The sequence below is a fragment of the Psittacula echo genome (assembly GCF_963264785.1).
Source record: "Psittacula echo genome assembly, chromosome: 11".
Classification (NCBI taxonomy): domain Eukaryota; kingdom Metazoa; phylum Chordata; class Aves; order Psittaciformes; family Psittacidae; genus Psittacula; species Psittacula echo.
The window spans coordinates 7143405-7287583 of record NC_137746.1 but is presented as its reverse complement, the minus strand read 5'-3'; the positions used below and the strand labels follow the sequence as shown (position 1 = coordinate 7287583).

At 45.7% G+C, this 144179-nt stretch overlaps 3 protein-coding genes across 4 annotated transcripts; 1 reads left to right on the top strand and 2 right to left on the bottom strand.

The window, feature by feature from the left end:
- Window positions 1–15776: 15776 nt before the first annotated feature.
- HAND1 (heart and neural crest derivatives expressed 1) lies at window positions 15777–17206 on the top strand (the record flags this gene model as incomplete). The annotated part of the gene is made up of 2 exons (XM_080627084.1): window positions 15777–16681; window positions 17105–17206. Exons 1-2 carry the CDS (start codon window positions 16181–16183, stop codon window positions 17204–17206), a joined length of 603 nt encoding a protein of 200 aa, XP_080483210.1. The 5' UTR covers window positions 15777–16180.
- An 8677-nt stretch (window positions 17207–25883) lies between these two features.
- On the bottom strand, window positions 25884–36796 carry SAP30L (SAP30 like). Of its 2 annotated transcripts, XR_013957792.1 has the most exons (5): window positions 36344–36796; window positions 34478–34600; window positions 32762–32860; window positions 29164–30840; window positions 25884–27370 (listed from the first exon to the last, which is right to left on the bottom strand). XR_013957792.1 is itself a non-coding variant. In XM_080627051.1 (4 exons), exons 1-4 carry the CDS (start codon window positions 36527–36529, stop codon window positions 30712–30714), a joined length of 537 nt encoding a protein of 178 aa, XP_080483177.1. In that variant the 5' UTR covers window positions 36530–36796; the 3' UTR covers window positions 25884–30711. The 2 variants fall into 2 exon arrangements, 1 of the variants encoding a protein (XP_080483177.1); XM_080627051.1 differs by having other exon boundaries at window positions 25884–30840.
- Window positions 36797–45597: 8801 nt separating this feature from the next.
- GALNT10 (polypeptide N-acetylgalactosaminyltransferase 10) lies at window positions 45598–123455 on the bottom strand (the record flags this gene model as incomplete). Its single annotated transcript, XM_080627371.1, has 12 exons — window positions 45598–45765; window positions 46490–46639; window positions 48673–48789; window positions 49500–49721; window positions 51544–51651; window positions 60074–60191; window positions 61079–61262; window positions 63020–63205; window positions 79731–79897; window positions 83508–83646; window positions 84491–84581; window positions 123279–123455. The coding sequence occupies 12 exons, from the start codon at window positions 123453–123455 to the stop codon at window positions 45598–45600; spliced, it is 1827 nt and encodes a 608-aa protein (XP_080483497.1).
- Between the last annotated feature and the right edge of the window lie 20724 nt (window positions 123456–144179).

Genomic DNA, 144179 nt, shown 5'->3' with positions numbered 1-144179 from the left:
GTGTGTTCGGGGTATGGGCTGAGAAAGGCCAAGTGCCATTTAAAACCATGACTTGGTTTTCCATGCCTGGGAGATGTTTCCTCTCAGCCCTAACTTCACTTACCTTGGACTTCAAGGGGTTAGGCAAAATATGGTTAAAAGCTGGAAAGTGTCTCCTCCAAATCCAAACCAAAGCAGAACCATTGTGATCACCTAAAGCATATCGCAACCTTTAGATGAAGCTTTTCGGTAGCTTTACTGCACCAGAATCTCCATGGTTCCCTGTTTTATATATATATATGTATTTTGGGGACAGCCACGAAACCCAAACCAGTCGGTGCTCGGCACTTCCAAAAATCCAATTTTTCCATTTCGTTCTTCTCTCTCTTGGAACATCAACTAATCACAGCAGTTTCCCATGGAGGTTATCATCCAAACAACCAATAACCCCTGGAAAACCCCAAAAGCTCCCTACCATGCGAGCCACAGCCAGTGCTGGTGCAGCATTCCGGGTTCAACCCTCCTTTCCCTCTGCAGGCTTCATGGATAGGTGGAAAACCGTTCAACATTCAGCCTCCAGCAAGTATTCTGTGTCTCTTAGCGCTGGGCTCCTGTGCCCTTGGCAGGACAACGGGAGGTGTGATTACTAAATCCCTTGCCCACTTAAGGCAGGCTCGGAGCTCCAGCCCACAGCAAGGCATATTTGAAATGCTTTGGGCCAGATTCCTGTGCTGTGCAAGCTTTCCAAAGGTGACCCAGGAACCCCCCCTCCCTAAAATAGCCCTTGGCCATGACTCTGAACCCATGCCATTGCGGGAGTCCTTGGGGTGGGCACTGTTATGCCTTTGGGAGCACTGGGATGGGGAGGACACGGGGGACAGGGTCTGCTTTGTCTCATAGCGGCAACCCCGAGCAGAAGAACCAGGGTGAAACATCCAGGGATGGCTGATATGGGGTTTTGGGAGCTGTACACCATGGTCCAGGCATGGAGGGGCCTGGGGGAGCCAATATGATCCCTGTGGGGTGCATTGCTCCCATCCGACCAATGCCGCTGGAAAGGGAGCAAGTGAACACTTAAAAGAGGGCTTAAGTGTACAAACCTGATAAGGGATTAGGAGGGTTATTTCTCACTCCCTCCCTAGTTACCAGATAGGATGGGACTGGGGCTGCTGGCAAAGGGGCTGAGCTGTGGGGTGGGCAGGGGGCAGAGCCCCCAGTGCTTTCTTCAGGGGGAAAATCACAATAAATGCCCGAGGTTTCACCACATGGGGAAATTATTAAGGCAGCTTTTTGGCAGGGGTCAGAGCACCACTTTAATAGCCCTGGCTTTAATGAGTGAGTGTGTGTGTGTGTGTGTTGTTGATGGCTGTGAAGTTCCCTTAACCCAGGGAAATCGCTCCAGTTATCTGCTTCACTTCCATGGACTGGCACAATCAGCATCTGGAAAGGACTGAGCCCATCTCTTCATCTGTCCCAATAACCAAAACTCCTCTCAGTCACTAGCTGCTTGACCAGCGTTAAGGATCAAACCTCATCTTGCAGGGAAATAAGACAAATCAGCTTCGAACTCTCCTTACAGCCAGCTATGGGGCAGGTTTTACACCGAACCTGCCAGAGTTCTCCAACTGTGTGAAAAACCAGCTTTTGTTCAAAAAATATATATTTTAAAAGCTTTAAATGCAATCACTTAAAAAGGGGTGTGTGTGTGTGTGTAAATAATTCTAAATCAGTCCCAGGAGCTTTCCTTGCCTGACTCATGATTAGGGGGTTTATATATATATATATCACATCAGAAAATACTGTAAAACCCACTTTCAAAGCCTCAGAGGACCTCAGCCTCCTCCGAGTATTCAAAAGCATCAATTACATGAACATTACAGGCAGGATAGTTTGTACGAACCCTGTTAAAAAGTCAACCTGAGACTTGTGCCTCTCAATCCCCTCGCTGCCCCCAGGGCTGGAACTGATTTCTGCCCGGGCTTTGGCACTAGGAAATGTTTCACTTGAAAAAACGTTGAAAAGCATTAAAAGCAGCCCGTATGCACTTATTATTGAGCAAATCCCACACAGATGGGCTGCATTGAACCCCCAGCAATTATTTTCTGCCTTTCTCATGAGCTAATGAGATGATAAGAAGTCCCCGGCGGCCTTCTTTTGCCTGCAGACCTGTGCATCAACCTCCTCCTCTGCAGTGTGGGGCTGGCATGAGCCCCTTTGCCAGCCCTGGTGCTCCACTGAGAAAGCAGCAAAGGGAAACTCTTGGTTTGTAGGCTTTTTCAGTCCTGAACGTATTTTGCTGTGCCTGCACATCAAAAACCCAGAGGCTGTCCTATGGCAAACCCATGATAAACAGGGGCAGCCAAAAGCAGAAAACAATCCTTTTACTCTGTATTAAATCAGGTTTGATGTTACGATGCCAATAAGGAGCTCTTTGCCTCTATTGCTGAACATGGGATGCGGGTGCTAAGCTGTGTAGGGGCACAGCATTGTCCCCCATCGCTCCCCCCCAGCATCTTCCCCCAGCATCTCCCCAGAGCTCTAGCAGCAATGGGGAGCCCTGTTCAGGCCAGACTACCCGTTGTTTACATCCCCTGGTGCCTCTGTGCCGCTGGGAGCCATGCATGCAGCCGGGTGGGATGCACACTCACCCCTCTGGCATGAGCAGAGCAGAAGGTGGCTGAGCTCTGCACCCTTATCAGCACCAGAGCCGTCATTACTGTCCAGTCTAATACTCCAGGCTTGGCCTGTACCTTACGGGCCTGATTCCCTTAGACAGAAGCTGTTATTGTCCAGATGAGGGGTTTGAAGTCTTGCAAACACAAACCTATCCTCAAAGGGAATTTCTTTCGCTGACACTTCCCAAGACAAAGAAACAATTCCTGCCTGTGCTTTCTGCAGATGGATCTGGCCTTTTTTCCTCCCCTCCTCTGGATATTTGCAGGGCTGCCTGCTTCTGCTTTCAGTAAGGAAGGGATCGGGGTGACCACCTCAGTGTGGTGCAGGAGGGTAGACCCCGGTGCATCCCATTTTACCACTGTGCTGGGATCTGTTTTACCAGCACTACTCACACAGGTCTGGGCTGGATGTGGGTCTGGGCAGCCGCTTGCCAGCCCTTTCCCAGAATCTATAACTGGGAAACGGCTGGATCATTCCTTAGTGCCAATCGCTCTCCTCCAGTGGGATATGAGGCTCCTGCTCCGCCTGGTCCTGGCTGAGCAAAGCAGCAATGGGAAATCCCATGGCCTTTCTGCACTGTGAGTTCATCTTCTTGTACCTTGTTAATGGTGCACGAGGCAAGAGCCAGCTCCTCACTCACCGAGCCTAGAGCAGGGCTCCTGCTGCCCACACTAGGATAAGAGCAGGCTCTTGTACACCAGTGGAAACAGCATCTTAAAGAAGTAATCTGATCAGATGTAGCTAGTTATTATAGAGGACTCGGTGACTTTAATGAGCTCCTGCACTGACTGGATTACTGCGGTCACTCATCCATAGTTCATTAGGGCTTCAGAAAGGAGATCCACGAGCACTCATGAAATACGACCTCCTAATCTCACCTAAAGCACGAGAAGCCCGGCTATAAAGAAAACACCTTTTAAAGAGCCCACAGAGTGAATAAATCTCCCCCATGCTAAAAGGCAACGAAAGCAGACCTGTGAGAGGAGGGGATCTGCTTGTGGGATGCGTTTTCCGTGTGCGCAGTTGAAAGAGTCCTTGCTTGGCTGGAGGAGCAGAGGTCCTTCTGGTTCTCATTGATCCAAAATATCTGTCTAATGGTTTTCTTGGGGTTCCTGGGGAAAAGGAATGAGTGCTGGTTGGGTGGAGGAATGAGGTGGGCAGTTCTGCTGTCCCCATGGGCTGCAGTGGGCTGAGCCGGAGGAGAAAGGTCTGCCCATCCTGGAGGGATGCCCAGTTTGTGTGTCCCAAATGAAGAAACATCACTTATGGACAAGTTGGTACCCATGCCCCTGAGCCTATCCCCAGCCGATCCCTTTCCCAGGAAGGGCAGGTTTGGCATCACCCCAGGTATTTGCTCACACGAATAGGTCACCAGGGTAAGGATGCTCCTCTGAGCATGGCACATCACCTGGTACCACTGTGGTAACATCCCTATGAATGGAGGAGAAAACGGAGCTCCAGAGAACATGGGGACAGGGATCCCATTTGCACAATGGGAAAACCCTTAACTGGGAAACCCACATCACTCCATGGGCAAAGGCAGCAGCGATGCCGGTACTGAGGGATGCAGAACTTCCCAAGCAGGATACTTACAAAGAAACCCCAAGAAGATTCCCTGTCCCCTATAAACCACTCCAGCCCTTATCAGGGAGAGCATTCAGCAAGCGATTAACTGAAGACTTCATTAATACTGCTGCAGCTGGGACTGCTCAGGGGCTTAACCTGAAGCATGTGCTCCTCTGGCTGAGGGTCTTAATGCACTTAGTGAACATCTGGATACAGCCCGCCCCTTCCAGACCTTTCTTCTCTCCACGGGCAATCAGGTTATCTGGAGGGGAAGGAAGCCTGAAAGCTGACTCTGTCCTTCAGGGCCGCTCTCATTCCTCGGCAGCCCTGGGGGACGATTTGGAAGCAAGGAGCATCGCAAGGAATGTCCCGTGATGGACAGCACTTAACGGGACACCTCTGCAGGCACCCCTTGCAGAGTGACCATGGATTCAGACCCTGACCCATCCCCAGCAGCCTCTTGGCATGCAGCAGTGATGCTGAGGCTGAAGGATGCTGCTTCCCCTCCAGACACCTCCGCACGGGTACCTCTGGACACGCAGGCTCTGCAGACTCCAAGCACCGAGAAATGTTTGACAGAGCAGCGTACATATTCCAAACACTGTTTGATTCATGTTTTAAAGTCCCACTTGCAAGCATACTTCCCCAGCTCAGGCATCAATCACTGCAAATATGTTCTTATAAACAAAGTAATACAGACTGACTGTCTCTTCCACCCCTTACCATGTGTAGGTCACTGGGCAGCACCCTGAGGAGAGGCACTTCCCAGTACATCTGAGCCTCCCTGGAAGGTATTAGCACAGGTAGCTGAGAATAAGCAACAGGAAACCTCTCACTGGTGGCACAATACCACCTAAGAGCATGTGTCCCAAAGACAGATGAATCCGTCATCACTGTGCTGAGGATGACTTGCTCCTGCTGCACAGCTAGAAGAAGGACGAAGAAGAAGAGTGTCCATCCTTGAGGTGACCAGCCATCCCATTGGATCCTCATCTCCATCACGCCATGTCCCCCCAAACACACATCCCTTCCATAACAGTCAGGGATGACAGATGCCATGATCGTCTGCCATCAGGACAGAGCATTTCCCAGCACCCAGAGCTGCTGCATGCAGCTGCACACGCAGAAGGGCAACAAGAGCAGATGCTTGATATCATTCTGTGTTTTAACCCTGAATGTCTCATTATCACACCTAATACTTACAAAAGAACCCCCTCCTCAGCACTGGGGACCTGCTGCATGTGATGTGGGCATGGGCAGGTCATCGTTGACTCCTCCCCATCATCACCACATTGTCACCACCAATGATACCCTGCCTGTGCTGCCTGCAGGAACATAGGGTTGTGCTAGGACAAGGCTGTACGTGCTTCCACCACCATGGACATCCCAGACCCTACAAGCCCCAGCCCTTGCCACCACATAGGGCACACACAGCTATGGGGCCATCCCTGCTGCCAGCCAGGCACCCCAGGAGTCCTTACAGGAGCAGTGAGACACGATGGGGATGGTGGTAGAAACGTCTGCTCCAGACTCATGGGTTACAGAGACTTTATAAAGCAAACTTCCTTTCCTTATGACGCTCCAGCACAGCGCAGGATCCTGCTGATGGGCAGCTCTCGTGCTCCTCATCCCTCTGTTTAGGAAAATTAAATAGGAAAGAATCCAGCAGCGGCGCTTTCCTTGCACTGCACAAGATGGATCAGCGCTTGCCACCGCAGGAAAACTGTCCCACTGTGATCCAACCCAGTGCTTTGTCCTGAAATGCTCCACTACAGTGAAATAAATGACTCCTCTGGAGCAGGGTGACACATTCCAGCCCCAGACAGTGACACTGACAGATGCAATCAGCCTGCGAGGTTTAATGAGAACATGGCGCTGGCAATAGGATATTTATGAGGGATTCGGTAGAGGAAAAGGAAAACCAAAAGCGTTTACTGGTGTGGGAGGGAGAAAGGTCCCAATGGGGCAGTATTGTGGATGATTTGGTAGCAGAGGCCTGGCTGCAGGGAGGGGACAGCACCACAGTGGGACTAAAAAGGAGCCCTGGCTCTTTGTCACCCATGAGGCAGTGGTCAAGAGGAGACATCATGGCCATCTGCATGGGAACTGATTATCCCTGTGGTCCCAGTATGACTCCCATCCTGCTGCTGAACATACACAGCTGCTTTTCCAGAGCAGCAGCATTGTGTCCCTGGGTTTGAGCAGGCTCAAGTGCTTCCAGGTAAATGCCATACACCCATGGCACAAAACACATCCAGCAAGTGGTGGATGGGGCTTGGAGCAATCTGCTCTAGCGGAAGGTGTCTATGCCTGTGGCAGGGGGTTGGAACTGGATGAGCTTTAAGGTCCCTTCCAACCCAAACCATTCCATGATTTTAAGTGGCTCAGGTTCATACAGCCAGGGCTGAGCACCAGCCTCCTCACCGCACAAGCTCCCCGTTCCAGCTGAAGCACTAAGGCAATGGACTGTTTGGACGCATACTCCGGGTTTTCCTCCCCAGGTCTTGCCCTGCATCCCTGTCAGCAGGACGGAGGGGCTCTATCAGTCTACATCTTGCCTGAGCCAGCCCGGCACCAGCCCTGATGGCCGGAGATATCAGCAAGTGGCTCAGCCACAAAGCTCCAGGGGGACAATTAGACAGGAGACAGCTCCTGCTGCACCCAGCTGCCTTCCCAGGGCTGGGGGCCTGCCGGGATGCTCGGGGGGCTGCACTGCTTTGGGGTATTTCCCCATAGAGGGGCAAGGAAGGCAGCCCTGCCACAGGTCCTGTGTCTTACAAGGCACCTCTGCAAGGGCAGGAGAGGGGGAAAAAAATGCCTCAGTGCTGCAGGGAGATTTACAGGGCTTGTTATCAGCACAGGAAGAGCCAGAGCTTAGGGGCAAACGGGAGATGCTTTGCCTATTGCGGTATTTTTTCCTACTGTGCTCTGGCCCCGTGTGAAGGCAGGCAGCACGCTCGGCTCCACTGCTCGCTTGCCAGCAAGCTTCATGTGAGCCCTTTTGCCTCATGCCTCTGCTCACTGAGCCCAGAGCAACCCTGTGCATTAGAAGAAGCAGTTTGTGTTTAAGCGCTGGTGCCCGTAAGTGCAGCAGAGCCACTGGTGTAGCCACACGTTAAAGCCCAGCTTGCTCAGATCCCCACATCCAACGCATTTGGGTCTCAGCAGCTGCTTTTAACTGGGAATGTGGTTTGTAACCGCAGCCAGATCAAGAGATGGGTGGTTACAGACATTCTGTGGGTCTTCCCACTGCCCACCTGCATCTCACACCAGCATCACCACATTACCTATGGCTCAGATCCTGGGGTTTATATCCATGAGATCTCCAGGCTGTGGGCAGCTTGGGAATGAAAGCTTTATTCCTGGTGAGAAGGGATGCTCCCTGAGGGTCATGCTTGTGCTTATTTGAGCCGCCTGCAAATACATGGGGGAGCACAAGGTGATAGGGAACCAGTGGAATACAGGGGGTACATTCACTCGCTATGGATGTGTCTGAGAGAGGGGGAAAAACGACTTCCTCATCCCATATATTAAATAATAACATCCATGTGAAGGAAAGCAAGGTCTGAGTGAGTGAAATGCGTCCGCAGATGCCTTTATCAGGCAGAATCAGAGAAAGATCAGCTGCAGCGCGGGAAGCGAGCGCGCTGCTCACAAGAGACCCAGCCCATCTAGGGTTTCGGCTCTGGTTAATGACACTGCAAATTAAGCCTGTCATCTTCAGACATGATGTTTCTTGCCGGTTTGGCTCAAGAAAACCACCACCACCCTCTCAAATGGTGGTTTCACAGCAGCGTGGCCCCTTCCCTCCCTGTCTCCTCCTGAGGAAAACCATGGCAAAAAGCAGTGCTCATCCAGAAGGATCCCAGTTCCCCTTATAAAGGCAGGTTCATGCAAATCCATAAGTAATAACAATTTTTACCTGATTTCACAGATGTTGGGCTGAGCAGCCTGGGAGGGTCTCACTGGGCTGAGTTTCTGCAGCTTCATGTCAAAAATCCATTGCAGAAGACCCTGAGATAGAAATAATTGTCCTTAAATCACAGTCTGATGATGCCACCAGCAGAAAAAGCAGCACCATATATACATACACACAATGTATATGTACACAACATATATATGCACAATATATATATGCATAACATATATATGCACAATATATATATGCACAACATATATGTTGTGCATATAGATACACAAATATACAATATATACCATATATAATATAGACACAAATAAATAAAAATATATATATAAATATGTGAGGATTGCTAGTGTGTATATCACTGGCTGAGGAATTACTGGGATTTTTCCTTCTGTGTTTTAGGGTAACATGGAGCCAAGGAAAAATAAAAGGGCTTTATGAAGCCCTTGACACTGATTTGGGGAAGAGTTTTTGCTTGTCCTAGGATGAGTGTCCTCATCTCCAAAGGGATGGGCCCATAGGAGCACAGGGGACACTCAGAGCAGGGATGAGCACTGCTCTAAACTCTCTCCCTGCCAGAACACACCCTTGCAAACCTTCATCCAGATGGAAAATACACCGTGCTGAAGTTGGAGATGCTTCACTGTCTTAGACAACCAGGATTTGTCCTGCAAAACATCCTTGGAGCTGCTCCATCACCAGCACTGCGGGCGGGTTTTGACACATTTCTAAGGGAGCTCTTGGATTTATGGTGTAAACCAACCCCTTTTTGTCCAAACGAGATGCTTCCTGCAGAAATGGCTGGTTTGGGTTGGGTGCTTTTTACTTTAATGGCTTCTCAAAGGGCAGAACTGGTTCGCACGAAGCTGCTCCAAATGTTTCCAAGCAAAGTCTTAGAGAAAACTGGAATTTCGCTTAAGCGTGTTTTAACGGGGAAGGCTTGTTTTTCCTTCATGTTCACTGCTCTGCTTGGGAAACAAGGAGCCAAGAGCAGAAAAGTCTTCAGCTCAAAGCAAACTATTTTGTTTCAGTTTCGAGGACTGGGGTGGGATCGGCATTTTTATGGGAGAATGTTTTTTTCCTTCCAAAAAGCTCCATTTTAAAACTTTTTTACACCAGAGGATGTTAGGAGGAGTCGTATATTGATGTATGATAAATAAAGTCATTATTCTCTGCGGGTCTGGATTCACTTTTCATAGCACATCCATATCCCATGACTGCCTGAAAGCTGGCACCATGGCCCACACTGACAATTTGACACCCCATGCATCTGAGCCTTTTCGCCCTCAAACATCCCCACCACTCTTCTATGCCCATGGGTCCCCCGGGGGCAGTGGTACCAGTGCACTGGGTGCTGGATCCCAGTTTGGGATGGGGGAAATCCAGTCCTTGAGAGGCAAATTTCCACCCTAAACCCAAACTGTCAAGATGATGGGAGCAAGATTGGGCAGCTTTTACAAATAATAATAATAATTAATCATAATAATTCCATTAAAAAGTTGTTCTCTTGCCCCAAACCACCCACACTTGGATACAAGGCCAGGGGATGGAAGGCACAGAGGGTGTCCCCAGCAGAACATGTGGCTGACAGCCCTGCAGTGCATTTGGGATGGTGTATTTTGGGAGCACATTCCAGCGCCGGGATGGCGGCTCCAGCGAAGAGCCCAACCACCCTCCCAGGCTACACTGTGTTCCCCACGTAACACTCCCATACAACACTAGCTTCCATAGGCTGTGCTTATAAAAGCTGGTGTGGCTGGATGCAGCCCATGGCCCGCAGCAGCTTTGTGTGAGAAGATGTTTTTAATGAAAGAAACAGATTTCTAGGATTCCCCCTTCATCTCCCTGTTTGGTTTGTTGGGTTGTTTTTTTTTTTTGGTGGGGGCATAAAGCGAAACCCAAGGAAATAACAGAAATTACTGACCCAAAACTTGCATTCTAAAAATGAGACTATTGGCAGCCCCAGTCTGATCTCAGAATGCACTCTTGCTTCTGCTACCTTCCGCTTATAAAACAGGGGAGGAAAAGGATGGAAAAAAGCACTAAAATGGTTTAAAACCTCCAGCCCCAAAATAATTTTCAGTTGCAGACCCAAGAAAAGTCTTAACAGATGGCTGTTAATTTTGAAAACCACCTCAATCTGCAGAGACAAACCCAACCTTGACAAAGCCATCTTGCAACTCTCTATTGGAGAGAGTTGATCTGGTGGCTGCATGATCTGGTGGCTGCACGAACCTCTTGGGATGCAGTGAGTGGAACCAAAGGAATACCAGCCCTTGGGAGTGGAGTAGTAACTCCTGCACCCAGGGAGAGAGAAGTCCCGGGATTTTGGAGAGCTGGGGATAACAATATAGTGAAACACCATTAATTGTCCTCTTTCTCCTACCCTGGAAGCGCTGGGAAGGCAGAGCTGGACACAGCACAAGGCACTGTGCAATGAGAAGTGAAGCTGCCCCCAAAAACTTACAGACAAAGTGAATAAAACCCCCCAGTAGATCTGCTTGGAGAGGAGGGTGGGAAGTATGGATCCTGGGACACGGTCCCACCATAGTGGAGGATGCTGCTCCCCGGCTCTGGCTGCTCCCCAGTGCCAAAACTCTGCATTGAGCCTGCAGCACAGTGGAGCCTTATTAGAGCATCCCCAAAGAGTTTGGTGGCCTCGACCACTGTCACCAGCTTTCTCCCATGGCAAAGCCAATTACCTGCAGTGCGCACATCACTGTGGAAGACACAAGGAGCTCAGCCAATGAGCCAGGTCAGTCCCTGTGCCAAGAGGAGGACAAAGACACATCTCACCTCACAACCCACCTCTCTTTTCCCCACTGGCACATCAAGATGACCTGAACCTGCACTCACGAAGGGGAAGTTGGAAGCATCGGTTCCAGCCCTACCCCATCCACAGCCAGCAGTTTGTCTCCAGCTATGCCCCAAACCAGATGCTTTAGACAACGCCAGGATCTGCCTTAATAAGTGCTTATGCAATCCTTCTCACGCGGAGGAAATGTCTTTCCCAATCCCCAGCCATTAGCAGTTGGCTGATGCCCTAGAGCGGGACATTTTAGAGCCCTTGTAAATTTGCTTCAGGAGTGGAAAGTGGACGGAGGAGGGGAAGGTGCCGGTTTTCGTCAGGAAGCTCTTCTCTGCTTCTCCCCATCCATGGAGAGGTGCCACCATGGGTCAGCACTTAAACCACAAGTCAAAGCATCAGGGGATGATGGTGGCATCTCCTGCTCCCCAGCCACAGGGCTTTGGGGAGTCAGTGTTGGTCTCAGCAGGGAATCTGAGTGAGGAAAGGAGAGGTTTCAGGGCAGAAGCATCACTCCTGCCTCAGTGCAATAAAGAGGTCAAATGGGGCTTTCTGTACATGTGCGTCACCTAAGCTGCCAGTCAGAGCTCATGGACTCATTTCTTCCATCATCTTCAGTTATGTGTCCGTGATGGGTACCACAGATACTTCCTTTATGGCAGGTACAGCCTCCTTCTGCTCAGCCTCCTTCTGCTCATTTCTATGGCAATCAGATGAGGGAACAGCACTGTTTCAAGCAGAGCACCCACACCAGCTTGAAGCAATGATTCTAGGGCTGGTTCCAGCGGCAAGGCTGCCGTTCCCTTCCCTTTGCCTATTGTTTGCATCCAAACCTAATTGCACATTGACATGGGCCGTCTTTGGGGAGCCCCGCTCTGCTCCGTCAGCACAATGAGCCCTTGTTGATCCAGCCCCAGCAGTTTTGCAGGTTAATTTATGGCCACCACACCCCATTAGCGGCAATAAACGTGGAGCCCGGTTTTGCCCCGGTTGTGAGTTACGGTTCTTCAAATAAATACATTTTTTCCTATAAACCAGCGCTCTGTTTAGTTTGAGTGTTCCTCACAGGCACATCCATCTACATAAAATACACAGGAGAGGAAGCTGAGCTGTGACTTTGCTCTGATGACATAAAAACTCTGGTAAACACAGTGTCATTTACAGCACCAGCAAAGAGAGAGCACCAAAAATAACGAGCGAGAGCCTGGCGCATCCCTGCATGAAAAAATTAATGCTTTCTTTCCGTAAAGCTTTGTTTCCCTTTTGATTTATCCAGGCAGGGCAATGGCTGTTTGGCCATAAATAGGTTGTATTTCTTGAAAGGCAATGGTTGCAATCATCCCTTGTGTCGTCAGAGGGACGGCACGGGAGGTGTGTGTACAGTGATGCTGTGGACTGATGCGGAGAACAGGAGCATCCGGGCTCAGCACACCATGGGTACCCATCCACTTTAATTCATTCTGTTTCTTTGGAAGGGCTTTGGCAGCCTGGACCCCACTGGGCATTGCTTGTGTGATGTTGTTGTAGGATCAAGGACCAGTGATGTATTCTGGGGGGACTCAGGTGTGATTTCCCCTGCATCCCAATAGTCCTCCTGCCCTGACAAGACCTATACTGGCACAAGACACATGTGGCAAACCCTCCCAGGAGGAGAGATGTCCTGAGTGGGCTTTTACAGCTCTGGTGCTCATAGCCCAGCCTTGGCCATGACCCTAGGGCTGGGTTCATTGCAGATCCAACTGACTCGGTTTCCCTTCTGCAGGTTCTCTCCCTCCTCACATCACCACAACAAAAATAATCCCCTCTGAGCAGTCCCACGCGTGATGCTGACCCCACAGACCTCCCCTTGAAGCAGACTCTGCTCGTGCCTCAGTTTCCCAAGGCTTTTTGCAACCATTCCCCCCCGGCCTCTGGCAGCAGAACTGTGAGGAAGGTGCTGAGTGATTATTATTGCATTATTTCGGGCAAGTGCTATAAATACCCAGGGGCACCTTTAGACACAACCCAGCTGCCCGGGGGAGCTGGCTCAGCCCTGTTCTGCTGTTGGAGGGGGGGATCGCAGAGTATCGAGGTACCTCTGAGCATAACCTGGTGGGGTACCCAACGGGGTACCATAGGGTGTTGGGGCTGGGACCTTCCCGGCTGTACCCTGTGATGGAGCCTGAGGAGGGGGGACACGGGCGCAGGAAGGTGCCGGGATGCTGCAGGGAAGACAAGGAGAATATTTTACGGGGCTGCAATGTAAACAGAGCTGGAGTAGAGCCCCTTTTTATGGAGTCCCTGTCCTGCCAGGGCATCTGCCAAGGCACTGATTTACGCTCCTATTTAGATAAGGGAGACAGGGCCGGGGCGGGAGGGAGCAGAGCTGGCGTCAAAGTCACAGGACACCCCGGGGCTGCCGGGCGCTGATAAGGATGTGGCCGAGGGGCCGGGGCCAAAACCATGGCCCCATCCCAGGGCAGGGGATGGATGTAGATTCATCCTACTGGCATCAGGGTGCAGGGGGGTGCAGAGACCCTGGATAACCTCACCCTCCAACATGTGGCACTGACACCCCCGTCACCATCATCAAGGGTCAGGAAATCTTTCCCTGGGACGGATTTGAAGGAAAACAGGTGGAGAGAAACGTGGTTCCTCCCGCCTCAACAGCCATAAATCCCCTAATCCGAACCGCTTGGCGTTCCTTCCCCTGCACAAGTAGGGAGAAGTGAAATTAAAGGAACTCACCAAAAGTTGGAGAAGTGCTAAATTTGGACGCCATGGCCAAGGCAGCCTGGTTTGATTTAAAAGGTGCCGGCATGAAAAGGGCTCTGGTTTTATTATTTTATTAAAACACGAAAGATTAGAATGATTTTCCAAAGGAAAATCAACCCACGAGTCCCACTATTTGCTCAGCTGAGCACTTCCAAGCTGTGCAAGGTCGGAGGACCTTGAACGATGGTGAATAAAGCAAGATAATGCCCAGGCTTGGGCTGTGCTTACCTGGCTCAGAGGCTGGAGGTGGCTCTGGTGCACGGCTTGAGGCGATGGCTCCAAGCTGGACGTGGCTGTGCAATGCAGGGCTATGGGGATGGAAGGGCTGGTTTTGGGGTGGCGGGGTTGTTTTGCAGGGATGGGGTTGGGTGGCACAGACACCAGCCTGGTGATTTGCTGGATCAGGGCTTATACAAGGATGAGGAGAGGTTCAGTGAGGAGCTTGGATAGTTTATGAGAGGGAGCAAGGCACTGCAGGTGATGCTCTGCTGGTACGGGGTGGGAGGTGAGGGATGAAGGGGCCCCTGAACCTCTCTTAGATGGGCAGTGGCCCCCACCAGCTCTAAGCTGGGCTCAGGGATCCCACCCAACCATGGGTGTTTTGGAGGCAATCAGGGACACAACACCCTGCCCAAGGCCTGACTGTAAGGAAGAGTAATCACTAGCAAATGTTTGCAGGGCGCTTGTTTAAAGGGGGTGGGAAGGGGGGGGTGGGCTTTGCAGCAGCTAAGAACAAAGCAGGGGGGAGCAAGGTTGGGCAGATCCATTACGGCCGCTTCCCCCCCCCAAGCCCCCTGGCTGCCGGAGACCCCCTTGCACACTGCCCTGGCCCCCCCGGCCTCCTGCCTTTGCAGCTCGCCTTGTAACAGCTAACGATGGAAAATCCGAGGCATTTAAGTGGCTCCCGAATCCGCCCGGGAACCGTGATTGAGAGAAGTCAAATAAAATTTGTCATCTTTAAAATGCAGGAGGACGTTAATGGTGTGTTAGCCCGGATGATTAATACAAGCGCCTGCAAACAACCCTCCAACGTTTCCACCCTCCGCTGCAAGATGAATCGCTGCAAAGCGCCGTTAATCGCTAACATACCTCGGGCCCGAAGCCCCTTCCTGCCCCGCCGCGCTGTGATCGCCACCGCTGTGCCCAGTATCCGCACTGGGAGTAGTGGGAGTGAGAGCAGGGGTCGTTCCCAATGTCAACCGACAGAGCGGGGTCTGGGAGGCATCACCCCAGGGATCTACGTCCCATGGGTGCAGGGGCGAGTGGGATGTGCTGCCCACTGCAGGGCCCCATGCTGGGCTTGGGTTTGGGGGCTGCATGAAGTACAAGATCCTAGCCCCGATGGGACCCCCATCCCTTTGGTGGCCAGGCTGGGACAGGGAATTGCAGGGCAGGGCCCCACTGCTCTGTTGTAAATGTATTTGTGTGTGTGGACAGTATAATCTCTATGTATTTATGTATGTATGTGCAGTGTCTGTGCATGGCTGTGCAGTATATGTGTGTGTTTATATGCCATACATCCAACATGTATGATGACATTGTGTGTGTACCATATGTGTGCTGCTGGTGGGGGTATGTAATATATATGGGGACAGTTAAGTGCATGTGTGTAACTTATTGGTGGTCTGTGTGTGTTTTTCACAGAGAGGAGTATGGTGTGTGACCATCTCTGTGTTTGTGACATGTGCAGGCAACACATCCAGTGTGTCTGAGTAACGTGTGCGCCCTACCTGCATACATGTGCTGTACACTCGTGCAGCGTGCCTGAAGGCGTGTAGTGTGCATCTGTGTGCAGCACAGCATCCGCATACACACAGGGCATGCATAGGCAATGTGCTCCATGTGGAAGGAGCACCCCCTGCCCTCACCCTGCCATGCCCAGCCCATGGTCTCCCCAGTGCCTTCTCCTGCCCCTCTCCCCCATCACCCATGAGGCTGCTCATGCCCGGCTCGTGGTGTTCTGAGCCTCCCGCACTGCCCGGGCACCGTGCCCTGGGAACGGCGAAGCAGAGGGGATGGAAACGAGACGGGGTGGGAGCTGGGGTTCCCCCTCGGGTCCCTCCTCACCCCTTTCTCCTTGCAAGCAGGGAGCAAGCGGGGGGCGAGAGCGAACAGCGGAGGTGTGAGCCCAAATAAACTGACTCGACAGAGCGGCGCACGCCCCCTCCGCCGCCCGCTCCCCCCGGGGCCCCCGAGCATCCTCCCCTGCCCATTGGCTCGCGGCGGGGGGGGGGCCCGGCCCAATATAACGTCTGGGAGGCCTCAGAAGGGGTTAATAGAAAAAAAAAGAAGGAAAAAACCCACCCCAACAAACCCAAAACCCCAAACCCCGTCCGCTTCAGCCCAAACCCCAAAGCCACCACCACCACCGCAGCACCACGCCGGAGCTGCCTCCCCGCTGCCCGCCCGGCGGGGAGCCCATCCCGGCTATGGTGCGCTGCTGAGCGCGGCCCCCGGGGCCAGCGGGGCGAACCATGAACCTGGTAGGGGGCTACCAGCACCACCACCACCACCACCACCCCATGCTGCACGACCCCTTCCTCCTCGGGCCGGCGGCGCGGTGCCACCAGGAGCGAGCCTATTTCCCCGGCTGGGTGCTCAGCCCGGCCGAGGTGACTCCCGAGCTCCCCGGCCAGAGCCCGAGTTACGGCGCCGCCGAGTACGGCCCGGCCGGCCCGGGGCGGCTGGAGGCTCTCAGCGGTCGCCTGGGCCGGAGGAAAGGGGTCGGGGGACCCAAGAAAGAGCGGCGGAGGACGGAGAGCATCAACAGCGCCTTCGCCGAGCTCCGAGAGTGCATCCCCAACGTGCCCGCCGACACCAAACTATCCAAGATCAAGACCTTGCGCCTGGCCACCAGCTACATCGCCTACCTGATGGAGGTGCTGGCCAAGGACAGCCAGCCCGGGGACACCGAAGGCTTCAAAGCCGAGCTCAAGAAGGCCGACGGCAGGGAGAACAAGAGGAAAAGGGAGACGGTAAGAAGCGGGTCGGGACCCCGTTGCCCAGGGCCGTGAGCGGGCAGGGAAAGCCGCGGGGCTGCGCAAAAAACGCTCTTCCCGAACCCTCTGGAGCTCTTCTTTTCCCCAGTTTAAAACCAAACACCCGCAGGAGGGAAAGCCCATCCCAGCTTTCCCCGAGAGATGAACCCCGGTCCCTCTGTCCCCTCTCCCTGCCGCTTTCCCGGGAAGATCGGGCGCATTTTAGGGCAAGGGCGGCCGCTTTCCCCCCGCCGCAGCGGGCGGGGTGCAGGGGTGGGAACCCCAAAAACCTCCTTTTTATCCTCGGGTTGGTAGGAACCGCGGGCTCGGCTGCAGCCCCGAGGCTGGCACAAGGTGCCCGGGCCCCAGGTCCCTCTGATCGCTCCTTTCTCCCCCTTCTCCCCTTCTCCTCTCCCGCAGCAGCCCGAGGTCTACTCGCAGCCTTTGGGCCACGGCGGGAAGAAGCTGAAGGGCCGGACGGGCTGGCCCCAGCAGGTCTGGGCCCTGGAACTGAACCCCTGAGGGCTTTCCCACGACGGCGCTCCCCGCTCGCCCCTCCATGTGCAATGCCGGAGAGAGCCCGGCCCGGCTCCCGGAGCCAGCCCGGGCCCTGTTGCCCCCGCCGAGGCCGATGCTCCGCGGGAGACAAGAGACGGGCGCCTTGCGGGGCCGGATCCTGCCTGTCCCGTCGGCACCGGGGGCCGGCGGGGCCATTCCCTCCCTCGCCCCTTCCCCTGTTTGCAGTAATCGTTGCTCCTTCCCGCTGCCAGCAGCGATCGGCGGCTCCTGCCCCCCCTGGCCGGGCTGAAGCGGTTTAGTTCGTTTGCTGTTGTAAATACGAGCCCCAAACCCTGTTCCCGTCCGCTGCCCGACCGACGTGTGGCTGCGGTGAAACTACCTAGAGGTGCATTTGGGAACACTCCTGTGCCGGGTTTTCTACCTCAGATCTGCATGACCACTTCCCGAGGGACCGCGCGCACCGCACCACGTATTTAAAACGGAATAATTAACAGAAACATGAAATAAAATACAAACTCTATGCAAACAGCCTCGGCTCCGACCCCTGCGCCCTCCCCGTCTGCTCAGATCCCGCTCTTTGCCGGGATAACAGACCCTGCGGGATTAAGGACTCCCCTGAAATCAGTACCTTGCTATAGGGCCGATCCATGTGACGGAATTCCCTCCCATGGGATCCTTTGGGACTTGCTCGTGCTGTGCTTGCTCACCCCAGGAGCTAGTGGGCTCTGTGACGGGTACCCGCTGTCCATCCCAGAGCACAAACTGCCCCCGCCTTACAACCCCTTTCCCTCCTCACCCTGGAGACCTGCTAGAGGGACCGGACTTGTATTCAGCATGGGGAAGGATGGCAGGATCAGGCCTTTACAGCGTCTGGATGGCGCGAGCACCAGGGGGCTGTGGAGCCCCTGTTTTAATGCTGCTGGGTGTAGAGAACCAGGGCTCGGCTTCCTTCCCTGCCCCAGCAGCTCCCGACTCCATTCTCACAGGGATCCCCTCTTAGCCGCTGCCTCGGCTGCATTTTGAAGGAGCAGCATTCCCCCCTCACCATCAAACACATGGATACCACCAGCCTCAGACACACCAACGCTCATACAGCCCAAAGTCCTCTCTGTCACCTCTTAGGCTTAAATCCTTAATAATCCTTAATAGCTAAAGCTGAATCCTCGATCCTTTATACTGTACACACTCAGCTCTGTTACTGAGCAGTGGCTTCTCAAATGTGCTGAGGGCCTGATCCTGCCTGGCCATGCTGCCGGTCCCAGGAGCACCAAGATAGACCTTGACACTCGTCTGGCTGCTCAGGGCAAAGAGAACCAGCACGGGGTTGGAAGGTTAATCCGAGGGCTCAGCTGGGAGCATTTACATTTTCTATTTAAATCCCAGCTTTTGCTTGTGTTTAAAGGTATAGAAATAGTGATGCAAGATCAGCAAATCACTGATAGATCCATCAATCTGTGTGTGTGGAGCCACACACACCAAAAACACAGCAGCTCACCAGTGGGGAAGCAGCTCGGGGTTTGTAACCACTTCGTGTGTGTGTACAAACACAGACCGATGGACACACAAATGCTTTGGGATGCAATTAAAGTTCCTTGAACAATCAGGCTGCGGGAATCAGCCTCCTCATGTTTGGGAGCTGCTGCACCGCTGCTTTCCCGATGTGTTTTTTGATCCCTTTGAATGAGGTGAAGATAAGGACGGACTGACTGCCTGAGAGCAGCAGTGCCGCACTGATGAGGTTTCAGTTTTGTTTGGGCTATAAGAAATTCAGCACGGCACCAAAGCCATGAGTGAATTTAGAAGAGGGCATTCCTAAACCTAAATACATTTAAAGGTAAAAAAAAAGAGAAGGAAAAAATAAAATGCAGAAAATAAGCCCCAAATATCCTATTTTGTGGCTGGGTTTCACAAAAAGTGTAAAAGTGTTGGGGTTTTATGGGAAGGCTCCCAAGCTATCGCTAACACTAATCCAGCACACTGTAAATGTGTCCAGCACCAATCCTGGTCACATGTGCCTGTATCCCTGCGTTCGTACGGCATTGGTTGGGGCTGTTCTCATCAGACAAGAGAAAGGGTTAACAGGGGGACCTAGGATTTGCTCTGCTGCATGAGGCTGGGGGTTCTGCACAGGAGTCGGTGTCCTCAGTCTTGGCACACCACAAACATGGTTTGCAGTCTGCGGACCCTCCTCTGTCTCACTGAGAACCTCTGGTGTTTTTTCCCTGTGAGTTTCCAGCTTTCCTTCTGGAAAAGGGGCACCCTGCAGAGCCAGGCAATGCTCTGCCTGCATCCGTTGGCTGCTGCTTTTCTCATCACCAGATTCTGGTGGTGGTACCTGCTGATAAACCTCTGGGAAAGTCCATGCCAGCCTCCCTCACTTCGTTGTGATTTTGGAAGGGAAAACACTCTCTGTTTCCATCTGCAGAGAGTTTTCCTGCCCAGCAAGGGCATTTTCCTGCAAGATACCAGCTCAGCGTTTTGGGGTAGGATGGGTGAAAAAGAGCACTGAACAATTCCTGTTCCCTGGGCTTTGCCGCTCCCAAAACCCCATGCTTTAGAAGCAGCATATCTGCAAGCAGCAAGCTCCATCCCTGCCTCATCTCCGGGGCTGGGAAGGGTGTTGATGCTGAGCTCAGCAGCTTAGGATGGGGTCACCCCTTCACCCCAAAGGGAAAGTAGCTGCAGGGGGGTGGGAGCTGTGCACAGGGACAGCTTCTCTTCCTCAGGCAGCAAACCCGTGTAGCTGGGAGCTGCATCCCAGCAGCATCCCAGCAGGCAGAAGCAGGGCTCCCGGGACCGGCTGCATCAACCCTGAGTGGAAGAAGAGCAGTTTGAGCACCAGCTTTGAGGTTTCGGCCATCTGAAAGCCTCACTCATCGCCAGGGGAGGTGGCTCAGCGCACAGCTACAGCTCGACCCTGCCGTGAACTTGATGCCGTTGGGAAGCCGCGCGCTCCCGGCACGCAGGATTCAATCTGCAGTTGCCTGGATAGAAGCACACGCGCACAGGGATCGCTTGGCCCCGGGGCAGCATCATACGTGCCGTGTCCCCTGCCGCTGGAATCCAGCTGTGAGGGTCCATAGAGGGGATCCTGCTGCCCTGCTTGGCCATCGGGCTCTTCCCACCCCTGGGGTTTACGTGCAAAGAAACGGCTTTTCCCCCTCTTTTTTAATCCCCTCCCTTCCTGCCAAGCCCAGTCCCAGCTTCTTGTTGTTGTAGGTATTTATGAGCCTGTTTATCTGATCTCGGGGGAGCCTATTCTTATCTCGGGAGCAGCAAGGGAAGGGTTACACTGGACAGCTCGGTAGACAGAATGGAGCCAAATAAAATACCAATCTGCCAAAAAAGAAAAAAGAGAAAAAAAAGAGAAAAAAAGGGAAAGAAACACCCAGCCCACCTCCTGGTGACCCGCTTGGAGGGCACCTGGAGCAGACCTGCAGGGCCAGAAGGGTGTCCCATATCGCTGCACAGCTCCACTTCCCTGCTCCATGGGATGGATCCTGGAAGAGACCTGGCTCTGCACACACTTTCCATGAGCAGAGGGGCTGGAGCAGCAGACTCCAAATGAGCACAGACTGGGGCCCAGCTCAGTGCATGTTGGCTCCCACAACAGCTGCCGCCAGGGCAGAACCCAGGCAAGAAACCCCCGCACGCAGCTTTAATGTCACTGGAATAAGGGAAGAAAAAGACATGTTTAATGTTTCATGTCGGTTGTTGCAGCAGTACGGCCGTGATCCTGTCGCTTGCTGCTTCCTTGGGCTGAGCAGGGAAATGTCCCTGCTCCGGATGAGAGGTCCCCAGATGTGAAGGTCACGGCCAGGGCCAGGGCTCCTGCCTCCCATCATCGGCCTCTTTGGTCAATGACATGGGGCTGCGGGAGGCATTGGGGTGGGGGGAACCCCTGGACACTGCCTGGACTCTGCTGTGGCCCCTCTGGAGCCCAGGGGTGCAGCATGGCTGGGTCAGAGTGAGTAGGTTGGATGGGGTGGGATGGGATGGGGACAGAGGGGATGCCCCCTCCAGCTATGGCAAGCAGGGGGGCACAAGGGCAGCCCCATGCCAAGGGTACCCCCCCTTCTAATTACCCCCGCTTAAGGAAGCGCCTGATGGTTCTGGCCATTTAAGGTAGCCCCAGCCCCGCTCAGCAAGGGTAATTGGGCCATAATTTGTTTTCGGTGTCAAGATGGCGTCAAAGATAAGACAAAAATCTCCACGTTTGGGGTTTAAGGAGACAGGAGAAATCCTGACCCGGGGCCGACCTCGGAGGAACGGCCACAAGCCCCAGTGAGTACCACGGCAGGGGAAAGATTTACTGCCAGGGGAGCTTTTTGATCCTCTCCCAACACCCGGAGCCTCTCAGCCCAGGCACTGGCTCCCAAGCCAGGCTGTCTCCTGGGAGCACCGCTCTGGTGGGGAGGATTTTCTGGTTCATGACATGCAATAGCTCTTCCTCGAATCTCCGTGCTTCTGGAGTCATGAATCCGGAGACCCATCAAAAGAGAAAATGAATTTCCAATCTGTAGCTGTAGAAATGATGTCCAAGCATGGGAAGACCGGAAACACCAGGGAGATGATGCCTCCCTCTTGTTTTGTCCCTTTCTTTTATATTACTTTTTAAACCATATCCAAACTGTCTGGGTTTTCGCACTGTGGCTGTCCCTGCCTGGGGCTGCTAGCACTGGAAGGCCTTTTCCCCAGTGCAGGGTGTTGGAGAAGTGAGTATTTACTCCTCTCACAAGTGCTTGGTATGGGGTTAGCAGAGGTGCTCACCACGGCTTTCTGCAGAATGACCCATCCGTGTCCTGCTCTGTGGTGGAGCAATACCATTAGCAAGCATCTTCTCTGGCTGCAATGACACTTTGCTACCATTTGCCTGTTGAGCTTCTCCCTGACATCTCAGCAGAGCCCTTATGTGAAGCTGGATGGTGTGGGATGGCACAGCAGCCCACTGGTGTCCTATGCAGCAGATAGATTTCAGGCCCAGGATGGAGTTGGGGCTATCAGGTGAAGGATCAATGCTCTGCAGTTCAGGGCAGTGGGTAAAACCAGCCGGGCCCTTTGCTCAGCAGGACTCTGCCATCTCCATGCTGTGTGATGCTGGACGAGCTCTGCCTCTCCTGGTTACCACAAATCTGAAATGCAATAGCAAACCTGAGAGCCTGCAGGTCAGAGGGGCCAAGGAGCCAGGCAGGGCTGGGAGGAGGATATTTACCGGTGGGAGGAGAGCGAGTTACTCAAGAGGCCTGAGCTGAGGGACTGCAAAGCAAGAGCTCACACTGTGAGCCCACTGATTCCTCACAATGAATCCCTGCAGCAGGGAAAGTCTTCGCTTGCAAAGTTTCCCTTTTCCCTGCTTGTTCTTTTGGGTGAGAAATTCAGGTCCTGACCACCCTGAAAGGCTTTACAGTAACCAGAGAAGCAGGGAATTTATGGCGTCACCAGCAGCTGAAAGTGAGGAATTGAGAGGAAAAGGTTTTTTTCCCCCTTAGACTGCAGATACCTTGACAAAATTCTCATGTCCTGTAAGTGACCCAGGAGCAGCCGGGGGGGATGCGGGATCAGAGCAGGCTGGTTTAACTGCTCGGCCAGCAGCTCCTCCTGAACTGAGGAGCTGGAAGGAAGTACGAGTCTGAGCTAGTGCATAGAGCTGGCATCAGCCTTGAAACTGCACCCTCTGCTCACCTTGAGACCAGAAAGAGATGCAGGCAATGCTCGCACACCTCTTGGACTCAGAACCTCCTCTTTGCTTTGTGACCACAACCTGGGTGAGTGAGCTTGCTAATGTGGTGCCCGTCATTGTGCTCTCTGGTCCCTGGCAGTCCATATGGAGGTCGGAGAAGCAGCAGAGCCATCTCACCTACTCAACACTTCCCTTTTCCCTTGTCTCACAGCCTCTTGTCTTCCCCATGGCATCATGGTGCTCCTTGATGAGGATGCTGAGGGGATCATGGAGGACTTCCTGCAATGCAGAAAGTGAACAGGTCTTGGAGAACGTTCCAAAAACAACTAGGTAAAAGCGCTTTAAGGGGCTTTGAGGTACTTAAGGAACAAGCATACAAGGATAAGAGATGTGAAATGGGCTCCAGCTCCTGGCAAAATGAGACTGAATGCTGGCAGAGCCATGCAGTCATCCCTTATTGGATACAAGGGAAATCAAATAAGAAAGTAAAATGTCCTAGGGCTCTCCCCTGCGCACTCAGCCTGCTCAGCCCCATCTCTACACCATAAAACCATTAAATCCACATTCACATTATTCCCAAGTCCTCTGCGCTGCCCTTTCTGCTGGGGAGCGCGGAGCCGAAGTCTGGTTTCCATCAGTGCTGCAGGGAGGCCGCTGGACTGCGCACGCAGAGAATCGGACGTGTTCAATTTCAATGTCCAACCAGGGGAAACAAAACCCCACAACCAGCCCCAAACCAACCGGTTTTATGATCTCCACATCCCACTGCAGCACCATCCCGCCGCTGGCATCCGACAGGTACAGCCCGCTCCTAGCGAGGAGGCAGCTTCGGGATGGGACCGCGCTCCCTGGTCCCCCCGCTGCTGCGCTGGGCTCCGAGGTGCTGCTGCAGAGCACCCAGCGCTGGGTTCCTGAGCAAACACTGCCCTCGCACGGCAGCACGGAGCGCAGAGATGTGCATTGCAGGCCCGTCAGATCGATCTGGTTGCTTGGTTTCTCGGTGTGAACTTGTTAAAGACTGAGCAGGTTCCTCCTTGCTTTTGAGCTTGAAATCTTCTGAGGGTTTCTTGGCAAGGAGCAAACATGAGGTTAAGCAGCATTATTTATTAGTCTACAGAAAGAACAGATTAGCTGGCAGGGTGTATTTGTGTCACCAGAGTTCCCACTATGCTCTCTCATGTTAAAGAGGTGCCTGCGTAATAGGTTGCTGCTTAGAGCTCTCCTCCTGCAGCCCTTCTGCCCTTTCTCCCTAGGGAGGACACCTCCTCGCTGTGCTGGCAGAAGAGCCCACACTCACCAGTTTGGGAATGCAAATGACAGGGCTTTTCCCCTTCCACTGGGTTATGCTGCCCTTACCTGAAGGCTTTTCCCTGATACCTCCTCAAAAAGCCTGACCAACACACAGGGGATGCCCTGTGAAGTGATCCACACTTGCTCCGTGTTTCTGTATCCCCTCTGGTCTGACCTTCTTCAGCTGAGAGCTCCCTGAGACAGGCACAACACTGGTAGCAGGGCAGCAGCACGTTGCCTCATACAGAAAGATCCTTGTTCATTGCAAAGGCCTCCAAAGTTCATAAACACAGGCACTGAGGACACTGGGATTGCTTCTGATGTGTCACCTCAGTCTCCCCCAGGTCTCCAATACATCAAGGTCAGCCTTAATCTAAGAGAGCATCAGACTCAAATGTAACTGCTGATCACTGGCTGTTTCTCACAGCAGAGTAAAGCACCAACACAATTCAGTTCAGCTCTCTAAGCTCTCTTTCCTGCAGTCCCCACTCCCTTGCTACCAAATGCCCTGGGATGGAGGACAGGGGACCAAGTGCCTCCTGCCTGCAGGATCAACAGGCATGTTCTGCATTGGCTGGAAGTCACCACACAGCCACAGTGCAAGCTGGCAGCCTCCTCCCAGAGGCCAATTTATCCCTTGCTGTGAACTGAATAGTGATGAGAAGACAGGTCAGTTCCTTGTAAGACAGCACCAAGGAATAAGATACAGGAGATGTTGCAGAATTATCAGTGCAAATCTTTACTGCACATCAACAGTGTAATGTGACAGCAATAAATTCAGGTCACGTATTTTGAGCGTAAAGCTCTCCACATCCTCCTTTGTGACACCCAAGAGTCTGAAAAGCTACACCACAACCCCTTTCCTGGCTAAAAAACAAGGCTACAGGATGCCTCAGGCAGTGCCAGCAGACCCTTAGGAAATGCCATGACAGGGTTTAGGAGAACAAGTATTCAAGCCCCAGTTTCCGGCATCACTCACTTCCTCACTGCATCTTTGCCTGTAAGGCTGAGAGTCAGGAGGAGAACAATATGGGGAAAAGAAATGAAACAGCACTACATAGACCAGGATCTTGCAAATAATGAGTTGAACATTGGGATGCCACAGGACAGCATCGCTCTGGAGTAGCACCCATCTCATCAGCTGGGATGCAGCTTCAACTCTGGACAACAGGAGCGAGCAGTCAGGCAGGAGACATAGCCAAGGGTTGAGACATAGCTTACTTCAAGTAAGCAGAAGCACAGGGTTGAACAAAAGAGTATTCATTCGGAAACATCAATCAACTAAGATGCTGCGCTTGACTGTTCATAATACAGAGGGGAAAATCCCCAGCACAGAAAAGCCCAACACCCAAAATGCAAGCTCATGTGGCTCTCCAACCACCTCCTTTTTTCTTGTGAGCTGTCTCACTGTGGCATTCAACATCCCCATGATGTACACCTGCACAACCCACACAGGTTTGTCACAGAATACCCCATCACATGAGTTCCCAGCTTCAGGCCCAACACTCCTTGTCCCCCTCTGTGCTTGCAATACTCCAGCCTTGGGGAGGTGGGAAATGACAGTGAATCAGAAAAGCCTGGCGCAAAAGGGTCATGCATAGCAGAACTCCATCAGCTCTGGAGCTGAAAGTGGTAAGGGCAGAAAGGCAAACAGAAGGGAATGTAGGCCTCGTTGCTAGATAGATCATTTATTAAAGTGAAATTCAGCATTGTATCTTTGTCAGACAGTACAGAGTTAAAGTCTCATACACAGTGGAAGCAGGACATCTCCTACACCTCAGAGAAATGAGTTCTACAGTTTTTGCTGTAAGTTACTAAGTTGCTTTAACAATACACAGCTATATTACACAGTTAAAAATACAAGGTGTCCAAAACATTTGGCATAAGATCAGCACATCACATGGAGGCCAGAAACAGAAGAGGGAACACAGTTTTTCTCTCCTGGTAAGCCTGCTGAAAGACTTCAAGCCACGCTGCAAGTTACCTGCTATTCACCTCCCTTGCGCTCTAGCTGTGGAGTAAACCCAGCCCTGTTTGGGCTCAGCTAAGGGGCTTCTTGAGCCTCCTATTGCACAGGGGGGCTGCAGAGTCGCTTGCAAGGAAGTTCAGGTTTAAGGCAGGAGCCTCCTCCTTTCCCCACACTTCAATTCATTCCAAACAGATGTGTTCACCAGGAAGTCCAAGCCACGAGACCAGGGATAGCTGTGAAAAGTGCAAGGAGTATCTTACATCCTAACAGTTCATTTGCACTTTGAAAGTGGAACATGAGAACTCCCTGACTTGATAAGCTAGAGATGGTTAAAGGGCAGCAGTGACAAGAGGAGTGAGGCATCAATAACATTCCTTCACCTTTAGGGCTCTTCAGTCAATACCTGGGGCAGTACAAGGACTCCTTTCGTACAGGAGGTTGCCTTGTATTGCCCCCTCGTTTAAACTGTAGAGGCAAAGTGACTCTAGTGCTCTAGGGAAGTGTATGATCTGCACATTTAAATAAACAGTCCCTCAGCAGACCATTTCTCTCCCCTCCAACTGCAGTTACTGCTGAAGCTCTCCCATTGGTATTTACATTTGGCTCAACCAAAAGATGTAAAGTGCGCAGCTCCCCCCTTCTTCCCCTCTCATAAAACATCCATTACAAGAGCTAACACTGAACAAATCCTCCTCCACGTTGCTAACTGTTGTTCAGTCCTTCTGTGGGCCATGTCCTGTTTCATCTCTGTGCCAACATGACCCCCTTGAAAATACACACTCACTGTGGGTTATTGTGGCTCTTGTTTTCAAAGCCTCTCTGAATCCAGCTTGCACTTCAAACTAACTTGAAATGCCAGGCTTGCTATGTTGTGGTCAAGTCTTGCACACCAGGGCATCTAGTGGTTTACAGCCACATTACTAAGGAAAACCAGGACACCAGAGTACAGGGGACAAGAGGTATAAATCTGCCCACTCTGCTTTTCTCAGGCTTGAGCATCTAAAGTGCCTGGCAAAAGAAACATTAACTTTTAATGCCATTGCTTAATTCACATTATACAGTATTCTCCGAGATGCAGAAACTCAGACCCTGCATTCTAACACAGCCTCCTCGGATAGGTTTGCGCTTTTCAGCCATCCGATTGCCACCATCTTGAGTCTTCACATGCTTCCAACTCCCTCGAGTTGAGCTCAAGCCGATAACTACCAGCAATGATTTCTTCTTCTTCCTTTAAAGTGAGCAAAGGGTCAGCATACAGGATGGAATTAACCTCAGAAGAGATGTTTCTGCATTATTTGGATCTCATACTAATGGCTTTGGATCTATTCAGAAGTCTAATGAAGTTAATGCAACTCTTCAATGAGAATTGAATTAGGCAATGTAATTGAATTAGGCTCTGTAACAGCTGGAGAGCTTCAAAGACGATTCCTCTGCCCCAGGGTGAATGTCACCTATGCAGGCTTGTAAGAAATAAGCTTCCACTATTAGAAATGGAAGATGACATCTGGTCATCCTCCATGCCCCCCAAGGCTTGTGCTCCATGGTTCAAAGCTAGACAGAATTTAAGGCCCATCTGTGAAAAGCAAAAACGTAAAAGGAAAAGCAAACTCATCATACCAGCCAAAGCAATTTGGGTCTTCCACCTTTCCAACAAGTCATGTCTAAAAGTGCTGAGCAAATGTCCCACCTCATGGCTTCACAAGTGTGAGGTTCAAACACATTTACTTTGAAGTTTAAACCAAAAAGAAGTTGGAAAGTCTTTTGTTGTTTAATTGGCATGCAGCATAAGGAATCAAATACACAGCATGGATTCATACAGAACGACAATTGCATTGTTACGTTTTCTGGTTATTAGACACTAAATGCTTTTCAAGAATCACAGGCACCCTGAACATGGATATTGCTACTGAATTGATGCGTGATTTCAGTTTATAGCATGGGAGCCATAAAGTGGCTAACCCTTCCAACAAGACATCGGCTTCTTTTTGCTCAAGGCGTTCAGCTCAGTTGAGAACAAGGTAATAAGGCATTTGCAAGGGTTTATAAGGCTGTGGGGTCCGACAGCCAAAGATTTTTCTGTTTCTTTGGTGTCTTGCCTCCAAGCTTTCCACCTTATAAACAACTGCTAATGGCTGGTAAACATCTCTTCATCATCACACTTCACTAAGAATTTCATTTTTCTTCCCAAAAAAGGTATAATTGCTTTAAAAGTGACCCAACAGGATCACATTTCACATCAATTGACTATTTTAAGGAAAACAAAAATAAGTTTCCTGGGTACCACCTCTGCACAAAAGCATCCCAGTGAATACACCTGAACAGATGGAACCTGCCACCGTATTTCCTTGAAATGAATCATTTCGCTGCTGGCTGCTAAAACACCCCAACAGATTTATTTACTCTTAGGAATAAAACAAAACAAAATACAACAAAAAAAAAAGGTAAATCCCAAACAAACTACATTTTTTTACAGTTTTGGTCTAGAAGTTACAACGAGGCATAACCCTCTCACCTCAGAAACTCATTTTCCCTTAGTAATATCCTCTGATTACACGAGCACTTTGAGGATTACCCATGCAGTCAGAGAACCCTCTTAGCTATCTGTCCTGAATAAGAGAAGCCAGATCATGGTGACTGATGTGGGAATTACTCCACCCTTTCAATAAGAAAAGGACCAGTAATTAGGAACTTCTTAAACATTCATGAAATACCGACACAAGACATTCTCTCCTCATTCCTTGAACCTCTCTCGTCTGATGATTTTAAAATCCATACTGGATTGAACAAGGAAATGCTGAAAACAATCACACTCCCCAAAACTTCACAAATGGGACGTGTACCATAACAGAGTATTTCTGCCTATGACACAGGACGGAGACATGTCAAAGTTTGTTGAACACGTTTTTGGAGTATTAGCAAACGCTTCAGAGCTTGTGAAAAGCTTGCTTTAAATTATGACTTGAATTTTAAGAGACCCTGGGAAAGCTTCAACAAGAGCTTCACCATGTGAACCCTTCATACCTTCTGAAGCAGCACTGAGCTGGGATCATGACGTGTATTTAGCTCTTCAACAAAGCTTCATCCAGTTTCGGAATAGTAAAACCTGCCATTGAGAAAATGTTAGCCAAAGTTCTCTATTGTTCAGTTCATTGCTTAAGGCTTGTTGAGAATATACTCTCTATGTGTAGTCTTGGCATCTTGTTACAGAATGGAGACATCAAAACATCAAAAAAAGAGTGGTGCTTTAAATTACGACATCCCCTTGAAGAGACTTGAGGTCACTGGAGAACAGTCAGTCACAACCAACACTTTCATAAGCTCCTTTTGCCAAAATAACCACTGCATTATTTGTAAGGACACCTTGGCTTTAAATAACAAAATCAGAGCGATCTCCTGCTACAGTGCCCAGTTACAGAGCACCAGCGTACTCCACTCACACAGCTCTTACGAAAGCACATGTGATGCTCATAAAAGGCAAATCCTTTGATACTTCTTGCCCATTGCAAAGATAGATGAAATGCATCATGCTCCACTCAGGTCACTCTCCCAGTCACAGTACTACACCCATCAGCATAAGTCTGCTTTTACCAAAAGAGACTGCTGAGCCCACTGATTGACAGCAGTTCTGAGACACCTGCTGAAGAGCATCTTCAGTATAAAATTCATTTGTGACTGATACCTGATCTGACACAGAGATTAAGAGACAGATGTCCCTGTTTCACCTACCACCACTGAGCCTTGAATACAAAGGAAATACACATAAGTGAATTAAATGAGCATTTCTACCAACAGGACCAGACCCAGCAGATAAGCTGTATTTGTCTTAATACCACATTCTGAGGAAATGCAGAAGTTTTTGAATGCTTACAGACAATTAATTAGTGAGCTCTGAAATAAAAGAAATTAGAAAAAGAGATTGCAGAGAGTTGTTTGGCATCCATGTCAGAAGGGGGTGGGAGGAAGGATGGTTAAAGAAAAATAAATCAATTTCAGACTAGTGAAGTAGAGTTCACGGGAGCAGATTTGGTGAGCTGGAGCAGCTGTAGAAAATTGGGACTTGAAGCACTGACTCAAGGCAGGACAGAGCATGTGCAGGTGGGGAGCAAGCTTCAGGCAAACTTCTGGCCCATGCACCTCAATAATGGATTTAATCTCTGTCACTGTTCCAGTCCTCGGCCAAGACAAACTGCACTGGTGGCTTGTGATGCAGTCTGAATTCAGTGGGAAAATTCCATCAGTGATCTGAATTGCACTGAGATGCAGATTTCCAGAAATGGTTTAGAACACTGAGTTGCCAAACTCCACAGTCCTATGGGTTTACTTGGTTTCTGCATTATCCTCATTTCTCTGTTCCAGTGTGACTTTGAAATGAGGGGAAGAAGTCTTCAGAAACATGCTGGGCACATGTTTCCCAATACTCCTGATAACAATGTCTATAGCTTTTTCTGTCATCCAGACTTACTGCATTTAGAAAAAAATTTACAATATCTTCAGCAGTTTTTATATACCTAAAATGCACAATACCATCTGTTCCTTCAAGGTCTCTCTTATCCCAAGTCTTGTTCATCTTCATTCTAGTTGCTTGCTACCTTCTGTTTTCTGGTCCAGCCGGCTCTTGTTGTTCTTCACCATATAGATGAAATATGCAAGCGTCTCTTTCTCATTCACAGGAATATTCCTGAAGTGACGACTGACAGTCTGGAAGGACAACATGGAAAGAGACAGAAAGTCTGACATTAAAAAGCAGAAATAATCAGAACAGGGTTTCTCTTCACTTTCCAAAAATGATTTTATGGCCACTGAGCGTAATATACTTTTAGTCAAACATGCACCAATTCAAACTGTCAGTCCTCATTTACCTCTCTCTCTTTACAGCTGGAATGTGCCTATGAACACAGCAGAGTTTTGCTATGTCAGCAGTATTTGTAGCCAACCTACAAGTGAAATTTGGAAGCCAGAACGTCCTCCTGCCAAAGCAGCGTGGCCTCTCCTAAGTGACATTTCGTGCTGAGATTATCTGGACAGCAAGTTCTCCCTGCAGCTCAGTATTCTAAAGGAGAGTGTCAGAAATACTCAAACACTTTGATGTGTGAACAAGATGTAGCAAAGTTTTAGAATTCAAAGGAAAATGCACTGGATAAGTTTTCACTGAGAGGAACACCAGGGGATTTGCAAGGGGAGGGTTAGGATTTGGTTAGGGCTACCCCTCTCTGGCACTGGCATAAACCCTGACCCATTAGCTGCTTTTTCCTCAGAAAATGAACGTAGAAAACATGGAGCTGGATGAGATCTGCTTCTCATATGGAAGAAGCTCTTTTTTGATACCCAACACAGCTCCAGAACTGGATTTTGATGCAGGCTGAGCAATAAGTCACTCCAAGAAGATTTATGGAAGTTTGAGTTTTCCTTACGGTGGGGTAGCAGCAGGAGTCTAAGAGCCTCAGGCAGCAGTGATTCAAGCATGGGAGCTGGACGAGGATCCAGCGTAGGGTCAAAGCTGCTCAGACTTCACAGGAAATCTGGGAAGTGTGTGACAACTTGAAGTTAGGCTCCCTTTATTTTCTGCTTGCACAGTAGTTTTATTTAACTCCTGGGCACATTCATGGTAAATTGCCTAAGTAAGTAGTCCTTCATGGCAGGAGGTAGCTGAGAGACAATGAACTGGTTAGGTAGAACATGACAAATTGGAGCTACTACTGAGGACATACACCCACCCTGCTTCACTTAACTTACTCCTACATGCACTACACATCTGCTATATTCTGTATATTCACGCCCTGACTTTGAAAGAGTGCAAGACAGCATCTTGCTGTCTTTTTTGGTCTGCTGGCTTTTGTCTTTAAAGCAAAACAGTTTTGGGCAGTTGTGACAGCCTCAGCTTACAAAATCAGCCTCCAGTACCCGCTACAGATTTTTCACTTTTACAGTTTAGAGAAGATTTTTCCCGCTGAATGCCTTCAGATCAAGTCAGGAAAGAGAGCAGAGCAGATGCACACCAGCACACCTAGCTCAAATAACAGAGAGATACAGACAGTTCTTTCTTAAGTAGTACCCCATATGGTGAGAAAGCAGCAGTAGAGGCCCTTAAGGAAAGAGCCTTTTATTGACTTAATACAGAATCATAAAACATTAGGACAAGGGAGGAAATAAGGAATCCGAAGTCATGGTCAGAGATTCTGCCTTTAATAATAAGCAATTCCAACCAGTTCAAGTGCCTGTGATGAAAGAGAAATTAACAGGGGGTGACTAGTACTGTGTAAGTCTCAGTTTCAGTAGAACAGCCATTTTCAGCTAACACCCTGGCCACTGCAAACTAGGTTGTTTCTGTACCCTAAAGGTAACGAACTGTGCCTACGAACAAGGAGGGAAAGGAAGCAGATAACAGCAAGTTACTAAAACATGCTTTCAAGAGCCCGCTTCCATGTCTTCCATGACTGTCTCAGGTGAAAGCAAGCAAACAGCTTTCTGTTGGTGTCATCTCCTGAAACCTTTTGCAGAGCACACGGTAGGTACTAGCGAGAGTCACTACAGGCATTAGTGTCCACAAAACAAGCACGTGAGCAGAGGAGATAAAAAGTGTTTTAATAATAAAGATAACACTATCTCTGTCATCACTTACTTCTGCCAGCTGAGCCTTGTTGAGTCCAGGCCTAGTCTGCAACTTATAATGCCTCTTGTAACGTCTCAGGGTGTTCACCTGGAGCTGGAACAAGTCAACCTGGAAGTGATGCAGAGAAGAGGGAATGAGCACCACCATTTGCTTATTATCAGGTAGAAATGTTGAGCTATCTAAAAATAATGCTTTCTTCCTCAACAGGACTTCTCCCTGCATGCATTCAGCACCACATCAGCTTGCCTTACTGACAAATCTGAGTATATTTTGTATCTGTTAATACTGAAGGACCAAAACAGCCTCAGGGAAATAGAAAATTTTGTTCTGGTTCACATGCTGTCAACAGAATTGCTGGCCAATTTCTGCTCTCAATTACACCTCTGCAACCTCCAAGCAGAGAGGAACTTTTTGTTCCCACAAGGTTGAAAAAGCTCACACATGAAATATCAATTTAGCAGGCACTGAACAAATGGCTTCTGACATAAAACAGAGTGCAGAGACAGGGAAGAAATGAAATTCAAATACTTAAATGGGAAGTGCACAGTTTAAAAGCAAAGCTGGGGGAGGTTGCAGGAAGGAAGATGAAAATCATGTGGAAAATGCCATGTTTCAAAGACAAAAGGAATCTGCTGAAAACCAAGAAGAAAATGACATTAAAGCTGACACAGTGCAGAGCTCCCTGATCAGTTACGTGACGTGCATCCCTCAGTTTTTAACCACCAAATACCCTGCATGCTCTAAAGCACTAACATTTTTAGGTCTTCACCAATCATCCTGGCAACTAACATAAAGCCTGTATAGGAAAGGTTTGATGGAGAACCTTTTAGAATGGAAACACAAACAGCTACAACAAAGATCAGGTATCCTTAAAAAAATAAACAGACCAAAAACTTGCTATTCCTTCAAGGCTTCCACACCGGAGGTGTGTGGACAGAGCTTTGCAGTCAAGGCACAGCGATTCTTGGTGGCTTCCCCCCAAAATTAAACTGTTTTTTGTCGGCAGAGGCGGCATTTCCAGCAGAGGGCTCTGCTGAGGTGGCCAGAACCCTGAACATCACCTCTGGGCAACTTTCTGCGATGTCAGCAGTACCAGAAACATCACCAAAGCAAATATAGCACACAATGGCACAGAGAAGAGGTTATTCTAGCGTTCTGCAACACAGACAACCTCCCCCAGGCCTATTTCCTCCAAATAAAGAGGTTACAGATTATCTGAGGGTTGTTTTGAATAACGCCAAAAATCCCATCTATGCAAAGCTCTGGAAAAGCTAAATATTCCTGGATAACAAATATCCAAATATGGAGAGAGTGACCTACTGAATCCTCTAGTGTACCTGCAAAACGATGCATAGGAAGGTAACAAAGAAAAATATCGGGGCCTCAGTCACCACTGAAAATAATTTACTTTTAAGTAAGAATTAGTAGCCAATACTGTTTTAACAGCCCTGTTTGGAAGCAGCACATAAATGAGGCTGTGCAGTTACCTTATTACACCTCTTTTTATACAGAACTTTACATGAGCAAAGAACTCACACAGGAATGAAGAAAACTGGGACATTTTCACACATCAGAACAAAAGTATCCCTGAAAAGTGAGAGCAACTCCACAGCAGTTTCAGTGGAGCTGCAATTTAAAATGTCAGTGTTTTCTGATACATGAAAACATCCAAGAGAAACTTCAACATGCTCAAAAGCAGCCTACACCCACTTGACACCTACTAACCTCTGGGACATCCGTTTCATGCTCAGGAGAGTCACCCCCATCATCACTTGTCTTCCTCTTTCTTTTGTTTCGGACACTTTGGATGAAGTTCTTGTGAAAATCACAAATATACAGATGCCTCACCTAAGAACCAGAAGTGGTGAAAAACCAATCAAACCGGGTACTGCAGAACAGCATTCAACAGCAGTCACTTCCACAGCAGCATTACAGGTGACTGGCATGACTGCCTGCCTCATGTCGGTAAGGAATTTCTAATCTTAAAGCCCAGGCCTGATATCGTCCTCTTGAGGTAGAGATAATTTACATTACAAACATGAAAAGAAAGGAAAATGAAGGACTGGAGAGCTCCAGCTCAATCTCTGCAGATAATATATTTCTTTTTTATGGCTGCAATTGTATGTCAGGAAAAAAAACCCCAGGTAATTGTGTAGAGGAAGAGCATTTGCTTCAGGACTTACTACAAGAAAAACATTATTCTGGTCTACTCTTCTGAACAGTCCGGTTTGAATAGTACAGAACATTATTAATGCAAGTGTTTCAAAATCTAGACCAAATAGAAGTTAGGTAATTACCTCAATTCAAACAAGCAAACCAAAAGAAAATGTCTCCTACAGCTTATCCTGCCACGGAACCCCCTGTTTAACAAACATTATCTCACTAAACTTAGCATATAGAAAACCAAGAACCACAAATGATCAAAATCACTTGCTACCTGTCAGGCAAAAGCCACAGACACTCGACATTTGAAATCGCTTTATGCAGCCAGCTTCACACGTTCCCTTCATTTTGAGTTACTAGTCTGATTTCCTCTTTATTTCTAAAGCCTACATCTGTCAACAACGACATTACTAAAGTGAAAGAAATTACTATTCCACTAGACAAATCTGCTAAGGACTACAACCAGGACAAATAATCTGGGTTTTAGTAAGACTGTAGTTCAAATTGAGTCACTCTCTTCCCGTGATGTGATGTATTCAGGCTGTCAGAAACAGACCCAGCCAAGCAGGGAAGCTGCCAAACAGTCCAACACAAAACTTTACCTTTTTGTTTCTTATTTTAATGGTTTTAATCTTCAAAAATCAGGTAAGAAAAGCAGAACTCCATTAACTGAGCTGCTTCTGAGAAATTCCTTCTGTACTCTTTGACGGGCTGCTCTGCTCTACCTATTTCTCTACTTGGCAAGCGATCTGTTTCTATCTTGAGCTGACAGCTGTCACTTAATGTCACTAAGCGGTCAGCAGCAAATCGAGCTGCTCAGTGCCGACCAGCCAACAAGCATGCAGGTGCCCTGGTGAAGAGGCAGCATACCTCACCTTTCCATTAGATGCAGTAATAACTTGCCTTAGGGGAATAGGAATTCTTAGCAACTGACAGAATACCGCCAGTGAGCCCTAACTCCAACAGGAATCCCGCTGATTCCACCTAGCTGCAGCAGCGGCTTTCAATACGAAACCGAAATTAAACCCGAGCTATTACCTCCGAAGCAAAGGTCCCTTTGCTCCCCGATCATTATGTGCTCCCCGCCGCCTGAAAGCTTCTCCCCAAACACCGTTTTCAGCGCTGCTTCATTAACCCTCAGGAAACAAGCAAGGAGAACAGCCGTGACTTTACTCCGGCACGTTCTTCCCGAGCCCCAGCGTGGTAACGCTGCCGATGGGAAAACGCGGTATAGACGAACCGCTTTCACCCCACAGAGCATCGCACCCGTGTCCCCACCGCTCCTGGGGTACAGTGACCCCCCTCGGGGCCACGGGAGGGCTCAGTTCGCCCGGCGGGGCAGCAACTTCCCGCCGGCGGCCTCCCCGCAATGCGGGGCCGGGCCGTAGAAGGGGTGTCCTTGGGGTCTCATCGGTGCCCACAACTCACACTTTTGTCGATGTCCAGCTTCAGCTTCTTCTGCGAGATGCTCTTCTGGATCCTCTTGCTGAAGGACGCGTTGCCGGCGGGGCGCACGCAGCGGTCCCCGTCGTCGATGAGGCAGCAGCTCTGGCCATAAAAGGGGGCGGCGGGAGGCCCATCCCGGCTGTCCTCCTCGGTGCTGAAACCATTCATCGCCCACCTGCCCGCCCCTCACCCCGCCCGGGGAGCCGACAACCGGGGAAACACTCGCTGCCACCGTCACCCCGCACCCTCCGGGGGGGGGGGACCCCGGCACCCTCGCAGGGGGCCCCCCACTCTTGCCGGGGCCCCCTCAAGGGGGACCCCCCCTGAGCGCCGGCAGGGGAGGGCAGGCCGCGCCGGGCCCCCCAAGCGCCGCGGCCCACGGGGACCCCGCACGCACCGCTCGCACTCACTCACACACACAAAACCGCCTCCCCGGCAGCGGAAGTCCCGCCCCCCGCGCCTGCAGGCGGGGCGCTGGTTGGGCAGTGCTGCTCGAGGGGCGGGGCTTACACCGCCGCTCCGCGCTTCTATTGGTGGAAGGCAGCGCCTGTCTCGCCGCCACAGCGCGGCGCCGGCCCGCCTCCCCTGTAGCACGGCAGCCGGAAGGTCGGCGGGAGAGCGGGGGGCTGGCGGCGTTGCCAGGCACCGCGGTGACACCCCCCGGCCCCGGTTCACCTCGGTGCGGGCCAGGAAGCGGCACCGGCTCCTTGGGCTCCGCGAGGACCCCAAGGACACCGCCGGCCTCCTCCCGCCGCACAGCTGGACCGCCCTGCCCGAGCAGCGGCCCGGCCCCGCTGCCTCGTACCGCCGTGCTCCATAAGCGCCGGCTTTCCGCTGCAGTCACCACAGAAACCTCCCCGGTGGCACGTAGGTAGGAAAGACCCTGGCTGACAGACCAAATCTGTGTTTCCTATGTATAAGGTAGGGAAAGGGAAAAGTTAGTGCTGGAAAAGCGGTTCCAGAGGTGAAGTTCTTTTCTGTCGCCTTCAGGGAAAAAAACAACCCAAAACAAACAAAACCAACCCTATAAAAGAGGCAAGAAGTGAGGGGGGAAGAAATTCTTACTGATCTGTGGGGTTCTGGAAGCACCGTGACCTCTGTAATGTAGACAGCAGATGCTGCTGCAGATGCTGCTGTCAGAGCTGCAGAAGCAGCTGTAAATGGAAAAAGATTTCATCTTCCTGAATAGAGGAATTTATGTACAAACAGGAAAAAAAAGGTTCTACAGACTAAAATCATTTCAAAGCGTGGAAGCCTGGATGCAGAACAGTGTGTTCTGCGTGGAATGAACCGTGCTAAATCACACACACAAAATAGCTTTGGAAGAGACCCCTCCAGCCCTCGACCATTGAATGATCCTGCTCCACATAGCAGACATCTCACAACGTGCCCTGCAGGCTTCCCACGAGGAGACTGAAACACCAAAATCCCTGTGGTCCAGGTAGTCCTTGCAGTACCAAACACAGAACAAACCTGGAGTGCCAGGGACAGTTCTGCTTCTTGTCTCAGTTGCTGCTGGTGCCCTCAGGCAATTACTTTCTTTTTTTACCCTGGGTCATGCAAAGAACCACAGTGCACTCTCCCGGGGACACCAGTGCCAGGAGCCCGCCGCTCCAGTGGGAAGGAGGTGGAAACAAGTTACCCACAGACCAAGAAGCAGTTAGCAACCAGCAAAGAGACTGAAAAAAGCAAGATGCCAATGCTTGTACCAACTCCCTGGCCATGTTACCTGGGATATGCCTGCCTCAACACCCTCCTGGGCAATACTCACACAGATAGTCCCTTGGTTTTGGAAAAGGGAAAACACCAGAAGGCTGACGGTGATCTCAGAGCTCCCACTCACAAGCTTTCTAGGCTTAGCTTTGTATTGGGTAGAAACAACGTGTGATAAACTGACCACAACCCACATTCCCCATCTCCCTGCACCACTGGGGGAAGGTGGTGGAGAAAATCAGGAGCAAAGTTAAACGTAGGAAGAAGGGAGGGGTAGAGGGAAGGTGTTTTAAAATTTGGGTTTATTTATTGTTTTCCCACTGATTTGATTTGTAATAAATTAAGCTGATTTCCTCAAGTCAAATCTGTGATTGATGCTGGTGAGTGAACTCCCTGTTTTCATCTCAACCCATGAGCCTTTTGTTGTATTTTCTCTCCCCTGTCCAGATGAGGAGATAGAGCAGATTTGGTGGGCACCTGGTGTCCAGCCAGGGTTAACCCACCACAATCTTACCTCAAATAAGAATCAACCAGGAGGCTGAGGACAACTTACAGCAGGAATCTCCTGCCATTCAGGAAGCTGAAGGCACAGACTGAAGAGACAAATGATAACAGCAGCCAGTAGATAAAAGGAACATGCTCAAAACATGCAGGACTTGCTCCTGTCCCTGTGAGGAGATTCTGCAGGTGCTCCCTGGATGATTCATCGGGAAGCTGGCTGTAAACACTGGCACTATCACTGTTTCATCTTGGGCTGCAACCTCTGAGCCTATGCAAACAAGAGGGCTTTAAGGTGCTTTGCAGTGCCCACTCAAAGGCAAGTCCCTGGTTTTGTCAGTGTTTGCTAATTCAGTGCTGAGAACCCCCAGCTCCGGCAAACACAATGACACCTTGTTCAGTCTTTCAAAAAGAAAAAGAAAGGTACATGGAGGTGTTTGTGTAATTGCAGTTTATTTCAGCACATTTATCCTCATGGGAACCTCAAGATTTCACAGCCTGCTAGTCCAGAACTAGCTTGCTGTGAAATAAACAGCCTCATAGAGGCAATCTTTATTAGGTATCTATCACTAACCCAATCCAATAATTCCTGGTGGGAGCTGCAATGAAGTGAGAAACAGTGTTTCATAAACCCATCATCGCCCAGGCAGCTTTAGTGCCCTGGAAGCAGTAATGTCCTGCTCAGCCGAGGCAGCCCCCTAAGCAAATGAGGGGAACCTGCACAGACCTTTAAATCTGAGCTGGAGCAGCACTACCCTCTAAAGACAGGCCTGCAGTGTAGCTGTCACCTGGAACTTTCTGGTTTAATGGAGCTATTTGGGTTCCTGGGACAGAAATGCCACCTCCCAGAAGGTCTTTGCTGCCAAAGATGTCCTGGGAAGAAGACTTTTGTATTGTTTTTATACCTCCAGTCTGGAATCAAACCATTTGCAGTGTCTGTCCCTTGAGGACCAATGCAAACATTACCCCAGCACCAACCCCCAGCCTCACACACTCTGCAGTGTCTTTCTAGGGTGGCACATACTGAACTTGCTAAAACACACTGTTCCAGCTTTTGGCACATCTTCCCCTTGGGAAATGGTGCCGTGGCCAAGAATCACAGCAGTATCTTCCCTTGGGATCACACTTCTATCATAGAATCAACCAGGTTGGAAAAGACCTTTAAGATCATGAAGTCCAACCTTGCAGCTGACTGCTGCTCCCCCCAGAAAGCTTTTCCTTCCCTTCCTTTCCCTTCCCACCTGCTGACTTTCCCACATGCACATTTTTCTGTGTGCTATTGTTTCTCTTATTCCACAGCTTTTCACCCCATGGAGTTAAGTGAGGAGCACCAGGAAGGCCACAGCAGAAACAGTGACAGCAGAAAGTGCTGAGGGTCCCAATGGAGCACAGGGGCATGAGCTGCCTGTAAACTTACCTGAACAACGGCTCTCCCTGCATGGAAGATCAGAACACAAAGAGGGCAGCGAGTGGTTAAAACCCCTTGCTTGCAAACCGAGGGGTAGGATGGATCTTCAGCAGTTGCTCTGAGGCAGATACCATGAGAAAGAAGAATGACAGGTTTACTCCTAGACCACAGGAACGGGTAGTTCAGACAAGACACATGTATAAGCTGAGGTCATTTTAACATCTTACGCTGCTGGCCATGTATCTCAGCAGTAAACACACAAACTGCCTTTGAGAAAAGCTTCCTTTGCTGCTTTGCATACATGGCTGATGGCAGGCTCAGGGAGTGAATGTCCCCGGTGAGGTGAGGCACTGGGAAGGACATCAGGGCCATTGCTCTGGGGACAGCAAAGGGTCACCAGCCAGGCATGACGGTGCTCATTTGGAGGAACAAGGCTGCCTGAGTCCCTTGCCTGGAGTACTCACCCACCAGGAGCAGCCGCCAGCTACCCTCAAAGCTGCTCCCTATGGAAAACCAGCTGTAGCTTTGACCACGAGGCACTCACTGTAGCAAATGATGCTCTAGCACTGTGTCATCTGTGACTGCTTCAACCTAGGGGATTTTTACTTACTTAGTTGCTAATTAACACAAACTGATTATCAATAGTTTAATTAGTGAGAAAAAAGAACGTATACTGAAGTAAACACCTTTCTTCCTTCTTTTGGCTAAGTTTCCTCTGCTCCTCTGTGCCCTACCAACAAGGACTGTTCATGGCCACCGTCTCTCAGGGGTGTCGTACCTCAGCACAAGTCACCCACCATGGCCATAGTCCCTTTGGGACTGTGCCCTTGGGCATGGAGCACTTCCTTGCACAAACCTATCTCTCTCCGAATTTCTTCCAGCCTTATCCACATCTTACATTTCTCCTCACATGTCTCTTCCCCTCGTGGCTGTGGCTCTTTAAACTTGTCTGAGTTGAAGTTCTGCAGGGTCCCGCGATGGGCTGGAGCTTTGGCACGATGGGTTGATCCCAGTGGCCCTGGAAGCACCTGTGAGGGACAGACACAGAGGTGCCCAAAGGCATCTCTGCAGCCCCAGCTGCCTGTGTCTGCCTTGGGCATGACCACAGTAAACCCTGCCATTATACCTGATGCAAAGGGCAGCCGGGAAGGACGCTTCCCAGGGGGATAAATGAGAGCAGTCCCTTATGTGGTAGGAAGCCTGTGCTGGGGAAACACCAGACCAGGGTAACTGAGCTTACTGTCCTAAGAAGCAGAGAGAAGGGAAATCAATCACTGGAGCAAACCAGGCAGTGAGAGTCATCTTGGCATACACAGCTTTCAGAAAACACATTAAAAATTTATTTTAAATATATTATAAAAGGAAGTCCATTCAGCTTTAAAAACACTAGGCATTCTATCCATGATTCCCAGTTTATGAAAGCTACTACATTAAAGTGCTACAAGTCCTTTACCACCCCCAGATATTAGGCTGTTTGTCCTAATATGCAGAAAATAAATATACACTGATTCAAGAGGCACCATCCAGTTTTACAGATAAAACGCATGCAGTACAAGGAACAGACAAACCTATCACCCAGATCCTGGAGAATGCATTTGAAACCAATTCCTTTCTCCACCCTAGAGGCTACAGCTATTTGTTACTGTTATCACAATGGTTTAGTCTATTAGTTCTATCAGTTTTATCTTGTTTTGTGGTTGAAGTTCACATTTGCTTGCTCACTAATCGGGATTAGGACTTTAGAGTTGGACTAGTAGATTTAAGACCACATAGATCCAGTGGCTTTATAATGGCCTTTGGGACTGTGTGATTTCTGGTTTGGATACTCAGAAAGTAAAATACAGGATCTTGCATGCTGGTGAAATGCATGAGCCTTCACCATGAGGTGGAACATCCAGCAGCTAACCAGGACACTCCCTGGTCTAGCTTTGGTTGTTACAGCGTACCAAGAAGCAGCTGCCATCCTTTCTGAGTCTTCCTACTAGGAGTGACATCCCCCGTCCCCGAGTCATTACTGGTATTGATTTAACAAAGGAAACCCCACAGCTTCAGAATTACTGTCGTTCACAGATTTTGCACTTACAAGTTGGACGTATTAGAAAACACATACAAACACAAACACGGCACAAGTCAAGCTTTCTCTGACATCCTTACCTCCCAACCCCTTTCCCTCTCCTCTCTTGTCCAGCAAGGCACTAGAAAATGGTTCAAGTTTAAGCATTTGCTGTACATTTACATTTTAAAAGGCACATCTTTATTTTAATGATGCTGAATTCCCCTTTCAGTAAGGCTCACATGTTCTTCTGTTATGATGTGGAAAAGAAAGTTAATTTCCCAGGCATGAAAAAAGCCACCTTGCACACATCAGAGCCCCAAACCTATTACTCTGTCTGTAGGCCTGAGAGATTAGCACCAGTATAAATCAACAACAGCTTCAAGAACAAATCAAAGTATTATCATGCAACATAACACACGTCCAAGGATCCCTCTGTTGTCTGGGATCCTGATACTTAAAAGCAGCAGAATTTATGCAGCCATGGAGAGAGGGGTGTTTGAATGCTTTTTGGGGAAAGATATGAAAACATTTATTTTGCATATTCAATCTCGACTCTTGACTTGCATGCAGATGTGAAGATTCACTTATGTGTTCATGCTTTAGCAATCTGGCTTACAAATAACCAAAAGTAATTGGAATAATTAACCAGTAAAGGCTCAATTAAAGATGTAGATGATGAAATACAGCCTCTATTTCTCAATCAGTGGATGGCTGGTTATATTAAGTCTTCTTATTAGTCAGCAAAGCCTCTAGGGTACTGAAAAGTATAATTAATGTAAATAAATTAATAGCTCAAAGCCCAGTGAGCCAGTCAGAATTGGAGAGGCACTGATCACACTCAGATCCCAAACCATCAGAGAACAGATCAGATGAACCGTACTGAGAAGGGCCCAGGAGGACCACTCTCACTGAAGCTCCCGTTTCCATGTACTGGTGGTTGGTTTTGACAACAGGAATTGCCTCAACAATTACCTAATCTTTCAGTGCAAACTGCTAAGAGCTTTCCTTTCCCTCCAAATTAAGATCACTAAGTGGTAAAAGACCTGTTCCTTACCGCAGCTCCCTCTGAAGCAAGCGCTCAGCAAGCCAAGCAGCAAGGACTCTCTTCATCAGGAGCCCAAGTACAAAGCAAGCCATGCATTTCCCAAACAGAAGCTAATCCTCTCATTAGGAAACTAAGACACACACAGCTGCAAGCTGCAAGCAGAATGACCAACAGTCCATTCCTATAATCTGCTGATTGTGTCCCACTTTTAAACTAGCACTGTTCATGGAAAGCTTCTTGTTCCACAGGTATAAAAACATTCATAAAGACATACAGTCAGACCATCTAGTGACCCATATTCAGCACTACTAGACTAATGAGAACATTAATAACTTAAGGAAAGCAACAAACACAAAGCACTGGTGGTTCTGTCTCCCACAGAAATGAAAAGGGATCCTAATGACAGACATATGGTAGTTACTGAGAACATAAGATGTCAACTCTGATGCTGGCCTCACTTCCATGGCAATACTGCTGTACAACTGTCACAAGGGAAGCCTAGAGCCTTTTTTCACTCCCAAAATGTTAGATACCAATGCATTTGGTAAGCCTGGTCCCCGCTGTAATGCAGTACCCATGTTCCCCTTTCTTCGTGAATGCATGTACCAGTTAAGTCAGTGTGTGGCCTCAGCTCTGAGGATGAGAGAGGTGGAAATGAATTTGAGCCTCTCAGTCAACACATCAGGCTTGAGAGGCAGATAGTTGGGTCCTAGTTTGCTCCCAGTTGACGGACACGGCACTACATGGCCTCAAAGACATCTGAAATATGGGTAATGGTCCTACAATTGGCAACATCAGAAAGGGCTCCCTTCTAGAGCTCTGCAGAGAGAGCCAGCCTGCTTGTTTATTGACAGTAGGCAGAAATCTCTTTGCCTTCACATAAGAATGGCACCCTACCTGGGATGAGATTATTCTGGTTCAGTGTCTGGCACATCCTGCAGCCAAACCAGAAGGGTAACACCTTGCACAGCTAACTGGAGGTTAGGGTACCAGTAAAACGGGCCCATCAATCCCACATCTCTGCTTAAGCAAACAGATTTCCAGTCACAGGAAACTGTACAGTGCTGTGGATGCTGGGAAAAGAGGAGGGATAAATAGCACAAGCCTAGAACACTAGTGACCACAGGACTCACTACTGCAACAAGCTGCACACTGATGAACAAATGGATAAAGACCAACAGCTAACTTCGGCCCTGACTTAATTATCCTGAACTAATCTGCTCACACCAACTGTGAATTGAGTTAGCTTTCAAACCTCTAAAGGAAAAATGGAAATTGCCTTCATGTAATCGATTAAACTCTGAAAAACTCCAGAGGTGTCCATGCTAGAAAGATTCTGAATAAGAGGCAAATTTGGAACCTGATATTCAAAGGCTCTTAGCAAAAATCTTCACCTGTAAGAACTGTGCTTACTTCATACCCCTCTGCTCATCTTTCACCTTGAAGATCCAACAGCGAGTGACAAACTGACTGCAAAGCGAATGGACCAGAAAGGCAGATTCCTTATCACTAATAACTACAGCGCTGTTCCCAACACCTGGCTGCACTTCCACTAGAGCTCATTCCTTTATCAGAGCTGTGATTTGGAAAGTGATAATACTCAACTGATTGAAATATATTTTGTTTTAGGGCAAGAAAAAAAAATCATTTAATATTTTGATGGCCTTTTTTATGATGGGAGGATTAAATCTTCAAGATTTTACTTATACAGGCTTTGGAAGATAAAGCACCTCTGTGGGAACGCTTCAGCGGGTGGTATAGAATCACAGAACCAACCAGGTTGAAAAAGACCTTTATGATCAGCAAGTACAACCATTAATCCAGGACTGCCAAGGCCACCACTAAACCACGTCATTAAGGGCAAACTGATCTCCCCTCAAGATCTCCCCTGATGGCTGCCCCTCATGATGTCCACACGCAGCCACCCCTCATTTGCCCCCCATAGTGGCCCACACTGTATAGCTGCTGCCCCTACCCTCCATGGTCGGGCCTTACATCCCATGGCTGTCCCCGCTCTCCCCTCAGGACTGCCCCTCGCCCCTCATGGCCACCCCTCACACCCCATGGCTGCCTTTGCTCTCCCCTCATGATCCCTCCTTATGGCCACCCCTTCTTTCCCCTCACAGTCTTCCCTCATGGCCGCCCTTTTAGCAGCTACAGAAAGTCCTGGATAACAAAATCCTTTAACACCAGACCCAGGCAGGAAATAAAGCAAACAAAAAGCAGTTTGAATCGCATTCAGACTCCTCTAAAAACAGAGTTTCGGTTCAGTCTCAGCACAGAAGTGGCTCTCGCAAAGCCTTCAACATTCCACCATCCCCAGAAGAGAAGGATGCAGCATCTTCACAATAAAGCCTGGCCTGCTAGTTAACCTTCTCCTGAGAGTCTCCCTTTTACCTTCATTCACTGTTTAAAAAAAAGTACTCTTAAAAAAAGTTTTTGTAACCCTCCCCAGTAAAAACTAGAATTGTAAAATATATATATATATATTTATATGGATGTATTTCCTCAGTCTCTTAAAGATCAAGATTTCTGTTAAATTTTTCCAAGATGGTTGAGTTTGTATGTTCAAATATCCACTGCTGCGTTGGAGATGAGGGATTGCAGCTATTCATAAAGATCTTTCGGTCACTCTCACTGCAGTCCATACAGCTGCTGCTTACTGGATGGTACAGGGTCTTGTCCTGGAGAAGAGAAATGTGATGTGAGGTTGCTGAGCAGAGAAGCAAAGCTGATTTAAAATCAACACAAGAAAACCAAGGTATTTTGTCACTTAGATGTACCTGAACAAGTTGTTCCGCACTGAATTAGTTAGCAGCTGTCAAGATGCATTCCCACCCCTTGCAACAGCATCCAGCCCATCTCACACCTCCACTGGGATGGTCTAAAGTTCTGTCTGAAACCAGGTTCTCCAGCCTACAGTGCAGTCACTGCTGCAGTTGCTCCTGACACTATGCATACAGATTACTAGGACAGAGCAGTTAATCAAAAACTTCCTTACCTGTTGCCCACAAAAGCGCTTCTTAATAGGAGGATGAATAAATCCTTATCTACTTTTGGCATGACCTTCTAGTGTTCAGAACAACCTAACAAACACAGCACACCTCTTGGCAAACAGGTTTTGCAAGGGTATTGCACCACCTCATTGCCAGCCGTGGGCAGGACTGCAAGGAGAGTGTCCTGTTTAGTAAGCCCTGGAGAAGCAGTCCTCACCGTTTCTTCACCATTTCTAACCAGTGGAACAGGGGAGCCATCTCTTTCTAAGCAAGAATAATTAAGGGCACAATGACAACAGATTGTCTCTTATTGCAGCTGCATGAAGAGAAGGAATAGAACAGGAGTGGTGACATTTTAAGGAAAATTGCCTGCAGGCACTGAGGTTGACACTTTAAATGAGAACACACTCACTTTTCGGTATCTCCAGAGCTGGTTCCCCTTCATTCCATGACAGTCATAGAGGGTCACAGGGCTGCTGTGGGAAATGGCATCAAAGCAGAACTTCTTGGTGTGCTGAGGATCCCCAGGACGGATGTCTTCCCTCCAGCTGAAGGTGAATACCTGCCAGGACAAACAAGACCCTCAGGGTGGCTGGTGCTGGGCACGGTGCTTTCACCATCAGAATGACAGTATCTGATAGAGAAAAAACTCTTCCACTTCTGGGGACAGGGAGTGCTGACTAGGGGAGGCTAAGAGCTACCTCGCGGACTGCCACACAGCATGCTAAATGAGACTGTGCTGCTGCAAACAGCCATGCTAGTTAGCTTGGGTACTAATAGCAGCCTTGAATGTCTCTGCAATGCAGACATACTTCATGGATTAAGTGAGCAGCTGACCAATTACAGCCTTTCACAGCAAGCAAAAAAGGCAGAGAGCTACAAGAGCTCGGAGTTAACACTGGCAGTAAACACCTACGTCTGCACAGAGAGCCTGCAGTCACCTTGAGAAGAGTCTGTCCCACGTCTTCTGGGACAAGAGACCAGGAGCCCACAGCTCCCCATCCCACCTGAGAAGGGCAAACACTAGGGCAGTGCTTCCTGGTGCCCTCTTCCACTGAACCTGCAATGATCTTTTTCAGGTGAAATTAAAGCAGGGATACTACAGAAGAGAACGGCTTGTAGCTCTAGTAATAAGGCACAACCCATGCTTGGCAGTGCTATGGCCTTGATGAAAACTGCCAGATGCCAGCACATGTGGCTTGGAAATCCCTGAACTATGGGGTTGAACCATGGGCAAAGAGTGGGTGAAGTACAGCCACATAACATGGCTCTGCTCCTTGCCCTGCCCCTGTGACATTAGCTTTTGGCCATGGTTTGACATAGCAGAGTGGTCTAACTGCACCCTCAGTCTGACGAGCACAGCTTGGCTGAAGACATGTTTTAAGCATCACAGGACTAAATTCCACAACTTGTTTAAAGGCAGGCACTGGTGTCAACCTTTTGCTTCATGCTTTGACAAGAACAGCATCTCTGGCAAGGGTGCAAGTGCCCTCTTGTGACCAGCAGCAGCCAACGTGGTTCTAGCCAGCATGCCTACCTGCCAGTGCCTGAGGGGAAGGGCTATTCTGTGGGCTCCTTTCGGAGCGACGTGGAAGAATGGTCCTCTCCTCAGAGATGTCTCATGGGGCAGTAAGACAGATCTCTAATGAACAGGGTGCTACTACTTGAAGCAGTGAGGCCAAGAACTTTTGCCACAGTTCTTGTTCCTGTTTCTCTTTTAAACCTCTCTTGCAAAAGAAATTACTACAATCATTTAGGCTCAACGCTACGCAGAAGTTCAATCACATTATGCTCCTAAACACTAATTGTTCAAGATCCTCCTCACGGAACAGAGGCTTAGTTTTGGACTGCCTGAGTAAATTGTTTTCGTTCGAGCGTTCATGCATCAGAACTGATATGCAACAACCCTTTGTCTCCTACCACTGAAGCCATTCCCCTGAAGAGTTATGCATGGCTCTGTAATAGAGGCATTGTTTTCTTGAGCTTTTCTCAGCTCAGCTGCCACAGTTTAGACAAACTAATATTTCCCTCCCTTTTCTTACAATAAAGCTGTCGTTTCTGGCACCTTATATGTTGAGAGGGTGAATCTATAGCCTGGCCAGTTTCATCTCTCTCCAGCAATGGTTGGGTGTTTATAATGCATTTGCCTCCTGTCAGAAGGATGATAGTAAGCGGTTATTGAATGCTCCTGCAGGTTCATTAATATGCATGATGCTCCTCCATCACTTCTCCCAGCACAACCTTTGAAGTTAATATTCACTTTGTTACATATTACAGCTGCCTTGTTACTGGTTTATTATTCTGGCATATTGTTTTCTTGTGCTCCCTTTTGTTCACTCCCAGATCCTCAAGGCGGAGGTGAAAGCGTTGCACAAAGCCTACCAGGCTCCAGACCCTGCCACAAGCACAAACCACGTCCTGCTACAAGCCCACCAAGTATAATTAGCACATGAGCCTTGGGGGTGTACAACACCCTCTCTTCACCTGACAGTGTTCTGCAATGACGTTTCTTCTCTAACATTCATCATTTCTTCTTATAACTTTTCCCTCCCCAAATTTATTTAGGGACTGATGATTTATCAAAGGGACCGTTACCTGCACATTGTTCCATGCTGCCTCTCCTCTGTCCTTCACACAGTTTTCTAGTCTCAGTGGGGATCCCAGGGCTCCGTGCTTAGTATCCACACACAGTCCAGTTCCTACATTGCGTATCTGAAATAGTAAGTTAGGCACTGAATCTCCTTCTCTTACCAAGTGATAGGAAAGAAGGCTTAAATTGCTTTAAATAGTGGCAGTATTTGTATGAAGACAGCTTTAAGATTCCTCACTTCACCATGTATCTGAGCTGGCAGATGACAGCTAGAAGAAAGCACAGCAATTCAAAAAATGGAGGTACAGAAACCTCCAGGACACAGCAAAACCTATTAACTACAGGACTGCAGAGCCCACTGTGCTGTTGTGTGTAATAATCTATGACTTCACTCCTGGGGACATTCTTTTCCCAGAACACAGCAGACTTCCAAGAACAGGGATGGTTTTCCTGGCTTTCAGATGGGAAAGCTAAGGAGCAGAGCAGCTTAACACAGTTGTGTAGCCTTTGGAAATACTACTCCTTAGCTGCTGCCTCTCTCTAGCCCTCCCTGTTGGCATGTTCTGCCTTCTACAAAGCACACAACGTGCAGAACAAGCCAAATCTCTATTCTCTGTAGCTGTGCACTGATAGAAACGGCCACCTAACTGCCTTCTTTGATCAGGCCAGCGTAATGGTAGGGGAGTTCTGGTCTTTGAAACACATCAAGCAGGATCTTTGAACACTCACTTGCCACCTCACAGCAAACTGCTTACTGGAGCCCGGGGGTAAAACAACCTTAAACCAATCCGCAGCCTGTTTGCCCACTGCAGGCTGCAGAGCACAAACTTGCCTCTCCCCAGGCAGCTGCTGGAGGCTCCACTGGTGGGTAGAACTTTGGCAAGTCCCACGCCACCTCGTTCATGAACCACTTGAAGCTTTTGCAGTTGAGGTTGTTGCGGAGCTCCTTCTGAGCCGCGACGTCCCCTGCAGAGAGGTGCCGGTACTCCGGTCTGCGCTGGTAGATGTACTCTGCGTACTCGTCCATCCACACCTCTGCCACCCGCTTCAAGTTCTGTGTGGGTAAGAGCCACGTGTGAAAAACCAGAGGGAAAAGCACCTGAGAACGCTCTGCACAAGCTACTGACATTAGCATTCAGAACAGCTCTGCTGCTTGTGCTCGGAAGGGATTTTCATGCACATCCACTCTTTCTGCCCAGCTTCAGGATGAAGATTATTTTTATTATTCTCTAGTTCCAAGGGACTTTTCAAAACATATTTTTAGTTGAGGTCAAACCAGAATCCTGGCACTTGGCCATTGTATCTAGTGCCTTGTGGCTAAGAAAAACAACATTAATCAAAGGCTTTTCTTTTTCTTTCCTTTTTTCTCCTTTCTGTGAAGAAGCTACTCACAAAATGACGCTGGTAAATACCACTGGACATTCAAAGGTCCCTGACAAAAAGCTGCTTTCTTAAATCCTTTTTATTGCATCTTCTAACCCATCTAGGAATGGGATTTGCTGTACTCCCTTCTGGAAAGCTTCAGTTCTCAATACTCTTTCTTACCGCTATTTTTCAGTTTTCTTGGGTAAAAAGCTGTTTAAGAGAAACTCAGATACCACAGCAACACAGAACTTTCAGGTGATGACCTTTCAGAACAGAAGCAAAGAGCTTTACCTCCTAGCAGCAGTGTATGTCACATATCGCTGTAAAGCTTAACCCACTGTTCAATTCCAAGCCAGCAACGAACACCACTCTGTGGAGATACCCACCCCACTGCTTGTCACAACACACTCAAGAGATTGTTGGATCTTGGACTGTTCTCTGGGAACAACAGGCACATTGTTGGTCACCGTTGTTGGTGACCCAGCAGCACTGCCTACCTTGCATGAATACAGTCAGTCCAGCAATGGCTATTTACTACCAAAAACTGAGGACAATGAGAATGAGCAGTGTGCTGACCCTGCCTCAAATGCAGCCTACATACAACTTAAGGTGACTGTATGATCTTAGATGCCAAGAAGCAGCCTCTCCTACACCCTTCTGCCATCCCCTTCCAGCACTGTGAGCACGCAAGAGCCGAATACTGAATCAAAAGAAATATAGCTCCTTCCTGAAGGGATGGCACAGAAAGGAGAGCACTCTATCGCTCTGACAGGTCATTGCTGGGCTGAGTAATAAATCCAAATCTATAACTAGGGTGATGCCATTAAACAGGGAAGCATTTTAACACACTGCAAACCACAAGCCTGCAGAACAGCAGGGCACATCTTGCGGTTTTTACTTATGCAGCCTTCCTGCTCCTATGATTTTTTGCTCCCACCAGAGGGCAATGCAATCCCTTCCTAATTTGGAAATTAACTGGAGAGATTTAATGCATGTAGGCAACAGCTCTTTCCTCTTTGGGCTACACTAGAGTAAGAAATAGGATGGCACAAAACATTCTATTGTGGAAAATTACAGCTTGCCCATTCAGTGGTCTGCGATGCTTGAAGCTGAGAGGTCTTTCAAGCTCCAAAACACAATCACCACACTGAAGCCTGCTGCTCTGGGGGAGCACAGCTATAAAATGACTGAAGTATTATGCAGATAAAGCCATATCTCGTTTTTATTGGTGATTCCATAGCCAGCACCTGATTGCAAAAGTCCATTCCCAACACCCAGCAATGGCTGATGTCTAGAACATAGAGCTGCCTGCACATGAGTCTGCAGCTCCTGGGCACTCTTCCCTTTGTGATACACATCCACCACTGCAATACTGCTCAATTTGACCACCATACAAGCACAATTTATAGACTACAAAGCCTACATTTCCCTCCCATTGTGGGGTGAGAGGAGGCAACAGCACAGTCAGTTGCAGTCAGACATCTGTCACGGGTAATGCCATTGCCACTTACTCTGGCCAGGCTGACTCCTGTTGGAACCTTGTATGGAACATATTTTCTGTAGATATGACCAACTCTAGAGCAAGGGATGTCCTCCATGCGACCTCCACACATCCATACCTGTGGAACAGCAGAGATACAGTTTCAGTCTTGATTATACAGAGAAAAATGAAGAACAAAAAAGACTTTCAATTCACGAAAAAGCTTAACCCAGATTTTTTACTTTAAAGCACATCCTCTCCCAAACAACCTCCCCTTCTTGCTTTAGTCTCAAATCCTATAACTACCTGCTTAGAGCCATGCAGCAAGCCTTGATTTAGCACAAGTGTTATCAAACCCAACAGTCAAACAGTCCAATTTTGCATTCTTTAGAGAAAGGAACAGAAAGAAAAAAATCACCCAGGAAATAGCACACAGCACACTTTAAATTGATATATGTTATTACATCAATAGTAACCACTGTAGTTAAACTGGACTGCCATACTAGACCTGGGTGTAGGCTGTGTAAAAGAGAGGCCATCCCTATAGTACAGGTCCTGTGTTACGCAAGACACTCCAGGGAATTCAGAAGCCTGTTCAAGTGCCAGAAAGCAGAAGAAACTGCTGTGTTTTCCTGTGGTTATCACTGCTTTCAGGTGGTTTCAATGCTGACATGCACTCACTGCTTTGCAGCCTTACAATTAAGTGGAAATCCCTGCCTGGTGAAAATGCAATTAGCTTTAAGAAAGCCCTCAGAAAGTCACTGCAGCACACTGCTAGTTGAGAAAGACTATCCTGATGCTTGGTTAATGTCTAGATTTGGGCCCAAAAATTTCTTTTCCCACCTGAGAAGATTTCATTCTTTGCCATCACACTGCAACAACCTTCTTTTATTCCTTACTTATGTCATGGATGTAATAGTTTTGTCCAAATGAAACCAAAGGAGATGTTTCACGAATGAGCCAATCTACTTCATTAGATCTAAGAATTACATTCATACGTGCTTCTCAGAGATATCTAATGAATACTTAGAAGGTATCCTTCAGTATGCAAAACAACCGACTTACTGAATTCTTGAAGCATGACACTGTCTTGCCCTTCAATTTGTCCCCAGATCTTATGTTAATGCCCCGAAGGCCGCACTATTTAAGGAGGTCTGCTGGTGCTGCAGGCTGATGCGGTGCTCCTGATCCCTTCATTCACTGTGGCTAATTTGAGCCACCGCAGTTCATTGTACAATGAGCTTAGTCAACAGCTTCACACATAGCAGGCAATTCCATTAATATTCGACAGTGACAATATTAAATACTTAGCTCAGAAGAGAAATATTTGGCCAAGGCTGCTGCATGATTATTAGCTCTGACACTAAAGTCCTTTGGAGTTTCAGCTCTGTCTACTGGCCCTAATAATTATAGTCATTTGCTGACTGCGTATAACTTAATGGAGGTTGGTTGCTCTCAGTTAGGGGGATATTTTTCACAGGCAACTTCTAAAGTTCAAGGTACTTAATTACACGCCGTTATAGTGAGAGAGACAAGAAGGAAGTTGACAAACACTCCGTCTACAGAATTTCGTTCCTTTTGTCCCTGCTGTGTCTCGAGAAGCTGGTACAGAAGAGATGAAGACGAAAAAAGAAACTAGCACCCGGCGGTTTTGAAGTTTCCAATGGAATTAGAAATGCTGCTTATGCTGTAGCTGCTGTGCTTTTTGCTGCAGAGGGCCACAGTGTGATTTCTCTGCTAGGGAATTAACAGATAGACTGAGAAAACGAGAGTTTGGGGATGTTTTCTATGACAGAAATGGTTTGTGCAAGAGCTGCAACAGATCTGGGAGCTATAAAAGACGGCAGGAATAGCTGAAGGACCCTAGAGCTCAGCTGCACAGACACACACACTCAACAACCTGTATTCTGAGCCTGTGCACTGCACCCTGCATCAAGAAAGCCCTATCCGTGCCCATGCGGCTGCATTTTAGTGCAACACAAGAGTATGCAAGCAGTAGCTTGTGATCCTTGCTGCCTCACCTGCCCCTGATCTCTAAGGAAAGGCTTTCAGCAGGCCACATTGAATACACATCTCTGAAAACACGACTTCCCTCCTGTGAGAAACAGACCCCTGCGGTCAACATGCAGCTAGAGAGAACACTGTCCTTGCACTGCAGATCTTGTGAAGCAGCACTACACGCAGCACTTATCAGCTGAGCAGCACACTGGAGAGGCAGGGGCTATGGGAAGCTAGATACAACTGACGCTATGTTGGGCCAGGAGTTCCAAGCAGGTACAAGACTCCAGGCACAGAAGACAACATTACATGAACACATGTAAAGATATGATAAGAAAAGCTTCTTAACTGAGTTACTGAACAAGTACAATCCAAGATCAGTTTTACACACGCTTTTTTCTAATCTTGCTTTAAAATATTTACTCCCAAATGATGCTGTGATTACCGGTACTGCATGGAGGCAACAAGAAGCTTCCTAGTTCCTGCTAGCAGAGCTCAGTGACCCTTTCAAGGTACTTTGCCAACTCAGTGCCTTTTTACCATTGTCTCATGCTGCAAGTGACAGTCTAGCACTTCCAGTACAAATCTAATTTTAAAAGCATGCTTTCCATTCATTCATTGCTGCTTTGATTTATTTTATTAGTGAGCTTCTTTGTGTGGTGACAGAACTCATTACAACCTCCATAAAGACAATTACCAGTCCTTATCTATAAAACTGGAAGAAGGGGGGAGAGGGAAAGAGCGTGACATGCACTGGTAAAACACAGCTAACAAAAGCATTAGAAAGTTAAAGGTCAGGTGAATCACATCCAGAGGTCTGTCAAGGAGTAACTGCTACTGAAGCAAACCCAAAATAGCTGACAGGATGCTTCCACTCAGTGATATTTGGCTGATTTCAATCAAGGGTACAGCTCCACCAGAACTTACACTGCTAAAAACCCAGCTTTGTCAAACAGCTGAAACAGCACTGTTCTGTGGGGCAGCACCTTGTGCCTTCATGGTAACACGGACTGACACTTACTGTGTTCTCCTTAGGCCAGGGGAGCCAGTTTCATGCTGTTTTACAGCAGGGTGAGATGGTGCCTCATCACCCTGGCTGACACGACTGCAAACATCAGAGCCTGAACTGCACGTGGTTAATCTCAATCAGCCATTTACTAGAATGCCGTAAGAACAGGAATTAAAGCTGGTCAGGAAGACAGTGCTTTATACAATGATCCAATCAGATCTCATTAAGAGAGAACAGGAAACTTTTCTTCCTCCTCAGGCACCAATTTTATCAATCTACATGTTGAGCTAGCAATCTCAGAGCTGACAGATCTGCTAGAATTAAGGGAAACCCTGCCTACACTGAGGTCAATGTGCACACTGCAACAGGTTTTTCTTAGGGCACAATCTCAGCCTAATAAAACAAACATATAAGGGAAGTAAAATAACAATACCAGTCATATTACTCCCATCTTCTCAGTGGCCTGGAAAGCTGTAACTGCATATTCATAAAACAACTCAAGAGCCTTTGGCTCAGCTAGCATGCTATGAAAGCACAAGATAATAATCCACCTATTCTCTACATGGGAATGTTATGCTGATCCAGTTCCCTTCCTGCTATGTCAGAAAACAATGTCACGTAAGACAGCTGAACCTCTCCTCTCAAGCAGCCAATACAATACTGCAGTTGGTGTGTGAACGCAATTATCTGGGTATACAAGGTTTATGGTTTCCCTGATGAGGCAATGCTTCCCAAGAGAGGGAAAACACACAAAGGAAAGAGTCAAGCCTTGAAAAGAAAGCTGCTTCTGCAAGCCACAACAGAAATAAAGACCATGGGATGGAGCAATGGAGAGAAACTGGCTTGTTGGAACACGCACTGGAAGGTGAGAAGAAAAGGACACAGCGGATAAGTCAAGGGGGTTCTCTGCATAACAAGGCTGGTGAGAGGATGAAAGCAAGGGCAACCAATAATGCAGGAAGATCATAATCCTCAGTATTGTAAGCATCAGCTATTCTTGCAGCTGGGACTTACTGCTCTGTAAGAGATTAAGGTAGCTCAAAAGGCACTGGGATCTATGTGTTTGCACAACGCCTGCTCTCACACAATGCACACCAGCACGGCCCCTCCTCACCGTCTGGAGTATCTGAGAGTAATGATAGCCGTTTCCAATAATCACCTTCCAGAGAGTGAAGGGGTCCACTTTCCTGCTGCTGCTTGGCAGGAGGCTACTCTGAAGCCTGAACCAAGCACACAGTGTGAACAGAGGCCAAAAACTCAAGTCAACGGTCTGAAACTGATGGCTGCATCACCAGTTAGGGAGGGAGAAGGAAGCCACCCTGTGCTACAGCTGAGAGCCTTAGAACTGAGCAGCATGTGCTGGCTTAAAACAGCCACAGAAAAAGCAGCAGGATGCCCGGCCTGTTTCAGTTTGGGCATACACGAGCTGCTGGGAAGAGGTGTGAGGATGTGCCTGGAATAATCATTGGAAGCTCACAATCAGCACTAACTCAATATGCAACTAGAAACGCTGTCAGAAGTGATCCCTTGGCAGCTGCACCCTCACCACACCTACCAGGGGCAAAATGTGCATCAGGAATGTGCTGCTGACATGAGGCAAAGGAGATGCGTATGTGAACAGAAGCTACAGAGCACTTGGATCTGCTGGAAAATAGGTGACATGTTTTGTACAAACCATGTCGGTGCTTTGGGAAAAGGATCTGGAAAAATGCAATGATCTACAATCACCAGAGTGAGTGCAGTGGATGTTTCCTATTGCTGAAGCACGGAGTGATGCCCAGGAGTATTGTCCATCTCTTTTGCCTTCCCTTTATCTATTCTTCTCAGGCCAACTGTCGATACGGCTTGTTTGCACCAAGCTCTCTGCATTTTATGAAGGCTTTACAATCTCTAGATTACAAGACAAACATTTCTCAAACTGAAATGATCGATCACCTAGCGAGGGACGTTCAGATTCTTGTTCTCTGCTCTTTAAGTACAATGTACAATAAAGGACTCGGAACCACTCAAGATCTGAAGTACAAAGTACATCTATATTTATGCCTTTACAAGTCAGAAACATCACTTTTTCCTCCTCTGTTTCCCCATAGCCCAAAAAATCAGAGACTGTATATTTAAGGAAGAGAGGCATAAAGCAGTTTAGCGAAGATTGAGTAAGCCAAACAGAACAGAAGCCACAAAAATACTGGAAGAGAGGCAACATGATCACAAGTAAAACTGAGTGTAGATAAGTGCTGTACAGGGTAGCATTTGCAGTAAAGAAGAGTTTAAATGCTTCATAGATACCGCTCCAAATCAAAAACAATAATCTCAAAGAAAATGAAGTGGTTATGAAGGCAGCAGTATGTAGGATTATGCAAGAACATTGAGAAAATCAGAGCTATTAAGCTGTGTTTAGAAGAGGAAAGACACATTGTCACTTGCGGTATTCAGTTTTGCTCACATCAGTGCAGAAAGATACAAAAAGACCAGGAAAAACTGTAAGAGAGAAGAGGTATGGAAGTGACTCCCAAAACACCCCTCAATGGAGTCCACTGAACAGAGAAACTACAGCTGTAGGGTGAGGAGCAGCACAGAGGAAAGGTACCAAGTGCCACACAGAAATAGCTGTGCAAGCTTGTTTATACTTTCTCCAAAATACAAGCATGTATTCAAAGGTCAGCATCTGGCAATCCAGTGAGATGGATGGTGCTTACAGCACTGATATGAATGGTGCTTACAGCAGGCAGCTCTGCCGAGCCGTTTGCCTGGAGCATCCTGCAAGCAGGGGTCAGGGGAAAGTGAGGCTCATTTGAACAAGGGCAATGCCTGCAACTAAAATGCAAGACTGAAATCTTCCTGTTGCATCTGGTGATGACCTGAGGCAGGAAACCCCCTGACCTGTAGCAGCAGTAGGTTGTAGGTACTGAGCTATTTTGCATATACACAGGTCAAGAGAAGGAAGCAGCACATGCTTTCTTCCTGAATATAGAATGGATAGATTGATTCCGTTTCTAATTCAGAAATTTCTGTTTTAAGGGATTGAGAAGACCCCAAAAACTACAAACCAGCAGTTATGGTTAGAAGGCTTGTTTCTAATTTAAAGTTAGCCTACATTTTTTGGTCCCTCCAGCATGCTACGCTTTCTAGTGATGTCTGGTGTACGCATTTCATACAAGGAACAAGGCTTCTATCAATAGAGTTTGATGCATCCTCCAGCTAAATATATTAGCCGAGGTGCTAAACACTGATGGTTTCTCTGTCAGCTTGCCTTCAGATGGAAAGTTGCTTCTGAGAAGGAAGCAGAGCCAGGTGATGACAGAAATACGTATGATCTCAAAACTGAAAGGCAAGAGGCTCCTAAATAAACTTCTTTATTTCCAGTCTCTCAGCAACAGAGCCCCGGGTTTTAAAATAAAGGCAGAAAACCTGTAATGAACAGGTTTCTCCATACATGGCCAAAAAGAATACGCTTAAGGAAAACAAACCCTACTCCTGGTGAGGCTGGAGAAGGCTGCATCTGATGCAGTGGATCAAAGACCAGCAGTACAAAAGAATACCTGCACCCACAACTCCCAAGCCAGGAATGGGTTCTTTGTTAAAGGTGTGCTGTCAGTCTGGCACCCTTAGAATCTGAATTTCCATCAGATAATAAATAATGTGAAAGCAGGTACCCTACATCTAAAGCCAGAGCTCTAAATTATTTGACACTGCCTCTAACTACAAAATCTCAGTCTGCTTCTAAAGGTAAAAACGTGGCTCTGAGCTCGCCAGGAAATGTCATAGCTTCATAAATTCTGTGAACAAACCTTCTATTCTTGCAATTCCGGCAGAATTATTACATCTATCAGCCACAGATGAATGTATCAATTTATCTTAATTTCTGAAAATACACTGAGCTTCTTTCAGTTAAAACTTCATTTTTTCCTGTTGCACAATGAAAGAAAAAGGGTGTCTTTGCAGAGATTAATTAAAGCCAATTTATCCCTCCATAAATTACCATCTCTGGACTGAAATAAACCACTGTGTTTCAGAGGGGATAAGCAAACAGATGAATGAAGTAGTCTTATTTCCTGCAGATCGAGCAGTGTGACTGCCTGCTGTGGCATTAGAGACAAAGGGCTTCCCCAACCACTGTCATCACTCTTAGAAACCAGCATTTCCTAAGAGTGCCAAGGGAAAGAGGCTGAATATTGCCATTGCCTCCCCTGCAGAGAATGACAGCATTACACAATTTCATCACATGCAATAGAAAGAACTGGCTCTAACTGCAATGACATCTCCAAAGAGGGTGCTCTCAGCCCTCCCTTCCTGCTACTACAGAGAAGGGACCTCTGATGTGATTTTATTACTTTGGATTTGCTTGTGAGCAAACAATGGCAGGAAAGACTTCGTCTTCAAAACAGTGTCTCTTTTTCCCTATCATTTGCTGTACAGTAAGCAGCACACAGCGGGTATACACGATAACATGGCTGGCTGAATATAGCTGGATATGCCTCTGAATTGCATGGAGGCATTGGGATTTAGCAATCTGTTTTGTAAGAGATCAGCCATGACTCGTTTATCAGGGGAGACATGAGGAATTTTATCTGCTGAAGCTAAACTGTGCCCTATGTTAGCACTGCTACCATCTTCTGGCCCCATGCAGAGGTCAACTAGCTTAGGTCAGTAGCATCCAGACACCTGTAAGGTTATATATTTAACCTGTGAAAGAGAAACCACACAGCAGCCCAAACAGTTTTATGCAGAAGTCTTTACTCAGTTCCCTCTAGACTATGGAAAAGATTCTCATCAGTAAAGAGAAAACTAGCCATCTGCCTTCAGTGGTCTGGGACATCCCAGTGAGTCTCCTAGAATGGATTTCAGAGTGCCACATTCCAAGGTAACACAGGTACTAGAGGTCTTCATGGGTCACAGTGACTCGTTACTATTGGTATGCAGTTTTGGCTGTCTAACTCTTATTTTAAAGCCCTCAACTGAACAGCTTGGTCAATCAATAAGTGACAGAACTGTCCCCAAGCCAGGCAGTTAATGATCTGAAGTCATTGCCAGCAACAGTGTTGTTATTCCAATTGTTGAGTATTTCTTACAGGGTAATTAATAGTCTCAGTTCCTTGCAGCCAGGAGTCAGATGGACTGGCTATAGACAGTAGGTTACTCTCATCTCTGGCAACTCAAGCTCAGGACTGAGGTACACAGTTGGGCGAACACTGAGCTGCCAGAATCCTCCTCCCCTCAAGAAGGAGAGTATTTATCATCTTGCCAGGGTGAGTAATAAGAAGCCTAAAGCCAGAGAGCTCCACACAAGCTGACTTACCCTTGCTGTGAGGAGCGCGCACATCTGAAGCTCTGACCACAGAACAGGGGACACCCCGCTAATCATGCTCCAAAACTGACCCTCACAAATGACTGCTCACATCATTCCTGTTTCTTCTGTGTACTATCTTATTACTCCCAGCTCTTTCACCTTTAAGTCACACGCAAAAGCAAGGACAAAATAGATCATTCACATTCTGTGCCTCAGAACAATTCTTACTTTTCAAAACAGAAGTAATTTCCAGAGAACATAGCTCACCTTAAAGGATATTTCATACTGCTCTCCTCCCCATATCTCCAGACCTGCATCATACCCTCCCAGCTCCCAGAACCACTTTCTATCGACTGCAAACAGTCCTCCAGCCATTACAGGAGACCTTAAGGAAAAACCAGACTCCATATTACAAACACATTCAAAGATACAGATCTCGGGCTAAACATTTAAAAAACAAAGCAAGATTTGACAAATATTCTTTTCACCACCCAGTGTTCCGGTGCCTTTGCAGCCCTATCGGAGCATCAAACAGTTGGTTTTGCATTATCTACCACTTCCCACTTGCAGATGAGGAGGACTGGACTAGGCTCCCTTCAGAACCAGTCAATGCCTCTCCTCCAACAGTCAAGAGTTCACCATTAAGTGACAGGATATAACCTCTCCCACTGGGACCCATATGCTGCACATGGGCTGCTCCGTCTCAGTAGCATGAGCAAGTCATTGAGCTTGATCTCAAAAAGTGTTGTTGGGGTTTTTTTGAACACTGCATAACTATAAAGGACAGCAGAACTGTCTCAATGTTGGCAAGCACAGCAACAGCAGAACATAACTTGAGCACAGATTTACTTCTGCAATGCACTGCAATCATCGAAATTGCTGTAATTATACGGCTAGTTTTTCTTCTTCCCCCACCTGGGAATGACATACAAGCTGCCATTGGTTTGTTGTTTTTGGCAGAGCATTAAGGATACTAAGTTATGTTTGAAAGATTTCAGTAATAAATGACCACATTAAACGCTACACATTACAGTTTTAAATGAAATGTTAACTTCTGTGGGAATTAAGGTGGCAAAAAATAGCAATGAAAAGGAGAGTGTTCACAGCTACTACACAAGGCATGTCTTTCAGACCAACTAAACAAACAGCTGCCAAAAAGCAAGTAGCTTAACACCAGCTTCTGACTTCTACTACGCTGAGGTGTAAACCAACCCTGTAACAGGGTGTTCTTTTGTTAGCCAGCTCTTAGCACACTTCATTTCAGTAACTTACTCAAAGGGATCACTGGGATCAAGTTTCTGTAACTCAGGAGGAATAGGGATCCTCTTGTAATACATCTCCCAGTCAAATGCACCTCGCATTGCGTCTCCAGCCTGAGTCTCATATCCAAAGTGGTCATGATCAATAACATCAATCATCGGGCAAACGATAGTCTTGCGGTTTCGGGCAATGCGATCTGAAGGTTGGAGAAACATGTTAGAAAACCTGCACCAGCTGGTTCCTTTGACCATGAAATTACAGAAGAGAGCATCAAAAATACAAGGTTGCCCAAGAATGACATCGTTCCTGTTCTTCCCGTTCATTCTTTTGGGCAGATGCACCAATTTATATCAATTCATCTAGTATTTCTGCATTGAAATATTCAAGCTTGAACTATTGAGATAAAAACACTAGGTATCCATGCTACAGTGGCCATTACTGTGAGAGTGGTGAGGCACTGGAACAGGCTGCCCAAGGAAGCGGTGAATGCTCCATCCCTGCCAGTGTTCAAGGCCAGGCTGGACATGGCTTGGAGCAACCTGCTCTCGTGGAAAGTGTCCCTGCCTGTGGATGAACTTAAGGTCCCTTCCAACCCAAACCATTCTGGGATTCTATTATCATCCAGGAGCAGAACAGAAAGACACAGGCACACTACCATAGATACCTAAACTGCCAGGCTGAAAACAGACATCCTGTACTTAGTGAACAGTCCTCATTTTAATGAGCAACCGGGATATGAACCCTTTCTGCACTGATTCAAAGCCAGGGCAATAACCCATTGTAGCACCTACCTTTAACCGCTGTGCCAGAATCTGGCAGGAAACAATCCAGACTAATGGCATAACTACTCTCAGCAGGCTCAAGAAATGCAAGTGTACCTCCTCCCCTCAACCTTTTCTTCCAAACAAATAGTACAACACAGGATTAATTCCTGCATAAACATCTGGAACTTCTTAAATACTTTATTACCGAGACGGTCTCTAGTTGGAAGTAAACTTTCAGAGCAGAGGCGACAAATGATGTTTCGGCTTCCAATGCGCATCTAACAAACCCTTTCTATGCTTTAAAATTAATGCATACTCTACGTGTTCTCATTTAAATGGCATTTGAGCTAATTCTGTCCTCCTTCCCTGGAGCTCATGAAGCAGCAAATGTTTTATACCATTGTCAGATACAAACTATAGTGAAAGCAACCATATATTACCATCCAGCAATCCTGCTGACAAGTGTAACTAGTTTCTCTTAAACCTCCCCTTGACTATTGGTGCCACAGTTTATTTGACAAAGTCAGACCTCGGAGAGCTTTGACAGATCACTTGCAATAGGGTTGTGCAGGAGCTTGGTGCTGGCCAGAGGCATGCAGGTACCAGGCACAGAAGGCACTGTCCTTTCAATTAGTCATCGCTGAAAACAACAGATGTTGTAAAACTGGTGCCTCCTTAAAGATGAAGCATTGCCTTGGAAAGGACTGCATATGTTCTACAAACACATACCAGCAGCTGTCATTCACAAGAAGTATTTTTCACAGGCTTGCTGACTATGAAGTTAAATATAGTTATATAGGAGAACCCCCCCCCTAAAATCTACTTAAAAACTGTATGTAAAGATCTTTTCTGTTTCATAAAGCCATTCCTCTCTTGAAGCTGCTGAATGACCATGCGAGAGCTTAGCCTTCTAGCAAGATATAAATTACTTAAGATTTCATTTAGCAAGGAAATAGAAGAATATGATCTCCGCTTTTTAATTAAGCAAAGCATTTGATAGGGTTGCTCTACAGTGCAGCACTCCAGAATGGAAAAAATTAAAGGCTACAAATTTCCAGCAATTCTCCCAAGTCTTGTGGTTGGTTTGGTTTTCATCTTCCTTTTGTCCACTTACAGCATGAGGGAAAAGCAGAAGGTGCCAGCTCTTTAGCAGTTCAGTCTGCAGCCATGTACAGCACCACACGCTTACCTAGCAGAGGCGGCAGCCAGTTCACATTGGCCTCGCAATGGGAATCCAAGAAGGTGATGACATCCCCTATGGCCACAGAGGCCCCCAGCATCCGAGTCCTTATCAGCCCTTCTCTCTTTTTGGTTCGGAGGATTCTTACATTTGGGAACTGGGCCATGTAATCCTCCAGGCGTTTCTTCAGGTGTTCTGCATGGAAATGAGAAATTCAAACACTGTAACAATTAATTTCTTAAGAATGCCGTTCCTTCTTTACCAGAAAGAGATGTCTTTGGAAGTATGGCCTCAGCAGTTAACCAATGCAATGACAGGAAAAAGGAAGAAAGAATAATTTACTTTAAATCCAGGGTTTAAACATAACTGCTTACCCAAGACTCCTGAAGATGTCCCAAAACCTTAGAAGCAGTAAACAACAAAAGGAAGAACTAGGAGAAGATGGAAGAGTGAAGGATGAGAAAGCAAGCAGCAGAGAAAGAGGAAGAAGAAACCACACAGCAGAACTCTGGGAGAACTTTATGAGAGCAGAGAGTCTATGACACTTTTGTGGAAAACCAATGGAGCTTAGAAGAGACACAGGACAATTTACTTTCAGAAGTAAACACTCAGCAGATTTAAGTTGCTTTGGGTTTCCTCAAATTGTACAACATGACCATCTACTCATGCATAAACAAACAGCAAAAAGCCTACTCAGCCGTCCCCACAAGCCAGCACGGCAGGCATAGCCACTGCATGTGTCTGGATGGCTTCATTAAATGCTTATCAGAGGAGATATTTGCATTTAAATACGGAAATATTTACGCTACGGAATATGGACTGGAGCCACATCTGAATTAGCACAGACATTTGTAGTCACCACAATTAACAAGAATTCAAACAGGGGAGCTGCAGAAGATTACTGAGCGATCAAAACAATAGACAGCTTGTTTAGAAGGGGAAAGAAAAAGCTTGGTCTACATAAAGAGTGAGGGGCACACAGCTGTCTTTACATCAAAGAGTGAAGCACCAAAGAAAAACCTAAAAATAGGCTAAAAGCTGACGCTGGCCTAATCGCTAATGGGTTGATCTTTAGGCATCTGAAGTTTTGACTGACTTGACAGCAAACCCCATTCACAGCGTGCCAGGGACTGTTCATTAATGCGCCACCCTATCCACAGCCATCAGCAACCGATCAAGGAAACGAGCCTTGCTAGGCAAAAGCTACTTTGTCAAATCTAAGCAATTAACTAATCTTAAAATCTCACACAACAGAACTTGAATGGAGGCAATCATTCAAATACAAATAACCTCACAGGCTTATTTGCCTTGACTACAGGGAACACATCCACTCCATTCTGTACAGCAGTCTTCCTTGGCTTCCAAAGCAGCTATGAAAGGCAGGGGATGAAAAGGCAGCCAGTGTGAAAACACCCTGAACAAGGCACCAGGGAAGCCAGGTACTGGAATAAATCTCTAAAAAGAGCAAAGGGGCAAATAAACTTCACTAAGTTCTAAACTCTCCCCAATGGCGCTGACCCAGCAATTGTGCTTCAGGGTTTTATCAGAGTTTTAGCTACTGGAGATAAAAAATGGGCAGAATCCCTATGACTAACACACAGCCTGCACCTCCCCTTTGAAGCAGCCATCACCTACCTTCCTTCAAAGACCACCCAAACCAACTTTGCTTTTGAGGTATTCCTAGCAAGCTCTTTGCCCTTTTCAAAGCTTTATTTAACATCCCCCAGGATTTTTTTGCTCACAAACGCATTTCAGTGTTTTGCCTGACAAGTCTAATTGTTCCACAGTATCTACGTAGGCTTCCCTGCTCAATAGAGCCCTTAGTGCTTCTCGCGGTCGAGCATGCTTTTCCATCATCCTTTTCAAGTCTCTTTTGAATAGATCCTCTCAAGCAACCAGGAATTTTGTCCACTCAATTATAGGTTTTTTAAATAAGGGCCTTCCATAGAAACTAGATATGTTATTACTGCAGCTGCCTTCATCCTGAAACGGTGGGTAGACTCAACAAGAACAAACAGAAAAGCCACCACCATTGTTAAACATCACAGCTCAGCCCTCACCATTGTTAGTTTATCATAAAGGATTAGTTCAACAGAAAAGAGAACAAAACAACCCTCACTTCAAGCATAAATCAGCTAAGCCCAAGACGGAAGGTACACCTTAGTGAACCTACCCAAGAGAAACATGAGAGTGGCTGCCAGTGCTCATAGGTAGATATAGGAAGGAGGTAACCGTCATGCAGATGCTGGGTCTGATTCCCCTAACAATAGCCACAGATTTTGTGGCACTTGCAAGATCAGACCCCACAATATTTAAATTATCTAAAGCAGACCTACAAAGTCTTAAAGTCTTAGCAAGTCTTGTAATATCCACAGCTCCAAAGGAATGGAAAATCTGTGTATTTTCTGCAACTCTTATTTTGATAGAAATGAGAAAATGAGACTGTGAAAGATTCCAGAAGTTTGTCTTCTACCTGTATACTGGTCATTTTAGGTTTTGGCATCATGCACCTTTCGGAACTGTCCTGGTTTGGTGTGCTCTTTCATGTGGGGTGACACCTGAAGGCAGCCTAACCAATTACTCCAAGGGTATAGGCATAGCCCACCCAAGGCTGCTGCCAGGAAACACAAGCACAGCTTTGGATTTGGTCTCACACAGGAAGACACACACCAGCAAGTGAACAAGAGTCACTGGACTTGGCCGTATTTGTCACGATGGTGATGGCTGCTCTGCTACACACCAACTGAAGACAGGTTGATTTGTATCTATTAATGAACAAACACTTAAGAACTGAGAGAATTCCCCATTTTCATAGCATGATAGGAGAAAAGAAGGCATAGGAGCCATAGAGTTCTCAGGTGAGTACTCTGTAAAGAGACATCAAGAAGTCTAATCCACTGACTTCCCACTCCATTCCCAAATGCTCATTTTGCTTCCTTAGCACTTATTTACTATGTTTCCATAGTAAAAAATCCAAAAAAAATACCAAAGCATTTCACACTTGCAGCACACGGCCTGCTCTGTGTTGCACTGTTAAGAAACATCTCACACATTAGCAATCTTCTTATGCCTCCAATGGCTGGAAGAAGCAAGGAAAAGCTGTAAGTACTTACTCCATCAGCACCCATGTGTGATGCAGGGGACACATGTACCAAGTCCTTGAAGCTAAGAGCAATGATGCTCAGATGAGCTGCTCCCAGTCACTGCACAAAAATCCATGCTTGATCGTTGCATTTTATAAGGTTAAGACTGATGTACCATGAACCGTAAGTGAGCAGAATTTATTGTGTCTACTTCCCCTTACTAAAGAGTCACAGACTGTGAAGCAACCTCACTAACAACATACAAAATGCAATAAAACATACTTTTCAAAGACAAGGCTTTCTTATCTCCTTATCCCTGTGCTATTCCTGCATCCAGCCTGGCCTCCAAACACTCAGAAAACAGTTACTTCATTCTATTACAAATGCTGTCACAATTAAGTCAATTTCTGCTTTTAAAAGAAGATCTCAGGAAAACAAACAGGTGGCATTAACTGCTACAAAATTTTATGAGGCTTTAAAAAATATATTATGGAATCTTGTCACAGTGAGTAATTTTTATTACAAGGGCAATTTTCTTTAACGAAAGTTGTTAGGTGAACTGGATGGATTCCAATGGCTGTGCCTACACTGGGCAAAGTAAGAGAGCCCAAGCATATAAATGGCAGTAAGATTATCTGCAGATTAAAAACTAGGCTGGTAGCTTGCTAACAGACTTTGCAATAAACTTGATATACAGCATATACATTAACAGTACCAGCCAAGAACTACTGCTTTATTTTGAGCTGTAAATAAAACTGTGTGAAGATAGCAGAGAAGCTTCAATAGCTTAACAGAAGCAGTCCCAACGCTGTCAAAATAAGACCTTTTTCCCCCCTATATGAAATTCCTATGGTGGTTTTACTGTACTTCATCCTTCTGGCCTCATCATCCAAGAGCAGCTGCCTGCAGATTGGATGCCACCAATGAAACCAGAGTTTCCTCTGCCCTGCAGTATCCTGCCTTCTCCTGACGTGCTTTGCTTCAGTGTACACTCAAAAGGCTGAGGATATGAAGACAGGAGAGGCATTGCACTCTGGAAATACAGAGAACCTTCCCCCTCCTGCTGAAGGGCACATGGCACAGGCAGAAAGGACTGGAGCACCTGCAGAATCCCCTTTAAAGTAGACAGGGATGGTTCCACTTCCCTGCAGGTTATTTTACTGCTTTCCAACCACCAAAACCTGAAATGCAATTGTTCACCTCTTAACAGGTTATCCCAGCTTCCCATCCCTACCCTCCCACATGCAGACATACTTGTTTAAGATTACAAATGAATCCATTCATCTTTACTTAGATACTCAGCCCTAACGTGCTGTTTAACAATTTAAGAATGAATTAGACTTCTTCTCGAATCCATCTCAATGTGCAAGCCAAGCTTCCCTGAAACAGAAAGCTCTGCATCACTGAAATTAACTTCTCTCCCTGTTTTGGTGCAGATGAGCAATCCTTTAAATAGCAGAATGTGCTGTTATCCAAACAGGCAGCACTTACACCAGTTTTAAATTTCTTCCAATGCTTTCACGAGCTGATCACTGAAGTTGGTTGGGGGATAATAAACTGATTTAATAAATCGTACTATGAACACCAGTCCCAGTAATAGCAAACTGATTAAGCGAGTGACAGCTTTCCAAGCTGAATCTTTTTACAAAGAAAGAAGAAAAGACCTTGGAAGTGAGAGCATTAATATCTGTTGCTTCACTGATTACAGTTCTGTAGTAATCTCTTAAAGGGAAGGAGGTCCTGCTCTCACTGCCCATTCTGTATCAGTCTTGGGGCTCAGCACAGCTTTACAAACAAAAACTGGGTGAAGGAAAAAGGGTTTCTGTGCATGGGACAAGAGCTGAAAGAGTACAACCCATACAGCAGTCTTTAGATTGTAACAAAGGCCAAGAGTTGGGTTCCCAAAAATCTTCCTTTGTTCTCTTTCTGAACGTTTTAAAGGCAAGCTTCCATTTTAGGAACAATGAATGCACAAAAGTGGAAGTGTGGGGCTAAGAAATAAGCCAGATTGCAAGTTACTGGGGCAGAGACCACTGATGTGAGGCTGTGCTGTGGTGCTTCGATAAACTCAAGTGCATTAACTCCTGCTGTCTTGTCTGTATCATCAATCACATCCTGGATTTGCAAAGGGAACTTTCTCACCACTTCCTGCACCCTACAGCAGACATCCAAACCCTGCTCAGTTATGGCTTCAGGAGATACTAGTACTGAATGCAGAGACAAAGGTGTAATCTTAAATGAGAAAAATTCACATTTACTAGCATTTGCATAAACATACTCCCAGACCTTAGGGAAAGTTTAGTAGGCTGCATTTCCAAGCAGGAAAATACATAGGGAATAATCATCTCAGCTACAGCACCACCTCTTGAACTCTCAGGAAAGTTTCTTTTGTAAAGGAAGTCTATTCCAATTGTTTCTTCCCAAGGGAATACAGAAAAATCCATTTACTCATCCTTCCTTCATGCTGTAAGGTTTAAACACCTTTTGCTCATTAGGAGCAGTGAAGCCAACCTGTGGTGTTATGCATCACAGTTCTTAAATCCTGCACACTCACTCCCCGGCCAGCACACAGCATCAGTTTTTCCTCCTGTGCTATAAGCCGTATTTCCCAGGGGAATCATTCTCATCAGTTTACTCTTCTCCCTTCCCATTTCATTAAATATGTATCAAGATTAAAGCATCCACTTAGGTTTTTCCTCTTCTGTTGACTACATTTGATCTAAAGAGGTGATTTTGTGACTCTCAGTGATTTTCCTTGTTGATTGCTTTTAACATCACAGAGACTGCTCTGCTGACACAAACTCTGCAGGTTTTGGCCTATGTAGCCTCTGCAGCTGCTGAAACAGGAGTGAGCTCCTTGCAGCACACTTAATATTCAACTCAAGCTTGATGTAGCCATGGTGACTAGCAAGAAGGGCATTGCTGTCCCAAATACTGCCTTCAACCCGCAGGATCTGTGCCCTCATCTTAAGACCAAGTAAGTGGTTTTGATTATTCAGTTGTTTAACTAAGGGAATGCCTGTGCTCCTGCTTAATGCTAACACGCTTCTACTAAATTGATGAACACTGTACGGGCAGATGAAAAACATTAAGGCAACCCACCATACCAATAGCATCATCACTTCCAGCAGTCTGAGGCTAACACACCACACACCAGTTCAGGATCCTGTGAATTTATACTCCCCTTTCCATAGTAGAGTTACAAATCATGAGAGATCACATCAGTCTTTAATTGCTTTTAATCTACATCACTGAGTGCTTTCTGAGCACTGGAGAGACAAGCAGGGGTGCAAAAGTGTTTCAGACGTTTGCTCACAGGACAGAATAAACCCAATGGAAAATTACTCCTCTGCTACCCATGGGCTTCATAACAGAGTCAGAGTAAGCTGCTGTGATTAAGGGGTGTTTGCTTCTTTTGAGCATGTGAGTATACATTCACTGTTGATAGCTATTTATTGGACTGCATATCATGATGTGAACCCAAAGCCTACAACTGACAGCAAGACAAAGCTTGCCATCATTTAGGGAGGTGCAGGCAGATGAAGCGTTAAGACATTTCATGCTGGAACATCACAGAACATATCAAAGCTGCAAGATTAAAGCCTTAAAAGTCACTGAGTTTTTCTGGGGAAAAAAGCAAAAAAATACATTAAAAACCAACCCAAACCAAACCAGTCCTCAGAGATTCAGCTTTGCCTTTATCAGCAGCATACACGTACAAAGAATTTCTTGGCCTGAAAGTATTTGTTCTGTGCAAACCAACAGGAGAAGAAACATTCCAAAAGGAGCACAAGAATTAACTACTCCAGAATTTTGTCTTCTTAGAGACTACTCCATTAGGTCCATGATGTAACCCACTTGAAAGTTGCTTTGATTTGGTAGGAATGCATCCCTTTGGAGTCCAAAGGCTTTTATCTCAAGTGGCTAAGTGAGGAAGAACAGCTATGAAGCCTAAAATTAATAGCACAGCCCTACACAATCTCTGCTTTGGCGTTGCAGCCAAATGGAATACTGGAAAACTAACTGATAATCCCTCATTCCTAAAATAATGCTCATACATTAATAACCATGAATGATAAAGCAAAAGCACATTTGTCTCATAGTTTGTGTGTCAGAGAAGAGAACACAAAGCATTTGGCAAATTAAAAAATTACCAATAGAGCAGGAAAAATACGGACACTTGATCTGTAGAAACAAACTCTGGCATGTGAGAAACATTTTACAAACTCACGTTTTTCTCCCCTAGACCTCTTTGCCGTCAGTTCCCAAAGCTCTTGTTTACTTCATTGGCAAGAAATGCAACTATCACAATAAGTTAGTGACATCTGCCAGAAAGGTCAATAAATCTATTAAATCTTGAAGCACAAATCCAGGTCTATTCCCTGCTATACTGATACAAAAACTAAACCATCTCATGGACAATATTGTTCTCAGCTGACACACTCACTTTAGCTGGATGGGAGAGGGGAGAGGGTAGTAGTACCTCTAGCTGAAAGTACCTTGCTTTTAGATCTTGAGCCTTTGCTTGCACCATTCATTAATGTAAACTGTGTTCCACTGGAGACATCAATGCATACTTTGCTTGTGGGAAGTAGGCGACAGCAGTCCTTACAACATTTATGAATAGATGTCACAGTGAGAGAATGAGTGTGGCATCTCTTTACTAATACCACTGCAATTAAAAGTATATAGAAAAGGAATGTGGTTTAGATTATCCACTTTTATTGTTAAATTGCAGCAGCATCACTTTCCAATTTTCCCAAAGTGAGGAACTTTCCACCTTTATCAATGTCCCTATGTAGAAACAGTTGCTTTGTCAGTACCACCCAAAATGCACACTCAAACAGCAGAGACTATGATTACCAATAATAGACATCACATATGAGCACTAACAGAGGGTATCTGAATCACATTTCTAATTAACATCTATAGAGAAGCAGCTGTAAAGCATTAAAATGCTGATTTGCACTGCAGCTGGCAGATATCTCCATTTTTGACTCCTAGCAGATGAGGACATGTACTTCAAGGTGAGGAGAATAAAATTAAAGCTGTTTTCCCAAGAAATTCCACTAAAAACCACTGCGTTTCTTAGTAGCAAGCAATGCAGCCAGATTTATTTAATGAGCTGTAATGGAAACTCTGCTCCTCAATTCTTTATTTAAACCTTAGTTTGATGGACATCCTTCACTACACAATAATTAGCTAAGAGGTCATAGTAAAGCAGACATTTTAAAGCCACCTCATCTCCTTTCTAGAAGGATCTTTAGCCGTAGCAACTCACCTTAGAGTAATAAATACAAGATGATGAAAAGTAAACTGGTTAGTTAATTTAAGGCAGCCACCAAAAAGCTGAAGTAAACAACTACAATGAGCCCTCAGGTCCCTTAAAACACTAGAGTATGTATTTAATACTCTCCAGCCAGTGCCTAATGAACAACGCAGGGTTTAGATATTTCGTTATCTATGTAAAGAGTACATTTGTTTCCTTCCAAGTCTCTCCACCTAGAGCAAACCTTTTCCCACTTACCCAAGGGGAGATCTTGTTGACAGTTAATCCAAAGCTGTTACGAGAGTCTAATGAGACCTGAGATAGCCTGCAGCGAGTTCCAACAGCAAGGGAAAAAACTATTGTGTCACTTAGTTTACAAAAATTATCTTTTCATCAGTTGTTTGAGATAACAGTGACCACAACTTCTACAACAGACCTTGAAAGCTACATTAAACGGAAGGTTGTGGAAAAGCAGAGCTGCCAAAAAAGCTTTTTCTTTTTTTATTAAGTTAAGGTAAAAAGCTTTCAAAGAACCATATTCAAAATTCTGTAAGAAAGACTGTCACCACTTGGTTCTAAGCACAGTCACTCCATATATTCAGAGATGTACTAATAACCAGATGTACTTCAGCACATTTGAGAGAAAACCCCCCTACTTTTACAATGCATGTGCCTAAAGATGAAAAGATAATCTCTTTAGCTGCAGAAATCCTTTACTGTTCCATTTAAAGATCAAAAAGAACTCAAGTATTAAACCTTTTTCTATTTCAGATACTAAGAGCATGATTTCTTTCAATTAAGGTCTGGCAGATGTGGTTAATGGAACTGCGCTGTATTTGCTATGTACCTGATGCTGCACCAAACGACACATTAATCACCCCTTGCCTTCCCCCTTCAGTACACTACTTAGTGACTTCTGCCCTTCAGACCAAATTATGCTGCATGTGGTTCAGCCAAGTAGCCTTACCCACATTTGTTTTTCCATTCAGATTATCCCAGAATTACTTCTGCTGCGATATAAAGAGAGATTTAAAAAGTCACTGGGGATTTATCTTACAAGGGGAAAAGGGGGATTTGACTGTGGCTCCCTCTGATGCTCAGTGAACAGCTGGGCTCTGAGACTCCCCTGCCAGTAACTGTCCAAACAAGCTACAGGATGCTGTAAGACATCACAAGGGTGCAAAGCAAAGGACCAGCCCTATGTGAGGGCAGAGGGAAATGCTGGTCAAAACCAAGGGCTGAGATGACACCGCTTAGGGAAAACACCCCCAGACTCCTTTATTAAAAGGCCTAAAAGACTCTTGCTGCCTTTCAAAGATGAGCAGTGGCCATGTGCCAGAGTGTGAGCTCATAATGCTCTGCTGTCTCCCAAACGTCAAAGAGCTGCTTTAGTTTTATGGCACAAAGTCCTGCTGAAAACACACAGCTAAGGAAAAAAGTGAGTAAAAGTGGGGAAAGAATAGGGAAGATTTTTAAATGGCTGAACAAATATTTTCAGGACTCCTAAATAAGCATAATTTTCAAGAATTAAAATAAGGCTCAAAGAAATGGTCATCTTGGAAGAAAGACCAAGCTGAAAACCAGAACCTCTCTAACAGCCCCTCCAAGGGAAAATGAGATCCCATAACCTCGCTTATAACAGAATTTTCTCCTCAAAGCCAACTATACCCAAGTTTGCAATGCTTCTAACACCCTAAAATACACCGTGTTTAACGTAAAAGCCAGAGGGTTGGCTTTGCAAATGTCATTGTTATATTGGGTTAAATGTATTCAATGTAATTCAGCTGAAACTGTTCCTGCCTCCCAGTCACAGACGCAGATTTTGACTGGTTACCATAAGAAGGATGGTAAATCCTCACATATTGCCACTGTACGGACACACAGGGCTGTAAGGCAGACAGCCCAGCTGGGTTCACACTTCCACAATGATCCTCATGGTTGGAGAATGCACCATTTTCAGTGCTGCCACATTCAAGTTTATTACTATATCAACATAGTGCCTTGCACGTAACATTGTGCTTTAGAGATGATGACTGATGCTGAGGTATTCTTCAATTGGAGACAACAGTTGCTCTAAAATACAGTCATTTAAACAGATGTAGTCTTAAAGATGAGTAAAAACAGGCTGTCAGTCAATATGCAAATAACTGAATGCTAAAACATGACTTTTATATGAAATACAAGCACAGCCACTGACTTCCACCAAGCTAAGCCATAGGATAATCCCAAAGCACTTCTGAACCACTTGTGTGGTGCGTACATTCTCCTCTCTGCACACAGCTAACCCAGGTATGTGGCAGGATGTTTCTTTTCAATAACATTCAGCAATTAAGTCACAGCCTTCCAGCACACAGGAAGTTTACAATGTCTTGAATAATTTAGTATATTTGATTGCTGCAAGGATGAGAAGTAAAAACCCTGCCATGCTTTACGTTAAAGGGAGGGCTGAAAAATACATGTCTGTTTGCTCCAGATAAATACAAATCCAACAATTAGTGTAAGTTTTAGAGGTATCAGTGCTCCCTAGGCAGTTATGCCTTTTGGTGACTTGACAAAGGAACTATGGCACTGGGGCATGCAGGATGCTCATGCAGCCCATCTTACTAGGTCTACTATTCCAATACGTTTGGATTCCCTCACTCTTATTTTCTTACCTATAAAAAGCATCTTGACTTTAATCACTGCCTCCCATAACATCCTTATGGACAAAGTGATGAAATCTGAGCTAGATGAACAGTCAGTGAGGCAGACGGAAAAGTGAGCTCTAAGGGTTGTAATCAGAAGCACCAAGCTGAGCTGGAGGCCTGGACCGTTACTGTGCACCCCAGGGGCCAATATCAGGGCTAATACCACAGCACATCTTCATTCAAGACCTGGATGACACGACTGAGCGCACCCTCAGCAGGTCCGCAGATGATACAAGCCTGGAGGCATGGCTGATATGCCACTCACAGGGACTTAGACAGCAAGAGAAATTGGCCAGAAGGAGCTCATTAAATTCTACAAAGGGAAATAGATATTCCTGTGCCTGGGGATGAGCAACCCCATGCACCCGTATTGACTGGTGCATGGAGCATTGCAGAAAAGGACCTGGATGTCCTTGGGCACAATTGGAAATACAGGAAATACTGCTTAAACATTTCCCTTTGTTTAAGCTAAGTCACTAGCAGTGACTGAACAGGTTCCCCAGATGCATTATGGGGTCTCCATCCTTAGGGAGTTTCAAGACTTGAGTGAATAAAATGGAGAAATCTGCTGTAGCTGAGCAGAGGGGTTAGGGTGGATGATCCCTGGACATCCTTTCCAACCTCAGGTATTTGTGATTCTGTACATGTGCCAGTCCAGCCTCCACCTGAAAGAGATCTCTTCTCCAAAACAGACACGAGAGAGGGGAGTTTGACTTTTGCCTCTCACCCAGCAGCAGTATATATTTGATGTTCCACTGATGTACAGAGCTACCAATTAAGTATCAGGTGAAAAGCAAAGAACATTTAGACAAGCACCCTGCAAAGAGAAAGCATGCCATCCTCTGCCCTCTGTTCCTTCAGCTTAAGGCTGTTCACTTATCTAGCAAGAGACAGAGGACAGCATGTTTATTCATGCAAACACAAAGATAGCTTATACAACAAAGGTGTCCATAGACTACAAGAACTAGATGGAGACCAACAATCTATTTCATACAAGACAGAGATTAGAGAAGGACAGCTCAGTTTCTCACAGCTGGATTCAGACTGTAGGTCTATGGACTGATGCAGACCCTGAAGAATCAGGAACTGCTTTGTCTGTTGCCTGCTATCAATAATAGAATGCCTTTAGAGCTGGTACAGGAACCTGCAGTGTTACAAACTGACCTGTGTTTCAACTTCTCTTCCCCTCCTCCTATTTCTGTGATATAATAGAACCCACTTACCACTCTGCTGCATGGTAATTAAATAACCAAAAAGCAAACAAATTTCTCATCTGACAGTCCCCAGCAGAAAACCGATACACATGAAAAACACATTTCAGTTTACTTAAAGCCATTCTGGTAACAGCAAGCTCAGAGGGATATAATTAGTACTCTGCAAGCCAGCATTATGAAAAGGCTTAATTTAACTGAGATAGGAACTAAAGAATAGCTATAGAAATGAAAAGTGATGCCACAAATCCACACAGGACTGCCATAGCTAAGCATCTTTTATGATCAGGAATTCTAACATCGTACTTCACATGTACTGCATTCTGAATTCTTCCTATCCAGACGGGTAGGTGCTATTCTGGACCACCCTGAAACAGCTCAAGTTAATCCCTGGAGGTCAGCCTGTGGGTCTTCAGCAGTTCCCAGTGGCATACAGGAAGAGGCAGGCAATGCCGGGCAGGCTCATTCTTGCTGTCCAGCAACAGTCTGCTGAATTCGTGCCTCCTTCTTCAATACAACCTATATTCTTCTGCACATTAAATCCCTGCAGTTGCTTTCAAATGCTTATGGCCAGGAGAATAAAGTTCTTCTATCACAGACATTCCAACTAAGTTAGTGGGGAAAAAAGCATAAGCTATTATAGCAGTCTTCATAGGAATGCTATGTTGGTAATACCGACTATCAGAGAAAGTAGAAAACAGTCCCACAATATTTACTCTGTTGGGACCAATGGCACACGCTGGAAAGCAGCTTCTTTTAAGGAACTTTTAATCCAACCTAAGAAGGGAATCCCCATAAAGAAAGAACCAAGTGTCAGCAAACACAATTGCTGGAGGTGACATGGTCTGCACCTCAAAGCAAACTGGATGCCTCCACTGTACTGCATCACCCTGACCCCACCGACAAGCAGCCATTCCCAGAGCACTGTGGCCTGTGTGGAATCCAACCCTAAATTTGTTTGAAGGCTGGATTTTGATCATTTGCATCCTACTACAGGCATGCAAAACAAAACTCCAGAGGGCAAGTTGTTCCAGCACAATGTGATTTTTCGAATACAAAGCAATTCCAAAACACAGCTCGCAAAGCTTTTGCTGCCGGCTGTTAAGATTTGCTGTCAGCAGGACAGCCTTTTCTGGTTGAAAAATGTTTATTGCTAAAGGTCACACTACTGTTTCTCTCAAACAAATTAAGAAATAAATGGCTGTTGACACTTCCAGATGATGATTCATCTGTCCGAGAGCTGCAATAATGCAAAGCAACCCAGCTGCCTCTCAGGTATGCTGCAGACCACATACATCTATCTTCACTCTCCTATCACTTTGTTAGCCAACTCCTCTACCTTGTCATCCCACCCGAAATTCCTTACTCTCAAGCTTAAAAACAGATGAAAATCATATGAAAGTAACATCTGTCAAAAACACACCAGTGCATGCAGCAGCCAGGTTTCCATACTTACTCTTATTAGCAAAGTCCTCTTTATGTGAAGCAAAGATTCTCCACGTATGAGATGCACAGCTGAAAGAGGCTGATGGATTGGCTCTAACATCTCCACCTACAGAGACCAGTGCAGAACAAGAGCACAACCCTAACAAAACCTCGAGGGCAGCTCAGCAAAGCCCAGTACATTTAACTGCAGCACAGGTCAGTACGCAAGAAATGCTAGCAAGAGGAATGCAGTCTCCTTGCCAGGAAAAGCCAGGTTCTTGAAGAGTTATTAAAGTGGCCTTTAAGACAGAGGTTTAGACAACCCTCAAGTGAAAGGCCATCATGAGATACAGCAGAGTGTATCTGGTACTTTATCTTGTCAGGGTAACCTCTCGATAGAAGAATTAATAGCAGATTTTTATTGAGCGATTATCCTTTTCATCTTTTGCTCTTCACTGGAGTTTATGATGACTATTTACTGGTGTCTTTGGGGAAGAAGCTGACATTTACTGTTCATACTAGGCCTCTCTGATCTCAAATGTGGCCTCTACTATGTCTAGGTCTAACAGTGATTCCATAATTTTAGAAGATAGATGCTGTACGAGATCTGTGGGTCTAGCATTTGAAACAGAAGCACAGCATTGCACCTTGCAATGTGTCCTCATTCTTGTTGCTGCTCACCAGTTCTGTGGCACAGCAGTGATGATCATCAGCTTGGACACAGCATTTTTATCCCTTACCCAAATTAATCACGCGAAACAACCACAGCCATCCAAATCCAAGAACGTGCCCTTTTCAAACACATAACATGCAAAGTAAAAGTTTTCCTGGAGTCTCTGCTCCTTCATGCAGCTCAGTTTGATGAATTATCAATTCTCAGCTATTGGACTGAAGTGTTAGATTTTGTGGTTTTATTTTTTAATTAATACAATGGATAAATTAAACCCAGGAATTTGTAACCAGCAGCCTTTCAATTCAAGAGCATGTGTTTAGAACCTAACAGCCTCCTGAATCATAGAATCAACCAGGTTGGAAAAGACCTTTAAGATCATCAAGTCCAACCATTACCCCATGACTGCCAAGACCACCACTAAAAGACTAAGGACCTATTTAAACCTAAGGAGGGATATGGAAGCCAACCGCAGGGTGGTTAAGGAAGAACACTGACTACTGTTAAAGGAGCAGCAGCCAGCAGGAAACGCTACAGTGCAAATATAGAACTGACAGTGAAGGAAAAGTGTTCATCCTAACCAGTAATTGTCCCAACAAGCAGAGATCAACTGAGCTAGCAGGAAAAACACTTGTTTAAACCAAAAAGTTCTATTAGCACTCTCTTTGCCTGTGTGTCATTCTCTTTGCTTAATAATTTAGCTCACTGTCCAACACCGGTAGTCTTTTATAACCATCTATAAATAGATGCTGCACACAAATTAACCTCAGCTACTTCCTGATGAAAGATGGATGACTGACGGAAAAGAGCTTGCATCTTATCAGAGGCAGGTGGAACAGAGCAAAAGCGAGCTGGATGAACAGCACGTGTACAGACTGACGAGGAGAAGGGGTGGGGAGCAGGAGTGCTCTCTTTTGCCTGGTCAGAAGAGTACCTTTAGAGAACAGGAAAATAGATCCACAGGAAACCAGATTTCATTACTCCCACTTCTCTCAAAAGAAACCTGCTTGTACAATTCAACTGTGATTACAGCATGAGCTTGTCTAGTTTGCTTCTAGACTGAATAGCAATAAAGAAACCTTGTTAGGAGGGTGTTTGGGTTTGGTTTTTTTCCCCCTCCCCAGCTTAGTCTGAAAATCCTCTAAAGAAATACTTATTTCGTATAACACTGATTTCTGCAAACCGGCATGCCTTGCTTGCAAACTAATTAGAGATGTACTTTAGAACAAATACTATAGCTGTTGCGTGGTGCTTATTTGGAAGTCAGTATAGGTCAGAACACTGAATACTCACAAGCTTGTTTTCAAGCCCATTTTAGGAGCTTCCTACATGCCAGATTTTTGGAGGTGTATCCTTTAGCATTTATGTAGAGAGCTCTTTCCCCCAGTTGAGTAATGTCAGTGGCACGACTCTTGAACTCTGCAGCTCATAAAGCTAAACAGTCTTACTAATTTTAAAGGAGAAACTAGAGTTGCTGGATTCAATCATAATCCCTTAAAGTCACTGCACCCTCCTCGGCACAGGAGATCACTAGCTACTTCAGAGGACTTCCCATGTGATCTTTCTAGCTATGCAGTGTCTACATGATTGAGGCATTCATTCCTCCTTCACTTGATTGCCTTTTTCACCATAGCAAGGGCACAAACTACAAGACAATGTCTGGCTTAATTATATCACATAGCATTTAAATGTCTGAGAAAAAAAAAACCCTTGACTTTCTGCTACAGAACAAGTAAATTCAGCAACTACATCTACACACTGCTGCTGCAGTTACAAGTGGTTGTTTCATTTGTGGTGATGTGTTATGACACTGACTACACGTCTTTGCACATAGCACTTAAACCCAATCCAAAGTGACTACTGGCAATGCAGTACGAAATAAAGAGTGTAGTTGCAAGCAAGTCAGCAAGTGAGAGCAGTCAAAGCTTTGGATGTTGCAGATTTACTTTTCAGGAGCACAAAATTCAGGAGAAAAGCCAAATCATACGCAGTCAAGGTGGAAGCCTTTTATTATCAAGGCTTCTTTTACCATTTTCTGTGTCTAGAAAAATAATGCAGAATGTGAGGAGTGAGCTGTTCCTCACTTTGTATTTTATTCCAAGCTTCAAATGTTTAATCCTGGGGTTAAGTGTTAAGGGCTATACAGGCCCTTAGCAGAATATTAAAAGCAGCTTCCCTGTTCATTCACATTGTCCAAAATGCAGGATAGCCTATGCCATCAGCAGCTAAATCAGCATAAACTGAATATGGAGCCTGAGTTTTACCTGAGCTGTGCTGTTGGCAAGTAAAAAGCTTAAGTTATTACACACATATTTGCAGGGGAATTGATTTCTTAGGTAGGTAAGCATGGTGAAGTTACGTACAAATGGTCATACCTCTGTCGCTGAAGTCATCCACCAGCACTATCTCTGCTATCAGCTCAGGCGGGGAGCGGTTTAGGACACTGTGCACTGTCCGGAGGAGGGAAGACCATCCTTCATTGTGGAATGGTATTATCACACTGGTGTTCGGGAGCTTCTCCAGGTACAGCTTATTCTTGCAACTGGACATAAACAGAGGGAGTCAAAAGGCAGTGCCAAAAACCACCAACACTTCCATATGAATTACCATCAAGTAACTTGGTGCATCCTTTACTCCCCAGATTGATGCAAAGTATTTGAAAAAAAAAAAAACCCACCAACTTTCAAGCCAGTAGTGCCCTGATCTAATCTACCAGGAAAGAAAATACAGAATTCCATATGGAGCGAGGACTGTTAATGGCCAGTGACACTTAGCAATACAGAAAGTTACACTGATCTATTAGGTGCTGAAGCTGCTTTTAAAAGAGGCTCCAGTTATAGCTTAAGATAGAGAAGTCTCTAAAATATTTGTTTCATTGTCCTTATGCCTCAAAGATCACTAGGAAGAGGAATTTCTACAAAGTTGTTTCAGAAGCTGAATGTATCCCATGAAGGCATTATCAGTACATTGGTTTAGCTCATTTATTCCCATCATTTTGGGAAGCAAAATCCTCTTATTACATAAGTAACTGTCATCCAATTTTAATAGTCTTTTTTAAACAAAATCTGCAGGAAGTAAGACTTTGTGTGACAGCACCTTCCCTGAACAGTCCCAGAGTTCAAGACATTGTTCACAATACACTGAAGAGATAGGATAATCGCACACTAAGAACTGCTCAATACAGGAACCCACCTCACTCAGTAATAGATCTACCTCCAACCTCTACCCAAGTCTTCCTTTGTCATGAGGGACAATTATTTAGTTCAATTTTCCTAAGCAATCAATCTTGCCTTCCCATTTTTCAGCATGTCTTGTCTGACACGTGGGATCAGTTCTACAGACAGAAGTGGAGAAGGCAGACTTTGGACACAAAGCAAAGTAGAACTTAGATAAAGCTGGAGAGTTGTCTGCAGAGAGTCCATCTGAAACCCTTGAATTTGGGGGTATTTCCCCACAGCATTAATCTTAATTTTGAAATAACGTTCCCTTGCTTTATGGGGGTGTTTTCAAGGCAGCTTCATGAAGAAAGCTCAAACTGCATCAGGAAGTGCAGTGTTTATTTTCCCTGCATGTGCGGCCCTAAGTGGAGTTTGAACCCTGTTAAACAGGTAACATCTAAGGCCATAGAGCAAACATACTGCTCCCCTGCCCTGTTCCAACACTGGACCTCTTGCATTAGCACTGTAGCAGCACTGATTTGCAGGCTTTCTCATGCCGGGCGCTCAGTGAGGCTTTCACTATGTGCACAGCAGTAGTGAAATCACAGCATAGCACAGCGTGCACACAGTGATTCCCTCCCTGCTCCGTGGAAGGGCAGATGGGAAGGAAAGCAGTGCAGCTTTTCCCAGGTACTTTTCCCAGGGAATGGGGAAGGATGCACCTATGTTATACAAATAAATCTGTGCTTACAGGAAGTTACTCTGGTGTCTGTGTGAAAGGACAGTAGCTTATTCTGTGTCTAATGAATTGCTTTGGGGTGCTGCCAACCTCTCGCAGACTATGGCTGCAATGCACAGATGCAAGATGCAAAACGAAGCTGCATGGACTGCTTTCATCCAGCCCTTGGCATTGCAATCTTAGCCTTTTTTCCAAGAGAGCTACTACCTATAGTTCTGTTCCAATATGAAACAAGAGCCCTCAAGTATCTTCTAACTCTTCTTGAACTGGAATTCTCATTTTCTGACTAACTTTAACAACTGGGAAACTTCAGTTATTAAGTTTATCCATTAAGCATGAAGAGAAATTGTTTCCCACCAGCTACCACATCTACAATTGCTTTACAAGACCTGCAAAATTAGTATTTAATATTAAAAAACCCAGAAGCACTTCAAGAAAATGTTAGCAGACATTAACTGTTGAAACAAATATCGTATGTGTGCACCAGGTAGATCCAGTACATGCCCTCCCCCAGGCTTGATTCCCATGATTAGCAGAAAGCAGAGGTGACACTATTTGGTGTATAAAGGGTCCACATATATGATGAGAGCAAACACACTGGCTTCATTTTTGTTCTCCCCCATCCATGTCAGCTGTTGGGGAGAATCCCAACTGTGGTCCCAAAGCATAGGACAGGACAGATGCCGCAGTTTCCCCCACATCACCTTCTCCTTATACACCCTGCTGTCTGCAGGCACATCTCCAAAAGAGAAAGTGTATTATCTCCTACCATACATAAAAGTCTAGGTAAAGCAAGTGCTCTAAAACACAGCTCTCTTCTTTCTCAAATGCTCCTTATGGACTTTGTCTCAGCCTAACTTCATTATAAACTGCCCTCATCAACCTCCCAAATAACACAAACCACACCATTTCAAGTATATCTTATTTAATGGGCCTGGGGAATGCACAACAGACCTTTTCAGTCATGAATTCCTTTACTGCAAATCTCCATTACACGTAGCCCTACTCCCTGCCCAGCTAATCCCAGCATCCGTTGTACACATGCTGTTTATCCTCTCCTTGAGACTTCCACAATTATAACTCACTACACTGGGGGAAAGAATGTGTCAAGCAACAAGCAAACCAGCTGCAGCAGCATCATTAATCACAGCTTAAGTCTTTGGTGCCCCAGACACTTCACTTATTAATTTTAACTGGGGACTGCAGTCAGAAGTTTCATGTTTTAAAAGAATTTAAATAGCAGAATTAGCAATGAGGAGTCAGCAACTTTGGGAAACAATGGGGAATATGTGTGAGGCAATATATTACATCCTCAGATGAGGAAATACTGGCATCGTCTGATGTTTAAATTCTCAGAGCCCATGGCAGCTCCTATAAATGGAGGCCAGGTATAAGTTAGGTTAGCAAACTCAAACTGTATTTCCTAGGGCTTGAGTATGGGCTGATCAACAAGAATCTTCAGCTACCTGATTTATCTCTATGTTTGAATATTTCAGCTGCATGCCTAAAATATTTATGGAGCTCTACTCACTACTCTGGTTTATGAGTATATATTGAGAAAGGGTGTCAAGCCAGTGTATTTGATTAGTTTGCTGTGACAGCTGAAGAGGTAATCTCTCAAATGTGCAGTTAATAAATTATAAAACCTGACTTCTGGAAATTATATCTCATGAATAAAGAAGATGTTGAATTCAGATTCACTAAACTGCGATAAAAGGGGCTTCACACAAAACAAGCCTCCATTCAAATGTCTAACAATGCTTTCAGATTAACAACTGCACAAACAGTATTTAAAAGCCTCTCAGCTTTGTATGAACAAGGGTTAAGTCCCAACTGAAGCACTTCTGATAATGAAAAGCCCTCTCTGGCCTGCACAAAATCCCGTTTGACACCATGCAAATGGATAACGTCCCAAAATAGACGAACTCAAAAGGTAGCATTCAACTGGAACCAGTTTTTACTTGTAAACCCTGATGAGGTTTTTACAAGGAAGATGTCTAAGAAACTGACCCACAAATCAGAAGGATTTCTGATAAAACTCTTCACACATAATTGAGTACTCAAATCTTGAGCCTCCTTTATTTCCCATTGCAACTACTATACACTGCCCTTTATTAAGGAGACAGCAGGACCCAGCTGTGAAAGGACTGTATTTGATGAACAAAGGTACAAGAGTCCACCATAAAAAAAGAGCGCACTTCTGCAGGTATGGCAATTTAGGGCTTGTAAACTTTCATTCATAGACATGTACTCACTTTGGATGTCTGATGTCTGGAAGGGAACGATTCAGAGAAATTTTATCACTCACAAAGATATTAAAGCCATTTTCCCTGTATGCCTGGTCCACTTGCTCTGCATCAGTCATTGGGTAAGGTTTTCCCTGTTCTCCATTTCCTATAGACAGAAAGGAAACAGGCATCGTTACTACTAATTGGTGCTTAACTGGCCAGAAATTAATCCATATATCAGAAGAAAAGCAGTCATAGCCCTTTGAGAATTCCTCAATTAGTTTTGAGCTCTGTGTCACACTTAGCACTGGGGCAACCGTGCCAACCTAACCATTTTGTTTGATAAGCAGTTTTGCTACAAACCACTCAGCTGTGCAAATCATGGAAGCTAAAATTCTTCCCTCTAACATCAGAAACAGATGAAGGGGCTATGGCAACACTGTGGAGGATCTATAGAATGCTTTTTGCTTCGCTGCAGAAAGAATGCATATGGTTTAGATACCTCATCACTATTGCTTTCTTCGGCACAGATGGATATGTATATTTAACAACCTGAGCTTCTGCACAGGGGAGGTAAAGCCCTTGCAGACACACCAGTGTAATGCTGTGACATTCAAAATAGGTCTTTTATGCAATGTGAGACAAAACCCAGAAATACAGAATAAAACTTGCATAAGTTATAATTTAGAACATTTTTCTTACCCCTCTTCTTCCTTTCTGCATCTCCCATACTTGGGAAAGGTGCGGACACACATTTTTTGGTAGGTTTTTAAAAAATTATGTTGCACCTATCCTAAAAATACCAAAATGTTACCAAGATATTTTCACCTCAAAATGGTTATTGTGGAGTTTGGTGAAAAGGCTTTAACTGGGATTAACACACAATAGCTGTTGCATCATGTCAAGAACATCTTGACCCTGAGGTTGAATATGCTGTTCTGCACTCAACCTACCAAATAAAACCAAACTAATTAACAGTGTGTATTAAAACATTCTTATAGGAGTCTTACCTACACGCTCAGAGTCCCTCCTTATAGCTTCTTTGTTATGCCAGTCCTTTTTCCTTTGTCCATCACCAAAGTAAAGGTCTTTCTTTTGCCTCACGTATGATACCTTTTAAACAAAAGATTGGATGTATTAAATACACAACATGTGAAACCTTTCCTTAACAGCCTCGCCTTCCTGTAAGAGGAGATTAAACATCTTCCTTAGGGTAAAACCATCACAAAGAAGTAGTTTTTAACCTGAAAGGAGTGAGGAAGGAAGCAAGTTTTGCTTGCCTTAGAACAGTACTTTATCTATAGCTGTCAAGTGATGCTTTTTTCAGGGCAGCATCATGTATGCAGACCAGTATTCTTAATCAGGGAATCTATTAAAACCTCCCATTTTCATTTTGGAAACATCCAATACATCTTACATCCTATTTAATTAACAAAAAAGCTGTAATGGGAGACCTACTGCTGGAATCATTATTAATGAGCACACTCCTATACCTGAATAAAATCAAAATAAGATTTAGAAGGTCGTTTATTAAGACTCTTGCTGCTCAACTTAAAAGCAAATTCTACACACGGCATGAGCCTCTGCTGAACACCATTAAAGCTACTCTTTTCATGATGTTGTTCCTGGAATTCAAAGGCAATGGGTGCTTTGGAAACACGTTAGCAAATGAAAGATGGAGTAAATTCAGGATCAAAGAGAACAGTGTGGAACGAAATCCATGACACATTTCAAATACAGACATCCCCAAAATCCAAGGGCATATATATATATACACACAGACATATATATAGTGTATCTATGTAGGTTTTAGAGTCAAGAAGTGAACACCTTCTCCAAAAATGAGTTTTCAATTATGTTGTAATATGCTGGCAGAGTACAAACAGAAGTCATTTGTAGTATCATTACTGCAGATGTAGCTACACAAAGAACGCTGAGGTTTTCCCCTTTTAATTCCTTGTGACCTGCAGAGAGAACTCCACAGGCTAGAACTTCCTAGAAAGAAAAAGCAGCTTTCTTCCTTGGAGGGCAAGAAGTTTAGTCTCATTAATGGGTCAATCAAACCAAACCACCACCAAAAAGCAACGGTTGGCATAGTAACCTTTGCAGGGCTATCAGGCATGTCAGCATCTGGGACACAGCCATTATTTGCCTGACTAGTTATATTACAAACTCTTCATTTTCATGCCTAGATTTGACTTGGAAAAATAGGAGATTTGGACATTTTACTTGTTATTCCAAGGCACCAGTTTACCTCACCGCACTCTGACAGACAAGCTCTGGTGAACCTTGCCGCAAAGGCTTTGCAGATTATCCCCAGTGCATCACCTCTATTCTACAACAATCAGTGGGAAGGAAGCCCTGTGTTTGATCTTATGAAATTATCATTGAGGACAGGTTTCAGCTAAAACGTCAAAGTGAACTACAGTGGCAGAACACAGGTACACGTTCTGCTCCGTCTAGCTCCTTAGCAAAGGAACTGCATGAAACCCTTGAGCTGTGCTGGTTGTATTACCATGCCTAAGGGTAATAAACCAGTGGTCTAATAGTAAGAGACAGCTCAAGCTGATTAAAATCTGGCTTGTGAACTATTAGAACTTATGTTTGATCTACAATCTCTTACATGGGAAAAAACCCAATTAGATGCTTTCAATCACAGATCATACTATGATTTACACTTGGCTTCCTAACGTTTCACAGATGGCAACATACTTGGCAGAAGTCAAGTTTCATCCATGAAACCAGGCACTCAGTTACACACATCAGTTAAGTAACACCAATACTCAGAGCATTCCCCCTCCTGCTCCCTGCTATTCCATTTTATTTTCACTGAAGGAGAGCTGATGGGCACTCAGGATGGACAAGTCAGTTACATAGAATCATAGAATGGTTATAGCTAGTACATGATGTGAACAAGTATTTAGGAGCTTCCACTTGTGCCACGTGGAGCTAACAAGGATATTATGATGCAGGGAGATGGGAGTAAAGGAACTCTTGGGGCAGCACAGGAAGAGCAGGACTACACTATGGGATGTGGTTAACCGTGGCAAAAACCAGACAACTGCCATAAAGGGTGGTTAGCAGGAAAGGCAGAAGAAAAGTGACCACTTTAAGAGAAATCCCAGTAGAGGTAGATTTAGATTGTGTTCTCAATTTCTAATTATTTACCCCATGACTCCTTAATTTTCTTCATCTTTATTAGCTTTTCTTTTATTTTCCTCTGATGAAATTAGATGAATCAAAAGCAATAGCTCATTTTTATGTTGTTAATTACTGCCCTTTTAGTACATGAACTCTATTCTTCTAAATCTATATTTCTATTACAGCACAGAATGGCAGTGTACCTTCCGGAATGTCATTCTACACCTCTACCAGGACATAAAATGAAGATCACCACCTGCAACCCAGTGTTTTCAGTTCATCTCTGACTGCATGTACTGAAGGATTTGCATTTGGCAAGGTAAAGAGGTTTCATGAGAGGCACTACAAAAGCCTCACTGATTCCCATTACGCAGGAGAAGATAAGTGCAGCTCCAGAGCAGCAGTGCTGTGATGAAAACCATCTCTTTATGGAAGGGTTCACTTGAATTCACCAAATAGAAACATCAAACTAAAATGCTTAGCCTACCTTGTGGTTTTGTAACCATCCCATTAAACACCAATGGTCTTATGTGAATTTCTACCGGCTCATAATGTAAGAGTACTGCTAAGTATCGTGATGAATGTGTGAGGCCAGGAACCAAATGGGAGGGCAAACTGAACACAACGGACAACAGCACTTAGGAGAAAAACTAAGCATTTTGCTTAGTCCTTGGGTCAATCTGAGGCTGATGTCAGCAACACAATGAAAGAGCACCTTGAAAAACAGACAGGGTATATGCCAAAACCAGCCAGAAACCTGGTGATTGCTCACTGCAGGAGGCTGCTGCTGCTTTGACATAGTGGGTGCAAGCAGAGGTGTTTGAGATGCTTCCTTAGGGTGTGGTGACAGAGTACACTGAGGGCAAAGGGCAGGAAACCCAGCTCTAGCATCTACCCATGGCTCCTTCTGACCTAATGCTCAGACGAGTGAATTCATGCAAACTACATCTGACTTCTGCTGGCTGATGTGAGCAGGTCTGGATAAGAGCTGTGTGACAGGCAGCAGAAGCAGCAGCAGCTTGGTTATTTTTGGTGTAAAATAGATCAAACTTTCAGCACCAGGAAGCAGGCGCCTGTGCTACAAAACTCCACGCATCAGCTGGTCTGGCCACCACAGCCGGTTCCAGTTTTCCTGACAACATTCCAACCTCTTCATCATCCCCACTGAATAACCCACAGAGCACACAACTTTTCCATGAGATTTCTGCCTCTGTTTCGCAACATCCCTGCTTTTCAGGCCTGTTTCACCACCCAGCTTCCTCTCCAGGATACTCCCATGCCAGGAAAAGTCCTGGAAAGCTCTTGCAGACCAGAGCACCTCCTTGCCAGGAGAGCTTTGCCAACTTTGAGTACTAGGATTGTGCACAAGTGTCACACTGGGCATGGGAACAGCTGGCAGGTCTGAATCCACAGTATTTTAAGTGTCTTTTGTCTCCTATTTACAGCACTCTGGAGTGAAAGAGCATACCAGGAAGAGTTTACAATGCCTTTATCCCTTCTGCTGCTTGCTGTGATTCAACACATGCAAACCCCTTACCAGCAGTTACTCCAGAAATTCCACCCACCACTGAGGAGGAAACCGTAAGAGTGTCTAGGAACAGATCTAAAAGGAGAAATACACAGTGTGATTGAGCCTTGCAACACCTACCGTGCACATGGTAACCCAGCACCCTGTGCCAAGCCCCAGGAAGCCAGGGGTTAAATCGAATCGCAGGTGACTTGTAACCTCCTGCATTGGAGAAACTGGTGAGGCTTTTGCTGCGCGTGTCAGCAACATGTATTTAAATACCTCCAGAGCAAGCAACAACCATACACAAGCAACTTAACCACCGCAATACTGAAAGCAAGCAATAGCACACCATCCTCCACTGCTGTTTGAAAAGAAGAAATCACAGACTGCCACTGTATTATGTACAGAGCCCAAATGATGCAGGCAGACAGCAGAAAGTCTAGTAGATAGTCATATTACTTCTCTCAGTCCCAAATAAATTTACACACAAAACCATCTTTGGGCTGGGCTAAGCTAAGCCCTGTGAAGGTTGTACATGTCAAGAGGAAAACTTCAGTAATCTGTAAACTTTAAGCAAGAGGAGAAGCTATGGAGTGCACACATCAGTTATCCAGATCATTCCTAACTATAGTGTTTGGAGACACATGGAATAACAGTTATCAATCCTTAAGTCCTGAGGAACAGGCTCTGTAGAGCACTCAGTCTTGGAGACTTACAAGGACCAAGTTTTCTTCATGTGGGCACCAGCAAAGTAAGGACTGTATAGGGTGACTCACTGTGTAGGGTTCCTCTACCTGCAGTGCTCATGATGATGCAACTGCCCTGTACAACTAAAGCCAAATGAGATCCACACAAGATAAATACATTAATCTCTATTGGATCAAGATACCTCTCTAAGTGGCTTTTAAAATCTTGAAGGTAGACATAGCTACAGATGGTCACGACAGACGTGCTGCATTGTGGAGCTTTTTTAGTCTTGGGCAGACAAGTTACATTTGTCAATCCAATTCAGAAATGCTTCGTTACATTTAATTCAACTTGAGCAAATGTTAAGGGGTTGGAGGATTTCTGACTGTATCCCTTGCAAGCAAACATATAACACTTACATTGGCTTTGCAGGTCGCTATTAAAACGCCGTATCTGAAAATTCTGCTGTGAGTCACTGGCAAGTTCTGTCAAAAATGCCTCAACATTAGATTGACTTTCAGGGCCAGAAAATGAGTATCGGTATCTCTGCTTCAGTGACCTTGCCAGAACCCACTATTCACATAGCCCCAAAGGGAAGGTGCAGCTGCAGCAGACTGATTAGCATCCTATTTCTTGTTAAGAATCACACTTTCAAGACCAACTTAATTTCAGCAGACTACCAAAACCAGTCAGCTTGAATGATAAAATATTGTCTTCCCCACTCTTGACTGCCATCTTTATGCTCATGTTATCACCATTAGAGGAGCAGTGTGCAAAGTTGTGGGCAACACGCTACCATGGGCTCATCTATGTGCTCAGAAGTCTTGCTTGTTGTGAAAATGGGCAGGTTGTTGACATTGATGTTATTTTGGAAGCTTTATTTCCCCCTCCTCTTTCCTTTTTTTCCTCTTTGTAGAAGACGTCTGAGCTCCAGAAATCCAGACACAGCACACAGGGACCAGAATGCTGCTTTTTTTAGTGGTTTCCTCCAGGGATGCTGTATGGGATTTGACTCAATTATGCAAATTACAAAACTTGATGATACCCTTCAACAGACGCTCTAGACTGTGATATCTAAGCAATCTGCAAAACACAGCAAGTTTCCTAGGACCAGCTTTTGCTTTAACTATTAAACAAGCATCTCATTTGCAGGGAGCTGCACCTTCTGTGTAATGCTTTATTTCTTATCAATTTTCAGTTTTATCTTTATTTCTCATTAATTCTAATTGCACAGGAGGAAGCATAACATTTTTGTCCAAAGCCACCAGCACATCCCCCCCTTATTTGCATTTTAACAGTGGAACACAGTGACCATTGTTTGAACACTGAAGTTATCAATGCTGCATGATTAGGGTAAATTGGCATTATGGATTTGGATTCTGCCCCTATAAAACAGTTCAGCAAGGCTACCGCCTTGGCAATTATCTGTTCTGCTCTACCTCAGCTTCACATTTTGCAAGAAAAGGTTGAAAAAGGTTGTTGAAAAGGTCAGTAGTAAACAGCAATGCTAAACGCAGATTCCAAAGCATGAAGGGTTCATTATGATCATGTAGTCAAGCTACGTAAGTGCACAAGCCATTGAATTTTATCCATCAACTCCTACAGCAAGCTCGTAAGTTCTATTTCAGCTCAAGCACATTTTCTTTTCCTTAAGAATAGGAAGTTGTTTACCTCTAAGGAGCGATTACTTCTCCAGCAATATCTTAAGCTAATCTCCTGCCTGCTTCCATCCTTCAGTTTTTAAAAACTGGAAATGACTTAAAGCAGAAAGGCACATTAAGCAATACATTGAGACTGGGTTTAGACAGATTGCTGTAAACAAGCCCCTTCTGTTGTCTACCACGCTGTTAACACGCCGCCAAAGCAATGGATCAACGTTCAAACGCCAAATGCACAAAAATGGAGTTTTAATTTTTCTGTTTAATCACTATTCAGTGTGCCTGGCTCCTGCCAGAGTAAAAGCACGGTGGATGGAGACATGAGCCACAAGTTTTCTACACGCAAGGGGAAAACCACTTGCTGAAGTGTATACACTTATCATAACACTGCACAGATCTCAAACCCCATTCAAATGTTTTGCTGATTTGTTATTTTCTTTAAAACCAAGGACCTATGATCTTTGGAGACAGTGCTAAAGGGACATTCATTCCATCCCAGGTCTCATTTACTCCAGCACCTCAGCAAATGTATCTTGCTTTTATGTCCTACAACAAGATGATGAAGATAACAAAACAATCCAGAAAAACAGCAGGGAAAGGGAGAGCAAACACAAACCATTCCTCTATTAAAAGAAGCTGTAACCTGAGGGAGACTCAGTAAAGACTCAAGAGTGTGAACCTTGGGTACAACCTAGTTGTCGCGATCTGTGTCATGGCAAAGCAGAAAGAAGAAACATCTATAGGCAGATCTTCTTCCGCCTTCCAAAACCTAAAGTACTCGAGGGGTTTCAGAAGGTAAGAAACATGGAAGAATCCTCCCTCTCTCGTCACCAAGAAACCCAGGTTTTCATGATCATTGGACCACCCACACTAAATTTAGGTAACTCTTTCATAAATAAATAGATCTCAAGTCTTATTGCACCATTAAGAAATGAAATTCCTTTTTGATCTGTCAGATCTATTAGCATGTGTTGAACAACAAACTGGTGCAACACCCACGCAGCACAACCAGCTTCCATCCATCCCCTGTACTGGCATGGAAACAGCTGAGACTTTCAAATGATCTAATGCAAAACAAAAATATCCCTAACATCAGCTGGAGGCATTTGTCCTGGGTCAGGAAGCTGCTCATAGCCCTGGTCAAAGCTCTTCATTTACTGGAACAGGAGATAGCACACCACTAGAAAAAGCAAGTGCTAAAAGCCTGTTGTGTAATCTACCCAAATGTTTTCTAAAGGTTAACTTTTGAAGCTATTTCAGTCCATCAAAAATTTAAAAGCTACATTAACATAATCCATATCTTCAATATTTCAAGACCTACTAAAAGGCAATGCAGGACTAAATGGCATCACATCATATGGAATAATTAAGTGCTTTCAAAGACAAAAAGCCCAGCGTATCTTAAAGCCGTGTTGTGACTCAGATCGAAGCAACAGGTTCAAACCAAACCTAAAAGTTTCCTGCACGATGCTACCATTTGGCTGTGATGCTCCCCTCTCCCACCTGAAGCACCAATGACATTGAAACCCACATGGATGGATCTGTGCTTTCCTTTGAGAAAGCTATACTTTGGAGGATGGAAATAACCTGCCTGCTTCCTTCAGAACACAGAGCCACAAGCACTGAGCACTCCTGGGTCAGTCCTTACCCTGTATCAGCTACATAAAGCTGGACCAGAACCAGCTGAACTGATCAGTGCACACAGACACAAAGCAGAGCCTTTCCTGCAGAATGTTCAGGGATGCTTGGTAGCTGCTTGTAGAGCTGTTAAAGAAGCATGTTCCTTGCAGAACACCAGGCATACAGCCCCTTGATGGACAGGACAGCCCACTGCTTGAGCATCACCCAATTTTAGCTGAGATCGTATGTTTAATACAGAAAGTTTTTTGTATCAAGTGCTAGAACAGTACTTAACTGAACTGAAACTTTTCCCCCCTCTTTGAATAAAACGTATTAACTGAAGGAATTTAATCATAATTGCTAAAAATCTGTTAGCACAAATGAGACTTCAGCAGAAGGTCCTGGTACGTTGGCTGATGAAAGTCTAAAGACACCAGCTAAGGACAGTAATATGACATCCAGCATCATCTCTATCAAACGCCTCACACTCTGTTCTTCACCTGCCTTTAAAAATAATATTACAGTTTTGCAACATGTGCTGTTGTAAACTTACTGTTGGATTAATTCAATCCTGGCCTCCAAAGTGCCCTTCCAATGAGTGCAGAGCACCAAGTGGTGACTTCTTCCCCAGGTTTCAGCACACCATTTTCAGTCTAAGACTTTAATTTCAGCTGTTAAAACCCCAGCTAGCCTAGTTTAGGGCTTCAGAACAGGATTTGTTGCTTTCATTTGCTCCACAACAGCCTTATCTTTTCTGTTCAGTAAAACATTTACAGCCCTTCCCATCTACAGAAGTGCTCCATTTCCCACGGAGTAGCATGCCTCAGGAATCCGCTCAAAACTGAGGAATAAGCTCCTGCAGGCATTTAGTTGCACCAGAAACCTCCTCACTTCCCCCCTCAAGGAATAAGCACATTTCTTTGACCTTGCTTTAAGATACAGCAACACATTATGAAATTCCCAATCAAGATATCACTCTCTGAGTTTGCCTCCGGTCAAGATGGGAGATAACCTGTTACTAACCCTGCCTGAGGGATAAAGAGCCAGGAGGGGCTCTAACAGCAAATGCATGAAGTATGAAGACGTAGACAAAAGTAATCTCTGAACTGCCATTCTAAATGGGATTAAAGACTTCCCACCCCTCCCACCTTCCCTTTCTGCTTCACATGATTCCCAGAAACTGGAAACCAAGTGAGCTCTCCCAAGGAACCCACATAGATCATCATGTGTCCACGAGAGCTGGGTTTTGACCACAACTCCTGGCAGAATCTCCGAGTATAAAACACAGAGATGCAATTTGCTTTCCACAGCATTTAGTACTATCTGAAGCTGTCTTAAATGCAACAAGCCTTATATTCACAGAAAGAAGACTGAACAAGCTGGTTTGGGAGACCAATTTCAGAAACAGACATTTGAGGCAGAACCCCTCAGATGTCTGCATATATCCATGCTCCATTTAACATGAGGAAACGGCACACAAGCTGTAGTGGTTTCCTATAAGGACACACTTTGGGGCAACATTTCTGAAATCTGATTTACCAATTAGATTTTCAGATTATGCTGCATATGGTGAATAATCTACACTAAGATTTAACAAAAATGCAGGACACAAAACCTATTAATTCCATCACTTCCATGAATTCCCTGTACTGGAGCTATAAACTCTCAATCAGATTACAGTAATGTTAAACGAATCCAATCGAGGACTGCTCATATCAACACAACTTGCAATCAATTTGAATACTAGCACAGAATCAAGCCATGTACCACACAGGCAGAAATCTCACTAAAGATACACCACAATGAGCATCCTCAACACAGAAATACTACACAGAAGTGAAATTCACAGCTCTCAGACTAATACAGGATTACAACCAGGCTTGGCACTGCACGTACATGGACCTGGCAAGTGTGTGCAAACTGGACTTCATTCAGTTTATTACAAAATTACAGCATTTGTAACTATTTGAATGATGGAAGAACTATGCCAATTTGTGCCTTCCATAAAATGGAATCTACCTGCACAAGCATCAGGGCCTTGGGAAAAACTGGTGTAACTCCTGGTATAAACTGGTATCAAAGAGATGGGTGCTAATGCTCCACCACTCTTTGAAGTGAGGACAGGACAATCTGACTTGAACAAGATAGTTCCTGCTAACTCCAGTAAAGCAACGAGAATCACAAACACTTTATTTTCCACACTCTTCATGTAGTACCTTCAGTGCCAACACTGCTCACTTGCCTTACAGGCACTGTGTAACCAACAGTCCTGGAACAATCACTGCAACAGCTTTGGTTTAGGGAAAATAATTAAAACCATTGTTTTCAATTAAATATTTACTATTCCTTCAGGTGGTGCTCCAAACTCAGTTTGTTTCCTGTTTCACACCGTTAGCATTGGTCTCAGCACAGCTTTTTGAGCAGCAAAACAGCATTTTCTTGGTTTTCAGCAATGGAATACCACTATTTTCCTTTTAGCTATTTAGAGGATTTTAAAGTAAATTTTCTACCCGCCTCCTGGCAGACTTGATGCTTCTTGACAGTGTTATGTTAAACTGAAAACATCAGCACTAAAAAGCAACATTTAACACGCCTCTTCTTCCCAAGCAGTTATTTAACTGCTGCTCAGACATGAGGTACATTGCACCCAGCAATAGCAAATGCACAGATCTGCACCAGGATTAATTACATTCAGAGACAGTCTTACGCTATTAGCCCAGTTACTCTGAGCCATGCTACCACTGGTTTCCCCTCATTAATGTTGTCAGTTCATTTGATGTTCTTATGCTTTGTTTGCCATCTCCGTATTCTCCTTATGCAGCAGGCAGCACACAGAACTACTGCCCTTGATGGCAAGAAGTCCTGCTGTACACAGCAGTGCAGAGCAGTTGGGCTGTTGGAGACCCTTTTAGCATTACAGTGTTCCCATAAGCAGTCCTTCTCATCAGGAATCATGAGCTGCTCCTTGAAACCAGGCATAGCTGCATTATTCCACTGGGAATAAAAAGCCAAGCACAAAAATCCCAACTTCAGTCTTCAATCTCTGCTAAGAAACCAAGCCAACAGTGATGGTTCACAAAGGTGACTTGCAGAACGTGCACATCACACTATTGAGTAAAATCCCACCATGAACCATACGGGGAAGGTTCTCCTATATAAAATTCTGGGCACCTTAAAAATAAATGGTGTCTATGATAACAGATAGAGACTTCTCACCAGTTAAAAGCTGAAGTGCCAAGTACATGTACCCAGCAAGAGCATGTCTACCACCCTTTCGGCACTCCTCCCTCCATAAGAAAAGCATTGGCAGACTCCCTGCAGTACGTGTGTGTGTATGTGCCATCTGATCACACTTCCCAAGTTTAATACATCTCTTCTAAGCAAGCTGCTCAAGAGGTCTGGCTCCACCCCTTTGGAACACAGCATGAAACTGGGAATATCAGGCATCTTTATGCCATCCCAAGGCTTTTAATTGTCCATGTCTCCATCCTGGGCTGACCCAAGGCCAGGAAAGGATCAAGTAATCCACACTGAAACGTTTAGTCTAGATCGTATGTAGGTACATTGGTTCCTCCTAGAGATGCTCTGCTTTCTAGTAATGATCACTACTCCCAGCTGCAAGTTGTACTATGGCAAGAAGCTACCCTATTGCTCACAGTGCCAATGTAGCAAGAGGGCACGATACGCCTGGTTAGGCGCAGTAGAAACCAGTAAAATAGAGCGATTGGGCCTGGGAATGAACTGGTTGAAAGCCTCAGGGCATCTGTGGAAGACAGATGAAGTTTTCAATAGCTGAAAGATAAACATCTGGGGAATGAGGAAGAGCAGGGCTGGGGATGCAGATACTGAAAACCTGTACATGCCTAAAAGGTAACATCACTTTTGGGTGTCACCTTGAAAGTGACAAAGAGCTCCTAACTGCAGCAGTGTCAGGATTAAAAACTCAGAATCAAGCAGCTTCTTTCTGGGACAGGTAACAACTGGGCTGACAGGCAAGAAGAGGGATGTATCACTCAGTAATGCAAAACTGAGCAAACCAAGTCTTGTTATTGTTAACATCCAGACAGGAATTCACTCAAACCTAATAAAAACTTACATGTTTTGATTCAAACATTCAGGTCATGTGTCAGAACAATCTTCGTAGACCCTAGAAAATGATCTATCGATTTCAACACCGGAATGAAAAGCATGCTTGTTAAATCTGCTGATGTTGCCAGTTGTGTGGAGAACAGGACTAAAATTCAGAGGTGGTCCTGGCAACAGAACAATGCATCAAAAAACTTGGGATACAACTTAAAGGGTGAGTAAAGAGAAATTTGTATGTTCCATCTCGGGCCAAGAGATAGACCTTGAAGAGTCTCATTTTACCACGAGGGTCTCTTCCTTGAGAGCATACTGACAACATCACATTGCAGAAATCTTCACTGTCCACTTCCTGTACATGGCTACAGCAGACAAACAGTCTTGTAAGCACCCAGTTGGAATCACATAAGCTAAACACACTGCCTTCTATTTTCCTAGATTTACTCCAGTTCCTATAGCACAGTAAAACTGTAGTCCAGAGAAAGTGAATTATTTGGAGCATTTACTGTCCTTCAGGGTCATTACCAGAGCATAGCAGTTAGCCCTATGATAAAATATAAATACTCTTCTCTATGCCACATAGCCTGACCTTGGTATAATGAGGCTCCATGGGACTGAGAAAAATTGCTATATAGCAGGACATTCTCTGAAACAGAGAGGTGGTAGCTTGTGATACCAGAATAAAGAAGTACCCAGTTTGACTTGAAGATGTTATATCTAGTGTTTTTATGAGTCTCACTTCATACTGAAAGAATATTTTCTAAGCATTAGAAAAAAAAAAAAGGAAAAAAAATCAAAGAAATAATGGCTGTCCATGAGATACAGCAGAGAATGACCAACACAAACTCCTCAGATTTGCTTAGGTGGGTTTTCTATCAAATTTAATTAAACAGGAAAAAAAATGCTGCTAGGACTATTTCAAAGAGGGTGGGTTACTAAAGGTCCTGCTGCAGAGCATCCGAGTAATTCACTGTATGCATAATCTCTCTCATGTCCTCTGAAAATTTGTGGTGTAACACCTCATGGCAGAAAGAGTGTTGGGAAAACAGTGCCTACACAAACTGTGCAGGAACACTGAGCTCCGTTTCAGCTAGCTGGAGGAATTCTGAAGGTGAGTCTCTGTTCAGTCTTGCATAGAAGTAGCTTGAACTATCTTAAAGCCTTCTTTTAATGGGAGCAGAATAAGCCATATGCTGTATCCTACATTTTGGGTGTTTCCAGAAAACAAGCACAGTTTTTCTGGGGAGTATTCAGGTGATGTTTGGATGTCTCTTTTAAGAGCCATGTTCACTGGCTTTCAGTACAGAGAAGGATAACTCTGCTGAAAGGGGTTATGGTTAAGGCTGTTCAGCACAATGTGAATTAAGTATGAAGTCCCACAGCCTCTGAAGTGATGTCCTACAGAAAAGCAATGAAAGATCATGGGTGTAACATGCAGCATTCTATAAAGGTTTTCATTAGCTCTGATGCTGATGGTGGTCACTTTCTTCCCCCCTCCTGGAAGAAGCACAGACATTTTGAAACTGAGTTTGCCAAGCCTTAATCACGATTGACAACCATGGTATGCAGAGAGGAAAATCCACCTCCACTTTTGAAGTTTGACTGGATGCTGACATTTAACATTCGTCAGATTCACTAAATTCTGTGACTTCTTTAATTGCAATTGAATGGAATTTCTTTTACGAAAAGTTTGTCCCCTTCAAGCTCTGGTCTCTAAACGTTCTGTCAGACACGCACATCTGCTGAGTGCGGAAGCCACCTTGAAGGAGTAAGCAGGCCGAGGAAACCGGGAATGAAGAGATGCAATTAGTGATGATGAACTGGCCTTATTACCATAAAGGACCGAAGTTCAAGATTTGATCTGTGTCGTAAGAATCAATCTGATTAATTTTGCCAATATCCATTCTTTGGACAGAGTTTTTCAACACTGCTCAAAGAAAAAGCCCTGACCTGACAAGAAAGAGCAGCTTAGAGCAGCCAACACTACCCAAGACCTGTTGGCCCTTTAGACCCATCTACTGACCACAGGAAGCGTTCACAGAGATCCCTTTTGTTCATGACAACAGCCTGTTTCATAGACACTTGGTGCAAAGTCTCGTAAAACCCTTGTGATAGATAATAGTTCAAGATAATGGGAATGGGGGTTCCCCCATCTCTCTGCAAGTGAAAAAAGAGTTTTCCATTTCAGAATGATTTGAAGGAACCAAACCACAAACACAGATACAGCAACACAGCCTATTAGAAGTTTTTATTGATAGCGACATGCTCAAGGTGTGAACACTATAATGTCTTAAAACCTTTCAGCATAAATGAATGCCTAAAAAGTTCTGAATGACTTTGCTCAGGAGGTGGACACCACTGTGTGCTCCATCTGACCTTACCAATAATCACTCAAGCTTCAAGTCTGCTGCTAAAGTCTCCATTGTAAGCAATTATTTGCCTCTGTGCAAAAATCTTAATTTCATGCTCTGTAAACACATCTCCTTGTGAAAGACCAGCCTGCCCATGAAGATTGCTTTTGACAGCCTGGTGACCATCTCCTGCAGCAAGTGCCTGCAGCGTGTTTCGGTAGGTAGAAACATCTGCTCTCCCATCAGTAAAGGAGAGGACATAAGGGGATGACATGTCTGCGGGTGAGCCATACAAAGGGAGCTGGAGAGTTTTGGCACTTACTTCAACCAGAGTCACTTGACACTGTAAAAGTAAAGACAACAGCAATTGCTTTCAAGTGGCTGTAATAATTTGTCATAGCGTTTAATCAACCAACCTGTTGTGGAAAATATCATCTCTGCAGTGCTACTCTTAGCGAAAGGATGCATGGAAAATAAAGGGTATGGTAAGAAAGATGGCTTTTTAAGACAAAAGATGGCTGTCAAGCTCCACGAAGAAAAGCATCACACTCTTTGCCAAAAACTAGTACTAATAAATAGGCAGATTATTTAGCCCAAACCAAAGTCAGCCACACCTAAACCTGTGAGCAATCTCTCTCCATGAGATCATGGACATGATGCTACATGCTTTTTTTCTGCCAAGAATGTTAGCCTGAATCCCAAACTTGATCCATTAAATACATACAGTTCTAGTTTTGGATGTCAGCACATGCAAGACCACTGGGAGACAAGCTACATATTTTAAGGCAATATAAAAAAGCAACTGCCTTCTGAAAATGCAAGTAAAGTGCTACATGTGAAAGCTACCACCTTTGGTAGAAAGGCAAGAGAATCATAAATATGCCAGGCATTTAATGCTAGGAAACAACTCAACTTTGAATAATTTTATGCTATTAAGAGATGCACACTGAATATGGACTCAGATCACTTCATAATTCATATCTAACACATGCTAAAAGTCAGCCTCAGACTTCATAGCAAGTTGCCATCCACACTGATCTTTCAGATGCATCTAAATTCACTTTGGCATGCATACAGAGCAATGAAATATTTTCACCCCTCCTCAAGTTTCTACTTCTCTCTCAGTATCGCTTCACAGATGCCTATTTTCCTATGCCTCATGTTATAAAATACCCTAGGGGCCACACATTAAACAGCCTTGTCTTTCATACTTCTAAGAACATCTCTAGAAACTTGCAGTAACAGGCAAAGAGACTTCAACACTTAAGTCTCCATACGATGCTCCCAGATTAGGAAATATTTATGTATTTCCATAAACTTACCACTGTGCAAAAAGACAAGTTCACCATCCCCAAAAGCATAAGCCACAGCAGCTGGCTATTATGAATTATACAAGTAAAAAGCTCAGATAAATGTCAACATTTCAGTAACCCCATTCAGGACAGCTGTTCAGAGGCAGCCTCCATAGGACTGGATTTTCACAAGTTACATTAGGAAGAGGAAGACCTTAACACTTACTGGAATGAGGAGATGGCAATCTTGTTAAAGTAAAAAACAAGAATCTTAATAAATGCAATTTGGTGAAATTACTTTCCAATCTGTATAACAAAACCAAGTGAAAAATCAAGGCTACTACGTACTTTCCAGGAAGACTAACCTTAGATTAATAAATCCTGACACTGCTGTCCATGGCCTGAAGTAAATCCTTGCAAATTCTTTAAACAGGTGAGACCAGTCTTTTTCCTCTACACACCACAGCAAAAACAGTTTGCCGAGTTAGACTACTATTTGACACTCATCATCTTTAGTAGCAAAGCTCGGTTGAAAAGCTTTTTTCTTGTTTCAAATCCAGCTCCTCTCATCCATCTAGTTTACAGGAGGTCCCCCCATCCAGAGCCATATGAGCTCAATGGAGGAAAAAGCAAGCTGCAAAGTGGGAGCACCATCAAATTGCCTCTATAACTGAGACAACCTGTGTCAAAGTCCTCCTTAACACATACCATTTGGTTACTGGATCATTATTCATCAGGCAGGAGAGCATATCCAGGCAATTTACTATTCTTCCTGCTATCTCTATCACACAAACTCAAATTCACACTTTCATACTCCCTCATACAGGAACACGTATCAATCTCCACTTTCTCCCAACTTTCAGGCTTACGGAACCAAAGAGGATAGAAACTTTCTAAAGCCAAAAGTTGCTTGTGTAAAAACAGAAGGGAAACCTCAGTGCCAGCCTTAAAGGAATCAATGCTTACTAGTCAGTAGGAAATTCAACACATTTTTGGCTGCTTGAGTACACCTACATCTCTAAACAGCTGAATCTAATTGGTTCCTGCACATTAAACCACCTTCCCTATATAAAACTTCAAGCAGGCACTTCCTCTAATTTTCAGAACTGCATCAAGCCCACGCGAACGTTTTAATCTGAGTGACAGCCAAAGAAGATCCCAATTAAAAAACACCACCACAGCAACACTGCTCTATTTAAGTAATCTTCTTTGCAAGCATCAGAAAGATCACCGCGTGCAAAAGAAACCTGCCAATGCTCATGTAGTTAAAAGCCTTCATCACTTAATCCTCCCTCCTCAATAAGAACTACTTTGGAACAGTTTACGTAGCAGCTCTCACTACAGTAAGCTAAACATTTCATTTCCAAGAAGGGAAAGTATGAGGAAACTAAAGCACATGGTGGTGATTTGGGAAAATTCAATACTTTAACCTCCAACATTCCTTTAAATGCATTTTCAAAAGGCAGCAGTTACGGACAAGCCAAGATATTCCACTTAAACCACAGGGATGAGAAACCACCCCAAATTCTTTCAAGTTCAATAGAAGCCAACTTTCTGTTAGTTTCCACTAACAGCAGGATCATTTTCTTTCCCTTACAAGAAGACAAGCCAAAGTTCATAGCTACTATGGATTTAAAAGTATTCACATCAATCTTGCAAATGCTGCAGAAAAGTACTGCATGCTTTTGATTGATGCTTCAGCAAATGAACTGTGGCTTGTCTTTTAATCAGAAATGTGAGGACTTCAGGCTCCATACCCAGTTCAGAGAAGGGACTTCTATGTCTAAGTACATTAAGATAGCTGCAGCAGAGGGGCACATACCATCTTTGAGATTTCTTTTTCCTGAAGAAGTTATGGCAAGAAACCAGAGCAAGGTTCAGATATAACAGGTGTCTAGAAGACATCCTGGATGAGTGGGGAAAAAACATCTTCATTGCTCAGGTGAGAAACCACTAAGAAAAGATAACAGCCAACCTTCAATGTAAACTGTCTTAATATTTTGTAAGTCAAGAAAAGATGTCCAACCAAACACATAAATAGTTCTATAGCAACTTAACAGAACTCCCCCCCACAGCTGTTTGATATATACATTATCTAGAGTCACTACACAACTGGCAAGTATCAAACCCAAACCTTTGTCTGGATGTTTCATTGTTATAACACATCAAAACAACCATTTAATGCTCCTGTACAAATAGAACTGAATGTGAAAACTTCTTCTCTTTGCCAGACATCAGTGAGAGCTTTTGTTCAGCTGCACAAGAATTTAGTATAACAGTTCATACGCAGGAAAGCAGCAGGCAGCAGTAAATATTCACCATCTCAAAGCATGGAGGGATTTGTTAGGAGGATTATATCTAAGCAGTTCTAAACACTAATGTGAAATACAAAAAATCCAAATCATTAGACTTGCATTTGCTTGATTTGGCTCCCTCCTGCAAGGCAGTTTGCCATGCCCCTTCAAGGAAAGCATGCAGGTCCCTGCTCAAGTAGTTACCCATTGATGCTTGCCATTTCTAATCTTCTCCTGGAATTGCTCCCCAGTGCCAGGCAGTCTCTAGGGGTTTCAATGAGCACAAACTTGTCCAAGGCTCTTTGAGGGTAACACACACTGGCAAGAAGATTCTCATTGGTTACCCTGTGTGGTTCAAATGATATGTGTCGTTAATATTGTAGATATGTAACGATATACACCTTGGTCTGAAATACCTTTTTATAATAAAAAAAAGTTAATTCTTGCACAAAAAGCTACTGATAACACTGAAGCCATCCCTATTTCCCTTCAAAACTATAAAGATCTTTGGCAAGATCCCCAATGTCAAACATTTAGGACCACCATTACTTGATGAACTGCTGACACATAAAGAATCAGATGTACTGCCTGTTTGGCACATCCCCGACTAAGGGTGCATTTCCACTACCCGGTTTTGAGCATCCAGCCTGGAGGCACTCAGCCTGTGCTCTCAGAACATCCTTTTTCTCCTCCTGCGTTGACCAGACTGAGGGCTCAGGGTGCTCTGTACTGAGTCACACTTTAATGAGGTGTCAGCAAAGCACAAGTATTTCCCAACCTCTCGGGTATGGAAAAATGAGTGAATGGTTTATGTAGTCATGAATCAAGCTGTCTGAATTTTGGAAGTGAAAGATATCTGATGAAATTCCCATGTCAATAATCATATAGTCCCTTTTCCACCCCAAAACCATACATTTGAACATGCAAGCAACTTTCTATACCCCATAGATATGTATCTCTATATACGAAATGCTCTTCTGGCCAGGTGTCCAATTCAGAGCTATGGAGGAAGGACAAAAAGCACAGAAACTTCTTTACTTGAAGTTCTTGACTTTAATCCTGAACAAAGTAATTGAAATATCATAGACGTTTCTGTAGTACAGGGGATGCTGCTGTCAGTGATGCACAAACCACAACGTTTCCATATGTTCGAATAGATGCTTCCATTTTTTCCGCCTTAATGCTGAAAATTCGTATGCCTGTTCCAAATTTCAGTTCAGCATTTAGATATAAACTGAAGTATCCTTTCAAACAAGTGTCCACCATCCAGTATTAGCAATAGAGGGCCAGTAAATAACAGTGTGCAAGCCCATCTGTGGCAGTATTTGTTCCAGTCTCTGTATGTGTCCCAGCTAACATCTGGGCATGTCTCATGAAGGAATGCTTTCAGCTAGCAAATCCCCCGACAAGGGAAGAAGGTAAATTTTCCTCAATTCAGACACTGAACATTTAATTCCTAAAACTTTATTTCCAACATTTCCTCAGAATATACTGCATGTAATATTTAGAGCTGCTGGCTTCCAAGAGACATTTGTCAAAGGCCATTTAGAAGCGATAATGCCTAAAACATCTGCAGCTGGTTATAATGCATCAGGAAAATAAAGTTGTCTGGCCTCAGCATCATGCCAATGCTTGAAAGGGAAAAGAAAATCAAACCCATATGCCTGCTCTTAGTTTAGTCCCAAGTGATCTATATTTTATAAGGCAACTTATCATTAATTTTTAAACTCCCATGAATTGAACTCTACTAATTGGACTTTTTGGTCTTTTTTTTAAAAAATGCTTTTTAAAATAAACCTTACATTTCCCATAACCCAGCTGGTTTTGATTGTACCAAACATTCAAAAGCTTTCTGGTAAGGGGCGTAAGCTCCAGAAGTTACCATAAAAGTGCCAATCCCAGAATAACCCCCCTCACTTCTCCCCCAGAAATAAGTTTCCTGTGATTGTTTTATCCAGGCTATCCCATTACCAGTGCACACAATGACATCCTTTCGCTAGGAATTTACATGGTGATTTTTAAGTTTAAACTCCATCTCACATAAATGGTGGGTTACTGAGTGAGAGCAGGGATTTTAATCCAGTCAGAAACTCTATCATGAGCCCAGTCTTCTATTTGCCCTGAACAAAAGCAATTCAAAGAAGGTGACAGTGCTTTCCTGCTTCAAAGGTTCTTGAGCTATATAAATCAGCACAGATCTAAGGGACACAAACACTGGTATTGGAAAAGCACAGCAACGTACATCTCTGGTATAGCTGAGACTTACAGGGCTGTGGACTCCCTCCCAGCAACACAACAGGGACGAAGTTTCACCACTGTGCATGGAACCAGGATGCTCTGGAAAGCCTCTCCCTTCCGTCAGGGAGCACTTCTACACAAGCCTCCAAATGCCACCAGCTCAACATGCTTTTCCTAACTTTGCATTTGCTCATGCCAAATTACTGTATTTTAAAGTCTTCCATGGCTTTGGCTTTAGAGACAACTCAAGCAACACACTCTGGAAAACCAGCTATTTCAGCTGTTCTTATGGCCCACACAGGCATTTCTATATCAAGTGCTTGAAGCCAAGCGAAACAACTGGCCCAACAAGCAGGCAAGCGTGTCCAACTCAAACAAACAGCAAATGCTCAGCACAACTTTGTGGTCTGTGAGTAAAGAGCCTCACGACCCTAAGGACAGTCCAATGAACAGACCCAGAGTGAGAACCCTGTGAGAATGATACATACACTGCAAGTGGAAATCCTCCACTGTGGAAAAAACACATCACTTGTGTTCAGACTGAAGTGGTCCAAAAACCATGTAAACCTTCCCCAACTGCTCTGTCCCAAAACATGTCGTTTTGTGGGTCAGAGAGAAGCAAGTGTCACGCAACTGTGTTATTGCCTTGCCTTTTAAATGCAAGCAGCACTAAAACCTCCTTTGCTCTGAAGGAAGCACCTCTCACAGACAACACAAATCTGCAGAATGCTTTCAAGCACAGAGCAGGAACAGAGGAGCAAAGCTTGTGCTACAGTAACTGACCTCTCTGGGTAAGCCATTTTAACAAAGAAATTATCTAGTACAGTGATAGAAGAGGCTGAATGCAACATATTTTGGGTTCATATCTCCTGGGAAATTTAAGGAAGATAAATGGCCCTGTCATACTTTGTTCTCTTAGGAAAGAGATGTTTTCCTTAGCCTCATAGATTAATGCACTCATTTATTGCCTTCACCGCTTAATCTCTGATCTCAGTGCAAAGTTGGTAAGAATTGCCTCCCATCCTTCTTTCAGAGCACAAAAGACACTTCAGAATTTGTCTTCAGCTTTTAAGTGCTCAACAGCCACACAGTTTTCCAGTAATGCTTTTGCTGACTGACCATTTAGCAGGCTTTCCTGTTACTTAACACTAATTACACAGCAAATACTGAGACAGTCACCCATTCCCACTGCAAAACCTTTAATAAGGATAGATAATTACATGGCTTTTGATACATCAGAAGGTTGTGATGCAAAACCATTAACATTTCACTTCTTGTAAAGAATTTTGGGCTGGTCTACATGACAACAGTGCTCTCTATAACCACACATTTGTTTTGGGGCTGAAAGCTAGTCTGACATTTTCAAGGCCAGGTTGGACAGAGCCTTGGGTGACATGGTTTAGTGTGAGGTGTCCCTGCCCATGGCAGGGGGGTTGGAACTTGATGATCTTAAGGTCCTTTCCAACCCTATTCTATGATTCTATGACATGCTTTTGCAATTCCCAGTCAGGATCTGAACATCAACTTGATAAGCACTTTCATGGCTGCTCATGGGTCCCAGCAAAAGCAATATAAGCTGCCAAGGTTCAGGGTTTAGGGTTTTTACACCTTTTGCAACTTTACAGAACTAAGCAAAATGTTGAAGGCCACCTGCAAGCTCAGGAGGACACCTCAGCACTGACTTCATCACCAAACCAGCAGCCAAGCTTTCCTAACGCTGGTTGAGTAAAGGGGAGATTGAATATAATGTTCTGCAGAAGGCAGCTGCACTCACCAGGAAAAGGTGACAACTCTATGGAAGCCACTGGCTCCTCCAAGCCACCTGCATGATGCAAAGAATAACAATCTATGCAGAACATGGATTTGGAGAGAGAGCAGACCCAGAGCTCTCTTACCAACACATCTTCTAAACTAAGAATTCTGCTTTAAAATCACAGAAATGCACTTCTCTCCAATACAAGCCTACTCAGATACATGGAATACAGTGTGCAGTGTGCCTTTAAAATTCTCAAATCCTAATAAAAACCCCCAAACAGCAGCACTCAATCCATGTCAGTACACATCTAAAAGTCATGACAGCGTTTGTGTTTGAGGATCTAATCACTGTTTTAATAGCAGAGAACCACCTCTTTTCTCAGATTTTGTTAAGGGCAGACCCAGAACAATGCAACTTGTCATTAAAGGCACATCTCAAGCACTTGCTATCTTCAAATCACATTAGCAGCATGTTAAATACTTGCAGCACCACAGCTGCTGAGCTGCCAACACTCCACACCATGCAATTCTCCTGTGAAGTACAAACCCCATCATGTATGATCAGCCAATGTTAGAGAAGCAGCCACAGGTTCTGCAAAGCAAAACAAAAGCATTTTAGACAGCAGTTAGTCTATTGTCTTATGCAGCACTATCTAGTCTGACATACCCAGGGATTCTGGAAATGCCCTCCCAGGAACACTAGACATTTTCTTGCATTGCTGCTAAAGGACCAGAACTACCCAACTGCAAAATCCTAAAGAATGACTCAATGGCAGTTCACAAAAAGACTCCTGCGAGGAAAAAGAGATAATCATACATTTATTTGAACTTATCTGTAACCCGCAAGCAGCACAATCTTACTTTGTAACCCATAGCAGACAGTAGATCAACTCCGAAAGGAATGCACGGGCAGCTTCCAAAGACTTCTAGAAAACGCCTGGAACATTTTAATAACTTAACTCCGACTTAAAGAAATCTTTAATTAAGACAGTATTTAGAAAGTATTTTCAGAACAATCTGGAATCCTGTGGAATGTGTTAAGGCCTCCAGGAAAGCCTGCTCTGGCCAAGAACTGAGATCAGGCATGATGCAGAGAAGGGAAGCCAGCAGTCAGAAGTAGCCAGCATCACCCAAGCCTTAACATGCCATTTGCCTATTTGCCTGTATTTGGCACCAGGATCACCCCTGCCTGTCCTTTATCATGTTCATTTGGAGTTCGGTCCATTTTTCCCCCAAAACTATGGCATTACCCAAATCACAGTCACACAGGACTTGACTTACTGCTGCTTACTTTCACACTAGCAAGCCACTGCTAATCCGCACGCCAATAAAGAAAAGCAAGAGAATTAGGTCAAGGGAGCTTAAGAATTACTAAAATATGTTGTTTAGGGCCTTATATCCACAGCTCAGACAGCACTTCCTCATCCACAAGCAAGGAGCAGACATCTAAGTCAGGTTCAGATGGCCAAAGGGCCTTTGTCTGGATACCAATGAACTTTCCTTTACTCTTTAGAGAAGGCTTATGCCTTGAAAATGTCTATCAAATACAGGCAGTTCCGAAGAGATTACTTTGAGGAGATTAAACCCTGTTGGAGTGGTGCAAAAACTTTAGTAGTCTCTTTCTAGCAATAGAAACTCAAATATGGAGCAGCAAAAGCTACTGCAAATGCAGACATACCTTTCTTTCTGGAAGCTGCCCATCCAACTGATGCCACTCTGTTTCTAAATGGTACATGACACTGCAAGACACCAAAACACCTTAACATCTACAGTTTGTTACATACGCAAAAGGTTTCCCTGACAGACATTTTCTTTCAATCTCAAGCCACAGACCACCAGAGAAACCAGAGCTATTTTGACACATGAAAACAAGACAGGACACAACCCATCACCTCCAAGACCGCTGCTTTAGTGCAAGTGCTTCCTGAGCCTGCTGTGCCTTAACTGCCGCTCCAGAATGCAGTTCCCACCCCTTTGAGCTGCATGGATGCTTTACGAGCACAGATTCAGTCCCATGGACTTGATCATTCACAATGAAAAATTAAGGCCACTCAAGCAATGCCATTAACACAGATTAATAGTTCTGTCAAGCCCTGTCAGATCCATGGGACACCAGCTGTCTAGTACAAACCCGCCAGCCTTTGTAGAGATGGTGCCAAGTGTTTTGCCCAGCGCAGCCCATTCGGCCAGCTGGGTTTGGGATAGGATGCTGTCTGAGAACTAGATGAAGAAATGGATGTTTACTTCATCTTTTCCTTGAAGCCCATTGCTCCAGAGAAGCAGAGTCTCATTCCCACAGCAGTCTATGCAGTTGGAAAGAAGCACCCTTAGTGACTGTCCTATGTTGGGCTTAAATGTAAAATACCATGAAGCAGCATCCACATTCACACTGGGCACACAGCTACACACCAAAGGTGTAAGAGGAAAAGCTCTAACAGTTTGACTAGCCAAGGAATAACACAACCTTTCCTGCCTGCCCTTTCAGCCCCAAACAAGTGAATTATGAAGATCTCATGTGCAGCAGTCAGAGGACAAAAAGTCCAGTGGCATTCCTTGTGTTCTCTTATTGTCGCTTCTCAGCACAGTTGGTAAGCAGAAGGCCACAGCAAAGAAACAAAACCCTGTAATGTGGCTGAAGTGATGGTACAGCACTACAGGACAGGGATGCACCTACACCAATTCTTGTCTAACTCCTGCTGTCATTTCCCAAGCATGCAGTGTTCCAGGGACACAAGCCAGCATTTGTGGCTACTGGCTGAGCTACAATAAAACCCTTTGGAAAGCTGCTCTGCAGCTCTTTTGCTAAAGAGCATTGTTTGATGCTCCCATCATTTTGGCTGCAGATCACAGTAATCTCTCACATACTTGCCATAGGTTGTCCAAGCCATTCTGTACACTACTAAGGAGGATTTTTCATAGCATAAGCTAAAGTCAAGATTGTTTTAAACCACAAAGACACAGAACTTGAGGAGCTTCAAGAAACCAGGTGATATCTTTGCAACTGCTGCCTCTCCCTCCCCACTTTTTCAAGTATTAGTACTTTTTAAGATTAAGATCTTTTGGAGGAGATTCATTGTTTCAAAGAGTTTAGCCCCAGTAGTCACTAAGCAGAGTTGCTAAAGTCAACACGAAACGCATAAGCCCAGACATGCAATTAAATTGTTGGATTACATTTCATTAAAGTTTAATAAGAGTCCTTTCAGGGTCTTTGCCAACCAGCTTCCCCTTTTGAGGAGCCACTGAGTGTTTTTAGAGGCTTTATAAGCTTTTCACCCTATGATTTCAGACAAGATCCAGGTTCATGAGCTGATGTCCTCTGTTTTAATTCCCGACCCTTCCTGCTCACTGCACACAACACAGACTCAAGAACAGGTTACACACACGGAATGGTGATGTGTTGCACGCTGTTCTGCTTTAGAAAGCCAGAACGGAGTCTTACCTGCATAATCCAGCAGCACCGAACATGTGTCCAAACTTATTCATGTTAAGCTGACATGTTAAACATGTTAAGTTTATAAACAGGATGGAAGAGAATTTTCTCTGGTATTCTTTTCCACCTCCTGAGCAGAGCAGATTGTCAGAGTCAATGCACAAGTCTACCCTAACAGTGCATCACAGCACTTCACAAGCAAGACATTTTCAATAGCCTTCCATTAGAAGAGGAGGGATGAACACTGTGCCCCACTCATCTTCCAGTCAAAAGCATTGCATTGCCTTTCCTTTGCTACCCAGGAACTTTCAAAGAGCACTTGTATACATATTTCTGCTAAAGCCCCCCAGATTGATCTGCAGATAAAACCCACACAAACCTTCCAGTATATGAAGGGGGCCTACAAGGATGCTGGAGAGGGAATCTTTATCAGGGACTGTAGTGATAGGACAAGGGGTAATGGGTTAAAACTTAATCAAGGGAAATTTAGGTTAGCTATAAGGAAGAAGTTCTTTACTGTGAGGGTGGTGAGGTGCTGGAACAGGCTGCCCAAGGAAGTGTTCAAGGCCAGGTTGAACGGAGTCTTGGGTGACATAGTTTAGTGTGAAGTGTCCCTGCCCATGGCAGGAGGGTTGGAACTTGATGATCTTAAGGTAGGTCCTTTCCAACCCCAACTATTCTATGATTCTATTACTAATGGATCTAACTTCATTGAGCTTGAAAAAGCTTTCCTTGCTAAAGATGTCCTGTTATTGTGAAGGTGAGACTCACAAGTGAAGTAAACTGGTGCTCCTTTTAAATGTTTAGACCTTTGACAGTTGTGAGGAATTAAAGAGATTAAAAAGAAAATCAAGGTTACAAAATCAGTGCCTTTCACATCTCTGACAAAGCTAAGAAAAAGGAAACTACGTCCAGAAATCTCATGCCTGATCCAGCAGATTCAAGTATAAACCAAATACAAAGCCTAGAGACTCCACACATCACAAGACTGAAAACACTCAAGATCTTTACCCATTGGATTCAGTCACCAGTGAAAACCCAGCTGTCCCTCTCAGAAAGCTGTGCAGTATTTGTGTCAGTATAAAATCAAGTGATTGCACTGCTGAGAAGCTGCTTTTTTTTTTGGTGCAAGTCCTAGCAAACAATCTAATTTTTTAAGGCATTTTCTATAGAGCAATTTTAGGGAAGGAAAATAAATATACTTTCAGGGGATGTTGCTTTATGGGAAGCAGTCTTCCTTTGGGTGTTATATTTTCTCCTTGCAGATTTCTGACTGGGCCTCCTGTGTGCTATAGAAATACAAATCAATCCTCACGAAGCCATCACTCCCTAAAGGGCCCAAAGAATTTCATTCTGTTTTGTTAATTATCTCAAGAGGTGCATAAAAGCAAGAACTTAACAGATGAGCAAAAACCACACCTAAAATAGCTTTAAAATCTCTTAAACGTGAGGAGAAATTCTACACAAAAAAGTGTAAGACTGGTAAAGTCACAGCTGTATTAAGCTCAAGACAATTATTTCATAACTTGGATTTAATTGGAAATAATGTGGCTTCTTGCAAGATTTGTTTGGGCATTCATAGCCAAATGCCTACTCCACAAAAGGTAGCAGTATCTGATACATTGTTTTTTCTAGTTTTCAGGGATTCTCTAACCTCTTGTGACTTCCCTTAATCCAAGTTGTATTAAGCTGCTCTGACAAAGATTTCAGAGGGGAAAACTGTTTTCATAAACAAATACTGGCAAAGTTCAAATACAGCCATCAATTGTGACAAAGGGAACAGGACACTTTCATTTTGCTCCCATTTATATTGAATAGAAAGATGTTGCTGTACTTCAACATAACAAGATATGAAGAACAGGGTAAGGCAGAAGAGCATCTTTTATTGCACTTGAGTGATGGCTGCATCTATGATGTTGAGGGCTAGATCGACAAGAAACTGATGCTGCAATGCTGTGCATCTCACAGCTCAACTTCCAGCTTTGTGATTCCCATAGTGGGGTCTATGTGCTTGAGTGAGATCTGTAGGCACCTGCAGGATCAAATTCAGAACAACTGAGTAAGACAGGCTTTTAACTTCCAATTTCTGCAGGTCTAAGACACCTGGCTCTTACATATAAGGTGGCCTCTACATCACATAAGAATCACTCAGACCCGTAAGCAGATCAGTCTCTGCCTGAGCCCTTACATCTACAAAAAGAGTTGGGTACCAAAGTCTCCCACTTCCTAGGGCTTTCAGTTCACTCTGGCATAAACAAGGCATGCAAACACCTGCATTATATAGAGTGATAGATTTAAAAGGCAAACAGTTTTCTAAATGAAGAGGAAATTACAGGAAACATACAGAGACAGGCACCAGTTGTCCTCTTTGTTAAACCTCAGCTGATTTGGAAGAAAGCACATCATCCACATACAGATAACCCTAAAAATAACCATTTTCCATTCCTACTGTAAAACCAGTCCATGAACCACTACATTTCTCATGTTCTGTCCATTCAGCTTTTTTCCTACACACAACCATATTTCGTCTGCTTCATCCTGCAGCACTGGTCCCACTAATCACTGACATATGCTCCAGCACAGAGCATTTCCTCTGGCATGCTTTAAAAAGAAGCACTGTCACCAGAGCAATATAAGTGCTGGCAAACACGGTCTGTCAGATTTTGTTTTCTAGGACTATAAAAATAGACTTCACCGCATTAGGCTTGAAAACTCATACCCTCTAGAAATAATTTTAAAATACACATTTTCAGATGCCTTGTTATTGTTTTCAAATATCCAGAGAGAAAAATCTGTAGGTTTAGATTTCATTTAACATGTTCTGGTTAAGCCAATATTTGAGTTCTTCTACACAACTGACAGCTAATTTATCAACAATGCCAGTGTTCTCTGCTCACGTGCATCAATTCGCAGCTTCTCAGATATATTTCTACTATAAGCAGCCTCTCATGGTAAAAATATCAGCACTTGGGAAGCCACAAGACAGCACTTGTTTTCAGAGCTTAGGCCTTCTACCCATGGTAACCATTATTAGTTTATGCTGATAACAGCTTTGGCCAAAATGCAAAGAAAAGGGCCTTGGCACAGACTGAGGTTTGAGACACTTTGTAATTGCTTTCCCAAGGACTCTTTTACTGTAATCAGCTGGCCTAGGTTCCTATTTGCAGAAAATATGCAACTATATTGAAAGAAAACCTATTATGTTCTATACACAGCTAGTTTGCAGCAACCAGAACCAAGGACAACACAAGCAGGACCTTCACACACTGCAGGTAACACTTTTCCAGCCTTCTGCATCCTTACTTCCATGCCCTCAGAATCAGGCAAGCAAAATAATTAAGAAGTCTCATCCCAAACACTTTAATTGGACCAATCTTAACATCTTCGCTGCTGAGGACAAGACCTGTGAACAGATGCTGGCTTTCAGAAAGGAGACACTTTTTTTTCCCCCAGGCTAAATTAGTACCTTGAATCAGATTCCAAAACAGCCACAAAAAATTTGGCAGCAGGCAACAGCGAAACATCAATAGCAGCTTTAGATATTTCTAACACAATCAGCCACAGCCTGAAAAATCAAAGAGAAGAGGGAGTCCAGAGTCTATTTGGTGGATCAGCAAAACTAACATATGCAGTGGAGAAAAAGGGTTATTCCTTATTACTTGGCTATCACAGACTAAACCCTGGGAACAGGCCACCTGGAAGATAAATGAGAAGACAGAAGATAATCACAGGGTTCACTTCTTTCCGAGCTCCAGAATAAGCCTGTTACACAGTGGCTAACACAAACTGACAGTTGGGATAAATTTAAGTGACCTTCCATACCATTACAAGAAATATCTTACTTTCCTAACTAAAGCCCTTTACAACACAGTTGCGTTTATATTTCTCTAGTTTCGGGGGTTCTGGTTTTCTTTAATGAGGGACTGTATCTTGCTTTTACATATCTGAGCTGAAAGTAGTCCCTAAAGAGAACCCCTTCCAAGGAAGCAGAGTTAAGATTAAAGTCTGCCTTAGCAGAAGTAAAGGAGTTGCTCACTCTTTTAAAAATAATAATAATATAAAAAAGAGAAAACCAAGAAAAAAAAAACACCTTATGGGATGCCAGACCTGGTTACGTGGTTATTTTTGTCTCATACCCCAGATCAAAGTCACAAAGACTCTTACTTTTCAAAGGAACATCACACTCCAAGACAGCTTTGAAAACTTTGGTACAAACATTAAGAACACTCAAACTCTGTTTCACCTGTTTTATTTATTAAGCAACAGCTCATACTTACTAGTCCCTGTGAACATTTCTTCTTTGGAGCTCGTCTGAAGGATCAGAAATATTAGGTAAGCTCAAGAAAGAAAAAAACCTACCTCTTTTCCATCAGGGAGAAAAACTGTTTTCTTGCTAGCATCATGAACTAAGTAAAAGTAACTTCCCAAATGAATTTGAACACAAGCAAAGATAATCTATACAAAGACAAGCCTGTATGATCTTCCAAACAAGACCGGCTACTAGAGGTTTTAAATGTTAGATCTTCCAAATTATAATAATCAAGGATGCAGAAGAGGATGACTTCCCTTTGAAAAGTCACCTTAGCATGCACATGTAACTGCAAGCAAAGGATTTCCGGCTTTAGAGATCAAACAGACCAGAACTCCTTGCAATAACTTAATCTTGCAAAAACAGTTGTTCAAGAAGGTAGAAGCAAAGCAGCTCTGCATGTAGGAGGGACAGCTGACAGCGCTTCCAGGTAAGAGCTGATAAAGCTCCAAACATCACAAGCCTAACAAAGACGAAGTGCCATTCTAATCAGATTTTTGGAATGAGGTAGTAGTCAAACAAGAAAGAAGAGCTCGCACATCCAGAACGTTCTTGCACGACACAGACTGAATTACTGTTATTCTGCAAATCCTTTATTTTTATGGCCAAACAGCTCTACAGCAGGAAGACAATTACAGCCATCCAAGTTAAACACACAAGTTCAAGTATTTGTACCTGGAAAACCACCCTTCAGTGTCTGTTTGCAATTTAACCCCTTGGTTGGTCAGTATTTCAGTATATATCTGCAGTTTCTGGGCACTTAAAAGAATACTCTGAAATGCCTTTTGGAAGTCTGACTTCAGCAGTCACCCTGTGAACCACAACCACACAGAATGGGCCAAGTTCCTTATTTGAAAGCTATGTCAGGGAAACATGTCAGGTCACGGCTACATCATCTACACAGAACATACATGTGAGAAATACATCAGTGTTGAGGGGAGACACTCTGAACAGAAATTGGTTACCTCACTGCAGAGGCGATGGTCAGCCATCATTCACCATTCTGAAAGACTGTTTTTAGAAGTTGCTTTCTGCTACTTGTGCTAATTGTAATACAAAAAGTATTACAGCTGAAAAATGACTAAGGAGTGGAGAGACTGGAAGACAGTTGCAAAATGAAGATTAAGAGTGAACTTTACCACCAGACTGGGCAGTGCTATGCAGTCAAGCCTTCACTGACTTCTTCCTCCTTCCCTTTCTTTGCTTTCTACTTCTGGCCAAGGAAAGAATCACAATACCCACCGGAGTTACAGCATCTCACTTAAAATCAGGTTTCCACTTTAAACCCTTAATATATTCAAATTGCTTATTTCTGTTTGTCTCAGGAGTATAGAAAAGCAAAGGACATTGCAATATAAACCAAGTTTTGTAGGGTGCAAATTTTAAGCCATCAGCTGCTGTTCAGTAATTGCATTCAAGTGTGCTCCTATCCACTGTAGTTGCAAGACCTCCAAGAGGACCTGGATTAAGTGAGGAATTTCATCTCTGCCCCACCTTGGTGGCAACAGGTTCATGTGTCTATATCATGACCTGCAAAAGAGGAAAGGCTACTAAACATCACTGACCATTGGTACGGTTAATGAATTCTGTGCTTCAGTTCAGATGCCCAGAGTTGCAGTAAGATCCAAAGAAGCCAGACCTTAGAAATGAGCTGGATGGCATTTCCTCAAACTTTCTCATAAAGAACACTCATTACAATAGCTGGCAGCCTGTGTTTCCAAAAAAAATGACAAGCAGAATAAATATTTTTCTTCATTTTTCTTCTCGACAGCTACAGAAGATGTGCCATTAGTGGTCATCAACCATAGAAAGGTAACTTATCAAGTGGGAAGGCATGAATCCTCAGCAGAAGGAACTCCATGGCTGGGACAGTAGAGTTCAGTTGTAACAAAATCAACAGCTTTCCTACTGAAGCAAGTTTCTTCCCTGGGTATTAACAATACCAAAGCAGTGCTTGTACTCCACTGTAATTGTGGTTAAAAAGCCCTAATTATGGATATATGGTCCAGAGAGCTCTCTTTTAACCCTGAAGCTAAGATTAGAGAAAATGGAGGAACCGCAGAAGGGCAGAGAAAAAAAACCAACCTAATTATCTAGAAAGAAAAGCAAATTTAAGGACCAGGAAGTGGCAGACCTTCCTTCTTTGAAGCTGTGATTTAAAGCTTTATCAGCCTATGAAGAGAAAGAGACATGTCAAATGACATATTTCTTGTATTTTAGGGAGTGCACAGGACTTTGGATGCAGAGCTGCCACCAAATCTCAGACACAACAGAAGTCACTCTTTTACCCAGGCATTTGAAAAGGAGATCTGTCTGGCAACTTATTGTGCTACATATTGATTTACTTATCTGTAGCCTTCTCCAATTGTCTGCCAGACCCTTTATATCTAACAAAAGAGGCACAGTCTGACAAGCCAGCCATGATTTGATATCCAGTACAACTTATATTCTTAACAAAGCTGCTTAGATAAACACCCCCTTCCTTGTTACCTTTTCGTCATCCAGCCAGGGTAACACACAATGCAGGAAATACTACCACAAGCGTTCCTTACACTGATAGAAGAGATACCATTACCACTTAGAGATTATTAGGCTTCATGTCAAATAAAGCAGGACCAGTAACACTTCCTAGCTCCCCGAGTTATAAGAAGTCATGAGCAGCGTTGAAGGCAAAACCACAAGTTAACTTGTAAAGAGATAGAGAATTAGAAGTTTATTCATCACAAACAAGGCAAAAGGCAGTCCAAAAGCAGAACATAAAGATTTAAAATTAGAAAGGGGGAGGGAGGGGCTATTATCCCTGGATTTGGAATTAAAGCATCGCACTGTTTTACTCCTGAAAGTGACTCAAGCATCAGGATTTCTTCAGGAGCCTGTGAAATCTGATGAACACATTCACACTTGCTGTTAACTGCTAAAAATCCCCACCGACAGCTATCGGCTTTGCAACAATCTGGGACCTGAAGTTGTCAGAATACGTTCTTCTGGAAGCAGAGGAATCCCAGCCAAGCTGCATCTAGAAAGAATACGAGTGGCCAAACCACAGCAGGACTGACCAAAACCGTTCTGCCCAGGGACATGAGCTCAGGTTAAGACGAAGCGCAAGTGCAGAGCAGCAAGGCCATTCCCAATGGGATTCAAAACAGGAACAGATACAAAATTAACAAAAAGTAGCTACTCAGCTTTAACTCAATCTACCTCAGCCTGACGGAATTAGCATTTCAGTAATATTTAAATGAATGATTATTTAAATAATCATTAATGCTTGCTTTCTATTGCAGTATATCCCATCAGAATTGTTGATTTTTAGCCCATTCAGCCATGGAAAAAAATCCTTTTCAGTTTTCAAATACAGGTGATGCAGAAGAAAATCTACAAATACACTCAGGTCACTTAACCTGAAAGTATCTGTTACTATTAAAAGATCTCACATGCACAAAGTCACTGAAGCCACCTCTCTCCCTGTGCCTACGTACTAGCATGTATTATTCATGCTACTATCAAACAACTTAAAGCAGCATAACTTAGAGGTTACTCTACAGAGTACCTGTTAACTACAGAGCTAACAGGAGGGAAAACATGAAGCTTCATGGACACTAGAGAAAGCGTGTTCTGTGATGGTAAATACCACAGCAGCTTTGTCTACATAAACATTTACACAATCCTGAAGTGCCATGAACCTCACCCCGGTTAAGGTGCACTCCATCGGAACAACAGCTCTGCTAAAGTCAACAGGACACCACGCCAGCAGGTTGAAACGCCTGCTTTCAGAGAGGATCTAAATGAATTTCAGTGATACTCCAAGCACACAGCGGAATACCTCCTACAAACCCCTTATGGCACCCTACCAACTCTTTACTTTCCAGAGAGAAGCTGAAGGCAACCTCCCTGCATCGCCTGGTACAGGAGAAGGCTGCAAATGAACAGAAGTCAGATTGCTTTTACACAGGGAGAACAATCTCCTCAATGATTAAGCTAGACAGGATCTATTCTCATGCAATGAAAGTAAGGTTACAGTTGGCTCCATAAGGAAACAGTGACAGGAAGGTAAACTGCAGTTCTTTATCTTTTTATGGTGATGCCTGTAACTGTATTTAAACAGGGAGTGGAAGCTGATATGATATAACTGAAAGTCTGCTTGATGGCATTTTTCTGCCTAATTTCACCAACACTGGTGGTAAGAAACTTTTCATTAGTTTATCAGTCCATTTAGTCAAATACATGGCAGTTAGCTGTCACAAAGTTTGTAACTATACTTGCTCTTAAATCTCGCTTTCTTTCAGGATCTGATCCGTATTTATACAGGAAAAGCACACAGCTCTGGAGATCATTGTATGATTACGGCTTTCATTAATGACCTAAAAAGTAGTCCAGGTACCAGAAGCCAAAAGTTTTGCTGCTCAAATCTTCATTCCAGAAAGAAAGGGAACCATTGCAGCTATTAAGAGCTGCATATTGAGCAGGTTTGAATGTCAGAGCCACCTGCTCCATGATAGAGTTAACCTCCCCTAAAGAACAGCAAGTATAATAAACCTTTTACTTTCACACAGCACTGGAGACTCAGAACACAGCCCATTTGTTCAGTGTGTTGCCATCACAGTGAAAATCATCAGAAGGAATAACGAGACACTGAGTGAAGACCACTGAAAGCCCCAGTTTATTAGAAACATATTCTCCAAGTTCTCCTTTGCGCTTCACAGCTGTGAGATGATTTTGGCCACTTCATGTTCACTTCAGCTCACTTTGCTAATCAGAAGTGAGTCCATGCTTATCTAGCCAAGGAAAACCTGCTCATTTCACGAGAGCACTGAAGTGATCAACTTCAGAGTAGCCCATACTGGAAATCAGTCACTCTTTATTCAGAACATGCTCATTCAGCTCTAGCACTCGCACTGCTAGTCCTCAGGTACCCATTGTTTTACACTATGCTTACCAAAACAAGCTTTTCAAAGTTTGCTTTTCTATACATCTGCTCCAATAGGCCTGCAAGGAGCCAGGCCCCAGAGTTCTATGGCAGCTGCAAGGTTTAGGGCACAGCCAGCCTAACTACTAAAGAAATCTGCCTATCAATGATGGCAAATTGGCTGTTTTATTTACTTCTGGCTGGCAGAGAGCTGAAAGCTTTTCCTCTCACTTTCCCGAGCCTTTCTCCTCCCTCCCCAGCACTGGCAGCACAGAGTTTGCTAAACCACCCTCTTCCTTATTAGCTTTTGCCAACCACAACATGAAGCTGACAATTCTTGACAGCTTCATAGTTGCCCCCAGGTCAGAATGGCAAAGCCAATCATCCTCCTCTGCTGAGGAGGACACAGCAGCAGCAGTCTGGAAGGCAGCACAGCATCGCTCCCCACTCAGCTCATCATTAGGGCTGTTGTTTTCAGCAACATCAGCTGGAAACTTTAAGCTTAATTGCACTAAAGTAATTTTACAACCCAAAACTTTCCAAAAGAGGCATTCTCACAAACCATTTTTCCATCACATGCTCGGAGTTGGTTTCTCATTCAGAATATCCAGCGAGCAGGTACATCCCACTTCGCTCCAGCCGGCTGGCAGCAGAGGGCACCACACAATCACCTATGTGATTTATACACTTCCATCATGCTCACGGGTTAATTTATAGAGCACAAATTACTACTACAACAAGCTACAGGGTCACTCCATAAAGCATGCATCATATTACATGAAAACACATGCAACGAAAGGCAGCTGATTTGCTACAATGCTTTTAGCCAGCAATCCAGAGATGCTCAAGCTTAGCATCTCTCCCAAGTTTAAATGCAACATTCCCATAATAGCAGGCACCATGTAGAGTGAGGATCTCCAGCCTGACCACACAGATATAAAGCAGTATCTCTGCTGAATCATGTAAATACTCGCATTAGCTCAGACATAAACCACTACCCCACAGACTAACTCATCTGTGGTTTACATGCTGCAGGATGCATCATTAAACACTTTGGCTGAGGATGCACAGCAGCCTCTGAGGCAGACAGCAGAGATTCAAGAGACAAAAAGACTACCTGCATTTCTCTAGCTTTTTCCTACTCCTACATATGTTTTCACTTGTTGAAAAAAGAAAAAGATGAAACTACACAAAAGTTAATCTGCATTACATGAGCACACTGATACACACATACTGGTGAGCAAAAATGTACAACCATGAAGTATAAGAAGCTCCTAAGCTAATATTCTTGCTGTGAACAGAAACATTTCAGTACCTTGATACTATCATCACCATTTAAAGCCAAACCTGTTACGCACCCTGTGGAAAAAAGACCTCCTATTCATATGATCTGCAGAGCTGTACATACACACACTGATAAAGGACACTTCTGAGTGTGCAGCCATAGCGAAGAATAACTCAACACATCAGCTTTTCTAAAGAGATTTCCAGCATGACCTTGAGGACAAGACCTTGATGACTTATGGCCATCCCTTTGCTGTGGAGCTAGAAGCACTCAACAGTGCTCCAGAAGAGCAAACTCAAAGGCCAAAGGAAAGAACACAGACCTAATCCACCTTATTAAAGCAATACATTATTTTCAGCCACCATAATGTTTCCCCTGAACATGTAAATACAGGAGCAATTAGGTACCCAGGCACTTCTGCAGAAAGCCTTTAGCATCTTTCCTAGAATATATTTACATGGCTTCTGATTGCTTAATTTTCTGACACATTTGTTTCAGGCACTCTAAAGATTAAATAAGGCAAAAATCACCTACACTGATACATCACCATTTTGAAGGTGGCATGCAGTACAAAAACTCCTTGCAGCTTTTAAACTTCAGATTTTAGCATCACAATTCTATGTTCTAGCTTTAATTCTGCTGTTTCTTAAAACCTTTCCCTCCAACCCCCCACCTTTCACTGTTACTCTGAAAGATAAAAATCACCGACTGAAACAGCAGACACCATTTAAAGAAGAAGAATGAGCCTGGACAGAGATTTCATTGAAAAGCTCAATTCTGTATCACATCTGAAATGTCCTCAATTCAAAATTAGCCTGCACAAAAAGGGAAATTAAAGCCAGAAACAGAAGAAAAAAACCTTTCTGAATGCTGTAAGTATCATTCTTTATGAGATAGCCTCCTATCATCTAGGGGTTTAGTATTAAGAACTCAGCTTCTCAGAACGGCTTCACGAACAAGCAGACAAACAGCATATTCATTTACAAGCTGGAAGTTGATTAGTAAGTACAAAACCCATGAATGCCCGTCAGAACCAAGGAAGAGAAGCTGGAACTATTGAAGCTGAGGATGCCCAAAAACCTCTCTGCAGTCAGCTAGCAGATGCCCCTATGACAACAGTAAAAAACCAACAAACCAAACCCATTTGGTTTGTCTTTATACCGCTTCAGCTGAAGTTATTTTCACCAAGAGAGGCAGTTGTCCTTTAGGGCATGTTTTCTGTTCCTCAGTCTAACAGGAACCATCATTTCAGGGCCAAATCCCTCAAGAAAACAGGCATATGATAGAAGCATTTCTTCACTCACAGACCCACTGCAGCCTCTAACTCCACCTTAATTAGACTGGAAGATGAAAACTTCAGCCTGCACCTCAGTAACTCTGATTTACACAAGCACAGAGAGGTTTTATTGCGAATTCTCCTGTAAACTGCACAGACATTTCCTGCCCAGCTCAACACACCATCAAAACAAAAGCAGACCTCAATTTACTGGCAGCTGCCATACTTTAAGCAGACATAAAGAAAACCAGAGTCAACATTCTGTACAACATGGGCAATATGGGCTATCTAAATACTGAGAACTCTCAACACAGAAATCAGCAATGAGGAACTGCACTGTACAAACTACTTAGCTTACAGCTACCCAAAGCTCACAGTACAAGGACAATGTTTGAAGAGCAACAAAGTCAGTTTCATTATTTTTTCACCCTTATAGATTTGACCACAATTAACTGCTATTTCCAACAAGGAACTATGAAACCTCCTAAGAATCATTACCACTTTTCTCCTCACAACCTCTGGAAGACACATGATTTCACAATAGTCTTCATTTCACCATGGGAAGCTATGGAGCAGTGGACTATAGGGCTTGATTTTTATTAGTCATGCAAAACAGATTCCCTGCATTGGACAGAAATACAAGCATAAGGCAGTAACATCAGGAACTCTAGGTATGTAATGATCACTGTGTAGGTTAAAAGGATTTCTGTGCAGGCTTTGGGGTCCACTACAAATTGATGCTTTATTGCAGTTAACAGCTGATCCCTTTCCCTCCTGGCACTACAGGGATATAATGGTTATACCTAGATGCACCAATTGCTTCAATTTCAGAACACATTTCTTTTGGAAAGGAAGAGCTTAGACTCCGTTTGACTACAACGCTTCCCGAGAGCCTTCTCTCCCTCAGAGCATAAATTGCCATAGTAGGTTTCTCCACCTTTATGCTACAGTCATAGTGGCAAGCCTCCAAGGGAGAAAAGAATTAGGCAACTAAGAGTTTTAAATGGTTATGAACAAGCAGAGCTTTGTAAAGTGGCAGCCGAACTAATAGCTACACACTGACATTTCAAGCTTTCAAGTCCCAATCATTCCTAATGGTACAAAGCCAAGCCCAGAAGAAGACAAAGCAATTGCATAGCCAAGAGTAAACGCAGCTAAACTGAGCTTCCAAATGTCTAATTTGGGTGATCCAGCCTCCCTGTCTCACACATTAAGCAGAAAGATTTGGCTGTTAAATTTACTACTACTCCAGCGGGACAAGAAAGGAATGCAGTCATGTGCTGCAATATCGTCAGGCCACGTACCCAGCAGGCATCTTCTGCCTCTCAGGAAGAGTTATCCACTCCTCTCTCCCTAAAGCAGGCTCAGCACACAGACGTAATCCTCAAGCTGTGAACAGAAACATTTCACCTGGCACTTTCTGCTAGCCCTTGCCTTAAGCGCTACGGGGACCCGGAGGTAACAGGTAACGTTTGCTCGCTGCCCCTTCCCAAGGCAAAGGGAAGTGGCACGTAGAGAGGCACACCTTTGGGAGACAGAATCACCGCCCTCTTCTATGCAAGGATGGATCAGGCTCCTTTTCCTTACTCCTTAGAGCAAGGAGCCAAACCCCTCGTGTTATTCCCTTACCAAACTCAGCCCTAAAACGCGAGCAGACCCTCCAGTCCGCGCACCTATGAACTGTCGAGAAAGCGCTCGCGTTCCCCTTCCAACCCAGACATCGCTACGGGAAAGCGGCTCCTTGCTCAGGGGCACAGAAGCCCATCGCTGCACCCCTCTTCTTCATCCCCTCCTCTATAGGGGGCGGCTGCCGCTTCTCCACGCACAAGCTGAGCCTCCCTCTGTATGACAAGGCAGAGGGACACCCCCAGCCCCTCACCGCACCCCGCAGCACCCACCTCCCCCTATACACACATCCCCACACCCCGCGACCGCCGACACTCACCGGCGCTTCGCCCGCCGCTACCCCCGGCAGCCCCGCAGCGGCGGCGGCAGCAGCATCAGCCCCTTCCCCACCGGCTGCCCCGCCGCCCTCCAGCTGCCGCTCTCGGTACAGGGACCAGAGCCCCACATTGGGTAAGAAGACGAGGGCGGCCAGCGCCAGCCCCACCGCCTGCAGCAACCGCTTCTGCTTCCGCCGCATCGGAGCCGCCGGAGGAGGCTGGAGCCGGGAGCTGGAGGAGGGAGCGCGGCCCAGCCCCGCCGCCCTGACGGAGCCCAACTTTGCCCCGCGCACGGCGGCGGCGGCAGCAGCGAGCGGCAACTCCGGCACTTCCGCTCCGCGCTCGCGGGGAGGCGTGGCCTCTTTAGGCACGCCCACCGCCGCAGGGAGGCTCCGCCCACCCTGCCCCCCCGTGCACTCCCGTCACTAATGAATTTCCCTTAATGAGTCTTTAATTAATTACGGCTCTCGAATGATGCCGTGGCACCCGCGGGGGCCTGGGTGGGCGCCGCGGGAGAGGGCGGAGGGAGCCGAGGTGGGTAATTGCTCCGGAAAGGGTCCTCAATTAGCGATGCCCATAGCAATTAACGATGTATTGCAGCAGCCCCTAGTCGGGTTCTGCTGAGGGGATGCAGGGGCTTCCCAAAGGGATGCAGCTTGCCTCATGGACACACTGAGGTACAAGGCTACTGTTCACAGTGCTCCATGGGTGAAGATCCCATTACCTGGCCTTCCGACAGACGGGATCGCTCCCATCAGCTCCCCAGCAGTGGTTCCCATCATAAAGGAATGCTGTTCATTGGGGTACCAATTAAGTGGTTTCTACTGTATCATAAACTAGAATGTTAGGCACTGGATGGTAGGGGTGTTTTAAGAAGGAAACAACAGTGGTATAGCTTTTCCAAAACCAGGCAGTGGATGAATTCTTTAAGCGGAGAGCAAACAGCTCTGGCGATGAGATTATGCTCTGCCAGGGAACAGCCGTGCGGCTCGTCTAAAGTCAACAGCAAAGCTGTGACAACCCCGAGCCCTGCTGGGGGACCAGCGAAATAAATATTATCTCTCTCAGTGTAAACTCCCGCAGGGAAATGTGAATGACAACAACAGAAATCTACAAAAACCACTACACACCCACATCTGCAGCCCTTGCCACCTTCGCCCCACACCAAGAAGTGGATTTAAACTTAAATAAACTTCCATAACCCACTAGATGGCATCTTCCAGCAGATTTCAGTGCCTGCTGCTAGAGCTAAATTATCAAGGAAAGCATTTGAGAGGAGGTTACAGTTCCCAAGTCTAACCACATGTTGAGGCAGCTTGTACTTTTATTTTAATTACCAGTGAGGTTTTGCTGCCAGCTGATTTCTTTACTAGAGATGTTAATGCTTCCATTGTTCTTTCCTGGGTGGAGAAGATACTGACCCATGAAATCCCTTTTCTTCTGCCTTTAGAGCAAAATGTATTCCTTTTATCACCACTGAATCACCTCTGGCAGCGCGGAGACTTTGGCTGCTGTTGAATAATGCATAGCCCCTAAAATTGTACAACAATGAGGCTACATATACGTTACCTGGTACTGTGAGAATGCAGGCTGCAAAGCTACAATGCTCTGATTTAATACTGCAGTGCCAGCGTACTGCCATATGGACCCTTATAATAACATCCCCATCCCCTTGCCTCTGCAAGAGCTCTTTGAAAAGTGGCTGTGAAATAGCAGGCGGTTTCGTAGGTATGCACATAGGATTACAGCCTGCCCTTGGCAGAACATCCTCATTTATATAAAGAAATGACAGCCACAAAGTTTGAGAGTTAATTAAAACAAAGCTACTTGCTGGCTTGACATATGTTTAAATTTAGGATTGTGAGCCTGCTTGCTAATTAAATGTTTGCCTCGTAAATTGACTTCGGCAGAGTTGCACAAGTTGTAACTGGGAACAGAATGTGGCCCCATGCTGCAGGTAGATCAGTATTTTGTATATAAGAACATCCTGAATGATCAAACACTATAAAGAGACTCACAGGAATTAAAATGGATATGGATGCTCTAGGTCTTTCCTTCCCACTTTAAGACAAAGTAAATACTGTTGATGTTACCAAGTCATTTATATGCCATGCAGCTCCCAAATAGATGTGTTTCTTCTACTAAAGGTTCAGTATTTCTGCCTGTCCTCTTTCTCCTGAAGTGTTTTGGTGCAGACAGAGCTCTGATTTTGTCCTGTTGGATGCAATGCCTTGGGGATTAATTTGGTACATGCAAAATAAACACGGATTTACGTTTCTGAGAAAGAAGAAAGCCTGTGGCTTTTAAGCATCTAACTGGAAAGGGAGATGGTGTACCGTCCCCAGGCATCTTTTCAAAGCAAATATAGGATCAATTAATAGCAGCTCAATCCCCATTTGGAAGCTGTCTTTGCTAGCGGGCTGGGCTGCCTGGGTTGCAGCACGTGTTGAGATGCTGCAGGGTAGAGTGCAGCAAAAGTGGGTAGAGGCATCATAAAGCCTTGGGTGAAGGATGAGGAGCAGGGGTAACCAGAATGACTTGGGATGCTGGGAATGGGCAAGAGAGAATTGCTAATGGATGTGGATGTAACAGGAGTTCCTGGAATAAAGCCCACAGATGGCATGACAGCATGGAAATGGGATGGCAGAGACAGGAAATCAGTGCTCTCCTGCCTTCTGGTCTCCTCTGGCTGCAGCTTCTTTGGGCAAGGACTGATTAGCGTGAAAGGCTGGATTCTGACCTTGGGAGTCCTGCAGGGGTGAGTAATGGAAAGCAGTGGGTCCTTTGAGTCCCTGCAAGAGAGCTGAACCATTATGGGATTCCCTCTCCCTAAGTGATCATGAGTGAGACAGACTTGGTTTTCCATGGCCCCAGCTACTGTGCCAGCACAGGCTAGGGGGAGAAAATACTGCTGGAGGGATGCCATATCTGCAAGGGGGACATAGGCACCAAAATACCACCCAAGAGCCTGTTTTTTTTCTTGGGTTCATGGATGCTGCAGATACATGATGTCACTACAGGGATGGAGTGTGAAACTCCTGTCCAGGTCTCCACGTCCACACTGTGCCCTGTGTTGGGTGCACCATAGGGAAAGTCAACTCCTTCACTTATCCTTTGGGCAGTTTTTGTGATAGATATTTGTGTGCTGATGATGCCTCCTCTTTTCTGCAAATCTCATTTTTAACCAGGAAGAGAAAAGCAAAAACAATCTTTAAAAAAATGAATGAACCTCAGCCATGACTGGGCCACAACAGGGTTTTGTTTCCCTTGGCTTTTCTTTATCCTTCAGTTGGTTGAAGTTCAGCTCAAGTCTCATGTGAACAGAATTGATTTGCTGTGGGTTTCTTTCCCAATAAAAAGCAATGCCCAGGAACAGGCCCACCTGCAGGCAGGAGCACAGCCCTCCTCTGCTGCTCGGCAGGGGGGTGCCTGTCAGCATTGCATCCTGCAGTGATCCTGCAGACTTCCCCAGACCTGGAGCTGCCTCCAGCCGGCACTAGAGATGCTGTGAAACAATGCAAATACTTCAATAGCTCACAGAAGTGAGGATGATTACAGGCTTTTAGAAGAAAATTGGAGTCCTGGCACTGCGGGAGAGCATCCAACCCTGTCCCCATCTCTCCCAGGGGTGGAGAGACAGCACCGACATCCATAAATCCTTGTCCCCTAGCTGGGAAGCAAGATTGAGAGTTATCTGTGGCATGGCTGACCTGGGGGTTTATCTGCACAGGACAGACCTATGCACAGCTTTTAGCAGTAAAATAAATAAAATAAAACCACTGATATTCCAAATGGATCCACCTGAGCAAGCAAAATCCCTACGATCAACAGGGAAATCTGCCTGCAATTACTTTGGATAAACAGAGCCCAGCAGCGTGGGGTAGGAGAAGGTGACTGGAGCTGAATGCTAATGGAGGATATTCAGGGTCGGTGCCATTGCCAGTGGTCACTCCTCCAGCCTGATGCAAAGTGGAAGGAATGGCTGTGTCCATCCGTGTCCATCCATCGGCCTGAAGTGGTGCAAAAGCAACCAAGTTGTTGGAGTTGTGTTTCACAGAGGGTAACACACTCTTATCTCCCCTGGCCTTAAATCAGGCGGGTAATTTCACTGATAGCCTGTAGCAGGGAAAATTGCTGATGTTTAAGTTGAAACACAGTCCTGGAGGACAAGACAGCGATGGCTTGCTGGGAGGATAAATCCTTGAGCAGAGCATGAAGCAAGGCAGGATGTAAGCCTCATGCATTCCACATTGCAAACAGATGCACCAATATACCTGGGGATTTGTTTTGCATGGGAATGTGCTTTTCCCAAGGAGGCACCTGAATCTGTTGCCCACCTCTGGGCCAGGATGCCCAACCAGCAGGACCATGAGTGATTGAGGAGAAAAAGCCCAAAGCTCCACTTTGCAGGGTCTGAACAGTCCCTGCTCTCCCCTCTGAGCTTTAGTAGTCAGTGAGGACACCGATTCTTCAGGCAAAGCCTTAGTTTGTGTGTAATTATCAGTGGGGCTCAGTCTGGGGATGAGCAGACAGAGGGTCTATTCCCGGCTGCCCATTCAAGTAACCTTATTTAAAGGGAAAAAAAGAAAACCACAACTGTTGTTGCAGTCTTTCTGGCTGGAATTGGCAATGAGCCTTGTCTGCTCCCTCTGCTCTGAATTCTGAGCTGCTGCAATGAATCGGACTGATTCCAAGTCCGGCAGAGCCAGCCAGGCAGACTGCAGTCAAGATGTCCCCAAAACTCCCTGGCTCCTGCTTCTCTGAGCACACCGTAAATTCCGAGGCCAACGTTTTCTGTGCTTCTCGAGGGATTTGGAAGCTCACGCTCTAATAATTAAGGCAGCTTTGAGCATCTTAGCCTTCAGCCACACTTTTCTGACTGTTTCCCGTAGCAGCCGTTAGTGCTTGGCACAGGTACCGGCTTTTACAATGTGCTCGCCATGGGCTTGCATGGTTTTAGCAAGAGGAACTTAAAGAGATTCTCTAATACATACATAAGAGCAACATAGAGCTGTTTTCAAGGGAGCCTTGCAGCTTTCCTACGAACATGAGTAGTTTGTGCCTCACTGAGCTGAGCCTGGAGGAGAGGTCTGCTCTTCTTCCAATTTGCTGGATGTGCCCTGGGATGAGAGTAGCATCACTTGGGCCTGAGGTCTTCTTCAGGGTGGATCAAGAACACTTACGTGCTCAAGATCTCATTTAAAGGTTATTTGCTAAGTGTGATGAAATCTGCTTACACCATTAAAAAATAACCTTATGGAAAGGGGAAAGAAGAATAAAGATGCTTAAACCAGCACTGAAAAATCTAGTGCTGAAGGTAGCCAGGAGAAAGGGAAAAATAAAGCTGGTTATGAGAAAATTTAAGTGAAGTGCATAAAAACTTGAGTGATATGGATAATAACCTCTCGAGTTACTGTGCTCAGCCCCATGAAGGGGAGAGGAACAAGGGCTATAAAATATAAATAGAGGAGAATCAAATTCAGAACAGATGTCAAGAAGCGCCCTCCCCAGTGGAGAATCAAAAAGGCAGGGACTGACCTGCCATGCAAGGCTGGAGTGGGCACACTGCTCACTGCGGCTTTCCAAGGTGAGATGTGTCCCTGGAGCACTAGCCTGGGGCTAAGCACAGAGTGAGATGTGCCAAATGGCCTCAGTGGGATCCTGTCCTGCCTTCTGCATCTGACATAAAATGAGCTTGAGGATATTTCATCCTGAAAAACACAGGCTACCGTCTGCGAGGGGAGCCTGGGCTGCCCTTCTCATGGGAACATCCTGCTTCTTCTGCCCTGTGTACTGAGAACGTGAGATGCTCAGCCTTGGAATGGTCTGAACCACACAGCAGGTGCCCTTATCCTTCACCAGGGAGAAAGTAGCATTGCATGGGAGTCAGGGGGTGCATGGTGGGGACCTCTCCCCAGGACACACATCTCCCCACCGTCCCCATGAATCCTGCTGGAGCATCCCTTGCAGACACTGATTTCTGTCACTGCTGGAGGAGCATTTGGTGGCTGAAGTGGCTGCTAGCAGGTGTCTCAAGTGCCCGACTGGAGGGCACGGCGCTGAGCCTGCCCTTGCTGAGCCGCTTTTCCAGCGGGGGAGAATGCTCTCCTTTCTTAAAGTAGGTCCTTTCCGAGGGATCTTGTGTTCAAGAGCCAGAAGGAAGCCAGGTCTTTTGTCCTTTGTTTTCCATCTCTAAAAAGAAAGGCAGAATAACAGTGTTTGAGAAGTAGAAAAACAAGGCAGAAGTGGTGTGGGATGGGAGGAGAGGATAAGATGAGGAGGGCAGATGCTCACCAACATTGCGATGCTGACCTGCGGCCGAGAACGCTGAGAGCTTTGTGCCACTGGGAACTTGCTACTCAGGCCTTGGGTTGTATTTGGTCACTTGCAAGTTATATACTTGGTTATAATTGCAGCATGCTGGGTCAGGTCAGCACTTCTGCTGTGTCTCAAAGACATTGCCCTCCTTCAAGGAGCTTCACATCTCGAGGCTGCCTTGTGGCTCCAGGTAACTATCAGTCAAAGATGGAGTTGCTTGGCTGCTTGGTGTATTTTCTGTTTTCTGTCTTTTAGAGATGAACTCAGATCATAAAGCCAGAGGTTTGGATACCCTCTTGTTTCCTTTCTACTGCCCAGGGTCCCCAGGGTTGCTCTCATTCTTTCTATTGCTTCAGGGTCTCCTAATGCTTCTGGCCTCTGAGACACACAAAGACATTGTGTAAGGAATTATACAGCTCCCCTCCCATCAGCTGAACCTTGAAGTTTGACCAAAATACCATTGTTCTTTGGTATAAGAAAGTACACATGGACTATCTGGAGGTCAATGAAGAGGCACTCATCTCTCTGGAAGGCCCTGTTCCAACAGGCATTTCTAACAGCTCTTTTGAAGGTGTTTTTACCTTCTTTAACTACATAAAATGCTTGCTTGGACTTGGAGAGCTGAAGTTCATCACACAGAGTGCTGCCTTCATCCTGAAATCCCAGATTCTTCCTTCTCCTCCCCTGCAGTCTGCAATTGCTGTTACTATTGCTGAGGATTCATAATTCAGCAGCCCTATGGTTAAGACTTGAGCTTATTGAGCAAGGTGTCGTTCAGAGCTGTCTGCCTTATTCCCAGCAGATACAGCAGGATGAAGGATAACTGGCAGCTTCTTCAAGTGTGCTAATAACCATCATCTTGTGGTACACAGCACTGCAAGGCAAAGCACTTCCCATGAGGACCACCCAGACTCTCCCTCCTGGGAAAACACATCTAAAAGCCTCAGAGGAGTCAGGAAAATTCATCCTCCCATGGGAAGCTGAGGCTGAGCCCTGTCTATATCATGAGGAGGCAGAAGAGGGGAAATAGCCCGTTGGCTGAGCTGTGTGGTCACCATCACAGTGGGACAGGGACAAAGGGGTGGTATTGGTGTCCCCTATTACCAAGGAAGAGGCACATAGGAGGTGTTCATGCTCTGCTGTGCCCCAGCATGTCCAGCTGCAAATCTGGTATTTGCTTGCTTAATTTGTTGGAAACTGAGGAAAAATAAGAAGTCATTTTTGGGAATCCTGGATTCCAGCCTGGAGCTGACACATGGGTTTGCCTGGGAGAGGGAGGAACAGAGTGAATCAAAGTTCAGAAAGCAGCGTCTTGTTTTGCTGCTGGGCTGTCCAAGAAGGGAGAAGAGTTGCTGTGATTTATCAGGGTTTGAGAGCCACCCTGGGTCCCTGCCAGCTCCTGGCAGAGCCTCAGCACTGCTCACTCCCACTGACACAGAGCTGGAGAAAGCTGCTCTGCCTTCCTCTGGAGTGTGTTTTACCCACTGCCGATGAAGCAGGACCTCACAAACACACAGTAAATGTCCAGCGCTGGAGAAGAGATGCTATCGGCTGGTAAATCACATTTCCCTGTTCCTTACACAGGTCTCATGGACTTAAACAGGCTGTTTCTCCAGCCACCATCATGTCCAGCTCCCCCTTCCACCCCAGAAATAAAGACAGACTGAGAAAGAGCAACACGACTGCAAATCTTGCTAGAAAGCGGTGTCAGAGCCACTTGCTCTTGTAACAGTGTCTAACAGGCTATGCAATAAGCCTAGTGAATCTCTGTCACTAACCCATGTGCGCATCTTGCTCAGAGGCCGGTAGACCTCACATACAGGCTCAATCCTGGAGCTCTTCTTATGGGGAAGAGGGAGCAGAATAGAATATGCAATACACTTATTGCTTATTGTTGAGAGCTGAGCACAGAGCCAGGGAGTCACACAGCTGACATCTTCAAGATGTGCAGATGCACCCGTGCACCCCCAGACCCACAACCACCTCTGCCCCCTGAGATGCTTTTCTGAAGCACTGAGTTACTTCACTGTTGCCCTTCTCTGGTGGCTTTCCAGGATCACCCGTGTGCTGCCAACGGGCCAGAGAGTGGGAGTCATTGACTGGTTATAGCAGCCTGTGTCTGATGTTGTCTGGGGACCATGGGGACACTCAGCACAGAAATCCACCCCTGCCTGGGACATTCTACCCAGCTAACACATATTCCAGGTTGGGCCAATGTGCTGAAGATGGCTTTTGAGCTTGCTGAAACCATGCACCTCCCCATCCTTCCTGGCTGCTGGAGAAAAGACACCCAAGTCCACAGACAGCATGAACAGCAGCTCTTGTGCTGATGTAGAGCCTCTGGGAGCATCCCTAGGAGCTTGTCTGCTATTCCCGGCACAGTAAATGATCTCCTGAGGGTTTCCCAGCCCCAGGCTGACATGTAACAGCGAAATCGATGGACCTCTTGCCCAGCCAGTGGAGACAGCCAGCCTGGCTGTTGTCTGGGATGACTGGAGCTTGTTTTCCCAAGTCAAATGCCCTGCAGCAGTGTGGTTCTGCTAGATGTGATGTTTCTTACCCTATCATAGGACTGATCCTTTACTTCCACTTCCTAAATTTGTGTCTGTCAGTGCCTGGCTTTAGATAAACATAGAGAAGTGTGGCTGCAAGTTCTGTCCTCATAGACAAAGGCAGCTGGAGGGGCTGAGGAAACAGGGAAGAACCTGAGTGCACTGGGCTTAGAGAGTGCAGGTGGTAGCTTATCTGAATGAGATGGCTGGAGACCTCTTGGGATTGTGCAAACTAAAGAGGGCCCAGGCTACCTCTTCTGCTGAAGAAGATGTTAATAGGCTAATTTACGGTACCCAAATGAGAGCTCTGCTGGGAAAACACAGACACAGGGGTGGCAGAGTTTTGTCAGGAGGGAGCAAGGGGGGACTGGGCTTGGAAGGGAAGAGCCAGCCATAAATAGTGCCAACAACTCAAACTAAATAGCCCTGACACAAACTGAGATGCAAGAGAGAAATGGCATTGTCTGATGTGCGGGAAACGTGCAAAGGAGCAGACTCCTCTCGTACGCTCCAAACAACCCTTCTGCTCTGTACTTAGGTAGGTCTAATCGGTGCAGAGTAAGTCAGGAGAAAGCTGCATGCTGGTGGATGGATGATGTGGCCCTCGAGCTGCTTACAGGCAGGCTTCAGGAACTCCTGGTGCTTGTGCTTGCTGGTGGAGATATAAGCACTGTGTTTAATACATGTATTCTAAATGGGACTTTTGTTATAGACCTAAAAGAAGTCTGCTAATAGCTTGCTCCTGCTCTTCTCTGAGGGCTCTCGAGGCACTTTATGGGAAGGAAATGCTAGTGTTTCCATTTCAGTGTGATGTCAAGGGACTTGCCTGTGTAGCCATTCAGCATCAGACAGGCTGAGAAGGAGCCTCAGTGCCTGGTCCCTGGGCTCCTGCATCCAGAACCAAGGGGACAGCCACAACTGCATCCTATTGCAGGTACCATGCCCTAGCTTGGGGCTGCCGGGCTGCCATCCCCTCTGTGTGAGCCTGAGGGACTCTGTAAGGCCCTGAAACACAAGGGAGTGACTTAAGGGAGGATGCTGAGAGGAGATAGATAATGCTGGGCAAGAGGAAAGAAATTATAACAATAAAAAATGAGCTGACAACATTCCTTTGAGCTTCTGCAGACATAAACCCTCTGCTCTACAGACATCTGGGTGTCTCTCATCAGCTTGCATTGGTTCGTTCCTCTGTATGTTTTAGTTGTTTGGATGAAGAGAAAATAAGTGTCATGGCAGAGAAGAAGAAAGATAGAAGAAGACTACAAAAAGCTTTGAGCTGCCAGTGTGTTTTGAGTTGCTTTATTCTGAATCAATATTGAACTGAAAAGGAATTATAAATCTAGGAGATTACAGCTGAAGCAATGCCAGGGCATCTGTTTCCAGATATTCTTTGCTCTTTTTTTACTGTCTAGAGCAGCTGTTTTTACAAGAATCTACAGTAAAAGAGTTATTAAAACAAAGGGGGCAAGGAAATAACAATAAACAGGAGATATATAGCAGACAAGGAGTAGCAGACATGCGGGGCTGGGAAATAAATGGAAAAGGAAGAACTCGACAACCAACAGTTTGCAACCAGCATCAGGCACTACAAAATCTGGAAGATATTTGTTTTACAAGACAGTGATTCCCAGCTCCAGGATTGTGCTCTGTGATTTATGGCTCCTGGCAGCCGTTGCAGAGGTTGAACTAAGAGCAACACAGATAGAAAAGTGGAAACCACCCTTAACACTTGTCTGTTGTTTCATGATGGAAGATTTATTAGCAGGAAACCAATGGGGGTTGCTGGGGCAGCTTCCCAGCTCCATTGCTCTGCATTGTCTAGGATCAAATTAACCTTTGATGAAGTTCAGGCTGTAATTAAGGTAATAGGCACAGAACCAAGAGCATTCATGTGGCTTAAAGCCTTACTGTGCTGAAGCTGAGGTGATGTAATCAGCACAAGCATGCTCATAGCCTGGCCAAGGGTGGAATAATGTGTCAGATTAAAGCACCATGAGGACAGGAAGCCGGTTATCACAGCCCCTGCTGGACACCATGGCCCAGGTTTGAAGCCGTGTGAAGGTGAAGGTTCACACGGGAAGGTGTGAACCTGCTCAGCCCAGCCAAGCCCATCAGCACTGGTCATGGGGCCGTGATGGTGCTGGGGTGCCTAGTCTGTTCATTGGTCTCCAGCAAGTTACACAGCCTTTGCTTTCCCAAAACCTTCATGTACCGTAACAGATTCCCATAGAAACTATTCTAACATAGATAAAATTAACCAAAACCCACTGTCCCTCCCATAGTTTGACCTTTCTCTTCTCACCACTCTGTCACAGAGGCTAGTTCACCAATGGGTGGCTCACAGACCTTGAAAAGCCTCTTTACAGTGACATTTTGATGTATTTCCCCGGTGTCCCTCTAGTTAAATGTAGTTGAAGTGCTACATCCTGGTTTTGCTCATTCTCTGCCATGTTAGGTGCTATATCACGCATGCCCCGTGTTACATGCTTGTCTTGAAGTCAAACAAAGACCTCTTTTCCAAGAGTAGCTCATCTGCAAGCAGGGGCTTTTACTTCCCTTGTTACTTTATCAGCACTGATCATCATGGCTTGTAGAACTAAGAAGAGGGTTTTGGCTCATACATGAAGTTACTAAGAAGCCAGAAAAGTGAATCAGCTGTCAATTATCCATTGTGCTTGGCTTTCTGTACCAGGAATTACCCTCCTGTCTGCAGGAAGCACTTACCTGAGAAATGCAGAAGGGACGTGGGAGGCAGCCATCTGCTGCAGCAGACACAAAGGGTTTGCCCTTGTGTTTGCTTTAGGCTTATTGATTCATTTTTGCAACAATGCACTGTAAATATATGTATTCTTACAGTTATAATTGAGCTGATGAGAGCCTGGGAATTGGAAAGAAAACTGAATAGAAGTCAAGACCAAAAGAAGACTGTCATGGAATGAATAGATCTCTTAGATGGTGGGAAAATGGGATGTATGTGTCTCTCCCTGTACATGGCACTGGGCATAGCCCTGCACACATGAATCCAGCACTGCTGTCCTTTGGGGCCAGCTCCTCTTGCCCATAGGAAACCTCACCGTCGCCCACAGCCCCAGCCCATGCTGTGCCTTCACCATGAGCCCATGCTGAGTGCCCTGGAGTGTGCCATAAACCCTATCCCTCCCTCATTCCTTTCTTCTCTCCTTCTCTGTGACAATTCCCTATTTGAAAGCATATTTTTTAGTGTCTTTTTAACCTCTTCCCGCTCCATTAAATGAGAAGAAGCAGGATTCTTTCCCCTTTTTCTTGAGTTTATGTCTTTAATTGCTGAATCTTCTATCTCTTCTAAAGCATCTGAGGAGCATGGAGAACAATGGTCCTTCAGCCCCTGCTGCAGCTCCAGGATGTGACCCAAAGAGAAATTGCAGTCAGCTTACAGACAGCAGCTGAGCAGGAAGGCAGCAATCTTCCCTTGAGCCACCATTTGATGCAGATTATTCATACTGTTGATATACCTGGCTGGGACAGGATAGAAATGATGCCTGCTTAATACTACAGGCAATAGCAGAATTTGCTTTTGAAGGACTCATTGACTGAGCTGTTGTGCCTGAGCTGGGGAGACAAGTGTCTACAGGCTTCAGCTTAATGTGGCGTGGAAATGTATTGGGTTGTATTTATGCCCATACACAATACTTAACTGACTATTGTGCTGATTAAATATTTAATTGGCTGTCTGTGAGGAGAAATGCACCATTAGTCTATAGGGAATTGTGCTGTTTCTTATGCCTACTCTTAAATACAATGTGTAATTCATTGTCACTTAAGCATAATGTTAAGTGCCCGTTAAGGACTTTACATTAAAGAGATGTTTTCAAGGGAAATAAATACAAAACTTGCATGCTGCATGGACCCCTTTGTGCTTCAGTGTGGACACAACCCTTGGGGCATCTTGGGGCTCAGGGGACAATGGGGATCTTGGGGCTCAGGGGACAATGGGGATGCTCAGCCTGCGCACAGACAGGGAAAGGGGCTTGGGGGCTCTGGCACTGCCAAGAGGCTTCTGGAGGTGCTGGCGGAGGCAGATGGTGATTTCAGCCCCTTTTCCCCTGGTCTTTTCCTGAGTGGCTCATCCAGGTGCTGTAAGGGTGGAGAGGAATGCAGAAAGTCCAGTGGGATGCTCCTAAAAGAAGCTGTCTGCTGCAGCTGGGTGAAGAGAGAGGGCTCTGTCAGTGATTGTCACAGAAGTTTCCTAGCCTGGCTTTGTTTGGTAATCTAAATTCAATGGGAGGAAGAGGAGGAGGAAAGAGGAAGTAGGGAACACTTATGAAAGCAACTGTTTCTTCCCTTCCTCAGGGCTACCCTGAGGTACAGCAAAAGCAAAGAGTGCAGAGTGCAGCTCACCTTGCAGACTGCGCTGTGCTGAATCCCTGCAAGGGAAAAACTGCTGCTGAGTTTTATTCCTTATCATTATAATTTAATGAAAAGCCAGGGCCTCGTGATGTAAAAGCCAGTGGTGTTTTATTAGGAAAAACTCTGCGCTGTTAGAGCACAGCATCATACCGACAGCTTCCAGCATCACGTATCCCAATGGCTGCTTCTGCCAGCCGAGTGGGCAGAGTCCCCACCATGGGCTGCACAGCTCTTTGATTCATCCCAGCAATGAAGCTGCCATCTCTGTTGAATTACTGATCCTTCAGCAGCGTAACTCTCTTTCCATTGACAATTTGGCAGCCTTTGCCAACTGGCTCTTTCTCTTCAGCAGGTTTTCATGTCTGTGCATGTGTGCCTGCTGCGAGAGCAGCTCCAGGGCAGCATCCCAACTTGCAGCAAGGTGCCCACTCTGTTTTCTGCTTCAAAAGCGCTGGCCAGCTATTGGGATTCAATAGCAAAACCTGGCATTTTGAATATTGCAGCTTCATCTGTATCCTTAGAGCCTGTGCTGGCCTGAACTATCTGGTAAGAATGGCTCTTCGCTAATCTTCCAAGATCCCTGAGCATTACTCTATGATGAATGATACTGGTCATGCAGAACCTAGAGTCAGAGTTACATGGAGCAAGGCATCTTCACATCCTCTCCTCTGCTCCACCCTGGTGGGACCACAGGGAATACTTGGGGCTGGGGAAGCTCAGCCTGTGCTGCCCCAGGGACACTGCTTGAATGTGGGACAGAGATGGTCCATAGGGAAGCTGGGATATTTGGGTCACTCCAGTCAACACCAACCAGCAAAAAGCCGGAAAATCCAACCTGGTTTTACTGCAACCAGCTCCAGGACAAGGGACAGAGATGGGAAAGAAGGATGGACCTCATGGTGTCTTTGGGTGTCTGAGTCCACACAGTTGGAAGTGAGGAACAGAGAGGAGTTCTTGCCTTCCACTTCCAACAGCATCACTGCCCCTAACAGCACCCCCATCCCTACTCCTTGGCTCCCTCTTGTGAGGTGTGACACCGAGTCAGAGCTACCACCCGCCCCATGGTGACCAGTGCTGCCTTGTATGGGAGCACCAGGGAGGTGTCAGCACAGCTCCCTGGAGCTATTGCTCGGCTCTGAAATACCCCATCATGAGCCACGTCCCCCTCCCGAGGCTGCGGGACCTCGGGGAGGCGGATGCAGATTGCCTCAGTCAGGTTGGTTGGGTTTTCTTTCTTTTTCTCACTTTTTTCCTTTTTGTTTTGCTGCTTTCACACCTCCCCTCACTCTCTATTTTTGATCATCTGAGTCAGCCCTGGGCTTAGTGCTCAAGGAGAGGAAAGGTGATGCCGCTTCTTGCGGGAGTGGGACACACTCCTTGATCACATCCTTGTGATCAGTGGGACAGAGCCCATCCCCACTTCCCACCCACCTCTGCACAGCTCCCTGGCCCACACTGCCCCTGCACCAACAGCTCCATGCCATGAGCACAACCACTATAATAGAGTTTTGCCTCTGTGAAGGTTAAAGGGCTGAGATCTGAAACCCCCGGTATGGAGCTGCACCAGCCTTTGGGAGATGCAGAAGAGCATAAGGTGGGCATCCCACCAGCTCTGCAGACCCCAGCCTTAAAACTGGGACACCAGTGGAACATGCTCTGGGCAGGGGACAAGGGCAAGATGTTGCAGGGAGCTGACATGGGGTCAAAAGCCCATCTCCAGTTCATGCATGCCTGTGTCAGCCCTTCCCAGTGCCAGAAGCACATCTGGCTTTCATGCCTTTGCTCCAGGCTTGGTGGCTTGAACTGTGCAGGATGTGTGTGAGTCTGATTCTGGGCTTTGCTCAGCCACCAGCAGTGAGCTCAACAGAACCCCATCGTCCCTGTCATAGGGCTGAGCCCGTCTCTTGCACCCTGGGGAGAGAGGGTGAGGAGAGGCATGGGGGTTTAGCTTTTCTTTAGAAAATTAATCACACTTTAATTACAGTGAAACCTGGAGACATGGCGAAGGATTAAGTGGATTATCTTCAAAGTAATTCCTTATCAAATATTTATCCTTCTGGGAAGGGTGCTGCAGCCTCAGAGATCCTGCATTATCCGTGCTGCCAGCCAAGGACATGCCATATCCTTTGTGCCTCCCCCTCTACCTGTGTCCCCCCAGTCCCCTTGGTGCAGGCTTAAAATGCAGAGCAGCGTTCCTTGTCCCCTGGAGTCCCTTGTCCCCTGGGGCTGGTGAAGCCAGCGCTGCCCTGGCTTTTCCCCTGCAAGCCCATGACACTGCAGGAAGGTAGATGCTGTTCCCTTACTGGTGGTCTCTGGCCTGTGATGTGACAGCAGGATCAGACAGCACCGCTCTCAGCTCCAGCAGTGGGGTGGAAGCTCCTGGCCCTGCTCTCTGCATCCGCAGCAGCAGGGAAGGGGCTGGGAGGCTGCACTGGGCAGCAGCTCTATAGCTGCTGGAGGAGCCAGCAAGATGCATGGTAAATCAGATTCAGGCTGAGCTCTTCATCCGTTCGGCAGACTGTGGGTTTAGTGCTTGGATGCTTCATTAACTAATAATAATGACTCATTGTATTTGCCTCCTGGGCTTTGTAAATGATCCAGTGTCAGGAGATGCCATGATGATGTAGAATCACAACGAGGCTGAAACAGGCTGAGCATCGGAGCGCAGATCAGAGACGCAGAGGTACCCCTGTGCTCCCCACCTTGGGGACACGGTCCCTGGGGAAGGGACAGCTACGCAGGGACCAGGGATGGGACGTTATGGTGCTGGCTGGGCTCATGGCAGTAGGGTGCTTCCATGTGCACTGGGACCCCCGTGGTGTCTCTCTCTTCCCCTCTGCTCACGAGCTTTGAACAGAAGCTTCCCTTTCCCTTCCCATTGATATAGGGACTTCTCTAGCCTGCACTGTCCTGCAAGCAATGCTTGCAGTCCCCTTGCGATGCTGCATCCCTCAGGATGATGCACCAGCTGCACTGGGACCACCTTTGTATTTTCCTCTAAGGATAATTCCTCCTCCAGAGTGAAAGCAACATGTTGTGTAGCATGCCAGAAATATGCAGTCCCTGGTAAGCCCCCTGGTCATGGAGGAGGGGTGTGAGCAATGCCCATCCAGTGCCCACCAGCATCACACCTGCCTTCACACTGGTGAGGGAGCAGCTCAACTAGAGGGTTGACATTCTGTGCCAATTATCAGATGTGTATGACAGTAATGGACATGACACAGATGCCTGTCCCCTTCCCTGTGCCTCATCTGTGAGTCTGTAATTTGGCTGTTGGTGTGCTGGTGGGACAGGACGAGAGGAGGAATCAATCACTGCTTGTGGACAGACATCTGCTGCTGCCAGCATCACAGCCCTCATCCCTGCAGACAGCATCCATTTGAATCCCAACTCCACATGCAGAGTGGCAGTGCTCCCCTCCAGTGCCCTTGCCATGACATGAGCTGCTCACAGCCCGCATTTCATCCCGGCCCTTTACTAACAGGCATCACATCAGTTCTGGGGGACCAGGACACCATCCAGCTCAGAGCCAGGGTACTGCAACACATATGCTGGTGCAAGCACACCCAACTCATCATCCCATCACGGAATGAACCAGCTTTGTTTGACATGACATTGTTTTACATGAACCATGTGGACTGGCATTAATTAGATCTCTATCCCTTAATTCTTTATTAATTGAATCTTACATGAGCTTATCTTTTACTTTGCCTAGGATTAAAGCCAGGCTGAGCAGGCAGCACTGATTTGGGTCATCCCTCATCCCTTCTCCAGGAGCTGACTCACCTTTACCACTCCCTTCACCTCCTGCAGCATTCCCAGCTCCAGGCTTCACTCCAGGACCTGGCTCAGGCAAGGCACAGGGCCAAGGCACCCTGGCCCACTGCTTCTCCAGTGTTTATTCCTGGCAGATGATATCTAATAAGGACAAATAATTAATGAACTAGAAAGTGCTTCAGCAGCCTGACGTGAGACAAATCTGGCTGCCTGCTCCTTTCCAAATACCAAACAAATATTTGCTGCTTGTTTCTGCCTGTTATGTATCATCATTTGCAATTTTACTCTCTCTATTAAGCATTTGTCTGTAATAGTACAAATACAATTTTAAAAACTCCTTCCTTATTGCCCATAGCCCTTCCAGGCATGGTTTTCCCCTGGTGTATTCATCTTGGGTTATTTTGCATTCTTAACATTTTACATCTTCCATAACAGAATGAGTGCTGTCTAGTTTTCCGTGGCTATATATACATTTCCCCATTGTAACTGCTGCTTTCGTTTCAGCATCAAACCACAAGAGCTTTAATCATTTCCTTCTCTGACCCTGTAGCCAGGCTTTTTAGTCCCTCCGTTTGACCCAAAATGCTCTCCCCTAATTCCCAGCCGTGTATTTTTCCATCTGATGCTCCCACCTTGCAGCACGAGCCTTCCCAGGGATGTGACGGCTGTTTACATAGTTCTCCTCTCTTTCACTCCAGGCGGGTTTATTCCCCACCATGGCAACAAGGTCTGCAGCACGAAGGCACCCACTGCACCCAAATCCCGGTTCTGAGTGGGATCCTTGGACCACATAGCCCTGGTTGAGCCAGGCTCACTCATTGCCCTCTCTTGTCACCCTTCAGCAAAGCAGAGGGATGATCCTGACCCCCTCACTGTGACTCAGTTTCCCATTGCACAACACCCCACCTTTGCTTGCCTGTGGGAGGTGAAGCAGCAAGAAAACTCCCACTGCACTGCTGGGGGTGGGAAAAACAGGGAAAAAGGAGAATGTGTCAGCACGGTTTCTCTGAGCAGCAGCAAGAAGACACTCGTGTGACGCTGGTTTTATTGTCTCCTGAGTGCAAGAGCTCCCCTGCCTGCCTGCAGCCCTGCACAGGGTGGGATGCTCTCAGCACATGTGGCCTGTCGGCTCCTGGTCCTCATGAGGGGACGAAGAAGCTGTTGCAGGGAGTCAAAAGCAGGCAGAGACCTGGTTGAAACACCCCATGGGACTCTCAGAAAGCAGCATCCATATCCACCAGGGAGGAGATGGCCCAGCACTGCCCCAGTGAAGCGAGGCAGAGCATCTCATCTCCTCTCAAACCAGACGCATCACAAGTTTCTGTGTTTTAATCACATTTCCTGTGATCTCAGTATTTGCCTTCGGGTTTCTGAGTGTTCAGGCTTGCTCTCAGTGTGATTCCCAGGCTGTCTCCATAAGTGTGAAGTCTAGAAAGGTGCTCCCGCTCCAAAGGAAAGCCGCGAGCCGGGGATAACCGGCGTTGGGGGAAGGCAGCAAACACCACAAGGCTGGTGGGAATTGGTGAGCACATTCCCTGCTGGAAGCCGGCTGCAGCTCTCCCGGAGCCAGCTGCCTGCACAGCCTGTCTGCTACCCAGCAAATACACACATATACAAGCACCCGGGTGAAGTGGGACTCCAGTCTGGGGTCCCATTTGGGCATGGCAGGAGCTGGCTGCTGGAACGTTGCAAAGTCAGCCGGGTGAGGAGCCAGTCCTCAGCCATCACTAAGCTCCTGCCCCATGCAGGGTGTTGCAGGTCTGGGTTGATGATCCCAATGCCATCAGGAGGAGCCCTGGAAGCAGGCAGACGTCTCTGTCCTGCAAGACCATGTTATCCTTGCCTACGTGCAGTTGAGTGAGTGGATCTAAAGGAATATATCAAGCTGCAATGACAGAGTGTCTGGGGCTTGAATTTGTGTCACTGCACATCTTTCCTGTGTGCAGGACTTGGAGAAAGCTGCATCAGAATGGGGTGTCCCAGAGCAGGAGGACCCCACTTTGCCCATGAGGTGATGGTGGGAGAGCCAGTTCCTGGGCACACAGATACTGTTGTGGCTCTGAGAATAGGGTCCATGTCTCCATGTGGGACAGACCATCCTTCTTGAATGGGAAAATATCATCCAGGCTCCAAAGCAGCAGCCCGAATGGCAGGCATGGAACAGACGGACATGCAGGGCTCAGGAGCAGGTAAGGGGAAAGGGGCAGAAGAGGGAATGAAGGCCCTAAAATGAATCAGAAACACAAAGGAAACTTTTCCTTCTATCATTTCACTGGCAGAAGGTGACACTGAGCCTGCCACCCCCTTTCATTACGTCTCCAAGGCTTGTCATGCAAATTCAGGCAAACAATTTCTCGGCTCCCTTTTAGCGCCCTGGGAGGGCCGATTTCATTTCAGGAGCAGTGGGGAACAATAATCATCTTGAAGTGTCTTCCATCCTGAGAGACGCAGATAAGAGCTGCGCAGTGGACTAACAGCACTAATTTGGAGTTTTCAGCTGATAGCTTTGCAGATGACAAAAATCAGGCACCATAAAAGGCTGGTAAACTCCATAGCAGCAGGGGTGCCCCCTCCTGTGCATCCCTCCCTCTCCCCTCCTCTACCCTGAGAGCCAGATGAAGCCCTGTCCCTGAGTCATTGCTGCTTATTGCCATGGGGAGGTGGTTTTGGTGTGGATGAGGCAGGTTTGGCCGGTGGCTAAGCCCCAGGGAAGGAGCAGGACACAGCTGTGGGATGCAGGGAAATGTATGGTAGGTGCAACGCTGCCCATTGGCGCTGCTCCTCTTACTGGGAGAAAATATCCTGGCTGTCTTTTTGGAGAAGTCCCTGTTCATGTATCCAAAGGGAAATGATCACTGTAGTTCTTCGAAATACCAGCTGCATATTCCTGATCCGGTCTATGGAGCCAAACAAGAAAAACCTCTCTCCAGCAAACCTTTCCAGGTATTTTCCAAGCTCCCTTTGCTGTCTGAGCCCACGCAGATGCCCTTGTCCCCACCCCCTGCACCCAGCCATGCATGCAGCCACCCCCATTGGTGCACATGGGGATGTACAGATCTGCCTTGTGGCTCAGTAAATCCAGCTCCTTCTGTGGGGTCCCATCTGGGTGCCCAAAACCTCCGGTGGGTACTGCTGTCACTTGGAAAATGAGTGGTAAAGTGACAAAAAGTGGCTGTAAACTCTTTATAAGCTCTTTGTCTCCATGAGTGCCCATGAGGGGCATTCATCCCACCCCCAGGCAGACACTGGCATCCAGAAAGCTCAGTGGAGGATTCATTTCCCTAGGTCCCTTTCTTTCTATTTTCTTCCTTGGACAAAAGGCAACATTGAGTGATCAGGACAGGTACGAATCCACCTGGGGCCATCTTTAATTTCTGACAGGCAAGGAATCTTGAGGGCAAAAAATTGGAAGAAAAGCACCGGTTTCCATCCAGCTCAACCAGCACAGTGGGGTTTGTTCACATGAGGTTAAGCTGAGCCACAGGCACTGAGGACAGCAGCTAATTAAATTGGTGACACTGGAGCAGCCTGGGCAGGGCATGATGCGGAGAGCACAGGTTTTACTGCTGCAAGGTAGCCACTGCCAGCTGGAAAATTAAATCCCATCCTATGCTTGAGGATGCTTTTTTGAAGGTGATTTTTTTTTTTCCTGAATTGGGACAAAATGCAATATCAGGTTGTTGGGTTTTTTCATAGAAAGAGATATTCCGAGCGTGTAGAAAAAGCTTTAGGAGAGCTCAGTGGGGTTCCTTGGCTCAATGTGTGACTGCTCAACTGGTGCCCATTCATTTTGTTTTCTCCCTGAAGGCAGAAGTGGGATAAGGTGAATGTCTCTGGTTCTCCCATCCCTTCTCCCAGGGGAAACTCAGCATTTTTTATTAATCTTGTAAG

Coding starts and splice junctions, on each gene's coding strand:
- SAP30L (XM_080627051.1), bottom strand. CDS start 36,529: ATGAATGGTTTCAGCACCGAGGAGGACAGCCGGGATGGGCCTCCCGCC. Junction 32,861..34,477: donor ATGAAACGGATGTCCCAGAG/GTTAGTAGGTGT, acceptor CATCACTTCCAG/GTTGACTTGTTCCAGCTCCA. Junction 30,841..32,761: donor ACAAGGCTCAGCTGGCAGAA/GTAAGTGATGAC, acceptor TTGTCCTTCCAG/ACTGTCAGTCGTCACTTCAG.